Source organism: Castor canadensis, chromosome 1, assembly GCF_047511655.1.
Source record: "Castor canadensis chromosome 1, mCasCan1.hap1v2, whole genome shotgun sequence".
In the NCBI taxonomy this organism is placed as follows: domain Eukaryota; kingdom Metazoa; phylum Chordata; class Mammalia; order Rodentia; family Castoridae; genus Castor; species Castor canadensis.
In genome coordinates, this window is record NC_133386.1 from 200184133 (window position 1) to 200328311 (window position 144179).

At 38.1% G+C, this 144179-nt stretch overlaps 3 protein-coding genes and 2 pseudogenes across 6 annotated transcripts in view; 4 read left to right on the forward strand and 1 right to left on the reverse strand.

The window, feature by feature from the left end:
- Nucleotides 1-11554: 11554 nt before the first annotated feature.
- On the reverse strand, nucleotides 11555-113617 carry LOC141413900 (solute carrier family 22 member 10-like). 2 transcript variants are annotated; one of them, XM_074047832.1, is made up of 6 exons: nucleotides 113282-113617; nucleotides 113018-113184; nucleotides 111831-111954; nucleotides 13546-13700; nucleotides 13279-13447; nucleotides 11555-11744 (listed from the first exon to the last, which is right to left on the reverse strand). In XM_074047832.1, exons 3-6 carry the CDS (start codon nucleotides 111836-111838, stop codon nucleotides 11570-11572), a joined length of 507 nt encoding a protein of 168 aa, XP_073903933.1. In that variant the 5' UTR covers nucleotides 111839-111954; nucleotides 113018-113184; nucleotides 113282-113617; the 3' UTR covers nucleotides 11555-11569. The 2 variants fall into 2 exon arrangements, with proteins under 2 accessions (XP_073903933.1, XP_073903925.1); XM_074047824.1 differs by lacking the exons at nucleotides 111831-111954; nucleotides 113018-113184; nucleotides 113282-113617 and having other exon boundaries at nucleotides 13546-13936.
- On the forward strand, nucleotides 37467-57699 carry LOC109702616 (organic anion transporter 7-like). Of its 2 annotated transcripts, XM_074047786.1 has the most exons (10): nucleotides 37467-38067; nucleotides 39133-39236; nucleotides 47060-47214; nucleotides 47316-47484; nucleotides 49005-49128; nucleotides 52670-52785; nucleotides 53525-53739; nucleotides 55182-55290; nucleotides 56117-56320; nucleotides 57092-57698. In XM_074047786.1, exons 1-10 carry the CDS (start codon nucleotides 37666-37668, stop codon nucleotides 57150-57152), a joined length of 1659 nt encoding a protein of 552 aa, XP_073903887.1. In that variant the 5' UTR covers nucleotides 37467-37665; the 3' UTR covers nucleotides 57153-57698. The 2 variants fall into 2 exon arrangements, with proteins under 2 accessions (XP_073903887.1, XP_073903890.1); XM_074047789.1 differs by lacking the exons at nucleotides 47060-47214; nucleotides 47316-47484 and having other exon boundaries at nucleotides 57092-57699.
- Nucleotides 39243-43846, forward strand: LOC141413898 (protein FAM3C pseudogene; annotated as a pseudogene).
- Nucleotides 113618-137538: 23921 nt separating the features above from the next.
- LOC109702692 (organic anion transporter 7-like) overlaps nucleotides 137539-144179 on the forward strand; it is a 20686-nt gene continuing 14045 nt past the window's right edge. For both annotated transcript variants that reach the window (XM_020187974.2, XM_074047856.1), the window contains exons 1-2: nucleotides 137539-138147; nucleotides 139213-139316. In XM_020187974.2, the coding sequence (XP_020043563.1) occupies nucleotides 137746-138147; nucleotides 139213-139316 (506 nt within the window). In that variant the 5' untranslated portion in view covers nucleotides 137539-137745. The remainder of the gene's footprint in view (nucleotides 138148-139212; nucleotides 139317-144179) is intronic.
- The window catches only part of LOC141413904 (protein FAM3C pseudogene), an 8298-nt pseudogene continuing 3441 nt past the window's right edge, over nucleotides 139323-144179 (forward strand).

Below are 144179 nucleotides of genomic sequence, written 5' to 3' on the forward strand. Positions count from 1 at the left end.
GTGTCCAACTATCACAGTCACTTCCTAGTGTTAGGGTCCGATAATCCTATTCCTCCGAGAGACAGAGAGTCACGTGTGAATGCAATCAACAAAGCAGAGTTTATTGAGCTGGCAAGCCAGGGTCAAGCTCCCACACAGACACACAGGTCTGATTGGGCAGACAAGACCCCGAGCCTCTTTAGGGAAGATCTTATATAGGCCCCTACCGGCAGTTACAGCAAAAGCCCGCACAGTACATAGCCAATGAGTTTGTAACACCACATACATTTCCAGCCTATCCATTTAAGAGTACATTACTTCTTAGCCTATAGATTCAAGGGTCAGTATTCGCGCACACGGTTACATTTAGCAAGCAGGCAGGGCACATCTTGCACGTACTTCTAGTCGTCTTTCGCAATCTGCTCACATTCCTCACATTCCTCACATTCCACCTGCCCCCATCCTGTTTATCTTATCCTACACCGGCATCCTGTGCTGGCTTTACTGGTTTCTGCTATGGGGATCTGCTGGGGCAAAGGGCACATCCTTTCACTAGGCAACATTCTCCAGTTTGGCACTAACTGTACCAACCTCAGATGAAGACTTGTCCCTTTGTACGTTGCCAAATATGATGCACAGATGACACATACAGGAATTTCAGATGTTCAGGTTTCTTGAGTCCACGCTAAGAATGAAAGCACAGGTGGACTCTAGCAGCACAGGTTGGGAAGATTTTATTAGTAGGGAAGAGAAGAGAAAGGCTGCATGAGGTCATGCAGAGGGATGGGGAAAGTGGTGGTCCCATGGGTCAGGTGAGAGATTGGATATTTATAGCCTGTATTGAATGAAGGTGGCAATGTCTCTCAGGTGCAAACAGAAGTTTCCTGGGAGTGAGAAGTGTCTCCATGACCAATTATCACCTTGTGGGACCTCCTGCAGTCTGTCCTTCAGCCTGGTGGAGAAAGTGTCTATTCCTCTACCATTTTGCAGATGATCTCCCTCTCTTTCCTTAAACCTTGCCCAATATGGTGGGCATCTCTCCCAACCTAGTATCTTTAATAAATATAGACTGAAAAGTTTTTGGAAAGAAATGTTACTGTTATTAATGATTGGTGGCTTGCATACCTTTTCCTGAATATCATCACTGATTCATGTGTAGGGTCTTCAGCACAGCACTTTCCAATGTTATAAAGTTACATTTGGATTTTTCAACATGAGGCAGAACTCATTCTCTGACACTTCCTTTTGTGTCTTACATTTTTTCCAAATACAAGTCCCCATTCTTGGGTCCTGATGCCTATCTTCATCTTAGATCTAGGTCTTCTTCATCCTGTGTAATCACAAGTCCTCCTATTTTATTAGTCTTTTTCAACACCGGACCTTTGACATTACCATATGTGTACTTACTTGATTGGTCACTCATCCAGGTTAACCTGGAACATCTCTGGTTTTACCAATGTAAATTCCACATTGCTAACATCCCTTCCCTGAGAAAATCAGAATGACTGGTTGATTTAAATCATACATTAATTGTAACATTGCTATGTTTAGGATAACATGTTAGATTCTTCCATAATTGTCCAAACGATGGTTTTTACCTTCTGCAGAATGGTGGAAACAAATACCAGGTGGATGATTAAGAGCAAATTATTTCTAGTTTCATTTTTTCTTCCTCTCTGCCGAATCTCTGATATGCAATGGGAGGTTTGCTGCAATTAATGAGATAATTTTTTTCAGTTTTTACTTAGGTTGATAATTTTACACTTCTCTGGCTTTACCACTCCATATTCTCTGCCCTGTACAATTTTTTGCATCAGTTTGAAACATGCACTTAGACTATGCAGTCTATTTCTCATTATGTTGGTGGTTCTTAATTCCTCAACCCAGATATAAAAGTCTGCATGGTCTCTTCTTGTCTTCAAAACACAGATACTGCTTGTTGCATTGGCATTCACAAGTGTGGCAGTAAGTTTTGGTAGTGTTTGTCCCAGCACGTGGAACTTCTCCCCACAGTGCTCACGTATAAGAACCATGCATGGTCTCTCAGGGATGGAAGTAGGACTTTCCCAGGAGTAAACACTAAAATGGGGCAGAAATCTAAGACCTGTTCAATGTAAAAAGAAATTATATTACCGCTAGAATATTAATAAAATTATAACCACTAGTTATTGGTTTTCATGCCATGTTGTGTGCTAAGAAGTATCAATCTTTGGACCACTCATCGATTAGGTATGATGAGTACTATTCTGTTTAGAATGATGAAAATTAGTCTTATCTTACATTGAATCTGACAAAAATAGCTAAAGCCTTACAGAGACATCTCAAAAGTGACTATTTGCTCATGTATGTAATGGTTCTGTCTTATTGCCTGACATAATCAACTCAAAATCATGCATCACAATTTATATATTAAATCTTTGCTGATTGTTATCCATATCCATTTATCCCGCAGAGCAAGATCTTCAGGATTGAATTTAGTGTGGCAGCTCTGACCCTACTAGTATTTTATGCCATTTTGCTTTAGATCATCTATGGCATCATCCTCATCATTACTTGCCTTGCTATTTTCTGCCTTCCTGAAATGAAGAACCTGTCTCTGCCTAACACCTTACAGGACATAGAAAATGGAAAGTGAACTTTCTAGACACCCCTGGGAGAATCTGTGTGCCTTAGATCTATGATGACAAAGGCAAAGCACCATATGAGTCCTTTGGTGTACCATGAAGACTTACCCTTTCCTGGACTACTTCCATCTGCCTCTCACTAGTAGGAGAGTCAATGCTGGCCATGGTGAGTTTTTAGTCTATCTTGAAGAGATCCTCTCTGCCCAGCATTCATTGGTAGGTTTAGTGGTAAAAAGGCAGAAGTTCGCTGCCCTCATTACAGACACACACTCGTGATTCTACTTAATGATTCTTGGATGCATACTAGCTTCAGAGATGGTGGGTGATGGAAGGATGTCAGGATTTTTGCATGGAGCTCATGACCTTCTTGTAAAGACATAAAGGAAATAAGTTTTGTTTAGTTGCCAAAGGTTTATCCAATCTTGTGGCCAAAAGTAATGGAAATATTGAGCCTAAGTTAAGAAAAGTGAAGGGGGTGCTGTTTGTCATGCTCCCTCCCTTGCTGGAGTGAGGTTTTCTCTTACTCCTTGGTTATTATTGGACTAACTGGGCTTAACTTGGTGTGACAAGAGATTTTAGAAAAGATACAGGACATATAGACAGAAAGTTGGGGGCAGGTGTGTTGTATGCTTGGCTGAAGACACACAACCCTTATTTTTTTTTTTTCTGTCTTGATTTGTTAAGGCCTTACTCCTTGCAGATCTTGAAAAACTTGCTTAAAACCTCTTTCCTTAGGCTGCTACTGTCCCATGTTTGCTCTTAGTTCATCGTTAGCTTAATTGTTCTTAAAGTCTTTTGCCCCCAGACTTGCACTGTCCCATCTCTCTTTAGCTCTCTCAAAGGCTCGGTGCTCAAACTTGCAAAACAGCCATGCCTACAACCTGCATATGCACAACTGTTAAAGTCTCAGTCCTTAGACTTGCACTGTGCACTGTGCCATGCTCTCTTTGTTTTTTCTTTAGCTTTAGCTTTCCTAAGGCTATGCATGAAGTTCTTTCTCAGCTTTGTTTTCTAAAGCCTATGTTAAAGTTCTGTGTTAAGTGGCCAGGGGCTGTGCCTATCTCAGTCTACAGGTAAAAGCAATTAAATGCATCTCCCCTTGCTTGTGTCCAGTCCTTATAGGTTTTAAAGTAGAGAAACTGATTTTTAAATGGCACAATGCTATTTTCATTTTCTAGGGTTTCTGTAACAAGGTACCAAAGTAGATCATCTTAAACAACTATCTATTATCCAATAGAGTAAGAGGATAGAAGTCTGAAATCAAGGTTTTGGAAGGGTGGTGGTCTCTCTGATGGCTCTAGGGAAAGATTTATTCCAGGCCTTACTCTTTGCTTCTGGTAGGAACTTGGGACTGTAAAATAACACCAGATTTAACATGGCATTCTCCTATGTGGGCATCTCTGTGCCCAAATTTCTCCTTTTTATATGACCACCAGTCACAGTGGAGTAGGACTTCACTCTAATTTTATATGATCTCATCCTGATTCATTATGTCAGCAACAACTCAATTTTTGAATAAGATCACATCTGAGGCACTCAGAGTTAGAACTTCTACACATGAGCTTTTCTTCAGTGTGCACAATTTCACTTAAAATGAATAGGAAATCAATTTAATATTTTCAATCTCCCTACACTTCTAAATGCAACATTTCTTAGGTATCTAAAAAGACCAAATGAACACCTAAAGTTTCAAAATTGCTTTCTTGGATCTACACAGGCATCATGGCATCTCAAAGTAAGTGTGAATCACTGAGGAATATTCGGTGGTTTAAAGCTGATGTTCAGAGGACCAGATTGCATTTGTGTATGAAAGGCACACAAAGTCACTTCATCTTTCCTGTTTCTTTTAATGTGTATTTTCATTTGTTCCTCAGGGGATTGGTTGTTTCTATTCTGTATTTTCAGGAAAAAATTCTGAGGACAAGTAAATAGGAGATATTTGCCTACAAAGTTGACCAAATTTTAAGATTTCATTACCTGATTTTTAAAGAAATTCTCAGGAAAATAAGGGAAAAAACCCACTTCACTGGTTTTCTATTATTTATAAAGACTAGCATATATACCTATGGTGAAGTGAATCCAGACTATAAGAATTTGAAGTTTTCTACAAAAATCATTTAAAGGGACATATACTTGCATGAATAATTTAGTATTTAGGGAAATAGGTCAGAAAGTTTCAAATCTATCATTAATTGTTGATATGTGAAATGATTTAGGAAAAAAGAGAGCAATGGAACTAGCATGGGACTGGCTGTCTATGGAGTGGCATGTAAATTTGTAATTTTTCATGCCACTTAAAACTTATGAGATTGATCAAATTGAAGTAGAACAATTAGGGATATAGAAATGTAAGAACACAAAAATCTGCTCAGGACTTCCTGCAGGATTATTAATAAGCAAAATCTTTGCCTCTACTTTACTCACTCCAATCTTTCCCACCCCTAACTCTGCCTTTCTTCCGTATTTCACAGCATCACATTCCTGTGCCCCAAGCTTGGCCCGTCATTTACACATGGAACGTCACTTCCTAACATCTACTCAAAGACATGTCTCCTATGACTATCCCTAATCGCTCCCCCTTTCTCATATGTTTTCTCTTTTCTTATCAAACTTTATGAGTTGCTTTGCTTTCTATTCTCCCTCCATTCCCATTATTTATTTTTCCTTTTTAAATGTTAATTATGTAAAGTATTATAGAAAACATTTAATCAATCCAACACTTGTACATATGCTACGAAGATGAAACAGATACTAATAGTTTGCTTTGCTGGTATAAGCTTCCCCTAAAAAATGAGGGTTTTACTCTTGTGGATATACCCAAAAAACTGTGACACAGGTTACTCCAGAGGCACCTGCACACCCATGTTTATTGCAGCACTATTCACAATAGCCAAGTTATGGAAACAGCCAAGATGCCCCACCACTGATGAATGGATTAAGAAAATGTGGCATCTATACACAATGGAATTTTATGCAGCCATGAAGAAGAACAAAATGTTATCATTTGCTGGTAAATGGATGGAATTGGAGAACATCATTCTGAGTGAGGTTAGCCTGGCCCAAAAGACCAAAAATCGTATGTTCTCCCTCATAAGCGGACATTAGATCAAGGGCAAACACAACAAGGGGATTGGACTTTGAGCACATGATAAAAGCCAGAGCACACAAGGGAGGGGTGAGTATAGGTAATACACCTAAAAAATCAGCTAGCATTTGTTGCCCTCAAAGCAGAGAAACTAAAGCAGATACCTTAAAAGCAACTGAGGCCAATAGGAGAAGGGGACCAGGAACTAGAGAAAAGGTTAGATCAAGAAGAATTAACCTAGAAGGTAACACACATGCACAGGAAATTAATGTGAGTCAACTCCCTGTATAGCTAGCCTTATCTCAAGTAGCAAAAACCCTTGTTCCTTCCTATTATTATTTATACTTTCTCTTCAACAAATTATAGATAGAGGCAAAATAGTTTTTGCCAGGTATCGAGGGGGTAGGGGGTAGAGGGAGGGGGTGGAGTGGGTGGTCAGGGACGGGGTGGGGGCAGGGGGGAGAAATGACCCAAGCATTGTATGCACATATGAATGATAAAACAATAAAAATTAAAAAAATAAGGGTTTTGATTCTGGGTTACAAGGAATAAGCATACTGCACTTGGTTTCTAACTAAATGTCACTTGAAAACTGTAAATAAGTCATGGAGCAACTCGGTAGAGCATGAAATATATATACAGGCAGCCACATTGGGGGAAAGGCCAGATTCTGAAGCAACACCTGCCTAGCAGTGTGTTTATGATTTTTTTCTGCCGTCTTAGTAAAAGACATGAGCACAGCATGTCAGTGTGCAGTAGAATGGGATAACTAAGGCTCCAAACTTTGTCTCACAAGACGCAAAATGACAGACTTAATGACCTGGAAATTGGGAGCACTGCAGAGATAATTGCTCAATTTGGTGAACTTTAAGGAAGTTCAGGAGTCCTGCTCCCAACTCTGAATTGCTCATGAATGGACCACACACAGATAAGCAAACAAAGGGCCATGAAAACAGATGAGATAGACTCCACCAAAACTCCAGAGAGGCCAGTCACAGCTAGATGTGATGCAGATACAGATAGTACTGGGAAGGCTCTGGAAGCTGAATATAAGCTGGCTAAGAAATAGGAAAAGAAGCCTGGGAACTTTCAGACACCATGTGACTTTTCCTAGTGCATGTCATGTTAGACACCTGCCCCCCCCAATCAATGTTATCCTGTACAGTTGAGAATTTCTTTTCTATTGTAAAATCTTAGCAGTTGCAGAGCCCTTTTCAATTGTAAATCCTCCACAGTTGTAAGACAGGAAGCCTGGAGGAAATCCCACCTTGACTACCTCCCACATAAAATCACACCTCATACATGTAATTAAAATACCTGAGAGTTAGCTTAGGTGTATACACAGAGTGTCTCATTCTATATGACAAGATCTTGGCAATCAAACTTGTTAATCATCTTAACCCATCTTGCACTGACCATGCACTTATTTCAACCATTTGCCCTTGTGATTTATAAATGCTCTTTGAATTAAAAAACAGAGCTTTTTCTATCCCACCTGGTAGGGCCCACTCATGCTATTTATGATGCCTTCTCATCACCTTCAATAAACTTTATTATCTCTCTCACTACATTTCCACATCTTGTCCAGATTCTTCATCCAGGATGCAAGTTCTCAAAAATCTTCTGAGTCTCCAGAGACCACCCATCTGGAAACAAATGGACATTAGAAACACAAAGCACAGAAAGTACATCATGAAATTAAACGGGCTGATAGCCTGTTTTCAGGTACTTGATAACAAGTACCACAATAGTCTCTAAAGTACTTAGCAAAGCACAGAGATTAATTATTTAAAGTGTTCATGATACCATTAAACTTGTTTGGTATAATAAGACACAGGAAATTTGAACTCATAATGGAAAATGGAATCAAGAAGTAACATTTTGATAGAACATAGATGTTGGAATTATCTGACCAAGACTTGAAAAGCAGTCATTTATGAGGAAGCAGATAAGCATCAAAAGTTTGTTCAGAAGGATCGAAAATGGTGACTGGGGCACAGACTGCATGAGCTTTGGGCATCAGGGACCTTGCTGACCATCCAAAACTGAACCAAGAGGATATTAATCACCTGAATAGATCTATAACGCAAAATGAAATTGAAGCAGCAATAAAGGGTCCCCCAAAAAATAAAAGTCCAGGACCTGATGGATTTGCTGCTGAATTCTATCAGACCTTTAAAGAAGAACTAATACCAATCCTCCTTAAACTGTTCCACGAAATAGGAAGGGAAGGAAAACTGCCTAACTCATATTATGAAGCCAATATTATTCTCATCCCAAAACCAGACAAAGCCACCTCCAGAATGGAGAAATATAGGAAAATTTCCTTAATGAACATCCATGCAAAAATCCTCAATAGAATAATGGCAAACAGAATCCAATTACACATGAGAAATATTATCTACCATGACCAAGTCAGCTTCATTCCAGTGATGCAGGGTGGTTCAACATATGCAAATCTATAAATGTAATAAACCACATAATCAGAAGCAAAGACAAAAACCACTAAGTCATCTCAAAAGGTGCAGAAAAAGCCTTTGACAAGATCCAATATTACTTCATGATAAAAACTCTAAGACAACTAGGACTAGAAGGAATGTATGTCAACATTATAAAGGCTATAAATGACAAACCTACAGCCAACATCATACTTAATGGTGAAAAACTGAAACCATTTCCCCTAAAATCAGGAATGATACAAGGGTGCCCACTACCCCAACTCCTATTCAACATAGTACTCGAATTCCTAGCCAGAGCAATTAGGCAAGAAGAAGAAATAAAAGGAATACAAATAGGTAAAGAAATTGTCATAATATCCCTATTTGCAGACAATATGATCCTATACCTTAAAAACCCAAAAACTCTACCCAAAAACTCCTAGACACCATCAACAGCTATAGTAAGGGGGCAAGCTATAAAATCAAATTATAAAAGTCATTAGCTTTTCTATACAGCAACAATGAACAAACTGAGAAGGAATATATGGAAACATTTCCATTCACAATAACTCAAAAAAATAAAAACCCTAGGAATAAACTTAACAAATACCTCTACAAGGAGAACTACAAACCCCTGAAGAAAGTGATTGAGGAAAACTGCAGAATATAGAAAGATCTCCTGAGATCACTGACTAGTAGAATCAACATAGTAAAAATGGCTATACTACCAAAAGAAATCTACATGTTTAATGCAATTCCCATCAAAATCCCAATGACATTCATTACAGAGATTGAAAAATCTACCCTAAAGTTCATTTGGAAACACAAGAGACTGGGGATAGCCAAGCAACACTCAGCAACAAGAACAATGCTAGAGGTATCACAATACCCGAGTTCAAACTATATTACAAAACAATAGCAATAAAAACTGCATGGTCCTGGCACAAAAACAGACATGAAGGCCAGTAAAAAAAGAATAGAGGACCTGGATATGAAACTACATAACTATACTTACCTTATTTTTGACAAAGGTGTCAGAAATATGCGATGGAGAAAAGACAGCCTCTTCAACAAATGTTGCTGGGAAAAGTGGTTATCCATCTGCAAGAAACTGAAACTAGATCCATGTCCATCACCCTACACCAGTATCAACTCAAAATGGTGCAAGGACCTTAATATCAGACCCAAACCTCTAATGTTAGTACAGGAAGGAGCAGGAAACACTCTGGAACTAATAGGTATAGGCAAGGACTTCCTCAATAGTACCCCAGCAGCCCAGCAACTAAGAGAAAGGATGGACAAATAGGATGTCATAAAATTAAAAAGCTTCTGCACAACAAAAGAAATGGTCTCTAAACTGAAGAGATCACTCACAGAGTGGGAGAAAATACTTGCCAGCTATACATCAGACAAAGGACTGATAACCAGAATATACAGGGAACTTAAGGAACTAACCTCTCCCAAAATCAATGAACCAATAAAAAACAGGCAACTGAAGTAAACAGAATATTCTCAAAGAAGAAATTTCAAATGGCCAAAAAACACATGAAAAAATGCTCTCCATCTCTAGCCATAAATGAAACTCAAATTGAAACCACACTCAGATTCCATCTCACCCATGCTGGAATAGCCATCATCAAAAACACCACCAGCAACAGGTGTTGGAACAGTGGGAATGCAAGCTAGCACAACCACTCTGGAAAACAATATGGAGGCTTCTTTAAACACTAAACATAGATCTGCCATATGATCCAGCAATCCCACACCTGGGGATGTACCCGAAAGAATGCCACTCAGGTTACTCCAGAGGCACCTGCATACCCATGTTTATTGCAGTGCTACTAACAATAGCCAAGTTATGGAAACAGCCAAGATGCCTCACTACTGATGAATGGATCAAGAAAATGTCATATTTAAACACAATGGAATTTTACTTAGCCATGAAGAAGAATGAAATCTTATCATTTGCAAGTAAATGGATGGAACTGGAGAACATCATTTTGAGCAAGGTTAGCCAGGCTCAGAAGGTAAAAATCATGTGTTCACCTCATAGATGGACTTTAGATCTATGGCAAATACAGCAATGTTGTAGGATTTAGGTCACATGCTAAGAGGAGAGCACATAAGGGAGGTATGGGTATAGGTAAGAAACCCAAAACAGGAAAGAGTTTGATGTCCCCACTACAGAGGAACTAATACAGAAACCTTAAAGTGACAGAGGTCAATATAGGAAGGTGATCAGAACTACTGAAAAGGTCAGGTAGAGATGAATCATATTGGGTTGTAACACATTTGTACACAGAAGCAATGCTAGGAATCTCTCTGTATAGCTATCCTTATGTCAACTAGCAAAAACACTTTGTCTTTCTTATTATTGCTTATACTTTCTCTTCAACAAAATTAGAGATAAGGGCAGAACAGGTTCTGCCTGGAAGCAAGGGGGTGGACTGTGGAGGGGAGAAGGAGGGAACAGGGGTCAAGGGGAAGGAATGGACCAAACAATGTATGCACATATGAATAAATGAATAAAAAAATTAAAAAAATAAAATAAAAAGATACATTGTGGAAAAAATACATAGCAAGGTATTTGACTTGACAAAAAAAAAAAAGAAATAAGAAGAAATGTGTCATTTGACAACATAGTCCAAGTATTATGTTGAGTAGTGATACAAAGCAGGACATGAAAGATATTTTAGTAATGTAATATAGCATATGTTCAAATACAGATGTGAAAGTAAAAGGAAGGAAAATTTAGGTGGGAGTTAAGGAAGCATCCAGTTAATTATGTAGAAATAAAATTTGGAGAGAAGGGCATTGAGGAGTGTAAGTTATCCACAAATGTTCATAAGTTACAGCTCCAGATCAAGAAACAAACTAAAGGAAGAGATCACTACATATTGCCCAGTGACTTTTATAAGATGAGATGGTCTTTGGTATGACTTAGGCATGGTTTGGGTGTCTCACAGGTTCCATGTTAATGGAGGCTTATTCCCAAGGTGGTATTGGAAAGTGGTGGAAAGGTGGAAACGCCCACCTTTAAGAAGTGGGCCTTACTGGTAGGTCTGTAGGTTATTTGGAGTTTATCCTTGAAAAGAATAAGGAAGCCTTTGAGAGGCCCCTTTGGAGTTGTCACCACATACTTGTTATAAAAGCCTGAGCGTGGTCCCAACCAGTGCTCTCTGCTTCCTGACTTGTCATGTGATCTTTCCTCTCTGCAAGCTCCATGATCACCATCCACCATAGGGGCAGAGACTGTGCCATGCCATTTGGAATTTCAGCATACAAAATTAAATCAAGTTTGATTTCAGTCTGTCTTGTGTATTTTGGTATGGTAATAAACAGCTGAATAATACATTCATTAAAAATGGGGGAACTGAACTGATATTCTCAGATATTCAGCTGATAGCTGCCTTATATATCTTAGTAAGGAGAAAGTATATATGTCAGCTTATGTCATCCATTAGTACCCATAACCGCCTTCCCTTTATGCTCACCTCCACATTCAAAGTTTCTTCAGAGTTTTTAATTCCATTTATTTGTGCAACTTTTCTAAGAGCCTTTAATCCCTGTTCTGGTTTATTGGTGGCAATTAGCCACCTAGAAGATTCCACTAACCACCTGATAAAAGAACACAAAAGTGTAGTTATCTCTCTGTTGTTATTCATATGATTACTTGCTACAGATGCCTTTAGCATTTCATCTACTACACACTGTTCCATGGATTGGGAATAGGCGTCTGCATCTTATGAGACAAATACCAGAAAAAGATAAGGAAATTACTCTATGGAGTACACCTTCATGGTTATCAACACAAACACTGGATTCAAGTAACCTCCTGCCTACTAAGAGGGGTGCATTCTAAGAAACGTAGGAAGCTTAAGATAGAGGGCATCTAACATACATAATTCTCTTCCAATTACTTCATGAGTGTCAGATAACTTGTGTTCAGGATATGTGCATTTTTTAAATTCTCCAAATCATTTAAGTTTAAAATTGCTTAAATTTGGCTTTTTATACCTGCCATTGCAAAGAGCATTGTTAACTTACAATATAAATTTCCCCATCATTAAGATGAGGGACAGCAGTGCTGTGTTCCTGGTTGTGTTATTATGAAGACAGAAAGAGACAATGGATGAGCCAGACAGGGATTGCACTCTCCTCTCTGTCATAATTCATTTCACTCTATTAATTCTGTACAAACATCTGTGCTGAACACATGAAATATATGACCTATACTACATGCTGATTTTTAGTATTCAAGAAACTGGCCATGAGACATAAATAAACTTGCTGCCTCTTCTTTTTGTCAAATTTCACCTGCAAATATTAAGAGCACTAAAATCTTTGCCATATCCTAATTCATCATAAGACTAAAAACGAGTCACCGGAATTTCTTTTTGAAACACTTCAATCTCTACATTTTGTTAAAGAAAATAATTTTTATTTTGTTAAAAAATGTTTAGGCTTTTATTACTTTTTTTTCCTTTTATTATTCATATGCGCATACAAGGCGTGGTTCATTTCTCCCCCCTACCTCCAACCCCTCCATTACCACCCACTCCACCCCCTCCTTCTGCCCCCCACTCCCTCAATACCCAGCAGAAACTATTTTGCCCTTATTTCTAATTTTGTTGTAGAGAGAGTATAAGAAATAATAGGAAGGAACAAGGGTTTTTGCTGGTTGAGATAAGGATAGCTATACAGGACATTGACTCATTGATTTCCTGTGCGTGGGTGTTACCTTCTAGGTTAATTCTTTTTGATCTAAACTTTTCTCTAGTTCCTTGTTCCCCTTTTCCTATTGGCCTCAGTTGCTTTTAAGGTATCTGCTTTAGTTTCTCTGAGTTAAGGGCAACAAATGCTAGCTAATTTTTTAGTTGTCTTACTTATCCTCACCCCTTCCTTGTGTGAAGAAAATAATTTTGGAATAATTCTTTGCTCACTCTGCTTGATAATTGTTGAGACAAAGAGCACAGAAAATGATTAGAACTCTCAGCAGAATGGACATTGTTATTTCCATTCTGCTTCTCCAGTTGGTCAAAGAAAGCAGATAAGAAAATGTGTTAGGTCCATGCATAAAATAAGGAAATAAATTCAATACTAATGTTCATTTGTGGAAATAGTTATACAACAGGAGTTAGAAGGTTCATACCTTGAAGAGAGGAAAAAGAGAAAGCATGGTGCAGCTACCACCAGGGGAAGGGTTCTCCACTTTCGAAAGATAAAGGCCAGTCCTCCCAGGACTGTGATTCCAATTCCATGAATGCTGTTTATAAGTGTTAATAAAGAGTCTCTGGATTGAATCCTTGTCCACTCTATAGCTGGAAGAAAACAGGACAGAATATTAAATCTAAATAAAATTATTTTTTCAAGGTCAAATCCAAGACATAGAAAACAAAGATCGAAATTGTTGACTTACCAAGCATACGGCTATTTGCTAAGATGACCATGGAAGAGAAACCTGCCAAGAAGCGTAGCGAGCAGTAGATGAAGAAGCTGGAAGCAAAGGCAGTACAGGTCCCAGATATGGCCACCAGGAGCAAACACCACTTAACCATCACCTTTCGCCCAAATCTGAGAAGCATAGAGTCATGGCAGATTAGGGCAGCATAAAATGTTTTCATAAAGCTTTAAAAAAATGAGAGCATGTATTGAAATGCAGAAAATATTTGAATAAGGATTCCTTATACCTTAAATCTGGAATATTAAGAGCTAAATCCACACCAAAAATATTATCGGATTAATTTTCCTTATGAACAGTATAGACTACTGATTTCAAAACTTCCTCATGTAACTATCAGGGGACCTCTCATACCAACTGATAGCATATGAATGCATCTCAGATATATTATAATAGCAATATATCTCAAGTGTTCACTATTCTAACATATGTATTTAGCATAGTACAGGGTATGTATAGTTTTGACACCATAAAGGAGTTAAATCAGTACACAGATCTCATGAATCTGGTGGCCTTAGGCGAGGTTGATATGAATGATTTATGAGTAGAAGAAGGCATCTAATTTGCTTAAAGACTTCCTGAAAGACTCTACTTTTTTGAGATTATAGTATAGCAGGGACCACAAAAGAAAGAAAACTTTTTGTATAGCCAGCTTGCCTGCTGGCGTGTTTACTCTGTTTGTTGGTTAAACTTTCTTTCACTTTTCACTGAATTGCTGGAGAAACCAGTAACAAAGAGGCTTTGCTCTCCATGCAGCTCTTTACCCCTTATCTCTTACTGGCTACCAAGCAGTAAACCTGTCAACCAAGACATACAGTTTCAGAGAACTGGTGCCGGACTCCTGGAGAATCAAAGCCAATGGCCATGGTGAAGATGCATCTGGTCACACAGTCAAGCTGAGCCCCTGAATTCTCCTTTAATAGGCGGACATTTTCTCTTACAAGTAGGAAGATAGTGCTTTGAGACATTGATTCTTTATGTTGATAAATAATAAATCTTATTCTTATTTCCTTTTCCTCAAAAAAATTTAAATTCTGAATTGTCATTGAGGTCAAGGCACCAGTTTTCTGGCAAAAAGATTGGCAAAGCCTAGATGTGACCTACAGGGTGTCCTTACACCTTTGAGTGTTAAGAGGCGCTGGGGTCAACCTCTTACTGGATCTCAGCAGAGAAGTGCTCGTGACTGAGGCTGGGGAAAGACTTAGGTGACAATTCCTAGCAGTTGCTGGGGTAAGATTAACTCTGGGGAACTCCAATTGTCTTCTCCAGGAACCAGGAACAGGCTCTCTGGCTGTTTAAATGACACTTGAGGAAAAGGAAAGGAAATCTATAAGAAGTTGCAATGCCTTGACCACAATTTGGATAAGTCTCCACCCTGGCATCCAGAAACCTGACTCTGCCTGTCTGGGGAGGTCACCCTGGAATCTTCTCCTGGTCCCTCCTGACAAGGCTATGCCAATAACCCAACTAAGTTGAGAGCCTATTACTGACATAGGCAATGCAATACTGTGATAAGTTATTATTCTCGATGCATCCTTGCATGGCAATGAAAAGTGGTACCCAAACAAAAGAGCTCAAATAAAATTCAAGAGCTGAAGCAAAGGGGCAATGAAAACCCATCTGAATTTCTAGAACGGACGTATCAGACCTATAGGAAATATACAGACCCAGACTAAGAGGCCCCTGAGAACCTCCATATGGTCAATATGAACTTTACTGGACAGAGTGCTCCTGATATGAGTAGATAATTACAGCAGTAGATGGAGTAGTTGGCATGAATCCCTCACAACTCTTGATTGCGTACAAGATTTATAAGGCCAGGGAAGAATAGAAATCAAAGCCGATCTATGTTGTTTGCAGCACCAACAAAAGGGGTTCATAAAAGACAAAAAGAAATGATAGCAAGGGCCATCCAGAGTTGGGGAAAAATCAATGTGCCTACTGGAAGGAGGAGGGTCACTGGAAAAGAGAGGGTCCAACGCAAAGGAGAAAATTAAGAGCTAAAAATGTCCTAGCAGGGACCAAGAGCTTTTTAGGCCCTAGACTCCAGTGATGAATGATGAGGCCAGGGGTTTCAAGCCTTGGGCAAAATTTTCAGTTGGGACCCAATTAATTGATTTCCTATTGGATACTGGAGATGGTTATTCTGTTCTGATTTCAAAACTGACATCATTGATTGGCACTACTGGCACCAGGGTGGAGGTAATGGGACAGGCCAAAGGTTGGCAGTGCTTCAACCTTTACAATGCAAGCTAGATGAGCAGAAACTAACCCACCATTTTCTATATGTCTGACTGTCCCATTCCCCTCCTAGGATGAAAATTATTATGTAAATAAAATGCCCAAATAACCTTTTCACTTGGAAAGCAACAGGCCCACCTACAGGTACCTCCTGACAATGCTCTCCAACTTCAGTCACTGCTTGGAAGCCAAGAAGCTGCAATGGATTTGATACCACCTGAAGTCTATGAAAAAAGTAAGTAAAGCAGTATGGGCAGATAGATTCACAGGAAGAACCACTTCAGTGGTTCCCACTAACGTATTGTTAAAGAAAGGAGCCACTCACCCTAAGAGGAAACAGTATCTCTTGAGGAAAGAGGCTTTGAAGGGAATTCAGCCAATCCTAAGGAGATTTTTGAATCACAGACTTATTTGGCCTTGCTAGTCTCCTTAAAATACACTGATACTGCCTACTAAAAATCCCCACACTGATGAATAAAGATTTGTACAGGATCTGAGGGTCCACCGAACAGTGCCTAACCTACACACCCTCTTAACTACAATGCCAGGTCACTATGGATAGTTCTCTGTGTTAGATTTAAAGATACCTTCTTTAGCATCCCTTTAGAAGAAGAATCTCAACTACTGTTTGCATCTGAATGGCAGGACCCTGATATTTAGGTTATCACCCAATATTGTTGGACAGTCTTGCCACAGGGATTTAAAAACTCACCTGCCCTATTTAGTGAAAGCCTAGCAAGAGATTTGCAAAGTCTGCAATTAGACCAAGGGGTTTTATTACAATACATGGCTGACCTTCTGGTGGCCAGCCCTGATCCTGAACACAACCTTATAAATATCATTATGGTGCTACACTATCTTGCACAATGTGGTTATAAGGTGTCATAGAAAAAGACCCAAATTTGGAAGCAACAAGTTACATATTTAGGTTTCCAGATAAGTTATGGAACCTGCAGCCTTAGGCCTGACTGGAGACAAGCCATTTTTAACTTGGGTGTCCCAAAGATAGGCGAGAACTGCATGGGTTCCTGGGGAAATGTTGGCTTTTGTTACATCTGAATTCCAAACATTGGGCTGATACTATAACGCTTATATGAAGCCATAAAATGAACTGACACAGAACCATTGATTTGGACAGGGGAATGTCCAAAGGCTTTTGAAACCCTAAACAAAGTCTCATGACAGCACCAGACCTAGAATTGCAAGGTTTGTGAAAGGAATTCAAATTGTATGTATACGAAAGGTCTGGCCCTCAGGGTCCTCCTGAAAATGTTGGAGGATGTTCCATGATCTTTTCCTTGCCTTCAAAATAACTTGATAACACAGCCAGAGGCTTGCCACCCTGTTTACGGGCTGTTGCTGCCCCCTTGACCTACTCCAAGAGTCTGAGAAGTTTACCTTGGAGCAGCCCATTATAGTGTATGTGCTCCATCAGGTGTTGATCCTACTAGAACATAAGGGAGGCTGTTATCTGACTCAAATTAAGAATTGTGTCAACTTTAAACTCTGCAACCCTCCTCCCTACTCAAGTAGATGAATCATTACACCATGATGGTTTTGAGGTCCTTGAGACTGTGTGTCTAGCAGGTTGGACTTATTTGACCAGCCCATGTCAGAACCACATTGGGATCTGTTTACTGATGGCAGCAGCTTTATGGACAATAGTGTTCATGAAGGATGGGCCAAATATACTGTAGTTACTGGACAACAGGTATTGGAGGCAGCAGCCTTGCTCCCAGTGTCTTCAGCCCAGAAGGCTGAACTAATTGCTCTAACATAAGTCTTGCAACTCTCAAAGGAAAAAAGATAAACATATACACTGATTCAAAATATGCTTTTATAGTAGTGTATGTTCACAGGGCAATATGGAAAGAAAGGAGACTTCTAAAGAGAAACAAGGAAATTAAATATGTCCAAGAAATTCTGGCCCCAATACAGGCTGTGGCTGTACCTAAGCAGGTGTCGATCATGCATTGCCTTGGCCACGAAAAGGTGGATACATATATTGCTCATGGAAATCAGGTTGCTGAAAAGGCAGCAAATGAGTTGCCAAGTGTGAATGGGTTCTGGGGACCCTTATACCCCAACTAGACTTAGACTTGTATAAACCTCAATATACTGAAGAAGATGAAAAGGTGCCCAGGAATGGGGTTTCAATAAGTGAGACAACACCTCAAAATTGAGGCAAAACTCTCATGGATTGATACTTCTACCCAAGGCACTTGTCCACCCACTAATAAAACTTTTACCAGCGAGCACTCATTATGTTCGTAAGACATTAGAAGAATTCATCTGACCTTATTTGTGGGGCTCCCAGTTATATCATATAATACATTGGGTCAGTAAAAATTGCCCCTTGTGCTCAGAACAACACTAAACTGAAAAGAAGACTTCAGGAGAAGGGAACTCAGAATGTAGGAAAATATCCCTTTGAAGACAAGTGGACTTTAACACAGATGCCAAAAACTACTGGAAACTTTAAATTTCTGTTAGTGCTGGCTGACATCTTTTCTGGGTGGGTTGAGGCTCATCCCACCAGAATGGAAAAAGCATCAGAGGTGACCATAATTTTAAAGAGATTATTCCAAGATATGGGCCCCCATCTTCAATTCAGAGTAATAATGGGCATTCTCTCATAGCATATATTACTCAAGGAGTAAGTAAAATCTTAAATATTAAATGGAGATGTCACAAATCATGGAGACCTCAATCTACTGGAAAAGCTGAAAAAGTAAATCATACCTCGAAAACATCCATAGCTAAGCTATGCCAAGGAACTCACTTATAATGGGACTAGGTACTGCCAATTGCCCTTCTCCACGTACAGGTGGTTCCTAGAAGTGGGCTACAGTTAAGCCTGTCTGAGACAGTATGTGGGAGACCCTTTTTGGCCCCTAGGTAAGAGGTGAAAATGTAAATGTAAGTGAGGAGACTAAACCAAAACAGTATGTACAACAGCTAGGTCAAATATTAACATTAATTAATATTAAGTTTGCTCCTTCCAGGACACCACCTCAGCTGGAAACATCCATCCTAAAATCATATGTTCTCCCTCATCTGTGGAATTTAGATCTAGGGCAAATACAGCAATTTGGTTGGACTTGGGTCATATGAGAAAGGGAGCGCACATAGGGGAGGTATGGGGATAGGTAGGAAACCCAAAACATGAAAGTATTTGATGACCCCACTGAAGAATAACTAATACAGAAACCTTAAAGCGACAGAGGTCAACATGAGAATGGAATCAGGAACAAGTGTAAAGATCAGGTAGAGACAAGTCAACTTGGGTTGTAACACATGTGTACATGGAAGCAATGCTAGGAATCTCCTTGTATAGCTATCCTTAAGTCAACTAGCAAAAACACTTTGTCTTTCTTTTTATGCTTATGTCTTCTCTTTAACAAAATTAGAGATAAAGGCAGAAGAGGTTCTACCTGGAAGTGAGGTGGGTAGGGTAGGAGAGGGTGGGGGCACGGGGAAGGGGGGAGAAATTGCCCAAATAGTGTATGCACCTGTGCATAAATGAATAAAAAAAGTTTGTTCACCAACATAATAACTAGAAAAAAGAAACAGAAGAAGAGTTCAGGTCAGAAATATGGAAGAAAAGGAATCCGCTATTCTCCCTATGCCTACTAACCAACTATGCACCTGGAAACATCTACCAATGGGTCAATTCCCCAGAAAAACTCAGACACCAGAAGGGAGACCAATGATCACCAGGCAAACATCCACCTTAGCAGGTAGCAAAAACCAAGGCACTCTCAGGCAGGAAATCCATTTTTGTTTTTAGACCATATAATTGGGAAAGGAATCTCACTTTTTTCTAGAGAAGAGCCCTAAGGCTAAAGGTTTGACCAAATTCATCAGCTATAGGAGTGGGAGTGGAGTGAATACATTGTGGTCATTCTATACCACAGAGAAAAGAACAGCAGCTTTTTATGTGTGTGCAAGCTCTTTAAGGGAATCCACACAGCTCCTTGCTTAATCTCAGGAGCAGTTTATGAAACAATTCAACAGTGGCTTCATTGAAGTCTGGTTTCTAATTAACTTGCATCAACAGGACAGTTAGTTATTAACATGACATCATCCTGGGATATTTTGCACAGCAACTGTTAACAGAGCTGGTTCAGTGACTGTGAATAACAGCTTAGCAATTGATATAATAGTAGCATACTATTAAACCTCTCTTATTACAATTGGGAACAAATGCACAAACTTGTAAATGGAGTTATGACATCAAGTTGGTATGGTGTCTTTTTATAACTATTTTGGAAAGCTTATGTACTTGAAGACAAAGACATCTAACATATAAGGAGCCAGTAGCAGCATCACAGTTTAAACCTTGAATTTGATTGGTAAAGTAATACATTAGTGGTTGTCAGTACTTTATTGTAAGTATAGTACTGATAATTAGAAATCATAAATTTTCAAATGTTTAAAGGAAGGTACTGTCAGTAACTTCAAATCCCTCTTTAATGTTCATTTGCTTAATATATAAATATATATAATGTTTATTTAGCCAATGACAGATAAACCAATGTTTATCTGATGAACAGATGTCAGATACACCATTGTTTACTGGACAGATGTCTGCCCTAAATGGCAGAACATTTAGTGATTGTCATGAGCAAAAATGTCAAAGAACTTGGTAGATACCTTAGAGAAAGAACTATAGCTGTTTCCATGTACACATTTTTAATTCTGTAAATGATTTTGTAACATTTAGATATAAGGCACTAGTAATATTAGAAGTATTTAAAAGAATTTTTACTTAGTTCAAACTTACTTTCTTTAGTATTATTAGAAAAATACCCTAGGGTGTAGGCAGGATGGAAAGAATAGCAAATAATTTCAAATGGGCTATGTATAGAGTTTGTTATCTTATTTTTGGTTAGCAGGATCAAGACATCTCCCAGTATTTAAAGATACTGCCAAGTAAATATGTTGCCTTCTCCTGTGCTGGCTGATGGAAAGAGAGAGAGGAAAGTGAAGGGAAAAAATCCACTCACCGCTCCAATCTAATGACCAATTAGTTTGAATCCATAATTTAAAAAAGTTGCCACCAAAGGAAAAGCCCTAAATTCTACCAAACTTCTCAGGAAGAAGTAATATTCTAAAAAACTGAAGGAAGGGAAATCTTCATGCTCATTCAAAATCAGAGAAAAGGATATGACAAAAACAAAAGCATAGAACAAGGTCTCTGAAGAACACAGATACACAAATTCTGAACAAGGTACTACTGAATTTAATCCAAGAGGACTGCCAGGAGACAATTCATCATGATGAAGTTGAATTTATCCTAATTGATATAAGGATAGCCCAAGTCATAAAAATCAATGAAGTCAATAAGGCATATCAGTAAAATGAAGGACAAATTACATGATTATCTCAATAGACATAGAAAAATATATATGAGGGGGAGATTCCAACATGGCAGATGGCTGAGTGATGCAGAATCCCTGCACTCCACAATTTCAGAAAGAAAAAGAATTCACAGCTGTGGTAGCAAAGATTGGGTAACTTTGACTTTTTAGCCAACCAAATTGCTGTCAACACCTAGGGTGGACATAAGGTTCAATGACCAACCCCTAAAATAGTTTTTTATTCTACATAATAGCTGGGGAAGTCTCAGCACTGGATGGGACCAGCACAGGTGCTGGTTTGACCCCAAAGAAGCCATTTTTCTCTTTTTTTCTTTCTCTTCCTCCCTCCTGATTGGAAAAAGAAGCCAAAACTCAGTGCAGAGAACTGCAGAACAAATTGAGCAAGAATCTGTGGCGTCCCTGACCCACCATATTATGTGGACACAGAACCTTGGACTCCTGCCTGCCTGTGCTGGAACTGACCTAATTCCACTTGCGTGAGTCTGCAATCCTTCCATGTGAGTGGAACACATCACCTGCCCTTGAGGAACCACATAATCCAGCATAGCTGTTAGGCAGATTGCACCCCCCTAGACAACACTAGTGGAGGGTACAATTCACCTATGCCTGACAGGAGTGGAATGGAATACTGAAGTGACCTTGACTGAGTGGGGGTGTAAGTGAGCTTAACTCAAATGAGTGGTGGCAGGGCAGAATGCTGAGATGTTTTAGCCTGTGTGGTGGCAGAGTGAAACAGTTGCCCTTTGGTGAAATCAGCAACATATTTGAACACTTTGGAGAAAAAGGTAGTTTGATAAAATGTGATGGATCAAAAGCTCAATTTTAGCTTACCCTGGGCAGAGGGGTCTGTCAACTGCTCAGAAACCAGTTCCTGATGGACTACTTTAGAGAACCCGCCTAAACCAGACAGCCCATTCCACAAAGGAAAGTTGGAGCTCAAACACCTTGGGCTGATTCCTCCTAAAGGTTTCCAACAAGGAGGGGCACCATTGATTACCACACAGCCCTTCAAAATGACCTTAAGAAGTGACAGAGACACTGAGAAAGTCCCTGTCAAAAGTGTCAGCACCTGGATTTGAAATCAGAGGGAAGAGATCAGACTTTTCAGTGACTATTTTTTCTTTTTTCTTTAATATTTGTATTTTTTTTACTTTTTACTTTTATTTTTACTCTCTATATTTTCTTTCCTTTTTCTTTTAAATTTTTATTTTATTAATATGTGCATACAATGTTTGGGTCATTTCTCCTCCCTTCCCCATACTCCCTCCCATTCCCTCCCCCACTCCCTCCCTTACACCCCCTTACTCCTTGCTACCCAGCAGAAACCATTTTGCCCATATCTTTAATTTTGTTGAAGAGGGTATGAGCAATAATAGGAAGGTCCAAGGGTTTTTACTAGTTGAGATAAGGATAGCTATACAGGGAGTTGACTTGCATTGATTTCCTGTGCATATGTGTTACCTTCTAAGTTAATTCTTTTTGAACTAACCTTTTCTCTAGTTCCTGGCCCCTTCTCCTATTGGCCTCAGTTGCTTTAAAGTATCTGCTTTAGTTTTCCTTTTTCTTAAATAATCCATTGTTACCTATGTCCCTCTTCCATTTTGTCCAAGTATCCATTTGCTTCACCCTCTCTTGCCCCACTTTCCCTTCCCAACTTTTCTTCTTTTCTTTTATTCCCTTCTCCTTCTTTCTTCTTTCCCTCCTCTCCTCCCTCTACCTTTCCCCATAGTGCCCCTACCTCCTGCATACTCACCACTCACTGAATAGTCTACTATGCCAACTTTATACATTACTCCAATTCATCCTATTCCTCTGAAATCCCTGACAATAGCACACCTCTCCCCCCTCAATGACTGAACTACCCTTTACACATATTAGGGCCCATTACCCTATAGCTACCACACCTCAGTGCATCTTTTGCCACTCATCCCATCCCTCCCGCCTGTCCCCTTTTCTAGCACCATGTTTTCAATTACCCAAGTATCTCTATCCAAACAACTGTTACTTCTCCAATATCCACTGTTGCTAGACAATAGTGCTTAGGCGTTTCTTATTTATTATGTAAATAACTGGCTTGGCATTGAATTTGTGAATTTGTCACTGCCTAGTTCTACTTTCAGGATAGGGACCAAAATATTACAACATCTTAGTTAAAAAAGTAAGCTAGCCAGAGCTGAGAAGTTAAGTCAAGGGAAAGAAAGCTGGTGATTAAAAGCCCCAACTCACTAATCAACAGCACACAAGAAAAGCACAAAATAGAAGCATGGGGAGAAAAGGAAGGGCAGGGGAATATGACTCCCCAAAAGGCTAACAATAATATAATAGAAGATTTAATGGAAAACAAAGGGATAACTTCCTAGTTACGGACCTCAAAAGAATGATGATAAGAAAGTTCAATGAGCTTGAAGAGGAGCTTAAAGAAAGCACACAATAACAATTCAATGAATATCAAGAGAAAATGGATAAAAAACTTGAAAGACAAAAACAACTAAATGAATTCAGAGAGGATTTCCACAAACTCCAAAATGCTGAAACTAAAAAGAGTATAAAAAAAGAGGCATATGAAATAAAGAAAACAACACAAGATATGAAAGAGGAGTATAACAAAGATACGGGAAGTCTCAGGAAAAAGAAGTCAAACAGAAATCCTGTAAATAAAAAGTCTCTTAAATCAACTTAAAAAATAGAGTTGTAAGCTACTCCAGCAAACTGGATCAAGTGGAAGACCAATCTTCAGGGGCTGAAGACAAATAAATATGAAAAAACAGAAGAATCCTAGAAAAAAGACTCAAAATGTATGAAAGGAACATGCAAGAACTCTGCAACTCCATTAAAAGTCCAACCTGTAAATCATAGGCATAGAAGAAGAGATGAAAGCCAAAGGTGTATGTAATATATTCAACAAAATAATAACAGAGATGCCCATTCATGTACTGGAAGCCTCCAGGACACCAAACATCCATGACTAACATAGAATTTTTCCATGGCATATTATAGTCAAAACAATTAGCATAGACAACAAGGAAAGAATATTGAAGTGTGGGAAAATGAAATAACATATAAAGATAAGCCTATCAAAATAACAGCAGATTTCTCAATAGAACCTATAAAGCAAGAGGGGCTGACATGAGATATTTTGAGCACTGAAAGAAAATAACTTCAGCCTTAGGAGGAATAAAAACATTTACATATTTGTTATCATTAGTTTTGTTTTGTATTTTCCTTGCAAAACTTTAACTGTTCTCCGTTGATATTTTACAGAAGTACAACATAAATAGCATGTGTTAGGAAAAATGCCCCATATTATCTACAGAGCAAAAAATTAAGCTTACTTAAAAATGGGTGCCTTATAAGCCCAGTCTAATAGCCACTTCTTCTACACCTCTCAATTTGTTTAAGTTGGCCATGAAAATGGCTTTAATTAGCACTGACTCTCAAACCTGTCTGACACTTGTCCCCCGACATGGGATCAGAGATCACATTACACTATCCAGGGGATCTTGTCCTGACAAACAGGGGCAATTTAAGCTAGACCTGAGTAATTGGTCAAAGGATAACTTCCAAAGGAAACTGTTGAGAAACCAGGGGAAAGTTGTCAGAATAAAAAGAAAGACATGCTGGGCATGGTATTTCATACCTGTAATGCCAGTGATTGGGAGGCTAAAACAGGCGGTTCATCAGTAAAGGCTAGCCTAGCCTACCTAGCAAGTTCTAAGCAACTTAAACTATATAATTATAGAACCTGTGTCTAAATTTAAAAAATGGGGGCACTCCTTCCAGTGTTTCCAAAATAACCACAGAAGTTTTAAAAAAATACATATTTTGGATGGGCAATTTAATCAGAGGTTTTATTCTTAGCTATTAAATCTTTTTCATAATGACACATCAGTTATTAATTATTTTTTTTGTTTTTTTGCAAGGGGTAACTAACTCTAATTCTACAGACTAATAAAATCTTGTTCTCTATAGCTCAATATAGTATGTCATATTCTAAACTTGTTTAAGGTCCTTTTCAAAGTGGAGCTTCACTACAGCATGCAGATGATCTTAAAATTCTAGGGGTCTACATAATACTGGGCCTTTCCATAAAAAGGCAGAGAGCTCTCAACTAAAGGAAAATTACCTAGCCACATTGTAACTCTGGGGAACTAACTCTTTTTCCTAAGAAGATAGGCCTTAAAATTAGGACCACATAAATTAACAATGATAATTAGCTTAACTAATCTGTAAATGGCTGGGTTCTATATGATCTGGATTCCTGGCTTTCTGAGTAATAACACAACCCCTCTATGAGGCAACCCAGGATCTGATCATAAGTACCTGGCATAACTGAACAACAAAAGCTCCCAAAATTATCTCCCTAGTGACTGTGGCATTCAAGACTATGGAGGGATTCCTCCTTTCCCTGAAGACCTACAAGTTTATCCCAGATGCAAGGCAGAAAAAGTATTTAAGGGAGCCATAATTCAAGGATCATCATTTGTTTTCAGTAAAGATGAAAGTTTCTTTATATGTTATCCTTTACAATTGTAAATTTCTTTTCTATTGTAAAATCTTAGCAGTTGCCCAGCCCTTCTCAATTGTAAATCCTCTGCAGTAAGACAGGAAGCCTTGAGGAAATTTCACCCTTGATGACATCTCACATAAAACCACACCTCATACATGTAATTAAAATATCTGAGCATAAGTGTGAGCACAAAGTGGCCCATTCTGTATGGCAAGACTTTAGCAATCAAACATGTCAGTCATCATAACCCATCTTGCAAAGACCATCCAGATATTTCCCACCACTTGCCCTTGTAATTTACAAATGCTCTTTGAAAGAAAGAACAGACCATTTTCTATCCCACCTGGCTGGTTCCCACTAATGCTATTTGTGGTGTCTTCCCTTCACCTTCAATAAACTTTATTATATCTCTCACTACATTTCTCCATCTTGCCTGGATTCTTCTCATGCAGGATGTGCGCACTTGAAATCTTTAGAGCAGAATCTCCAGAAACCACCCATCTGGTTACAAATAGACATTGGAAACATGAACCACAGAAAATGCATCATGAACTCAAACAGGATGATAACCTGTTAAACAAGTACCACAACATTCTCTAAAGTATTAGCAAAACACAGAGATTAATTATTTGTAATGTTAATGTACCATAAAATTGTTTTGTATAATGAGACCTAGGAAATTTGAACTCACAGTGGAAAATGGAATCAAGAGGTAACATTTTTTATGACACAGATGTTGGAATTATCTGACCAAACGTTAAAAGCCATCATCAAAGAGAAAGCACATAGCTTCAATGGGTCAGGTCACCAGAAAAGTCAGAGAGCAGAAGGGACAACAATGCTCACCAGGCAAACAACCACATTAGCAGTTGCAAAAACCAAGGCACTCTCAGACAGGAAATCCATTTTTGTTTCTACAACATATAATTGGGAGAGGAATTCCACTTTCTTCCAGAGAAGAGCCCTAAGGCTAAGGGTTTGACTCTGAATTCATCAGCTATAGGAGTGGGAGTGGAATTGAGCACATTGTGATTATTCTATACCACAGAGAAAACAACAGCAACTTTTTATGTGTGTACAAGCACCCTAAGGTAATCCACACAGCTCCTTGCTTAATCTCAGAAGCAGTTTATGAAACAATTCAACAGTGGCTTCATTGAAGTCTGGTTTCTAATTAACTTGCATCAGTGGGACAGTCACTTATTAACATGACATCATCTTTGGAGGATTTACACCTCAACCAAGATCCCTACTTTAACAACAATCCATGTGGTACACATATGTCTGCAAGTGACTGTCATACATATGTCTCTCTAAACCAAATGAAAATAAAGGAGCATTCTTAGGCACAACATGATCTTGAAACAGTACAGAGATAGATCTGAAAAACTACAACCTGTTTCTTCCTAGAAGAGGTTCAGAATAGACAGAAAACAGGTAGATTGTAATGGGCCTACTTTTAGCAGCTATCCTTTCAACAGCAGGAAGTTCAAACTAACTGTGAGTATACACATTTTTCACATAATCTATCCCGAGATTAGTGCAGAAATACAGAGAAATGCCTACACTCAGCCTCAACACGAAGTTAAATTGACCTAGAACACACATCCTACAACCTAAACTATCCACGTACATCTAAGGGGCCTGGCTCCTATACTACCCATCTCGTGTGACATGATGAGGCACAGTCAAGATCAAGAGGGCCCAAGAAAGCAGACATACTATTCTGAGAAAACACAAATATTTTAGAGGCACCTTAAAATCTCTGGCCAAATTGATTGGTGAAAACTTTCTTTATAAGGCCAGTCTAACAAGACATTGAGAGGTAGTTGTCTTATTTAATACACAAAAACCAACAGAGAATCAAGGGAAATGAGGAAATAGGGGAGTGCGTGCCAAACAAAGTATAATATAAGTCTCTAGAAATTGACCCCAGTGAAGTGGATTTTGTGATTTATCTGACAATAAATTCAAAACAATATTTATGAAGCCTTCATGGAACTCAGTAGAGCAAATTAAAAATAAGCCCATAGGCTGGAGGCATGGCTCAAGTGGAATAGTGCCTTCCCAGCAACTTCAACCCAGAGTATCACCAAGGAAGCAAAATAAGGTGAGAACTTTAACAAACACACTAAAAGTATAAAAATCCTCCTACACAGAAATCATACATGTGAAGAGTATAGTAACAAAATGGAAATGTTCAAAGGAGGGACACAAATGTAAGCTATGGTTGTAAGAGGAGTGAAATGAAGAATTTGTGCATGTGAGGAAAAATAAACTGTGCTCAGTTTAAATGAATCTGGTGCTAGTATGTTTTATGAAAGCATCAATATAGCCACAAAACAGAAGCCTCTAACATACACAAAAGGAAAAAAAATGGAAGAACCAAGACATACCACTATAGAAGGCCATCAAATCACAAAGGAAGAAATAAAAAGATCTACAAAATACCTACAAAAATTAACAAATTTTAATTGCAAGAGTTAATATAAACCTATCAATAATAACCTTGACAGTAAATAGGTTAAATTCTCCAATTAAAAGGTATAGAGTGACTGAATAATGAGAAAGACCCAATTGTATGCTGCCTACAAGAAACTCAACTCTGCTATAAGTACACACAAAGACTAGAAGGGAATGAATGGAAACCGATATTCCACATAAATGGAAAGAAAAGGGAGCAGAAATGGCTATATCAAACAAAATCAATTTTAAATTAATAAAATTGCCAAATTAGGTCAGGAAAGGCACTATATAAAGATAAGAGGTCAATTAAGAGACTACCATAATTATAAACATATATGCCCTTGACACTATACCAATTATATAAAGCAAATATTATGGACTGGAGGCATGTATCAAAGAGGATAATGCCCACTTTGCAAGCCAGAAGTCCAGAATTCAGACCCCAGTCCCACCAAATTTTAGTGGTTCTAATGGGAGGAATTAACTATAGTTCAATAATACTCAACTCAACACCCCATTTACAGGAAGGGAAAGATCATTAAAACAGAAAATTAATAAAGAAACATTAGAGCTAAACTCTGTAGACAGAGATACCAGACACCCTCTTTCTGTGTGTGCATAGAAGAAAGCCTATGTAAGGACATGCAGCCTTCTGCAAGCTAGAGAAAGATACCTCTTAGAAACCAACAATGCTGGAACCTTGTTCTTGAACTTTAAACTTTCAGAAGTGAGGGGGGATTCCAAGATGGTGGCTAGAGGGAAGAAGCAGAAAGTGTGCCTCCTTGAGTGAAATCTTGGGGAGACGCTGGAGACACACCTTTCTGGCAAGACCACTGAGAAGAGGCAAAACTTTGACCCTTCCACACCTCCAGCCTGCGCAGAGAATCTCCACTTCATGTTAAACGGAGAAACCAGGAGGGCCCCCAGGCTGCCAGACGCCCGCTTCCAGATGGCATGGGAAGATGCGGAAAAGTTGAGCTAAGTGGTACGTGGTACTTCCACAGACAACCCTGGGCCAGATCAGCATAGCCCCCTGGACGGACTGACCCCATCAGGGGAAAAAAGAGAAACTGAGTAATAGCAATAAGAACAAGAAAGACACATACCAAAGAGGGTGGAGCGCCCTGATTGTGAAAAGTGGGGGAGGGGAATCCCTCCCAGAACTGTAAATAAACAAGCTGTGCCTGGCCAGAGAGGGCGGGAGCAGGGGGCACGCCCAGCAATGAGGAGCGTGAAAGCTTGTGAGAGTGGTGGAGGGAGGAAAACTCCACAGGGGAGAGGGGAAGACCCACCTCTCACATGAGCTGTAAACAAACATGCCAGCTGGCAGGAGAGGCACAACATGCCCAGAAATCAGGAGCAAGAAAGCTTGTAAAAGTGGCAGTGGGAGGAAAACTCCACAGGAGAGGGGGGAAGACCCACTTCCCACGTGAACTGTAAATAAACATGCAGGCCTGAGAAAGCGGGTGCAGTGTCACCTACCCCAGTGTGCCTGGAAAGGGGAAAGCTCATAGCAGTGGCTCACACACAGGAGAACTCTGAGTAAAGAAAGCCTGCGGGGCCAGGTGACTGTTAAGCTCACTCCTGAGATCTGCATAAATAATGCCTCTAGCAACAGCAGGCTGACAGCAGTGGGTACGCAAGCCACAGCCGCAGATAGCCATTCACAGAACTGTCTCCAGACTCTTTTTTTTTCTCTCCCTACCTTTGAGGAGAAAACAACCGAACTACACCTGCATGCTGAAAAACTTACTGAAACTGTATTGCATTTGAATCCACAAACTGTACAGTTTGTGGATTTTTTTTGTGCAGTTTTGTTCTACTTTATGTTTTCCCTTTAATGAGACAACTACAGAACAACATCTGAGTGACCATCTCCAGGATTGGAGGCTGATGGACAAACACCAAAATTATTAAGATTGAAACTTCATTGCATTTGAACTTGGAGGGTTTTTTTTCTATTTTTTATTTTGTTTTATTTTATTTTATATAATTATATTTTTTCTTTCATTTACTTACTGTTTACTTTTATTCTTATCTTTATTCTTTTTATTTTTTATTTTCAATCCTCTCTGTCTCTCTAATGCCTTTTCAGCTTACGGTTGATTAGTACACTGTCTCTCCCTGTTTATATCTGTGAAACTTTTTTTGTTTGTTTCTCTGTTTTGTTTTGTTTTTTTCTACTTGATTATTTGTTTTCCCCTTTTCCTTTAACTTCTTTGCTTTCCATTCCCTTTCACCCTTCCATTCTAAATATCACTAGTGCTATTATTATAAGCTAGATAATACTTAATTGCACACAGTACAGGGACAATAACAACACCAAGTACAATGACGGGAAGACAGATAAAACAGGGAAACAAGTTTCCCCACAGCAAAAAACTAGTTCAAGAACCAGAGGGAAAGGAAGAAAACAGATACTCAGATCCAGACTCCAACAAAATGAAGATAAACTCTGCCAAAGAACCCAAGGAAGCCCACAAGAATAATTAAAAAGAAGACATACTATAGGTATTCAATGAGAATTTTATAGAGATGATACTGGATATGGTCAACCAAAATGTACAGGAGACACTCAAGAAATTCCAACACAACAAAAATAGAGAATTTGAAAAAGCACAAGAAGAAATAAAGGAAACCATAGAAGCCCCGTATAAACACCAAAGTGAAACAAAGAACACGATTAATAAAGAGATAAATGAACTTAGGACAAAAATAGACAACATTAAAGAGGAAACAACCCAGGATATGGAAAACCTCAGAAAAGAAAATGAAACAGAATTGCAAAACAAAATGGAAGGCCAATCCAGCAGAATAGAACAAACAGAACACAGAATCTCAGAACTCGAAGATGAAATGGTAATTAAAGGAAAAGCCAAAGAGCTATTAATTAAACAACTGAAGACCTGTGAAAAGAAAATGCAAGAACTCACCGACTCCATCAAAAGACCAAACCTGAGAATCATGGGCATCGAAGAAGGAGAAGAGGTGCAAGCAAAGGGAATGCGTAATCTATTCAACAAAACAATAACAGAAAATTTCCCACATCTAGAGAAAGATATTCCCATACAGATGCAAGAAGCCTCCAGGACAACAAACAGACCAGATCAAAATAGAACTATACCACGGCATATCATCATTAAAACAACAAGTTCAGAAACTAGGGAAAGTATATTGAAGGCTGTAAGAGAGAAAAAACAAGTAACATACAAAGGTAAACCCATCAAAATCACAGCAGACTTCTCAACAGAAACATTAAAAGCAAGAAGAGCATAGGGTGAGATCTTCCGGGCACTGAATGAAAATAACTTCAACCCCAGGATACTCTACCCAGCAAAACTATCATTCACAAGAGATGGAGCAATAAAAGTCTTCCATGATAAGCAGAAACTAAACCAATATGTGAACACAAAGCCACCACTACAAAAGATTCTTCAAGGGATTCTGCACACAGAAAGTGAAACCCAACTTAACCATGAAAGGACAGGCAGCACCAAACCACAGGAAAAGAAAAAGCAAGACAGTAGAGAGTAACATCAACTTAGGTACAAACAATCAAACCTTCAAACAACTAAGACAACTAAATGACAGGAATCACCACATACCTATCAGTACTAACACTTAATGTTAATGGACTTAATTCACCCATCAAAAGGCACTGCTTCATGAAATGGATTATAAGATGATCCAACAATTTGTTGCTTACAGGAGACCCATTTTACTGGCAGAAATAAGCATAGGTTTTGGATGAAAGGCTGGAATAAGATTTACCAAGCCAGTGGCCCCCGAAAACAGGCAGGAGTAGCAATACTTATCTCTGACAAAGTAGACTTCAAACCTACATTGATCAAACGAGATAAAGAAGGACATTCCATACTAATGAAAGGGGAAATAGATCAAAAGGAAATAATAATCATCAACCTATATGCACCCAATGTCAAAGCACCCAATTTCATCAAACATACCCTGAAAGACCTAAAAGCATATATAAACACCAACACAGTGATTGTGGGAGACTTTAACACCCCATTATCATTAATATATAGGTCATCCAAACAAAAATCAATAAAGAAATCCAAGATCTAAAATATACCATAGATCAAATGGACCTAGTTGATGTCTATAGAACATTTCATCCAACTTCTACACAATATACATTCTTCTCAGCAGCCCATGGAACCTTCTCCAAAATAGATCATATCCTAGGGGACAAAAAAGCCTCAGCAAATATAAGAAAATAGAAATTATACCGTGCATACTATCTGATCACCATGCAGTAAAAGTAGAACTCAACAACAAAAGTAAAGACAAAAACCATGCAAAAAGCTGGAAACTAAGTAACTCATTACTTAATGTACAACAGCTCATTGATGAAATAAAACAGGATATCAAAAAGTTCCTGGAAGTCAATGAAAATGAAAACACAATCTACCAGAACCTATGGGACACAGCAAAGGCAGTCCTGAGAGGAAAGTTTAAAGCCATGAGGGCATATATTAAAAAGACTGAAACATCCCAAATCAATGACCTAATGATACATCTCAAACTCCTAGAAGAAGAAGAACTAGCAAATACCAAAACAAATAAAAGGAGAGAAATAAAAAATAAGAGCTGAAATCAATGAAATAGAAACCAAAAAAACATACAAAGAATTAATGAAACAAAAAGTTGGTTCTTTGAAAAAAGTAAGATTAACACACCCCTGGCAAACCTGACTAAAATGAGGAGAGAAAAAACCCAAATTAGTAGAATCAGGAATGCAAAAGGGGAGATAACAACAAACACCATGGAAGTCCAGGAAATCATCAGAGACTATTCGAGAACTTATATGCAAATAAATTTGAAAATCTTAAAAAGTGGACAGATTTCTAGATAGTTATGATCATCCAAAACTGAACCAAGAGGACATTAATCACCTGAATAGATCTATAACACAAAATGAAAGTGAAGCAGCAATCAAGAGTTTCCCCAAAAAGAAAAGTCCAGGACCTGATAGATTCTCTGCTGAATTCTATCAGACCTTTAAAGAAGAACTGACAACAACCCTCCTTAAACTGTTCCATGAAATAGAAAGGGATGGAAAACTCCCCAACACATTTTATGAAGCCAGTATTACACTTCTCCCCAAACCAGGTTAAGACACGTCCAAAAAGGAGAACTATATGCCAATCTACTTAATGAACATTGATGCAAAAATCTGCAACATAATAATGGCAAACTGAATTCAACAACACATCAAAAAGATTATTCACCATGATCAAGTAGGCTTCATCCCAGGAATGCAGGAGTGGTTCAACATACAAAAATCAATAAATGTAATAAACTACATTAACAGAAGCAAAGATAAAAACCACTTATCATCTCAATAGATCCAGAAAAAGCCTTTGATAAGATCCAACACCATTTCATGACAAAAGCTCTAAGAAAACTAGGAATAGAAGGAAAGTACCTCAACATTATAAAAGCTATCTATGACAAACCTACAGCCAGCGCTACACTTAATGGAGAAAAACTGAAACCATTCCCTCTAAAATCAGGAACCAGACAAGGATGCCCACTATCTCCACTCCTATTCAACATAGTACTGGAATTCCTAGCCAGAGCAATTAGGCAAGAAGAAGGAATAAAAGGAATACAAATAGGTAAAGAAACTGTCAAAATATCCCTATTTGCAGATGACATGATCCTATACCTTAAAGACCCAAAAAACACTACTCAGAAGCTTCTAGACATCATCAATAGCTACAGCAAGGTAGCAGGATACAAAATCAACATAGAAAAATCATTAGCATTTCTATACACTAATAATGAGCAAACTGAGAAAGAATATATGAAAACAATTCCATTTACAATAGCCTCAAAAAAAATCAAATACCTAGGTGTAAACCTAACAAAAGATGTGAACGTCCTCTACAAGGAAAACTATACACTTCTGAAGAAAGAGATTGAGGAAGACTATAGAAAGTGGAGAGATCTCCCATGCTCAAGGATTGCTAGAATCAACATAGTAAAAATGTCTATACTCCCAAAAGTAATCTACATGTTTAATGCAATTCCCATCAAAATTCCAATAACATTCATTAGAGATATTGAAAAATCTACTGTTAAATTTATATGGAAACACAAGAGGCCACAAATAGCCAAGGCAACACTCAGTCAAAAGAACAATGCTGGAGGTGTCATAATACCCAACTTCAAACTATATTACAAAGCAATAAGAATAAAAACAGCATGGTATTGACACAAAAACAGACATGAAGACCAGTGGAACAGAACAGAGGACTCAGATATGAAGCCACACAACTATAACCATCTTGTCTTTAACAAAGGTGCTAAAACTATATGATGGAGAAAACACAGCCTCTTCAACAAAAACTGCTGGGGAAACTGGATAGCAGTCTGCCAAAAACTGAAACTAGATCCATGTATATCACTCTATACCAATATTAACTCAAAATGGATCAAGGATCTTAATATCAGTCCACAAACTCTAAAGTTGGTACAGGAAAGAATAGGAAATACTCTGGAGTTAGTAGGTGTAGGTAAGAACTTTCTCAACAGAACCCCAGCAGCACAGCAACTAAGAGATGGCATAGATAAATGGGACTTCATAAAACTAAAAAGTTCTGTTCATCAAAAGAAATGGTCTCTAAACTGAAGAGAACACCCACAGAGTGGGAGAAAATATTTGCCAGCTACACATCAGAGAAAGTACTGATAACCAGAATATATAGGGAACTTAAAAAACTAAATTCTCCCAAAACTAATGAACCAATAAAGAAATGGGCAAGTGAACGAAACAGAACTTTCTCAAAAGAAGAAATTCAAATGGCCAAAAAACACTTGAAAAAATGCTCACCATCTCTAGCAATAAAGGAAATGCAAATTAAAACCACACTGAGATTCCACCTCACCCGTGTTAGAATAGCCATTATTAGCAACACCACCAACAACAGGTGTTGGCGAGGATGCGGAGGAAAAAGGAACCCTCTTATGCTGTTGGTGGGAATGTAGACTAATACAACCACTCTGCAAAAAAATTTGGAGGCTACTTAAAAAGCTAAACATTGATCTACCATTTGATCCAGCAATACCACTCTTGGGGATATACCCAAAAGACTGTGACACAGGTTACTCCAGAGGCACCTGCACCCATGTTTATTGTGGCACTATTCACAATAGCCACATTATGGAAACAGCCAAGATGCCCCACTACTGATGAATGGATCAAGAAAATGTGGTATGTATACACAATGGAATTTTATGCAGCCATGAAGAAGAACAAAATTTTGTCATTCACTGGTAAATGGATGGAATTGGAGAACATTATTCTTAGTGAGGTTAGCCTGTCCCAAAAAACCAAAAATCGTATGTTCTCCCTCATATGTGGACATTAGATCAAGGGCAAACACAACAAGTGGATTGGACTTTGAGCACATGACAAAAGTGAGAGCACACAAGGGAGGTGTGAGGATAGGTAAGACACCTAAAAAATTAGCTATCGTTTGTTGCCCTCAACTCAGAGAAACTAAAGCAGATACCTTAAAAGCAACTGAGGCCAATAGGAGAAGGGGACCAGGAACTAGAGAAAAGGTTAGATCAAGAAGAGTTATCCTAGAAGGTAACTCACATGCACAGGAAATCAATGCAAGTCAACTCCCTGTATACCTATGCTTATTTCAACTAGCAAAACCCCTTGTTCCTTCCTATTATTGCTTATACTCTCTCTTCAACAAAATTATAGATAAGGGCAAAATAGTTTCTGCCGGGTATTGAGGAGCTGGGAGGGAGAGGGTGGGTTGGAGTGGGTGATAAGGAAGGGGGTGGGGGCAGGGGGAGAAATGACCCAAGTATTGTATGCACATATGATTAATAAAACAATAAAAATTTTAAAAAATAAACTTTCAGAAGTGAGAGAAAACAAATTTCTGCAGTTTAAGTGACTCAGTCTATAGCATTTTGTTATGACAGCTTTAAAGGACTAGGAAGATGTTTGTACTGAACTAACACCAGTGTGCCAGGTAAGATGTTTAGAATTGTTGTATTATGGATGTATTACTTCTCTTTTACACTGCAAAATTATCCCAAAGAATTTTCTAACAAAGCAGATTTATTATATCACAGTTTCTATAGGTGAAAAAATTTTTACAGCTCTGTTGTTCCTTTTGCTTTGGTCATACAAAAAAACCTCTATTGAAATAATTGCCTATTGCTTTATAAGAAACTACTACAATTTCAGAGACTAAAAAGTACCTCACACTTTTAGTGGTTCAGAAATCTAGGCAAAGCATTGCTAGAGTTTTTACTTGAGCTTCAGGGTCTCTTACGAGGCTGCAACTGCTTTGTTTTGTTCTTTTTTGTTGTTGTTTTATTTTTATTTATTTATTTGTTTATATGTTGAATTGTGCATGGGAGGTGAAGTTTGGTTTGGGGGTTTCATTGTTATCTCCATTTCCTAAAGCATTTTCAATTTCTCTGTAAATATTATACGGTCTTGCTCAAATGATTGTCTTCTATATCTTCTCCTCACAAATCACAGCATACAAATTCAAATATGAAAAACTAAGGCAGTGTCTCCCCTCCAAAACCTCACAACTGAAAAAATGAATCTAACGTTGAAATGTCACATAGAAAATTCAGAAGAAGCTCCTGTTAAAAATGATCAGTGACCTCAAAGAGGTTCTAATGAATAGAGAAATGAAATTATGACATCAATTCAAGACCTAGAGAATAAAATCATCAAATAGATGACAAATTCAGCAAAGAAGTGGAAAATGATGAAAAAGGTAGAAATATTAGAAATGAAAACTTTAATAAATCTTCCATGTGACATTACCAGTGGCTAACTTGTCTGTCCTCCATCACCACCAAATCTTACTCCACCATAAGTAATCACTTTCATTGGAATTTTGCAGTATGATTTGACCATAAGCAAAACGTCAGTTAGTGAATGTGGAGGATTGCACCATGCTTCACTTGAATTAATTTAACTTGGCGTTGGTCTCATGAACTCTTTTAATAAACTTAAATACTCAATTAACAAAAGGCTTACTCATACTTCCTCCAGTAGGAAAATCCAAAAGACTTCATTTCAGGTCTCACAAATTATATATTCTATATGGAATTTGCCTTAGGTACCTGTGTTGTAGCTAGCTGTTCTACTCAGGTTTGTTTAGAGAGTATCAGTAGACCAATGTCCACTATTAAATGTGGGTCATTGCAAAGGATAAGGTTTGTCAAAGGTAGATCATTAACAGATAGTTAGAAAAAGAAAACCAGCAGAGTATTTTCCTCAAACAGCTAACTACCTAGCCCCAACTCACTACAGAAAACTACTTCCATGGACCTGCTACAGAAGTGAGAAGGTGTCCATTAGGACAAGTCAGGGCAGGACCAACCTCCTCTAGAGCATATTAGGGAAATTGAACTTTCTTTCCTTATCTAGATGTAATCATTTCACCTCCTATTCACTCAGTCTCAATGGCATTTCAGGAACTCCTGGATGAGGTCGGCAGCCTGGGAAGATTTCAGATAATTCACATGGTTATCCTTACAATCTGCAATCTCATTGTGTATCCTCATGTTATATTGGAGAATTTCACTGCAGCCATCCCCGGTCATCGCTGCTGGGTCCACATCCTCGACAATGACACTGTCTCTGACAATCACACGGGGATCCTCAGCCAAGAAGCCCTCCTGAAAATCTCCATCCCTCTGGACTCAAACCTGAGGCCAGAGAAATGCCGTCGCTTCATCCATCCCCAGTGGCAGCTCCTCCATCTAAATAGGACCTTCTCAAGCATGAGCGAGCCAGACACAGAGCCCTGCCTGGATGGCTGGGTGTATGACAAAAGCTCTTTCCTCTCCACCACTGTGACTGAGGTAAGTGCCTTTATTTTCTCCTCATGAACTCATGAAAGAACACAAGTAATGTTTGTGCTTTCAGATTATTCTTTCTGTAAGCCAATATTGATTGCTTTTAAAATAAATGTCAGTACGTATTCAATGAGTCTGATGAGTTGAACAATTGATATTAATCTCTATTCTCATGATGCTTCATTCTTGGAAATACAAGAGCTTCAGCAAATGATCCATGTGTTTTGTTATGTTACACTGTATCAGTATTTCTTAGCTTCATTGTAAATTAGAAACATCTTGGAGATTAGTCAAAACCCCAATGCCAAGACCATACCCCCAGAGGAGTGATATTAGAGGGTATGGCTCTTGTGTCACTGGGGCTTGTCCTAGAAACCTTAACTGTGGACAGTGGGAGATGTTGGAAAAGACAACAGACAGAATACTAAAATACATTAAGCTGGGGCCAGATAGGCTGGGCACTTGGATGGCGACACCCCAGCCCCCTCCACCTCTAGTTAGGTTATTATATACAGTGGTAACACAAGACGGAGAGGCCGATCTTGGGGGAGGGGGCGTGATATTTTAATCCTTGGGAACAGGAGAAACCTGTGACAACTTCTCTCTGAACGTAAATATCTTAGGAAAAACAGCAGTACTGCATCTTGCCCACTTCTGCAGCTGAGGCTGTGCCAACTTCAGTGTGCAATTTATTGGGCATAAATATGCTTCTCCCTTCTGCGATTTGGGGCTGTGCCAAACTCAAACACACAACGTATTTGACATACCTGTTGGCTCCCTACAGGTATGCAGTCATATTCAAGAATTAGTAAGTGTTTCAAGGTCCTCAAATGTTGCACTGTGTGACCAGATCTGAGAACTGCCTATTAGATCATTAACACAATCTACAGATTTAGGGGAGACTTCCTGGAGACAGTTATGTTTGAGACCTGGATGGTAGAAGTCAGATAATATTAGAAATGGAAGATGGGGAGGGACCTGATACACTGAAACTTGCCTTCATGTTAAGGGGATTTGATCAGGTTACACGGAGATGTTTAAGTCCTCTGTGCTGGTTTCCTTCTCTTTCAGTGGGGCTTGGTGTGTGACTCTCAGTCACTGAATCCCATGGCTAAATTTCTATTCATGGCTGGAATGTTGGTAGGCAACATCCTATGTGGCTTTTTAACAGACAGGTGAGTGTCGCAGGTCCATAGCTCTTTCTATCGGGTATTTTCATTGACTTATGAGTCATCATTCATTATGATATGATGACTTCAGTTTCTACTGTTCTGGATATAACTTTATCTGAGGGATCTACAAACACAGAATGAAAGTATCAGTTACTGTAGTGAGTAACATATTTCAAAGTTAGAGTGCTGTGTGCAGGAAAGAAAAAGGGCATCTCCATAACTCATGGGGATTTCTGACAAAAGGGTTAGAGAGAAGTTGCCACAATATGAGGTTCAGAAAAATAAGAGAGTTAACTTTGAGGACAAAGTCTAACATGTGTCACCACATTGGGTTCATTTTATTTGGATATTGAAATGGAAAACTGCTATGTCATTCTTAGCATTATAAGTTGTCACTCTTTATCTCAATTAACATATTTCAATTAATTTACTTATTACTTCATGGAGGGCACTGAGACATGGACTCGCTAGATAGCTCAGGCTCACCTCAAATTGGTGACCTGGAGCGAGCTATTTCTCTTGCTCCTGCTACTACAGAACCTAACTGGGGCTAACTGAGGCAACTGGAGATGCAGAAAGGGCAAACAATAGCTGGAAAGGCATGCAGACGGTTGGGGCCAGGTGTGTTGGGCACTGGGTGAAGATGCACAGCCCTCATTGCTTCTTTTCTCTATTATTCTCTTCATTTTACTCTGCTTCTTTTCTCTGTCTTTATTCCTTAAGGCCTTATTCCTTTACAGTTCTTTAAAACCTTGCTTCTAAAGTCTTCTTTTCTGTTCTTTAAAATCTCTTTCCTTAGATTTGCACAGTCTTATGTTTTCTCTTAGTTGTTGTTTAGCATAATCTCTCTTAAAGTCTTTGCCCCCAGACTTGCACTGTCCCATGTTCTCTCTTTAGCTTTCTTTAGTCTCAGCCCTCAGGCTTGTTAGCAATTACATTTTAGTAATTCTCCTTCAGCAATTTCTTTTCCCTTCAGCAATTCTCTTCCCTTCCAAAAGCCTTACACACCAAAAACTCAAAAGCAAAAGCCCCCAAAGCAAAAAGCCCCAAAACAAAAAGCCCCATGTGCTCCTTCAGTGAGTCTTTTACAGCAAGTGGTAAACAGGGTAGAGTAGTGCTTCTTGGGAAGGGGAGTGACATTGTAATAGGAGAAACCTGCATTCCTCCTTCTCTGAACTAAAACAACTTAGGAGAAGCCTTTGTTCTGCATTTTCCTCTTTGGGGGCCAGGGCTGTGCCAATCTCAGCCTGCAGTTAAACATCTTAGGAAAAGCAGTTGAGCTACATCACCTCTTGCTTACGTCCAGTTCTCATAGGCTTCTTATAATCTGCTCTTCACAGTACCCCTCCTGTCTCTGATTCTTTGAGTGCTGAAATTATAGGCATGTACCACCACACTGAACATTATATTTTATATTTTTATCATACTATTGTAGCACTGGGGGTACATTGTGATATTTATCAAAGTTCTTACAATATATCATAGTTGAATTCATGCCCTCCATCATTCTCCTTTATCTCCCTTTACCCCACTCCCGGAATAGGTTTTACAAGTTTCATTTGTCCATTTTCATGCATGAGTACATAATATTTCTACTACATTCACCCTCTTTCCTTATATCTTCCCTCTTCTCACTGGAACAAGCCTCCAGACAAGAAATATTTTATCTATCACTTCTCTGTTTTTAAAAAAAAGCAGTTTTGCTTTTTTAAGATAGCTACACAGGGAGTTTCATTGTGACATTTCCCTATGTATCCCAAATTGGTCACCTCAGGATTTTTCTCCTTTCTACCTTATTCCCCGCCTAGTGGTGATTTCAACAGGTTTAAAAATTCTGTATTCATTCTTGTATTGAAAATACATCAACCATATTCACCTTCTTACCTTCCTTCTTTTTTTTTTATTTTATTCATATGTACATACAATGTTTGGGTCATTTCTTACCCCTTCCCACCACCCCCTCCCTTAGCCACCTTACCCCCTCCTTCTCCCCCGCTAGCCCTTCTCTTCCACATGGAAACTATTTTGCCCTTATGTCTAATTTTGCAGTTGATCTAAAGTCTGCATATGAGGGAGAACATACGATTTTTGGTCTTTTGGGCCAGGCTAACCTCACTAAGAATAATGTTCTCCAATTCCATCCATTTACCAGCGAATGATAACATTTTGTTCTTCTTCATGGCTGCATAAAATTCCACTGTGTATAGATACCACATTTTCTCGATTCATTAGTCAGTAGTGGGGCATCTTGGTTGTTTCCATAACGTGGCTATGTGAATAGTACTGCAATAAACATGGGTGTGCACTTACCTTCCTTCTTTAACCCTTACTCACCTGTCTTCTCTGATATTAACATAGACCACCCATCACATTCTTACAGTTGTGTGGCATATGCCTGTTTTACATTTAGTTTCAATTAGTCAATGAACTATGTTAAATTTCATATTTTTATTTTAAATTCATTCTGATACTCTCTACCTTTCATTGACGTTTTAGTCCATTCACCTGTGATGTTATTTATTACGTGGATGCATTTCTTCTACCATTTTACATTTACTTTTTGTTAACTATTTTATCTCTGCCCATTTTTTCCCATTTTAATTCAGCAGACACTACTCCTAAAAGCTTCAAGGTGGATAAAAGCCCATACATACCTAAACCAGGATATTTAGGGTGAATATTTATAATATAACATCGGAGGTTCAGAAAAAACTTGAGTGAACCTCATTGGCTAATTAGGGCTTTCAAGAGTTGCCATATATGTGCATGAATGTAAAAAGTCATGTATATGGCTAGGTAAGACACATGTTCAAAGCACACTGAGACCTTAACCTCACAAATCATGGCATCGCTAGCCTCAGAGCAAAATTAGTTTAGTCTTCAAAGAATGCTACAGTAAAAGGTAATCTGCAAAACTGGACATCTCCTTACATTCCAAGAAATATTTGTGAAAACTTTAGATGAACATGATCTAAAAGAACAGAGACTTCATTGGCCACAAGTGGTGGGGAATAGCTTTTGCAGAGTTAGTCTGGTTAAGTCACAAATGTATAAAGTACCACACTTCCCAACAACAAATAACAAACCAGCTATCCCTTGAAAGATACAGTGCAAATTCCAGAATTTCTGTATCATAACAATCAAATGTCCAATTTTTAAAACACAACAAAATCACAAAGTACGAAAAGGAAAAGGGAATTCAAAATGAAATATTCTGGCAGGGTGAGGGGAAACCGGAGAACCATGAAAGGAAGAGGAGTGCGATGGTGGCTCACATAGGTCTCTGGCAGGACTAACCACTGGAGAGAAGGCAGTCAAAGTGAAAGGTGCAGGAAGCTTATTTAATGAAAAGTGCCATAAACTGAGAAAAACATGAGAGTAGCAGGGGCTGCAGTCAGGGGTAGCTGTGGCAGTATTTTTATTGACATTTTATGTTTTTTTTCAAAAATTTGAAATAAAAATGAATGCAAGTTTAGTAAATCTATTTGCAAGACCAGCACAGGACACAGCTGCATGTCTTACAAAGCCTCCCAGATATAAATGTGGGATCTCAAAAGCCCATTTTGAGAAGCATTTTTCTTTTAAATGCTTAGCAGCCAATGTGGTGGGACCCAAAATCTGCCTGGAAGACAATGTTTTGATGAGTGGTGTAAAGAGGGGTCAAAGCTGCCTTGCAAATGGAAAAACAGAAGTCCTAGACACCAACTATGTTGATATACAGGGAGGAGATGTGGCACCATGTAAACAGTTTCTGAAGGCGATACCAAATGGAACAACAGTCCTAATGGGCACCTCTGATGATGGAGTGACCAAGCTCAATGATGAGGCACAAGGCTTATTGCTGAATTGAGGACTTCATCTATTACCAATCCGATTTTAGAAATAACCGGGTCTTCTGTGGCGGGAAGGGCATTAAGACAGAAAGCCCTTTTGAACAGCACATAAAGAACAGTAAGGACACAAACGAACATGAGGATGACCTGAGGCTGTGGAAATGGAGGGGTGCATCTCCCAGAAGCAGGACTGAGGGGAGCATGGAGAAAACAGAAGAACGCACAGTTGCACTATTAAGAGGGAGCCTTAAACAAGAGGCTATGTGTGCATATTTTCAAAGCATGCAGCTACTTCAGGGGTGCATGGCAGTATCTCTGTCCATGTCAGGATTATGTATTGCTAACATGAACAGGTGTCATTCCAAATAGTTCTCATTTTGAGCAAATCACATTTTTAAGTATGTTCCAGAAAAGCACAATGTTTAGACTGTTTTGGTAAAAGCATACTTTAATTCCTAAAGCATACACAAATGAAGATTAGGCAGACTGATATATATATTCTGTTGGTATGGAAATCTATCCTGGAATAATAATGGCTTTTAGGGAGGAGACTTGTATATACATATATATACATATATATATATATGGCCTTTTGAGACAGTCTCTTTTAAATTAAAGAGATGTGGCTATTTGGATGTGTAATGTTGCCTTACAGTCTGACTTCTATTATACCTATTTTCTTAGTCTTTATTTTCCCAAGAAGCTAAGAAATAAAATTCTTGATATGAAATGTTATAACTAACAGGTTTGTAAAAAGCACAACCCACTCTTTTTTTAATACACGCAGTATATGAATGTTTGGCATTCAGGACCACAGCTTATTTCATGTTAGCAATGTGTATAACTTGATTTTGTGAAAGTTCTTTAGAGGGAGGCTGGAGGTTGGACTCCACAGAACTGAGAAACTAGGCCAAGTTCTCTCCCCAATAACTAGGTCATTCAGGACACCTAAGGCAGTACATTTAGAGCAATGCAGGCATATGATTTCCTTCTTTGAATGTCATCAGCATTGACCAAGTATTTGGAAAGAGACATTCTTTAATGTCAGAATAATTTTGTTTGCAAACCAAGAAATTTAATTTACATTATATAACATCTTAACAGATACTATCACACAAAGGTATAATGTCACATTTAGAAAAGCCTTAATTACTAAGAGTGCACTGAAAACATTTTTAAAATTAAGCTTATTTTATTCAAAATGGCTTTATGCCCAATGCTACATAAGTACATATGAGATTAACTTCTTCTGAACCTCACTTGTTCCTCACTAAGTGACTTCATGTCATTTTACTTTTTACTTTTTTAGGGCGTACATTAAATCACATTGTGTATGAAGTATATCAAACATGTTACACATGAAATATCTTAAACTGGAATATAAGCAGATGTCCAAACTGCCTTACACAGTGTAAGGCAGCACTTAAATTCTCAACCTAAATTTTAGATGACTTGTACAAAAAATCTAGAAGGGAGAAGTATTGGTTATTTTGCTGTAAGTTGGAAGATAGTAAAATATGTTTCTTTTCTCAGAGTGAATGTAAATCATAAGTAAATGCACTTTCAATGTTGAAACAATTTTTGTAAAGTTTTTAGAATTTTGGTGCTTGTGTACTAAATCACAAAACAGTCAATGACCCAATGAAGAAATGGGCAATGGCTACACCAAGAACACAAGCAACAACAAATGTTGGCACAAATTCGAGGAAAAACTAACCTCATACACTGCTGGTGGGAATGCAAGCTAGTACAACCAGTATGGAAAATAGTGTGGAGGCTCCTTAAAAGGCAAAAAGTAGATCTGCCATATTATCCAACAATACCACTCCTAGTGATTTATCTAAAGGAATGTGAGTCAGCTTACAACAAAGACACCTGTACACCCATGTTTATTGCAGCACTAATCTCAATAACTAAGCTATGGAAACAGCCAGGATGCCCCACCACTGATGATCAGATTAAGAAAATGTGGTATTTGTATGCAATGGAATTTTACTCAGCCACAAAGAAGACTGAAATTTTGTCATTTGCAGGTAAATGGTTGTAACTGGAGAACATAATTTTAAGTGAAATTAGCCAGGCTCAGAAGGCCAAAACCTGCATGTTCTCTCTCATATTTGGAATATAGACCTAATATAAATGCAGCAATATTTTGAAACACTGGTCACACAAAGGGGAGGTAACACAAAGGAGGGGTGTATAAAATAAAGAAACTAAGAACCTGAAAATGGGTGATAGTATGCAAGATTGAATATAGAAATCTTAAATCTGAAACCACCATAAGAAAGTGACTAAAGTCAATAATTAGAGAAGGTAAACCATTGAGGGTATAACACATACATACTTGGAAATACCAGAAAGAAACTTCCTATGTAGCTTTATCTGAAACAAACAAAAATGTCATGGTTTCTTTTTATATTTTATCTTCTGCAAAATTTGTAGAACAGGAGAGTCAACACGTCCTGCCTAGGGGGGAGAGTTGGCACCAGTGGGAGGGGAGAGTTAGCAGGAAAGGGGGTAGGAGGGTGAATAAAGTTCATAAAATGTGCACATTTGTATGTAAAAGCAAACATGATACCAGTTGAAACTGTTTCATGAATTGGGGGTGGGGGATAAAGGGGAATTGTGGCGGGGGTGAATTCAAGTATGATATTCTTGATACATTGTAATACCATTTGTAAATGGCACAATGTACCCCACCCAACACAACAATACAGAAAAAAAAATAAGAGAATGACACCAAGTCCCCCTCAAAAATTTAAAAATAAAATAAAATACTTCCCTTGATTCTGTAAATTAAAAGAATTCACATTTTACAGTTCCAGGGTTTTAAAAATAAACGTTGCATTTTTTTACTGACAACAAATACTGTTGGTTTTATATTGTGAACTTTTTCCACATTTGATGAAATACTGCAACACACTAATTCACGTGACTCAATACAGAAGCCTAGACTGAGACACATTAAACTCAAAATATGGAAAAACCAAAGAGAGAATCTCAAGTGATGAAAAGAGTGCATTTACACACAGAATGGGTCCTCAATATATTGTTAGCTGATTTTTTGTTATAAAGCTTGGAAGCCTTCCTGTATCCTTCTCTTAATGAAGGATCATTCTAATCTGTTAGCTAAGCTTTTATCAGTTAATGTGTATTTTCCCAAGTGTGGCTTTTTTGTTTACATGTATTTTGGTTTGCATTGTACATAAATGTGTTAAATCATTCTTTTTCTTTTGTGCTTCTATAATTATATCTTTGGAATATATACACATCGCTATTTGTACTTTTAACACAACCGTGGGGCTCCTTGATGATGTTCTTGAGACTTCCTTTAGGAACAAACAACCAGATTACCACCAAAGGCTTGCCATCCTGAACATGGCAGAAAAGATGACTTTTCCAGAAGTCTATGAAACTTAGAACTCCATTTTATTTTTTAAAAAATCTTTCCCCTTTATATTTGTTCATTGTCTACCTTTCTTAATTCTTACCTCTTGGAATGTTCCCTAAGTTACCAGGTCTGCACTGTGGCTCCCTTTCCTATACTAGAAGGTGGCATGTTGCCCAAAGCCAACAACTCCAAACAGCACAGAGAAGTTCTTATGCCACTCATCAGCAAATTCAATGTGTTGTTTTTCAAAAGTTCCTAGGACATGCAGTCCTAGATCCCAAGACCTGATTTTGATCCTTTATACGTTATGAAGACTCTCTGCTGTGCTAAATGCATGTCTTAGTAGAAGAGAAACTTCCAATGTGTTAAAATTTCCAATATTACAACCTGTCTTACATGGTTTGAATGGTGGCCAAACTAGTAGCCAACTGGAGATGCAGCTTTGGTACACAGAGTGTCTGTTTACAAGCATGGAGAAATGCTTTTGAAGATATCTGCTGTTGGTTATTTTTTGGTTCTTCACAGTTTCAAAGCACTTCCTCTGAGCTAATTTTACAGGAGATGTTGCTATTCCCATAATCTAATTTTTCTCTTTCTCTAAGGCTTGGGAGGAGGCTAGTTATGGCATATTGTTTTCTGCAACTGGCCATTGTTGAAACCGGCGCAGCCTTTTCTCCCACTTTCCTTGTTTACTGCTTGCTTCGCTTCCTGGCTGGATTGTCTACCACTGCCATAATGACAAATAGTACTATACTCAGTAAGTTGAGATTTTGAATCTTGGACATTTTCCAAGCCTTAATTTTGACTTGATGTTCCATCTTTGTTTGAGATGAAGATTCAGTTTGTGTTGTCTTTTAGTTATAGAATGGACAAAGCCCAAATTCCAAGTCATGGGAGTAACACTATCAAGATTTGCTTCTGGTTTTGGACAGATATTATTGGGAGGCCTGGCTTTTGTTATTCGAGATTGGTGCACTCTCCAGTTGGTGTTTTCTATTCCAGTATTTTTCTTACTTGTACTCACAAGGTAGGAACTTTCTTTCTTGCTCCACCTTATGGGATCCAGGGATGAAAATACACACTGAATCAGGACACAAGAGACTCATTTGCTCCTTGGTAATACCTGAGGGTGTACTCTCCTCATATATACCTAAGGGTAACATGAGAAGAGCAAGAAATTGTTAGATAAAATTGAAGATACTGAATTAGATTGGAATTTGATAACCAATAACTTTCGCAAAAAGATAGCCAAATATTGTAAGAGATGCAATTTTACTGAAAATTATGCTTTATATGACATTTCTGTTTAAGCAAGAATTATATATTTTGTTTAATAACTGGATAAATTATATTGTAGTATATTCATATTCAAGTAAACAACAAATAATTTCAGTGCTAGCACATCAAAAGTGTTGCATACAATATGGTTAAAACAAAAATTATATACCACTTGATATTCAAATTTAACCATGCACACCTTAATTTTAGTTAGTAAAATAACCCCAAAAACAGGGAATGATAATGAAGTCTCACTTGAATGTTCTGAATTTTCTGGTTCTCCTTGCCAGTGAACCTTAATACATAAGGTAGTACATAGAAATTTTCAAAAATATTTCCCTTCATAAAGAAAAACTTTTGAATATTAAAATGCCTCCACTATGTTTGTATTTGTATGTATGGTTTGCAAAGAAAAACAGGTTGGAAATGTTAGTGATTTTCCTCTTGAGGGTGATACTAGGTGAACGAATGAAGAAACAAACATACATACGTACCTACTGAAGGAAGGAGTGGCATGGTTTCTTCAGTTTAAAACTGTAGGCCAAATGGGCCACTTACATCATGTGTTCTTTGTATCCCTTTCCGTTCCTCTTTTTTCAAGACTTAAGAACAACTCTGATGCTGGTTCAGGGCAGAAGGCCTATGTAGTTAGAAATGACTCCCAGAGGTAGTTACAGATTTAATATAGTGAGATAATAAGAGACACCAAAGGGTGTATCCACTGGCAAACTCACTCATTGTGTCACTTTATCCTCATAATAAATCTACAAACTTTGTGTTACTCTGTCACCATTAGCTGAGGCAGATTTAACTTGCTGTGTGATCAGATACCATCATACATGCTAGGATAGGACTTGATTCCGATCTGTATGAGACATGTACTGTACAAAAGTAATTTGGAAGTCCTTGTATTGGGAAAATAACACATTTTGAATAAATATTATTATGCCCTTATAAAGAACATGACAAGGTCTGTACAAAGTTAGTATCATTTACACTCCCACTCTGTGATCTCCAAGTAAATTTTTATTCAACTAATAGGGATCCAATACAACTCCAGGTCTGTATCCCTAAAAGTGCAGGAATACTGTATGGCGAAGTCTTTCCTTATTTTCCAAGTTATGGTACCAGACAATATGAGATGATAGTTCTTGGTACAAATGAGTAAAGGTAGGTGTTACATGGAAGGGGAAAGTTATCTGAAGATACAGGTGATGTGGAAAATGGCCATGTAAGAGTTGACTGCACTTCTACCATCTCCTTCACCAGGTGGCTATCAGAGTCAGCTAGGTGGCTGATTATCACCAATAAGCCCCAAAAAGGCTTAAAGGAACTTAGAAGAGCTGCACACATGAATGGAATGAAAAATTCTGGAGTCACCCTAACTGTGGAGGTGAGTGGGAGGGTACTTGGTATGAGGCATAGGAAGATGAGGCCTAACATATGGTTTATTTGTTGTCCAAAGATACAGCATGCTATTGCGAAAAGCATTGAATTTAAATTGTAAAACTTATTCCACAGGATTTTATTATTTATGTTTATTTAATTTTCTGTTCAATTGATGGATGACATTGCATGTTTTTATCATTAGAGCACGATGTTTTTATATATACATATGAAATATATTTAACCATTCCACCACATACACCTATCATTGTATGAATGGATAAAGAAAATACGATGTACGCACGCACAATAAGATGTTACTCCACCACTAAGAATACTAAAACTGTCATTTGCTGGAAAATGGATGGATCTGGAGATAATCATGTTAGGTGAAATAACCTAGTCCACAAAGACATGTTTTCTCTTATTTGTTGAAGTTATGGAAAAACCCTACAAGGTCATTATAATGAAGAAAGGACTACTAGTAAGGTGGAAGGGAAGGGACAGGTGTAGTGGGGAGAAGATATACAAAAGAGTACTGCAGGGTGGATATGATCAAAGTACATTATATGCATGCATAAAATATCACAATGAAACTACATAAAATATCATAATGAAACCCCTTAATTTGTACTTTGTTCAATTAATACATGCTAAAAATATTAAGTAGAATTATTACTTGATCCAGCTATCTGTCCCACTTTCTGTAATAGCTACACAAGTATTGACATTGGGATCACAGTATGGTATCCCCACTGCCTTGTTTACTGCAGCACTATTCACAGGAGTCAATATATGGAAAGAACCTAAATGTCTGTGGTCGCATGAATGAATACAGAAAGCATGGTTATATACATGGGCCTGGAAAAAGAGTGAAACAGTTCTATTTGCAACAACACAGAGAAACCTGGATAGTAGTATCACAAAACACATAAAGAAAATTCCTGCATGATTTCATGTATACATAGGATCTAAAAAACCAAGCAATACATAATGTCACTTATATGAGAAATCCAAGATTCAAACAACTCATAGAAGCAGGAACTAGACTGATGGTTGTCAGGAGCTAAGGAGAGGAGAAAATATGGAGATGCTAGTAAAAGGGTACAAAGTTCCTTATTCATCTTAGGTAAGATGAAAAATTCCATAAAATTACTGCATAGCAAAGTGTCTCTAGTCAACTTTATAATGTACTTAAGACTTATTAAGTGCATAGATACCACGTTAAGTGTTCTTACCACAAATAATAAAAATGAATAAAGAGGGCAGGAGGGTTCAATATGTGGGGGCTCAATATGTGAGTGCCATAGATTGTTGTCATAGCCTCACAGGTATATAGTTATTTCCAAAATCCTATGTAATGTAAAGCTTTTTATGTTAATTATACCTTAGTAAATTGGTTTGAATAATAAAAAATAATTATCAACTTCCTCTATCTCTGGTCGCATCCACAAACACCTTCCCAAAGCAGAGTTACATCTTTATTCCTGCCCTGAATGTCAGAGCTCTCAGCTTCCAGTATGTATCTGTTCTTTCCAATTTCCTTCCCCATATCTTTTTTCTTTCTTTACTTTCTTCCTTCCAGTTATGTTTCCTTAACTGTGATAAATTCTTTGACAAACGGAAAGAAGTCTGAAGTTTGTCTCTTCAGAAAGGTCACCTTCCACAATAAGTAAATGGTCTTGGGCAGTAAAGCAAGGGTGATATGTGAATCCCAAGGAGGCAGACTCAACCTTGAGGCAGGATGGGGGCACTGGGTACATATGGGAAGTTGTAATATCTGAAATTCATCTTACAGGTTAGAGTAGTTCTAGCCAGCTTTGTACAGCCAGGAATGTGACTGTTTGTAGTTGAGAGCTGGCGAAATGACTGCTGATGAGCAAGGCCAGTAAATGTTCAAATCACAATAATCTAGGATCTAAAAAAAATCCTAAGTCCCAGAATTTCAGTAATTATCAGTTTGCCTGATGTGTATATTTCCATCAGAGTGGGTTTTGAGCTAGGATCATAATTTACTTAAATTTTTAACAATGGGCTCTTGTACACTTATACGATGTGACTCTTGAACACAGATGTGAACAAGACTAGAGGTGTGACATTATTTCACAAGTTTTACCACAATGTGGTCTTATGATTGGCACATATAAAAATTATAAGGAAAGATGGAATTTAAAATGTAAGGAATCAGCAAATTCTCATTTTAATATGTGCCTCCTTTTCTCCACGTAAAGATATTACTGGTAGGAGAACTCACTATTAGGAATCCCCACAAGTGATCTAGCATTCTCTGCATAAATATTTCTGGTAACTCTACTCATATTTCTACTTCATTATCAAAAATGAGTAAGTAGTACAAGATGATCCCAGCATACTCTGATATGATATTCTGATATTAGTTGTGTTTGAAGGCTGTCCTCACAGACATTTCAGACTTCATATGGCCCTGATTAAAGGTGTCCTTGGAGCCCATTCTCACGATATCGTGATAAAATGTGATGGGTTCATGATGCAGAGGGCACCACCATGACTCCTTTCTGAAAATCATAAGCCCAGTGTTTTTGCTGCTGAGGCTGGGGCAGCAAACTGAAGGGACATTCTTGGTTGTGTTAGAATCCTCAGCTGCCTTACCAACTTTTCTCTGAATTTGCTTCATCATGAAATTTTTCCAACACCCTTTGTAGTATTGATTCCTTTGTAGAGATGGATGACCATGGAGCTAATATATTTGAGTAAGTATTAAACTAACTATGGCCCTGAACTCTACTTGAAATAATTTTACATATACACTTTGTGTACAGCCTAGGAAATCCATGAGAGAAACATTACTTTTCTCATCCTCAAATTTTTCTCTTCATCCTGATACTTCTATTCCTGCTTCTTTTTGTTCTTTTGCATGACAGAAAAATGCAGGCATAGAGATGTTCTGTCACCTTTCTAAGGTGTCTACCAAGCAAGTAGCACAGTCATTGTATAACTCCAAGTTCAAAGCTAGTCTGAGTGTACCTATTACTATACCAAAACCTGGACCACCCCTGATTGAAGCTTCAGACTTATTCCCAAGCATCTCATTCATGGAGACGCACTACGCCAGAATTTTCTTGATATAGCATGACCTGAAAACTAAAAGACTCTCAGGAAATTATTCTCCTTTTTGATACTGACAAATTGTTTTTTTTACCATTGGCAATCTGTGGAGAACCAAGGCTAGTTGCCATGTCTTTCACATTCATCTGGTATAAATGAAGCTTTGGATCATAATCCAAGTTTCCTTGTTGCTCTGAATCTCTAACCTATGCACTCTTGTCAATGCTTATAGCCTTCATTAATATCCTGTTTAATATTTCCTCACTGAAGAATTTTCTGAGGTTTCTTCAACTCCTGAGTTACATTTCCCATCATTTTTTATGCCTGAGGTTTGTTCTTCACTGTCTTATTCCTCTATACATAAATGATATTCATCAATCTTGTACCTTGTGAGTCCTGATGCCCCCACAATGCCCACCATTTTGTGATAACTGAACATTTTGCTTTTGCTGTTGTTCTCAAAGTTTGTGACATCCACGATGAAGGAGGAGCTGGAGGCAGCACAAACAAAACCTTCCCTGGCTGCCTTGTTCCGCAACCCCCATCTGCGTAAGCGAATGTTCCTTCTTTGCTTTGTGAGGTACGCTTCACACAGTTCTTATTAAGACAGGAGAAATGAATCTATTTCTTATTTCAAAGGGTACAGTATGTGGTAGGAATAGATTTGGAGATAAAAGATGAGGAAGGCATACACACAATTGCTGTGGCTAGATGTAGTCAAAGGGTTTTGAGATCTGTATCGTGGGGAGTTATGTTTATCACCACTTTTCCAGGCTCATCACCAGAGACTGATGCTGAGTGCTCAATCATGGTATTAATTTTGCCTCTCAGTTTCTATGTTATTTCCACTTAAGGAAGGGAAATTTTCATACAGTAAAATGCATAAATATGAACAGTTGAACAAATATATGTGTGTATACATATACATAAAGTCATATCCTTCATGAAGTTCCAGACACAGGAAAAACTCTAAAACCTCAGAAGAACCTATTGTGTATCCTCTACAATACCCTTTGTTCCCTCCAAAAATAATTAACACGATGAACTCCATCATCATATAGTTACTTTATTATGGTTATAATAATAATAAAATATTACATAAATACATAATATATTTATATATATTATATTATTATATATATAAATATATATAATATAAAAAATAATATAATAATAATTTCCTATAAGGAAATACTGCAGAAAACAGATGTGCCTTTATATTCAACAATAAAAATTGGTTACTTGGGCCAATATTATCTTCATCTTTAGGACTTATACTCTATACCTTGTGACATGTGTCTGTGCTTTGTTAACTACAGATTTTCAACATGGATGTCCACTTTCGGACTGATTCTCCACCTCCAGTACCTTGAGATGAATATTTTCCTGTTGCACGGTCTCTTAGGTGTACTATCCCTCCCAGCCAATTATGTGGCACTTTTTGCTATGAATTGGCTGGGTCGTCGAAAAGGTCAACTGCTTTTTATGTCTCTGGTGGGAATCTCCATTTTTGCAATCATATTTGTGCCGCAAGGTGAGGAATGTATACAGAATGAAAAGGAAATATTTTCCAGCTTTTCTTAGAATTTTGCAGCTCACACCTTTATAAAATCAGAATATTTCTAAGACACCTATGTGACATTTAAGATAAATTCTTCCATTAACATGCTGGGAAAAGAGACAAGTCAGTAAATTTTCATTCTTACATATCATTGTCTTCATAGCATTTGATAAATCTCTGGAAACTGGTGTCATTTATTCCTGAGTTTCTCAAGGTCAGCAATGGAACATCTGCTCATTGGTCAATCACACTTTTTCACTGCAAACATGTGCAGTCTAGACTTTATAATTGTGTCCTAGTATGACCATACCATACTGTTACTTCCTCATTACAGCTCTGTCTTATTACTTCCCCTCCAGTTACAACTTATATTTCCTGAACCTATATATCAACTCATGAGTCTGCTATGAAATTACCACAAATGGCACCCTTGGTTTGAGGAGTTATTGCAATGCAAAAAATCATATTCCCTGTTTTAAGTAGAGTAGTGGAGCACAAAAGGAATAATATATTAAGCCACTAAGACTCTCTTGGAATTGATTTTACCAAATTGAATGGATATTCGTAATGAATATGGCAATGCAGGTGGTCACCATGCTTTTGTGAATACAAAGAATAGTTACGTGTTTTACAAAATCTCAACTGATGGGATCCACTACTCTTGCATGTCACCAATGATGTCAGTTGCTTCCTTGCAAAATACCCACTGCAATGATTAAAACTCTCCTGAGATGTTTAAGTAAGTAGAAAACTGACTCTATGAAACTTTCGTAGAAAACTGACTCTGAAACTTTCCATCAGTGATTTCCAAATTCTGACATTTTTAGTCTTACCTAAAAAAGTCTTCAGGTAATTCTCCAGTCTTACCTGAAGGAAGACTATGTTCTTAGTCTTTGTGCATTATTCTAGATCTATCTTCTTTCCAGCTCGCCCATCAATATAGGGATTCTCATTCTTTTATGACATTCTTCTACAACATTAGCCCCATATCTCATCAACACTTATCAACCATGTTTTTAACCTCTTTGAATACGTGAAAGAGTTTATTTTCCTCAGTAATTTCTCACATGACATATCTAGATTCTGCAGGAAGGATTTAGGAGACACTGGATACAAGAAATGAAAGTGGACTCTTTCTATACTTGCCACCAGCATTCCTTCTTTGGCAAATTTCAGAGATGCAAGGAGAGTGAATACAATTGTTCAGAACTTTTTATTTACCATAAATAAAATTATGCATATAAGTCATATTTCTCAAATACTTAGTCACTGTAGAAATTCTGCCTCTGTGCCATTCGCCACAATATATTCTACACTTATGCCCCATCCAATGAGAACGTTTTCCATTTGTGATTTTGGGAATTCGGATTCCAGCAACTCAGACTTCCTGGCTCTCCCTGGTCTTCTCTTTTCAGAAATGCAGACCCTGCGTATGGTTTTGACAGTTTTGGGAGGAGGACTTCCTTGTGCTGCTGCTACCACTTCTCTTTGCCATGCAAATGAACTACTTCCCACTGTAATCAGGTACAAAACTTCATGGGTTCCCTGTCAGAATTAAAGCACAACTTTCTCAGCTCATCGACTCATTGAGGGAAGAAAACAGAACTGGGTAGTTATCAAAAATAATCAATTGCAATTATAACAAGTATATCCAAAGGTTAATGAAAGCTAATTTTTTCCAAGGTACTGTTGAATCCAGTAGTAAATCACAAATCAACACCTCATGCAATCTTTAGAGTTGCCAAAAAGACAGGTACCATGAGTAGTACTGTTTTAATTAATAAATAAATATCTTATTCTGTGAACATGAGGAAAATGTTAGCAAAGAAAACAGAAATTTTATTTTTTATTGCTTTACTGGATAGACATAATTTTTTTATTTGATACTGATTTTATATATCAAAGATTTGTCCAAGTCATGTGTAAAATTTCTAAGTACTTCAGTTAGTTTTTATATTCCTGGGATTTTTCAGGTACACTTAATTTATGTAAGGACTTATATATATCTAAGCCAATCAGATTAAAACCCATAAATTAGTTTTAGAATTTGGTAATAGTCTCCAGAGGCAGGAAATACTACATATATGTAAAATACATACATATATACATGAACAGAAATGCAGACAAACACAGAGATCTTGCATATTTCATCCTAAAAATTAATCTACTAGTCAGTTAAGCAAATAACATTTTATATTAGAAAACAGAAAATTTAAAAGCCATAGTCATTCATCAACATACACATATCTCAATACATTGCCTTCTATCCCATATTAATGTAAGATTCGAAGTTATAAATTCCATATGTGCATTTTAACAATTATTTTTTTATTGTTGTTTCTGCTCCAAGGGCAACAGCTTTAGGAATCATTGGAATTGCTGGTAGTATTGGGGGAGCTCTGGCTCCCCTGTTGATGACCCTCACAACATATTCTGAACCCTTACCCTGGATCATCTATGGAGTTTTTGCCATCCTCTCTGGCCTTGTTGTCCTTCTCCTTCCTGAAACCAGGAATGAGCCTCTGCCTGACTCCATCCAAGATATAGAAAAGGAGTGAGTAAAACCTCTATCTGTCCCCTATGGTAGTTGGGTTCTAGATCTGTAATGAATAAGAAAAATCACCATTCAGAGCCACTGTCTTCCAGAAAGTGCTGGGCTCTTTCCAAGGATTAGTGTCCTTGGGTTAGAAACAGCCCCATTCATTTATACAGTGGTTTCAGGGGGTCCCTGAGGCTCCCTGGATGATAGAGATTATAGAGACAGTATATACAGGAGATATACCAGTAAGTAAGATGAAATTTTTTCTGTCCTTCCCTCCCTAACATGACCACACAAACCTGAAAGTATTTAACAAACATACACAGATACAAATGTCATCTTATACCCCCCAGCCCAAGTACTGCTCTTGCCACTGTAGTACTTTGGGGAGATCATTACAAGACTAGAGCATCTTGAACAGGTATGTCCATGATATTCACTGTGGTCAAAAGTGTTTATAAGAGAAGAAAGGAGTGGTGAATAAAGGAATTTTAAAATAATGAATTACGGAGAAGAATTAAAAGTGTTGGTATACTTCCTTTTTTCCCCAAAAAACCCTTTGGAAAATGCTTTAATGTCCAAGGGTTATAGTAGAAACTACCGTGTTGTGCTTCCCCATTATTGCCAGGAAGATTAGTCCCAGGTCCTTGAGCAGGGGTCATGGTTTTTTCCAAATCTGGTGTGCAAATTACCAGCTTACTTAAAGAATGCAGAAGATATGTGCTTTCTCCATGTCTTTTCATTTTTCTGCTTATTGATTTGTTGTTATTGCTGCTTCTTTTCTAGGGATAAAGGCTCAAGACAAGCAAAGCAGGAAGATACCTTCATCAAAGTGACACAGTTTTAAGAAATTCCAGGAATTGATCTCCACTCAAAAAGCAATTTAAAGGAAAGAATTTCAGTATCATTCCTATATACTAGTGAAATTTTTTTTAATAAATTGGCATAATAGAAAACATGGGTCACATTTACATTTGTGATACTAAATTACTATATAAAATATCTATTATTAATCACAATAAGACATTTGAAGGAAACCACAATACATTCAAAGGAATACTGACAGTCTATTTACATAATTAAATACTAATTATAATTATTTCATTATAATTAGATATAAATAAATACCTACTGTCTTTCTGGATAGGATGTGGGTTAATCAGTTTTCCATTGCTGTGAAAAAATACCCAAGAAAACCAACTTACAAAGAGGAAAGAATTATTTTTACTCAGTGTTTCATGGATTTCATTCCATGGTCACTTTGCTCTGTTATTTCTCATCGTGTGGTCAAGCAGTATATTGTGGACAAAGTGTGGACTAGAGAAAAGTTGCTCATTTCATCATGACATGAGAAGAGACACTTATCCACTGGAAAAATAGAGTATGTGGCTGTATTAATGTCTGTTATACAGAGTTCATAATGAATGTAATGATCAATAAGTCATACTGACGAAGGGTGCTGGTGGCTCATGCATGTTACCCTATCTTCAGAAGGCAGAGATCAGGAGGATTGCAATTCAATTCCAGCCTGGGGAAATAATTCGCAAGACCCTATCTTGAAAAACATATCACAAAAAAAATGGACTGGAGGAGTGGCTCAAGGTCAGGGCCCTGAGTTAATGCCCCAGTACTGCAAAAAAAAAAAGTGGCACTCACATAATTATAAATCTGCTCTTAGTGTTGAAGCATTGTGGAAAAAGATAAATGAGTCCAGCCATAGGACTCATGTGGGGTCTCATTATTGGCCTGGGACAACCTGGGCCACAACATTCCTAATTAGGCCTGCTGCACAGCTGAACTAAGAGAAAAGTGCCACCACACCCAAATTTCTGTTGAGATGTGGTCTCACTAAATTTTTCCCAGGCTGGTCTTGAACATGATCATCCTGATCTCCACCCCAAGAGTAGCTGAGATCACAGGTGTGAACCACTGCCCACAGTTGTGATGGATTCTTGAGTATATAATGGATTCCCACAAATAGAAACAAACTTTGGGTTTAATGGAAATCTTGGTATCTTTGCTAGAGCAAATTTACAACTTCTCATCTATCTTGTAGTGTTTTATGAAATATAAAGATTCTCCCCTGTCATTAAGAATTAAATTCAGGGGTCAGAGCAAGATGGAGGATGGCTAAAGCCTCTATGTCTCAGAGCCTTCACAAACCTGAAAGAAAACCTTAGGTTCATGACTGCTAGGGTAGTTGTCAAGTAAATTTTAAAGAAGTTTGTGCCAGTATAAAGACAGACCAAAACTAGAGATACCAACTAGTAAATACAATTAAAAATCACAAATCCACCAGAGACACATGCTTGCTGACAGGGACCTGCTCAATCCCATGCCACCACAACCACCAGAATTCCACCGGGCTTTTTTGTTTGTTTGTTTGTTAGTTTTTGCAGCACTGAGGTTTGAACTAAGAGTCTCGCACTTGTGAGACAGGTGCTCTTACTGCTTGAACCACTCTGGTAGACAATTTTTAAACACCTTTTCTGTCCAGATCTTAGTTTTCTCCAGTTTGAAAACCACCAGGAATACAGAGGCACAGAACATTCCCCAACCTCCAACATGAATTTCCTCAGATACCAGAGAGACTAGAGATGAGCCCACATACCATGCAAGTAAGCTAGTCACTCTGAGTCCTGAGGCCTATCACACAGGCCAGCTCAGCTCATGGGAGTCTGACTGCCTCCTCCAACTCCACCTCTAGACAGCCTTTGGTTAAAGCAATTGAGATAGGGCACACACACATCTGCCTGGTGGGGAACAGTGATGAAGCTGCCTCTCAACCCATCACTTCTCTAACCATATGAGGGGCAGGGAGAGAGCAGGATAACTGTCTAGAGCAAAGCACACGGTAAATAATAACTCATTCAACCACTACTATGAAACCTAGTAGCAAAGCAAGCTGAATCTGACTACTCCCACACAAGACAGCTACTGGCTAAACAGAGGAGTCTCCCACATCAGCCCAGTGAGGAAGTGGTGCTGCCAGCACAACTCATCCCAGTGTTTCTTTATCCAAAAGATGTGCAAGAAGCAAAAAACCTAGAGAGCTAAAGCCCAGACTGTGAGAAATAAAAATTCACTCATGTCCCACCCCCTGAGGAAATTCAAAGCTAAGTGAGCTGAATCTGACTTCACCCCACACAATCACAAGATAGCCTTGGCTAAACAGACTGAGTGAAGGATAGTACACCTGCCTGGTGGGGAAATGGGTGGTGTACTACCTGCTCAGCCCCATGTACCTCCAACCAAAGGAAGGATAGGGAGAAAGAGAAAGCCTCTGACTAAAGGAATGAGTGAAAGCTCCCCTAGTTGCCCTGTAGGAGAGGGGAGGTGCTACTCACCACCCATCACAGCTTCTCTACCCAAAGTAGGGACTGAGAGTGAGAAAGTTAGTCAGCTAGAGATCAACTTCCAGTCTCAATCTCAAAAGAAGCAGGCAATGGAGTTTGCAAATAGGTAATCCAGGGCCCAGAGGGGACACATGAGAAATACAGCAGGAGAAATGCAGACAAAAACCTGAGAATAACAGATGAGCATATCTCAAAAGAGAGAAGAAAAACAAAGGGATAATGAGTCCTCAAAAAGTGAACAATCACAGAACAAAGGATCTGATGGATAGTGAAGGTAATGAAAACTCAATTTCTGACGTCAAAGAATGATGGTAAGAATGATTAAATTGTTTAAAGAAAACATGCTAAAATAAGTCAATGAAATGAATTTGATGAGAAGGCAAAGAAACAACTAAATAAACTAAAAAAAATGCAAGCAAACAGCTGAATAAAAATTAAGGAAGATTAAAAAAATAGATAAATGAATCAAGAAGGACAATACAAGCCTTTAAAGGGGAATTTTAAATGCTATAGATGGGTTAAAAAGAAAAAAAAAAGGAAGCTCTGGAAATAAAAATTTCTTTAAGTCTTATTTAAAAAATACATTTGACTTTAAAAGACCAAACTATGAATCATGGACACTGAAGAAGGAGAAAAGATGCAAAGCTATAGGAAACATATTTAACAAACTAGTAGGAGAAAACTTCCCTAATCTTGAGAAAGAGATGCACCCAGGTACAGGAGACCTTCAGTACACCAAATATACACAACCCAAATAGAAACTCTGCGTGGCATATTATAGTTAAAGCATTAGGTACAGAGAAGGAAGAAAGAATATTGAAAGCTACAAGGGAGAACCATCAAATCACATATGTTGGTAAATTCATTAGAGTAACAGATTTCTCAAAAGAAACCTTAAAAGTAAGAAAGGCAAATGAAGTATTTCAAATATTGAACGAAAATTATTTCAAATCTAGATTACTCTACTCAGATAAGTTATCATTCAAAATTGCAAGAGAAACAAAAGCCTATAATAAACAGAAACTAATCAAATGGATGTCTACTAAATCTGCAGTCCAGTGACACTCAATGGAATTTTAAACACAGAAGATGAAGATAAACATAGTCATGTAAATAGTTAAGACAATAAATAAATCTCATGAGATCACCAGATAAGCAGTGGTAGAGTAGGCAAGAATAGAATCAATTATACATACACACAGACAAACACATACACACACACACACACACACACACACACACACAGAACAACAAAAGTGGCCAGATTTGCCCCATACTTCTCAATATTAACATTGAATGTTAAAAGTCTCAAATCTCCTGTTAAACAATATTAACTCATGAGTTGGATTAGAAAACCAAGACAAAATGACTTTTTGCATACAAGAAACATCTCCCTCTGACCAAAAAACCATTGTCTTAGGTTGAAAGGGTGGGGAAAGATTTTCTAAGCAAATGTACCCTGAAACAGGGTCATCCCAATGATAAAGTAGCCTTCAAACTTAAATTAGTCAGAAGAGACAAACCATATCAATTCATACTAATAAAAGGAACAATATATCAAGTGGAAATTATTTTAAATGATTTAAATGAAAAGTCAAATTATTCTTATGTGCATATGACATGATCTTGCAAGTAAAAAACTAAAAATTCCACCAAAAAAACTCCTAGACATTATGAACACCTTCAGCCAAGTAATAGGATAAAAATCAGTTCGTAAAAATCAGTAGCTTTCCTATATACCAACAATGAACCAACTAAGAAAGAATTTAGGAAAATAGTTCCATGTATAACAGTCTGAAAAAAATCTAGGAATATATTTAACAAAGGAAGTGAAAGATAACTACAATGAAAACTATAAACCACTGAAGAAAGGAAAACATCAGAAGAAGGAAAGATATCCCATGCTCATGGATCAGCAGAATTAATATTAGGAAAATGGCTACAATACTAAAAGCAACCAGTAGGTTCAAAGCAATCCCCATCAAAATTCCAAAGACATTCCTCACAGACATTTAAAAAATCAACCCTAATGTTCTTAGGGAAGCACAAAGACCTCAAATAGTCAAGGCAATACTGAGCAAAAAGAGAAGTACTAGAGATATCACACAGAACTATAGCAATAACATCAGCCTTATAGTGGCATAAAAACAGACACAAACATTCTGATTAGAAGACCCTGATTTTTGACAAGGTGTCCAAATATAGATGGAAAAAAGACAGCCTCTTCTACACATGGTTCTGGGAAAACTGGGTGTACATGTAGAAGACTAAAAAGAGATCCCTGTCTTTCGCCCTGTACTAAGATCAATTCCAAGTAGATCAACAACTGTGACATAAACTTCAAATCTAGTACAGGAAAGATTATGGAAAAAACTGGAAGATATAAACACAGGTAATAACTTCCTGATTCAAACTTTAATAACTCAACAATTTATTTTATTTTATTTTTTTGCAATGAGAATCCTTTTATTTTAATTTTTTTCTTATATTCATATGTGCATACAATGTTTGGGTCATTTCTCCCCCTTCCCCCACTACCTCTCTTACCCCCCCTCACTACCTGGCAGAAACTATTTTGCACTTATCTATAATTTTGTTGAAGAGAGAGTATAAGCAATAATAGGAAGGACTAAGGGTTTTTGCTAGTTGAGATAAGGATAGCTATACAGGGAGATGACTCGCATTAATTTCCTGTACGTGTTTGTTACCTTCTAAGTTAATTCTTCTTGAACTAACCTTTTCTCTAGTTCCTGGTCCCCTTCTCCTATTGGCCTCAGTTGCTTTAAAATATCTGCTTTAGTTTCTATGCATGAGGGCAACAAATGCTATCTAGTTTTTTAGGTGTCTTACCTATCCTCAGACCTCCCTTGTGTGCTCTCACTTTATCATGCGATCAAAGTCCAATCCCATTGTTGTGTTTGCCCTTGATCTAATGTCCACATATGAGGGAGAATATATGATTTTTGGTCTTTTGGGCCAGGCTAACCTTACTAAGAATGATGTTCTCCAATTCCATCCATTTACCAGCGAATGATAACATTTTGTTCTTCTTCATGGCTGCATAAAATTCCATTGTGTATAAATACCACATTTTCTTAATCCATTAATCAGTAGTGGGGCATCCTGGCTCTTTCCATAACTTGACTATTGTGAAAGTGCTGCAATAAACATGGGTGTGCAGGTGCCTCTAGAGTAACCTGTGTCACATTTTTTGGGTATATCTCCAAGAGTGGTATTGCTGGACCATATGGTAGATCAATGTTTAGCTTTTTAAGTAGCCTCCAAATTTTTTTCCAGAGTGGTTGTACTAGTTTACATTCCCACCAACAGTGTAAGAAGGTTCCTTTTTCCTCCCATCCTCACCAACACCTGTTGTTGGTGGTGTTGCTAATGATGGCTATTCTAACACGGGTGAGGTGGAATCTCAGTGTGGTTTTAATTTGCATTTCCTTTATTGCTAGAGATGGTGAGCATTTTTTCATGTGTTTTTTGGCCATTTGAATTTCTTCTTTTGAGAAAGTTCTGTTTAGTTCACTCACCCATTTCTTTATTGGTTCATTAGTTTTGGGAGAATTTAGTTTTTTAAGTTCTCTATATATTCTGGTTATCAGTCCTTTGTCTGATGTGTAGCTGGCAAATATTTTCTCCCACTCTGTGGGTGTTCTCCTCAGTTTAGAGACCATTTCTTTTGTTGAGAAGAAGCTTTTTAGTTTTATGAAGTCCCATTTATCTATGCTATCTCTTAGTTGCTGTGCTGCTGGGGTTTCATTGAGAAAGTTCTTACCTATACCTACTAACTCCAGAGTATTTCCTACTCTTTCCTGTATCAACTTTAGAGTTTGTGGTCTGATATTAAGATCCTTGATCCATTTTGAGTTAATATTGGTATAGGGTGATATACATGGATCTAGTTTCAGTTTTTGTTGGCAGACTGCTAACCAGTTTTCCCAGCAGTTTTTGTTGAAGAGTCTGCTTTTTCTCCATCATATATTTTTAGCTCCTTTGTCAAAGACAAGTTGGTTATAGTTGTGTGGCTTCATATCTGGGTCCTCTATTCTGTTCCACTGGTCTTCATGTCTGTTTTTGTGCCAGTACCATGCTGTTTTTACTGTTATTGCTTTGTAATACAGTTTGAAGTCAGGTATCGTGATACCTCCAGCATTGTTCTTTTGACTGAGTATTGCCTTGGCTATTCGTGGCCTCTTGTGTTTCTGTATAAATTCAATGGTAGATTTTTCAATCTCTTTAATGAATGTCAATGGAATTTTGATGGGAATTGCATTAAACATGTAGATTACTTTTGGGAGCATAGACATTTTTACTATGTTGATTCTAGCAATCCTTGAGCATGGGAGATCTCTCCACCTTCTCTAGTCTTCCTCAATCTCTTTCTTCAGAAGTTTATAGTTTTCGTTGTAGAGGTCATTCACATCTTTTGTTAGGTTTACAACAGCTATTTGATTTTTTTTGAGGCTATTGTAAATGGAATTGTTTCATGCATTCTTTCTCAGTTTGTTCATTATTAGTGTATAGAAATGTTAATGAATTTTCTACTTTGATTTTATGTCCTGATACCTTTCTATAGGTACTGATGGTGTCTAGGAGCTTCTGAGTAGAGTTTTTGGGTCTTTAAGCTGTGGGATCTTGTTGTATGCAAGGGATATTTTGACAGTTTCTTTACCTATTTGTATTCCTTTTATTCCTTCTTCTTGCCTAATTGCTCTGGCTAGGAATTCCAGTACTATGTTGAATAGGAGTGGAGATAGTGGGCATCCTTGTCTGGTTCCTGATTTTAGAGGGAATGGTTTCAGTTTTTCTCTGTTAAGTATAATGCTGGCTGTAGGTTTGTCATATATAGCTTTTATAATGTTGAGGTACTTTCCTTCTATTCTTAATTTTCTTAGAGCTTTTATCATGAAATGGTGTTGGATCTTATCAAAGGCTTTTTCTGCATCTATTGAGATGATCAAGTGGCTTTTGTCTTTGCTTCTGATGTTTTGTTGAATTCAGTTTGCCATTATTTTGTTGAGGATATTTGCATCAATGCTCATTAAGAAGATTGGCCTAAGGTTCCCCTTTTTGAAGGTGTCTTTTCCTGGTTTTGGGATAAGTGTAATACTGGCTTCATAAAATGTGTTAGGCAGTTTTCCTTCCCTTTCTATTTCCTGGAACACTTTAAGGAGGGTTGGTATCTGTTCTTCTTTAAAGGTTTGATAGAATTCAGCAGAGAATCCATCAGGTCCTGGGCTTTTCTTTTTGGGGAAACTCTTGATTGCTGCTTCAATTTCATTTTGTGTTACATATCTATTCAGGTGATTAATATCCTCTTGGTTCAGTTTTGGATGATCATATGTATCTAGAAATCTGTCCATTTCTTTAAGATTTTCAAATTTGTTATATAGGTTCTTGAAATAGTCTCTGATGATTTCCTGGACTTCCATGGTGTTTGTTGTTATCTCCCCTTTTGCATTCCTGATTCTACTAATTGGGTTTTTTCTCTGTTCATTTTAGTCAGGTTTACCAGGGGTCTATCAATCTTGTTTATTTTTTCAAAGAACCAACTTTTTGTTTCATTAATTCTTTGGGTTTTTTTTTGTTTGTTTGTTTCTATTTTGTTAATTTCAGCTCTTATTTTCGTTATTTCTCTCCTTGTATTTGTTTTGGGATTTGTTTGTTCTTGTTTTTCTAGGAGTTTGAGATGTATCATTAGGTCATTGATTTGGGATCTTTCAGTCTTTTTAATATATGCATTCATGGCTATAAACTTTCCTCTTAGGACTGCCTTTGCTGTGTCCCATGGGTTCTGGTATGTTGTGTTTCATTTTCATTGACTTCCAAGAACTTTTTAATTTCCTTTTTTTCATCATTGACCCATTGTTCATCAAGCAATGAGTTATTTATTTTCCAGCTGTTTGCATGTTTTTTGTCTTTACCTTTGTTGTTGAGTTCTAGTTTTGTTGCCCTGTGCTCAGATAGAATGCATGGTATAATTTCTATTTTCTTGTATTTGCTGAGGCTTGCCTTGTGTCCTAGGATATGATCTATTTTGGAGAAGGTTCCATGGGTTGCTGAGAGGAATGTGTATTGTGTAGAAGTTGGATGAAATGTTCTGTAGACATCAACTAGGTCCACTTGATCTATTGTATGTTTTAGATCTAGGATTTCTTTTTGATTTTTTTTCTTTAGATGACATATGTATTGATGATAATGGGGTATTAAAGTCTCCCGCGACCACTGTGTTGGAGTTAATATCCTCTTTTAGGTCCTTCAGTCTATGTTTGATGAAATTGGGTGTGTTGACATTGGGTGCATATAGGTTGATAATTGTTATTTCCTTTTGATCTATTTCTCCTTTTATTAGTATGGAATGTCCTTCTTTATCTCATTTGATCAATATAGATTTGAAGTATACTTTGTCACAGATAAGTATTGCTACTCCTGCCTGTGTTTGTTTGGGTGCCACTGGCTTGGTAAATCTTCTTCCAGCCTTTCATCCTAAGTCTATGCTCATTTCTGTCAGTGAGATGGGTCTCCTGTAAGCAACAAATTGTTGGATCTTCCTTTTTAATCCAGTTTGTGAAACGGTGCTTTTTTTGGGGGGAATTAAGTCCATTAGCATTGTGTTAGTACTGATAGGTATGTTGCTATTCCTGTAGTTTATTTGTCTTAGTTGTTTGAAGGTTTGATTGTGTGTACCTAAGTTGAGGTTACTCTCTTCTTTCTTGCTTTTTCTTTTCCTGTCGTTTGGTGCTGCTTCCCTTTCATGGTTTTGTAGGGTTTCACTTTCTGTGTGCAGAATCCCTTGAAGAATCTTTTGTAGTGGTGGCTTTGTGGTCACGTATTGTTTTAGTTTCTGCTTATCATGGAAGACTTTTATTGCTCCATCTATTTTGAATGATAGTTTTGCTGGGTAGAGTATCCTGGGGTTGAAGTTATTTTCATTCAGTGCCCAGAAGATCTCACCCCACGCTCTTCTTGCTTTCAATGTTTCTGTTGAGAAAGCTGCTGTGATTTTTGATGGGTTTACCTTTGTATGTTTTCTTTCTTACAACCTTCAATATTCTTTCTTGAGTGTCTGTATTTGTTGTTTTAATGATAATATGCCATGGGGTAGATCTTTTGGTCTGGTCTGTTTGGTGTTCTGGATGTCTCTTGCATCTCTATGGGAATAGATTTCTCTACATTTGGGAAATTTTCTGTTATTATTTTGTTGAATATATTACTCATTTCCTTTGTTAGCACCTCTTCTCCTTCTTCAATGCCCATGATTCTCAGGTTTGGTCTTTTGATGGAGTCTCCAGACTCTTTTTTTTTCTCTCTCCCTACCTCTGATGAGAAAACAACCAAACTACACCTGCATGCTGAAAAACTTACTGAAACTGTATTGCATTTGAACTTGGGACACTTTGTGGGTTTTTGTTTTTTCTTTTTTTTGTGTGTGCAGTTTTGTTCTACTTTATGCATCCCCTTTGATGAGACTACTACAGAACAACATCTCAGGCATCATCTCCAGGATTGGAGACTGAGACAGACACCAAAATTATTAAGACTGAAGCTTCATTGCATTTGAACTTGGAGGGTTTTTTTAAATTTATTTTTTATTATCTATTTTTCATTTTGTTTTATTTTATTTTTATATATATTTCTTTCATTTACTTATTTTTCCTTTTTATTCTTACCTTTATTCTTTTTATTTTTTATTTTCAACCCTCTCTCTGTCTCTCTAATGCCTGTTCAGCTTACTGTTGATTAGTACACTAACTAAAGTTACCTTTGTAACTTTCTTGCTTGATTCCTTGTTTTGTTTTCTCCTACTTGTCTGTTTGTTTTTCCCTTTTCTTTAACTTCTTGCTTTCCATCTCCACTCACCCTTCCATTCTAAATCTTACCATTGTTATTATTTCAAGCTAGAAAATACTTAATTGCACACAACACAGGGACAGTAACAACACCAAGGATAATGATGGGAAGACAGAAAAAACAGGGAAACCAGTTTCCCCACAGCAAAAAATTAGTACAGGAACCAGAGGGAAATGAAGAAAACAGATACTCAGATCCAGACTCCAACAAAATGAAGATAAACTATGCCAAAGAGCCCAATAAAGCCTACAAGAATAATTTAAAAGAAGACATACTACAGGTACTCAATGAGAATTTTATAGAGATGATACTGGATAGGGTCAACCAAAATGTACAGGAGACACTCAAGAAATTCCAAGACAACAAAAATAGAGAATTTGAAAAAGCAAAAGAAGAAATAAAGGAAACCATAGAAGCACTGTATAAACACCAAAGTAAAACAGAGAACACAATTAATAAACAGATAAATGAACTCAGGACAAAAATAGACAACACTGAAGAGGAAACCACCCAGGATATGGATAACCTCAGAAAAAAGAATGAAACACAACTGCAAAACAAAACAGAAGGCCAATCCAGCAGAATAGAACAAACACAAGACACAATCTCAGAACTTGGAGATGAAAAGGTAATCAAAGGAAAAACCAAAGAACTATCAATTAAACAACTCAAGAGCCATGAAAAGAAAATGCAAGAAGTCACCAACTCCATCAAAAGACCAAACTTGAGAATCATGGGCATCAAAGAAGGAGAAGAAGTGCAAGCAAAGGGAATGTGTAATATATTCAACAAAATAATAACGGAAAATTTCCCAAATCTAGAGAAAGATATTCCCATACAGATGCAAGAGGCCTCCAGAACACCAACAGACCAGATCAAAATAGAACTACCCCACGGCATATTATCTTTAAAACAACAAGCTCAGAAAATAGGGAAAGAATAGTGTAAGAGAGAAAAAACAAGCAACACAGAAAGGTAAACCCATCAAAAGCACAGCAGACTACTCAACAGAAACATTAAAAGCAAGAAGAGCATGGGGTGAGATCTTCCAGGCACTGAATGAAAATAACTTCAACCCCAGGATACTCTACCCAGCAAAACTATCATTCAAAATAGATGGAGCAATAAAAGTCTTCCATGATAAGCAGAAACTAAAACAATATGTGACCACAAAGCCACCACTAAAAAACATTCTTCAAGGGATTCTGCACCCAGTTAGTGAAACACAACATAATCATGAAAAGACAGGCAGCACCAAACCACAGGAAAAGAAAAAGCAAGAAAGTAGAGAGTAACCTCAACTTAGGTACACACAATCAAACCTTCAAACAACTAAGACAACTAAATGACAGGAATCAACACATACCTATCGGTACTAATGCTTAATGTTAACGGACTTAATTCACCCATCAAAAGGCACCATTTGATGAAACGGATAAAAAAGGAAGATCTAACAATTAGTTGCTTACAGGAGACCCATCTCACTGACAGAAATAAGCATAGGCTTAGGATGAAAGGTTGGAAGAAGATTTACCAAGCCAATGGCCCCCCAAAACAGGCAGGAGTAGCAATACTTATCTCTGACAATGTAGACTTCAAACTTACATTGATCAAATGGGATAAAGAAGGACACTCCATACTAATAAAAGGGGAAATAGACCAAAAGGAAATAATAATCATCAACCTGTATTCACCCAATGTCAACGCACCCAGTTTCATCAAACATACCCTGAAAGACCTAAAAGCATATATTAATGCCAACACAGTGGTTGTGGGAGACTTTAACACCCCATTGTCATCAATAGATAGGTCATCCAAACAAAAAATCAATAAAGAAATCCAAGATCTAAAATATACAATAGATCAAATGGACCTAGTTGATGTCTACAGAACATTTCATCCTACTTCGACACAGTATACATTCTTCTCAGCAGCCCATAGAACCTTCTCCAAAATAAATCATATCTTAGGGCACAAAGCAAGCCTCAGCAAATATAGGAAAATAGACATTATACTGTGCATACTATCTGATCACAATGCACTCACTCAGAATGATGTTCTCCAGTTCCATCCATTTACTTGTGAATGATAACATTTCATTCTTTTTCATGGTTGCATAAAATTCCATTGTGTATAAATATCACATTTTCTTAATCCATTTGTCAGTAGTGGGGCATCTTGGCTGCTTCCATAATTTGGCTATTGTGAATAGTGCTGCAGTAAACGGGTGTGCAGGTGCCTCTGGAGTAATCTGTGTCACATTCTTTTGGGTATATCCACAAAAGTGGTATTGCTGGATCATATGGTAGATCTATGTTTAGATTTTAAGAAGCCTCCAAATTTTTTTCCAGAGTGGTTGTACTAGTTTACATTCCCACCAGCAGTGTAAGAGGGTTCCTTTTCCTCCCATCCTCACCAATACCTGTTGTTAGTGGTGTTGATAATGATGGCTATTCTAACAGGGGTGAGGTGGAATCTTAGTGTGGTTTTAATCTGCATTTCCTTTACTGCTAGAGATGGTGAGCATTTTTTCATGTGTTTTTTGGCCATTTGAATTTCTTCTTTTGAGAGAGTTCTGTTTAGTTCATTTGTCCATTTCTTTATTGGTTCATTAATTTTGGGAGAATTTAGTTTTTTGAGTTCCCTATATATTCTGGTTATTAGTCCTTTGTCTGATGTGTAGCTGGCAAATATTTTCTCCCACTCTGTGGTGATCTCTTCAGTTTAGAAACCATTTCTTTTGTTGCAATAGCTCAACAATTAAGAGAAAGTACTGAAAAATGGGACTGCACATAACTAAAAACCTTCTGCATAGCAAAGGAAATGGTCATCAAACTGAAGAGGCAGTCCACAGAATGGGAGAAAAATCTTTTCCAGCTATGGATCTGGCATTAGCAGAATCTATATGGTGCTCAAAAACTCAACTTCCAAGAATCAATGACACAGTAAAGAATGGAGAAATGAACTGAACTGAAATTTTTGAAAGGAAGAAATACAGCCGGTCAAGAATCACTTGAAGACATACTCAACACCCTTGGCCATAAAGGAAATGCAAATCAAATCCACACTGATCTCACCTCTAGTTAGAATAGCTACCATTCAGAACACAAACAAAAGAAAATGTTGGTGAGGATATGGGGGAAAGAACCCTTGGTCACTGTTGGTTGAAACATAAATTAGTGCAACCACTGTGGAGAGTAGTGTGGAGGCTCCCCAGATAACTAAAGAGAGACCTACCATATGACCCACCAATACCTCTCCTGGGAAACATATATCTGAAGGAATGTAAGGCAGTATACAATTACCGCACTTCTCCATCTCCCTCTCCCTGGCTAATTCAGTATTATTCACAAATCAATCTTTGGAAACAGCTCAAATGTCCCACAGCTATCAAATGGATTAAGAAAATGTCAGATTGTATATTATTCACCCAAAATGAAGCATGAAATTATGTTGTTTTCAGGTAAATGGATGTAACTGGAGATCATCATGTTAAGTGAAGTTAGCCAGTTTCAGAAACACAAAGGTCCTGTGTATCTGTCATATGTGGAAGATAGACAAATGATAAGCATATCCACAAATATAAGCATAATATATAGAACCTGTTTCCAATGGTGGGGCTATTTCAGGAGACTAAGGAAGAAAAAAGGATAAAAAGAGAGTTAACAATATTGAAATATATCACCCCTTTGTAGAAACAAGGCACAATGTAAAGAAAGTCTGGATCTTTCTTACATTAAAGACATGATCCCTAAGATTTCAAATAGTTTGAATTCCCCAACTATAGGAGCAGAGAGGATTAGACACATAAGTGTTTTCTGGACTATGGAGAAAAAGCAATGGTTTTATGTGGATATGCAAGCTCTTAAAAGACTCTATTAACCTTGCAGTGGCACTGAGAAGGGGCTTTAAAAACAAAACCGTCTGTTTCTAAAAGGATTTAAAAAACACCCTGTAATGGCCTGGTCCCAACTAACTTGAATTAGAGATTTAAAGAGACATCCCATTATTAAACTGTAGCCAGACAGGGAGGAATTTGCACTGATGAAAACACCCCAACTCTTACCATTTCCTTTTAACAAACTGTATCCCAAATCTCTCAGCTTTGAGGACATCCAGCTTTGAGAGCAGAATGAATAGGCACACATGTATCTCTCTGGACTGCACAGAAAGTTATATTTTGTATATAAGCACGTGTTTTTGGGATGAGTGTAATACTGGCTTCAAAGAATGATTTTGGCAATGTTCTTTCCTTTTCTCTATCATGGAAAAATTTGAGGAGTATTGGTATTAGTTCTTCCTTAAATGTCTGGAGAGAAGGTTGAGTGGCCATTGGGTGTTGTTGTTGTGAACTGGAGAACATTCTCCCAGGTTGTATGTCCAACAGTGGGGCCTCTATATTTAGTTTCTTTTAAAAACTGCCCAGAGTACCATATTTGATTGTGGGAGTTCTGGAAAGTGACAGGCTTAGCCTGATTGTTGTGTAGCCTGAATGTGAACTTACTGAGAAAACTGGGGGTAGGAGAGTAGAAGACCCTTGGAGACACCTTTGTTCTCTATCTGAACTTACTGAGTAAACCTGGGCACTCTGGTAGGGTCATTGTCCACTGTCACAGCATCCTCACAAGGGTACCCAGGACTCAGACATAAAGGGAGCATTAAACAAAACAAACAAAAAAGGTCTGTGGAAGTCAGCAGTGAATCCATCAGGTCCTTCAAATTTATTGCCTGTTTTAAATTTACTTAGGTGATTTATATCCTCTTGGTTCAATTTTGTGTGGTCATATATATAGAAATTTGTCCATTTCTTCTAGATTTTCCAATTTATTTGAATGTAAGTTTTCAAAGTAGTCCCTAAAGTTTACCTGGATTTTTTTGTGATCTCTCCTTTTTCACTACTAATTTTATTAATTTGGATCTTTTTTCCTCCTCATTTTAGCCACATTTGCCAGGAGATTGTCAATTTTATTTATTTTTTCAAAGAATCAGCCTTTTGTTTCATTGATTCTATTATGTTTTTTGTCTCTATTTCATTTATTTCTGTGTTTATGTTTATTATTTCTGCCGTTCCGCGACTTTTGGGTTTAGCTTATTCTTGTTTGTTTAGGAGTTCGAGATGCAGTATTATGTCATTTATTTGAGATCTTTCTGTGTTTTTAATATATGCAACCATGATGTAAACTTCCCCCTTAGCACTGTCTGTGCTGTGTTCCACAGGTTCTGTTTGTGCTTTCACTTTCATTAAATTCCAGGAAAGTTTTGATCTTCTCTCTTATTTCTTCAATGACCCAGTGTTCATAGAGCAACATGTTGTGCAGTCTCCAGTGTTTTGAGTATTTTCTGCTCCTTCTTTTGTTGTTGAGTCCAGTGTTATGTCATTGTGGTCAGACAATATGCAAGGGGAAATTTCAGTTTTCTTATATTTCTTCAGACTTGCTTTCTAACCTAAAATATGATTATAATTGGAGAAATCTTCATGGGCTGCTGAGAAGAAAGTATCCTGCTGTTGCAGGATGGAATACTTTGTAGATATCTATCAGGTCCATTTGATCTATGATATCATTCAAATCTGTTGTTTCCTTATTGATTTTTTGTCTGAATAACCTGTTTGTTGGTGGTAGAGGAGTACTGAAGCCTCCCACTATTACTGTTGGGATCTATTGGTGTTTCTAAGTCTAGCAGTGAATGTCTGATGAAGTTGGATGCACCAACATTGGGCACATATAAGATAACAGCTGTTATTTCCTCCTGATATATCACTTCTTCTATTAGTATGAAAGGATCTTCTTTGTCTCCTTTCACTAATTTAGATATGAAGTTTACTTTCTCTGATATAAGTATAGCTACTCCTGCTTGGTAAAACTTTTTTCACTCTTTCACCCTAAGGCAATGTTTGTTTCTGTCTGTAAGGTGCATTTCTTGTAAACAACAAATTGTTAGGTCTTCCTTTTTATTTTTTAAATTTAAAAAAAATTTTAGGTTATTATTATTATTATTTCTTTTATTCATATGTGCATACAATGTTTGGGTCATTTCTCCCCTCCCTTCCCCCACCCTATCCCTTTCCCTCTGCCCCCTCCCTCTCACCCCCACCCCCTCACTACCAGGAAGAAACTATTTTGACCTTAACTCTAATTTTGTTGAAGAGAGAGTATAAGCAATAATAGGAAGAACAAATGGTTTTTGCTAGTTGAGATAAGGATAGATATACAGGGAGTTTACTCGCATTGCTTTCCTGTACATGTGTGTTACCTTCTAAATTAATTCTTCTCGAACTAACCTTTCCTCTAGTTCCTGGTCCCCTTCTCCTACTGACCTCTGTCACTTTAAAGTTTCTGCATTAGTTTCTCTGCATTGAGGACAACAAATGCTACCTAGTTTTTTTGGTGTTTTACCTATCCTCATGTCTCCCTTGTGTGTGCTCTCACTTTAACATGTGGTCAAAGTCCACTCCTCTTGTTGTGTTCACCCTTGATCTAATGTCTGTATATGAGGGAGAACATACCATATTTGATCTTCTGAGCCTGGCTAACCTCTCTCAGAATGATGTTCTCCAGTTCCATCCATTTACTTCCAAATGATAAGATTTCATTCTTCTTCACGGCTTCATAAAATTCCATTGTGTATAAATACCACATTTCTTAATCCATTCATCAGTAGTGGGGCATCTTGGCTGCTTCCATAACTTGGCTATTGTGAATAGTGTTGCAATAAACATGGGTGTGCAAGCGCCTCTGGAGTAACCTGTGTCACATTCTTTTGGGCATATCCACAAAAGTGGTATTGCTGGATCATATGGTAGATCTATGTTTAGATTTTTAAGAAGTCTCCAAATTTTTTTCCAGAGTGTTGTACTAGTTTGCATTCTGACCAGCTGTGTAAAAGGGTTCCTTTCCCCCACATCCTCACCAACAACTGTTGTTGGTGGTGTCTCTAATGATGGCTATTCTAACAGGGGTGAGGTGGAATCTTAGTGTGGTTTTAACTTGCATTTCCTTTATGGCTAGAGATGGTGAGCATTTATCCATGTGTTTTTTTGGCCATTTGAATTTCTTCTTTTGAGAAAGTTCTGTTTAGTTCACTTGCCCATTTCTTTATTGGTTCATTAATTTTGGGAGAATTTAGAAGTTCCCTATATATTCTGGTTATCAGTCCTTTGTCTGATGTGTAGCTGGCAAATATTTTCTCCCACTCTGTGGGTGATCTCTTCAGTTTAGAGACCATTTCTTTTGTTGAGCAGAAGCTTTTTAGTTTTATGACGTCCCATTTATCTATGCTATCTCTTAGTTGCTGAGCTGCTGGGGTTCCATTGAGAAAGTCCATGCCTATATCTATTAGTTCCAAAGTATTTCTTACTCTTTCCTTTACCAACTTTAGAGTTTGGAGTCTGATAAGGTCCTTGATCCACTTTGAGTTAATATTGGTATAGGGTGATAAACATGGATCTAGTTTCAGTTTTTTGCAGACTGGTAACCAGTTTTCCCAGAGTTTTTTGGAAGAGGCTGTCTTTTCTCCATCATATATTTTTAGTGCCTTTGTCAAAATAAGTTGGTTAGAGTTGTGTGGCTACATAACCGGGTCCTCTATTGTGTTCCACTGGTCTTCACGTCTGTTTTTGTGCCAGTACCATGCTGTTTTCATTGCTATTGGTTTGTAATATATTTTGAAGTTGGGTTTTGTGATACCTCCAGCATTGTTCTTTTTACTGAGTATTGCCTTGGCTATTCGTGGCCTCTTGTGTTTCCAGATAAATTTAGCTAGTTGATTCTTAATTTCTTTGATGATGTCATTGGGATTTTGATGGGAATTGCATTAAACATGTGGATTACTTTTGGGAGTATAGACATTTTTACTATGCTGATTCTACCAGTCCATGAGGATGGGAGATCTCTCCACTTTTTATAGTCTTCCTCAATTCCTTTCTTCAGGAGTTTATAGTTTTCCTTGTAGAGGTTGTTCACATCTTTTGTTAGGTTTACACCTAGGTATTTGATTTTTTTTGAGGCTATTGTAAATGGAATTGTTTTCATATATTCTTTCTCAGTTTGTTCATTATTAGTGTATAGAAATGCTAATGATTTTTCTATGTTGATTTTATATCCTGCTACCTTGCTATAGCTATTGATGGTGTCTAGGAGCTTCTGAGTAGAGTTTTTGGGTCTTTAAGGTATAGGATTATGTTGTCTGCAAATAGGGATATTTTGACAGTTTCTTTACCTATTTGTATTCCTTTTATTCCTTCTTGCCTAATTGCTCTGGCTAGGAATTCCAGTACTATGTTGAATAGGAGTGGAGGTAGTGAGCATCCTTGTCTAGTTCCTGATTTTAGAGGGAATGGTTTCAGTTTTTCTCTGCTAAGTATAATGCTGGCTGTAGGTTTGTCATATATAGCTTTTATAATGTTGAGGTACTTTCCTTCTATTCCGAGTTTTCTTAGAGCTTTTATCATGAAATGATGTTGGATCTTATCAAAGGCTTTTTCTGCATCTATGGAGATGATCAAGTGGTTTTTGTCTTTGCTTCTGTTAATGTGGTTTATTACGCTTATTGATTTTCGCATGTTGAACTACCCCTGCATTCCTGGGATGAAGCCTACTTGGTGGTGGTGAATAGTCTTTTTGATGTGTTGTTGAATTTGGCTTGCCATTATTTTGTTGAGGATTTTTGCATCAATGTTCATTAAGGAGATTGGCCTATAGTTCTCCTTTTTGGAGGTGTCTTTTCCTGGTTTTGGGATAAGTGTAATACTGGCTTCATAAAATGTGTTAGGCAGTTTTCCTTCCCTTTCTATTTCGTGGAACAGTTTAAGGTGGGTTGGTATCAGTTCTTCTTTAAAGGTTTGATAGAATTCAGCAGAGAATCCATCAGGTCCTGGGCTTTTCTTTTTGGGGAGACTCTTGATTGCTGCTTCAATTTCATTTTGTGTTATAGATCTATTCAGGTGATTAATGTCCTCTTGGTTCAGTTTTGGATGATCATAAGTATCTAGAAATCTGTCAATTTCTTCAAGATTTTCAAATTTTTGAATACAGATTCTTAAAGTAGTCTCTGATGATTTCCTGGACTTCCATGGTGTTTGTTGTTATCTCCCCTTTTGCATTCCTGATTTTACTGATTTGGGTTTTTTCTCTCCTCATTTTATTTGCCAGAGGTCTATCGATTTTGTTTACTTTTTTCAAGGAACCAATTTTTTGCTTCATTAATTCTTTGTATGTTTTTTTGGTGTCTATTTCATTGATTTCTGCTCATATTTTTATTATTTCTCTCCTATTTGTTTTGGGATTTGCTTGTTCTTGTTTCTCTAGGAGTTTGAGATGTATCATTCAGTCATTGGTTTGAAATCTTTCAGTCTTTTTAATATATGCACTCATGGCTATAAACTTTCCTCTCATGACTGCCTTTGCTGTGTCCCATAGGTTCTGGTAGGTTGTGTTTTCATTTTCATTGACTTCCAGGAACCTTTTAATTTCTTCTTTTATTTCATCAATGACCCATTTTTCATTAAGCAATGAGTTAATCAGTTTCCAGCTGTTTGCATGTTTTTTGTCTTTATTTTTGTTGTTGAGTTCTAGTTTTATTGCACTATGATCAGATAGAATGCATGGTATAATTTCCATTTTGTTATATTTGCTGAGGCTCACTTTGTGCCATAGGATATGATCTATTTTGGAGAAGGTTCCATGGGCTGCTGAGAAAAATGTATATTGTGTAGAAGTTGGATGAAATGTTCTGTAGACATCAACTAGGTTCTTTTGAACTATTGTATATTTTAGATCTAGAATGTCTTTCTGATTTTTTGTTTGGATGACCTATCTATTGATGATAGTGGGGTTTTAAAGTCTCCCATGACCACTGAATTGGAGTTGATATATGCTTTTAGGTCCTTCAGGGTATGTTTGATGAAATTGGTGCATTGACATTGGGTGCACATAGGTTGATAATTGTTATTTCCTTTTGGTCTATTTCTCCTTTTATTAGTATGGAATGTCCTTCTTTATCTCATTTGATCAATGTAGGTTTGAAGTCTACTTTGTCTGAGATAAGTGTTGCTACTCCTGCCTGTTTTCAGGGGCCGTTGGTTTGGTAAATCTTCTTCCAGCCTTTCATTCTAAACCTGTGCTTATTTCTATTGATGAGATGGGTCTCCTGCAAACAACAGATTGTTGGATCTTCTTTTTTTCATCCAGTTTGTCATATGATGCCTTTTGATGGTGGAATAAAGTCCATTAACATTAAGTGTTAGTATTGATACATATGTGGTGATTCATGTCATTTAATTTTCTTAGTTGTTTCGGGGTTTCATTGTGTGTGGCTAAATGTATGTTACTCTCTACTTTCTTAACTTTTCTTCTCCTGTGGTTTGGTACTGCCTACCTTTTCATGGTTATTTTGGGTTTCTCTTTCTGTGCAGAATCCCTTGAAGAATCTTTTGTAGTGGTGGTTTTGTGGTCATATCTTGTTTTAGTTTCTGCTTATCATGGAAAACTTGTATTGCTCCATCTATTTTGAATTGACAGTTTTGCTGGGTACAGTATCCTAGGGTTGAAGTTATTTTCATTCAGTGCCCAGAAGTAGGACTTCCTTTTTAATCCATATTAGAATGGATGACTGTTAATGGGGGAATTGAGGGCCTCAACATTCAGTGTTAATATCTGGAAGTTTGTGGCGATTCCTGTCATTTTGTTGTTTGTGTTCTGTAAGGGTTTGTGTGTATCCAATTAATTCTATGCTATTTTCTGATCACTTTCCTTCTCTTCTGTTGAGATTTGATATTTCCTTCCTTTTGTGCTATGTTTATTTTCATCTTTTGTGTGTAGGATTTCTTTGAGGATTTTCTGAAGTGCTGGTTTAGTGTTCCTGTAATGTTTTAGTTTCTGTTTATCATGGAAGGTTTTTATTCCTCCTTCCATTTTGAATGATAGCTTTGCTGGGTGGAGTACTCTAGGACTGAAATTATTTTCTTTCAGTGCTCAAAATACCTACTCCATGCCCCTTTGTGTTTAAGGATTTTTCTGGGAAATATGATGTTATTTTGATGGGTTTATCTTTATATGTTATTTCATTTTTCTCTCTTACAACTTCAATATTCTTTCCTTGTTCACTGTGCTATTTTTTGTATCTATAATATGCCATGGAGAGGTTCTACTTTGGTCGTGAATGTTTGGTGTTCTGGAGGCTTCCTATACCTGAAAGGGCATCTCTTTCCTGAGATTTGGGAAATTTTCTGTTAATGTTTTGTTGAATATATTATACTTTTGACTTGGATCTCTTCTCCTTCTTCAATGCCCATGATTCTCAGATTGATCTTTTGATGGTGTCACAGAGTTATTGCATAGTCCTTTCACAGCTCTTCAGTCTTTTTTCTAAGGATTTTTCTTTAATATCTGTTTTGTCTTCAAGTCCTGAAATTCTGTCTTCCATTTGTCCCAGTCTGCTGGAGTGACTTTCAAAATTTTTTTAAAATTTGACTTAAAGAACTTTTTGTTTCCAGGTTTTTTTCAATTCTTTTATTTTTTGAGACTTTCCATATCTTTGCCAAGCTCTTCTTTCACATCTTGTACTGCCTTTTAAATTTCATTTCTGTCTCTCTCTTTTTAAAAAATAATTTTCTTGGTTTTTTGGTTTTGAAATTTGTTAAATTCATCCTTGATTTCATTTAGTTGTTTCTGTGTCTTCTCAAGTTTTTTATCTGCATTCTCTTGGGATTCACTGAGTAGTTTTGAATGTCCTCTTCAAGTTCCTTTTTAAGCTCACTAAACATTCTTATCATCATTCTTCCAATATCAGCAACTGGGGATTCCTCCCCTTCACTTTCCACCAAATCCTTTATTGTGTGATTGTAAGCCTTTTGAGGGGTCATATTCGCCTGCCTTCTTTTTCTATTTTGAGCTTTGCTCATGTGTTTTTGAGAGTTTCAATTACCTCCTATCTTTCTTGTGACTTAATTTCTATGCTGTCACTAACTTAGTTGTTAGTTAATTTGTCTTATTGTTTCTGTTCATTGATCTGGAGGTATAAATTAGCAATAAAAAATTTAAGGATTCAATGCCACACCAGTTATTTACATAAACTGTGGGTATTGGGGAGATAAGCATTGTTTGCATAGATATTGACACTTAGGTAATTAAAATGGTGGCTATAGAAGAGGAGATAGGAAGTGGAGTAGGGAGGAGAGGAGGTATAAACTGTTAGTGCTATAGAGTCCCTAATGTGTATAAAGCTGTGGTTCAGTAATTGTGTGGGATGGTGCTATTGTCAGGAATTGCAGAGGAATAGGAAGGATGGTGGCTTCTATGTGCTATGAAAAGCTATTTTAAAGGTCTGTTGTTGTACATTATGTGCCCCTTATGCATTGGTGATATCTTGCTTGGTGAAAAAGACACATTACCTGATCCCTGCAGTCATGAATCTGAATTTTTCCTTCAGACATATGAGAAATCAGAGATCCTTGGTCTATCTACTATCCACCATCTTGTTTTCTCCAATTTTATTTTTTAAAAAGGACATTATATGATCTAGGGAAGAGGTGGAATTCAATATAATAACAGCACAATACTTAAACACTTCACTTTTTATCAATGGACAGATCATCCACGCAAACATCAAAAAATAGAATTATACTGTACTGTAGATCAACTAGACTTAACAGATATTTACAGACATTTCATCTAATAGCATCTGGATACATATTCTTTACACAACACATGCTAAGATCTCCAGAATTGGCCATGTATTGGCTGAAAAAACAAGTCACAATAAATTGTTAAAATATTAAATTTCTTCTTTGACCCTAGTGGAATTAAACTAGAAAAAATTATCAAGAGTAACTTTAGATATAAAAATCCATGAAAACTGCACCAGATGCTACTGAATAAAGGATCTTTGAAGACATTAAAGAAAAGTTAAAATTTTTTCTTGAAATAAGTTAAAATGGAAACATATACTAAATTTTTGTAATATAGAAAAGTCTTCAGAGATGTCCTTGGTAAACTTGCTTACATGAAAAATGCAAAAATATTTCAGCTAAATTACATCTTGAGGACTTGGGAAACAAATAACAAACCAAGCACAAAATTAATAAAGGAAAGAAATGCCCTAGGCCAGAGAAGAAATAAATGAAATAAAGACAAAAATTATAAAAATCAACACAATGAAAATTTGTTCTTATGTTAAATAAATTGACAAACTTTTATCTAGACTAACCAAGGAACAAAAGAAAGAACACATAAATAAATAGAATCTGAGGAGAAAGGAGACATCATGATTGATACCATGGAATACAAAGGATTAATAGGGATGGTTATGAACAACTATATACCAACAAGTTGAAAAACCTAGAAGAAATGGATAAGTTTCTGGACACATACATCCTACGAAAATTAAATCTTGAAGACAAAGAAAAGCTGAACAAACTAATAATGATTAATTAGACTGAATCAATAATTTAAAAAAGTTTCCCCCAAAAGAAAATCACTGAATTCTACCAAACAAGAAGTAACATTAATTCTTCTCAGTGTATTCTAAAAAGCTGAAGGGAGGGAAATCTTCATGCTTAATCAAAACCAGAGAGAAGGTTGTGACAAAAATAGAACAAGCTCTTTCAAGAACATGTATTCAAAGATTCTGAATTAGCACCATTTGTTAAAGAGGCTATCTTTTCTCCAACACATATTTTTGGTGCCTTTGTCAAAAACATGTCTGCAGTTGCACAAATTTCTGTGAGGGCCTTATATTCTATTCCTTTGGTCTTTCTGCCAGTTTTTGTGGCAGCACCATGTTGTTTTTATTATTGTGACTCTGCAGTACAGTTTGAAGTCAGATATTGTGAGACCTACAGCATCGCTCTATTGGCTCAGGATTGCTATTTTCTATGAATTATAAAGGTTTGGTGCATTTATATTAACAATTGTTATATCTTCTGTGGATTGTTTGTTTTAATAGTAGGTAGTGACTTTTATTCTTATGACTGAGTTTTATGTTAAATCTGCTTTGTCTGATATGAGAATAGTCACTCCAGCTTGCTTTTGGTTTCCTTATGCTTGGTAAGTCTTTTTCCAACCTGTTACTTTTAGTTTGTGTGTGTCTTTGGTTGTGAGGCATGTTTCTTTCAGACAACAGATTGTTGAATGTTGCTTTTTGATCTGATCTGACAATCTGTGTCTTTTGATGGGAGAATAAAGTCCACTTACATTTAGGGTTATGATTGAGAGCTGTTTCCTGATTCCTGTGTTTCTAATATTTTTTTTCCAGATTGGGTCTCATGTTGATTGTTCTTTACATTTCTCTTTGTTCAACTTTAGGTTTTGCTGGTTTATTGAGTTCATCATGCTTACTGTTTTCCTAGCTCTTGTAGATTCATCATTTTCCTGTGAATTTTATTCTTTCCTGATCTCTTGTGTTTGTGCTTATTTTTTATTCTTGTCCATGTGAATTATTTCGTCAAGTATCATGTGTAAGGCAGGTTTGGTGGACATGAACTGCATTAGCCTGTCCTTGTCTTGGAAGGTCTTTATTTCTCCCTTGAGGTTGAAGGACAGATTGCTGGATAAAGCACTCTTGGTTGGCAGTTATTTTCATTTAGAGCTTGAATATATTGCTTCTTGTTTTCCTGGTTTTGGGGGCCTTCATGCTGAGAGGTCTGGGGTATTTCTTATTGTTTATCTTTGTTTGTGAGCTGGTATTTTTCTCTTGAAGCATCCTTTGTTTGTTTTGAAACCTTTTGCATTCCAATTATGATATATCATGGGGCTGTTCTTTTCTGATTATGTCTATTTAGAGTTCAAAATGTCTCCTACATATAGGTGTCTACACTGTTGCATAGATTTGGGAAATTTTCTGCTATGATTTCATTGAATAGGTTTCTTATGCCTTTAGTTTGTATTTCAGCTTCTTCCACACCGTGAATTCTTATGTTTGGTCTTCTGATCATGTCCCAGAGTTCTTGTATGTTGTACTCATGCGTATTCTTTTTTCTTTATGATTGTTTGCATGCAATAGCTCCTCCATTTTGTCCTCCATCTCTGATATTCTTTCTTCTTTTTGATCGTGTTTGCTGATATCCATTGTGGTTTGTATTGGATTTATTGAGGTTTTCATTTGTAACAATTCTACTTGATTATTTTTATAATTTCCATTTCCTTCCTGAGTTTCTCTTTCATGGTGCTGACTTTCCTATCTAGGTCTTTTATTGAATTTTTAACTTCACTTATCTATTTATTTGAGTCCTCTTTAAGATCATTGATCATTTTTAACAGTAGTTTTCTGAATTCTTTCCCAAAATTTTGGCCAATTCATTATCTCTGGATTCAGATGTTGACTTTTTGTGTTTTGTGCATCTGTTGGTCTAATATTCCTATTACTTCCTTGGGTTAGTAGAGAACCTAGTGCAGTAGCAGGGTTAAGAATTCAGCAATAAATCAAGTATTTGGAAGTATAAGGAACAACTGAAGCCCTAATCTGTCTCTACAGTCAGGATGTATGGGAGCAAATTCTGATTTCTAAAGGGATGATCTGGGAGCTTATGAATAGTTGAAGGGCAAAACAATTGAAAGTTGAGTATTGTGGGGATTGGGTGTGGAGAAGGAAGGGGACATAGATGATGGAAATGTCGGGTCTGGATACGTAAGGCAGATGAGTAAGTAGCCCATCCCCCATGGAGAGCTCCATGAACCCTGCACCCTGAGAAGGAGTTATAAATCTACATTCCTGCATCCTGAGAAGGAGTTATAAACCTGCATCCCTGTACCCTAAGGAAGAGATACAGAGTCTCACAAATCTGCCAGGAAGAGATACAAGGTCCCTTGTATCTGCCACAGGGCAGATAAACAAAATGCTCTTAAGGTTGTTTTCCCCCCCAATAAGGGGCAAACAGACCAGCTTATCTAAGAAGGTCCCCATGCAAATACATGGCCTGTAGGAAAAATCCACCTAACTGATACTCTAATCCAGAGTTAAAGTGTCCTTAAAAAACCCCAGTCTTCACCAGAGCAGGGAGTTACCGGCTTCTGGGTTTCACTGCAGTGCTCTAGCTATAGCCTTTCCTTTCTCTCTAATAAATCCTACTTTATCTACCAGCTTTGGCTCATAATTCAGCTGCCTCAGAACCAGTCCTCTGGCTTGTGAAGGGAAGGACCCTCGACACTGGCCTGCAACACTTTGACACAGGCACATAACAGGAAGAATGGGAGGTGGTTGTAGGAAATAGTAGTATGAGAGATCTCTAGATATTTATAACTGGGAAACAGAGAATGAAAGAAAAAGGAGTTAAACAGTTAAACAAGAGCAAATTGGACAAAAGGAAATAAATAACCAAAGCAAAACAAATTAGATCTACTACAAATAAACAGAAAAGAAAGAAATAGATTTTTAAAAACTACTTATATTTCTTGTTGGAGTGAAGCATGTTTTTTTCATTGGTCCTTCTTGCACTGGTTGTTGTGGGAACAGAGTTAAAGCAGGGTTGAACTTCTAGCCAAGGCCTCAGTGAGAAGTAACTGAGACAGTCTATTCTCTTAGACACCTTTGTCCTCTGAGTTGTTTTGAGGTAGAGAGGTGAGACTTCCTGCTTTAATGCAGAGATCTGTGACTTGGCAGGGCCACACCTTCTGTGAGGAGGTAGCTTGACCTCTGTATCCTTTATTGTTTTTTCCACTTGGGCCCAATACCAACCTCCCCCTCTCTAAGTCAGCCTCTGGTGTGGAATTCCAAGCAAACACTGTGATTTGGATACCTGGATCACTGAGTCTCTGCTTTGTTCAGTTAGAAGTTTGTAGCTTATTGTTATTTGCTCCTAACAGTTGCTGTAACTGGCATAGGGGCTGGGTGTTATGTTTTTAAATTGACCTTTTTCAATGGGGCTATTGTGGCAGGTTTGTGCAATTGCCAAATTTTGGGGCTTCCTCCCAGGGATCCTCAGGTGGTAGGTTTCTACAAGGAAAATGTAGGTGGAGACCCAAAAATTTGTAATTTTTCCATGTCTCCCAAGTTTCTCAGTCTCCAAGCTGGCCTACCTGCAAGGAGTTTCAGATCTGAGTTCTGTGCCAGGGAAAGCTGAGTGCATTGCTTTGGAGAATTCCCTTAGGCAGTTGGGTAGGATTTCAATTCCCTACCCCTGTACCCTTTAACTTCTCAGATCCCTGACAGTTCAAGGACTTTCTGCAGCCTGGTGTCTTCAGATTCAGTCTACAGGCCTTCTTAAGATGGTGCATTGCCACAGCTCTTTAGGTATGGGAAATGGGGGCTTGTCCTGTTTGACTGCTGGCCTGCCAGAAAGGAGAGAATAATTTTCTGATGATATCCCCACACTGAATTTGCAGTAGTGTAAATACTGTCCCAGAGCTACTTTGGCCAGTCTGTCACAACAGCTGCTTGGGTTAATTTCAGGTAGTCTTCCCCTCCCTCCAGGGGGAGAAGAGACAGCAATATAAGCTGTTTCTATGTTGTCTTTTTTATTTTCCATATTTTTCAGATATCTAATTACTCTTTTATGTCTCTCCTGTGCTTTCCTCTCTTCGGCTCTTCTGTACATAGTCTTTACTTTGTTATCTAAACTCTTACTTACATGGCCTTGATGAATAGATGACACATACAGGAATTTAAGGTGTTCAAGGTGTTCTTGAGTCCACTTTGAGAATGAAAGCACAGGCAGCAGCAGAGATCAGAAAGATTTTATGTGTAAAGAAGAGAAGAGAAAGGCTGCATGGGAACATGCAGAGGGACCAGGAAACCAGTGGTCCCATGGGTCAAGTTGGAGATTGGGTTTTTATAGCCTTTTTGTATTGGCTGAGGGTGGAGATGTCTCTCAGGTGCAAACAGAAGTTTTCTGGGAAGGAGAAGTGTCTCCTTGACCAATTATCACCTTTTGGGACCTCCTGCAGTCCGTCCTTCAATTCTCCCCTCTCAATGATTGCCCTAACTGCTGTTAGGAATAAGGTCAAAGAATTCTATTCAGTGACTGCTTCCTGCTGACAGGGGGTGATGAAGAGGCCTGCAACATCAGGGCTGACCAAGAGAGGGGAGTTAGAGGGGATTGCGATATCTCCATTGAGACATTTGTAACTTGATGGATTCTAGGCAAGAGGAAATAAACTTGACAAGTAAGTTTAAAATGCAAGGCCCAAACACAAGTAAGAGGATAATAGCAACTATAGGCCCCAGAAAGTGTAGGAACCAAGTCCTGGAGGGGCACCAGGATTTTATTTGGTCCTATACCTCTGTAGAAACCTGAGTTTCAAGAGACTGCTCCCAGAGCCACTTAGCCTGTTGGAGAATTTAGTCTGCACGTTCCTCTACAATGCCTGAAGTGTTTATATATGTGCAACAGGAAGTATTGGCAATGGTACATACCCCTCTTTGTTTAGCCAAAAGAAAACCTAGGGCCAGGTGGTGGTCCATGACCATACAGTCAAGGGATGACAAAGACCTCTATGTGTCCTTAATGGCAAGGCCTACCTGGTTTGAGGTGCCCTCTACTACTTTGATTAGGTTTTTACAGTTACATGATTGGCAATCACCCCATAGTTGATTCCAGCTAAGGATGCAATTAATGCTGTTATTCCTAAAACTATTAGAATAACTTCCCTTTTATCGCTATGGGAAGTTTTTCCTGTTGTAGTTAGCATACTCCTTTCCTTACAGATGGCTGCATGAGCATGAAGGATCAGGAAGGCATACTTAGAATCTGTATAGATGTTGACTCTCTGTTCTTTTGACAGTTTTAGGGTTTCTGTGAGGGCCACTAATTCTGCTAATTGGACACTTAAATTAGGAGGAAGAGGACCTGATTTGAAGGTGCCAAATTCTGTTACAACTGCAAACCCTGAGTGTCTGACACCATTCTTGACAAAGGAACTGCTGTCAGTTCCTTTATAATATAGATATAGACCTGGGCTTTTTAAGGGCTGATCAGTTAAGTCAGGTCAGGAAGCATAATTTTCCATAAGTACCTCCTCACATCAGCATTCTGGATTTCCCTCTGCCTATGGTAGAAGGGATGCGGGGTTTAGGTTCTGACAGATCATTGATGTTATTTCTGTCCCCCCCTAGAAGTTGGGCCTGGTATTTAAGTAGACAGCTGTCAGATAGCCAAAGTTCTCAGTCTGAGTTTAAAATTCTCCCTAAGTGTGGGTGTAAACCATTAGGGGGTTTCTGAGCTTCAGACACTAGAAGACTAACTGTAGCAACTGTTCTAAGACAGCCTGGCCATCCTTTGGCTGTCTGATCTAATTATTTACTTAAGTAGACTGCTGGCTGGGGAGTGATGCCCTGGAGCTGAGTAGCCACTCCCAAGGCCAATCCTCCCTTTTCACAGGCATATAATTGAAATTTGTCCTGTACTGGGAGACCCAGGGCTGAAACTGTCATAAGGGCCTTCTTTTAACTGGTGGAATCATTTTCTGACTTGTCATCCCATATAATAAAGGACTGGGAATCCTTCTGTCCTTTATTAAGGATTTGATATAAGGGCCTGGCTAGGTCTGCATATCCCAGGATCCAAATTCTACAGTATCCTCTCCCCCTCCCCCCACAAAAGGCCCTCAATTGTTTTAGAGTTTTAGGTAGAGGAAAAATCAGAATTGGATGGATTCTATCTTCTCCTAGAGCACTCATTTCTTTCTCCAGGACAAGACCTAAATATGTAACCCTAGACTGACACAATTAGGCTTTTTATATCCTCTATCTGCTAGGAAGTTTAGTAAGGATTCAGTGGCTCATGAAATGACAGCCTCAGTTGGTCCACAGAGCAGGAAGTCATCTACATATTATAGCAGAGTAGCTTGTGGATATTGCCACCCTGCCACATCTTGGGTTAGAGCCAACCCAAAGAGATAGGGACTGTCTCTGAATCCCTGGGGTAGGACAGTCCAGGTGACCTGTCCAGACTTTCCTATTTTTCAAAGGAAAAATAGGTTGACTTTTAGGATGTAAGGGAATGGAAAAGAAGGCATCATTTAAGTTCAGGATAGAGTAGTAAGTAGTATCTGGAGGTATTTGGGCTAAGAGCATATAAGGATTTGGAACTACAGGGTGGAGAGGCACTACTGCTTCACTGATCAGACTAGCCTTCATTTATTAGGTCCCTTCCTGACACCGAGAATAGGAGTATTATATGGACTGGAGCAATCTATTAACAGTCCCTGTCTCTTTAAGTCTTTGATTAATGGGAATTAGTCCCTCCTTAACTTCTGGTTTTAAAAGATATTGTTTTTGATGGGGAAACAAAGATGAGTCTTTGAGATGAATTAGGAATGGGACCACTGGTTGTGCCTGTACCACAGGATATCCACCTGCCTACACAGCTCACAGCTATGGACATTTAAGGACACAATGCCAGCACCAGTTGAGCTCTGGTGAAGGCCTGATGGTTGATGGTATCGCTATGACAGCACATGTATGGGAGCAGGAGATTAGATCACAAGACATGAAACCAGAATGTGGAAAGGACCCAGTAACAACCTTCTCCCTTGGAGACTTCTTGGAAGTCCACCAACTCCCACACCACCATACTGAGGACCAAGCTTTCTATACATGAACACTCTGGAAATGAAATCAAACCAAATCCAAACCTGATTAGCTTGTGCAGGACTTTCTGCAGCATACTCATTGAAGATGTTCTGTGGATCTCAGAAAACAAATAATTTCTAGACAAACCAGCACAAGTAAACAGTTTTAAAAAAAAAATTAGAAAAGTATCTGATAGGAAATAGGTGATATTAGAAATAATCTGTAAGGTCTAATTTAAAAAATATTTAAATATCTTTTTGGGAGTAATGTATTGCTTTAAAGAACATCAGAATAAATTGTGATTAATTAAGAAAAGAATTTTTTAAAGAAGAGGAAACAATAAATTTATTACAGAAAACTGGTGCACATGCAGAGTGTGAAGGGTTTCATACAAAAAACATAACTTAAGTGATCAAACATGGAAAGACAGCTACTTTCTGCACATTTAAATTTTTTAAAACAATTTGAAGTTAATTAGAAAATATGTACTATAAAATTAATAATTATTTCTGGATCATGATATAGGTAATTTTTCCATCCTGTGCAAAATTTTCCTTTATTGTGTGACTTTAAAAGTACATGTATTTGTGAAATAAAATGGCATACTATTGAAAGCCAACAATTAATGAGAAAACTATTTGCAAAATTTATACAAAAACTTTCACTATCATCCCTGTAGTATGAGCTCTTTTAAGGAATGAACTATAATAAATGTTGGTTTATAGAAAATGCACAAAATACATTGTTAAACAATTATTGAGGGGAAATATAGAAGTCTAACAAATGTTAATACTTGGTCATAAAAAAGATAGTAGTTATAACATAGCTGGCACAATAAAACATTTCTTCCTGCTAAACTGTCTCAGTGTCCCGTATCTCAGCTGGCAACTTCCTACAACATTTTTTGGGGGCTCATCCAGGATTGTGGAGACATTGAGTTATCACCTCCCTTGTCATCAGGGTGTGTCCCCAGGACCACCAGGAGGAGATCCCATCAGGTGCCAATGCTCAGCTTGATCTGGAAGGGTATTTGTTCTCCTGGTGAGTTGGGGTAAGGGCCTCAGATGCACAATGGAACCCGGGGAGACACAGAAACCAGTGAGGGGAGAGGAGCACTGCTCATCAGACTGGTAAGAACCTGGGTTCAAATACAGTCCTGCCTCAGGAGGCAGAAAGGGAGACTGATCACCTCCCAGAGACCCCCTAATAACCCTATTTGGAGTGAAACTAGGTCTCTCAGGTTAACGGAGTGGGGCAAAAGTGTGTAAGACACCTCTGAGAGTTGGGGGTTGGGGGTTTGAACTTTACCCTGGAAATAGCCACCACTGAGGTTAAGGGATGGATAACCAAAAATTCAGTTCCAAAGAGGGAGTCTCACAAGAGAACAGATGCATCATCCACCATTCCACTGGATGGGTGTAATTTAAAAGTTTTCTCTTGTTTTTAAAATGTACTCTAATTTTGTGTGTGTGTGTGTGTGTGTGTGTGTGTGTGTGTGTGTGAATTTGTTTAAAGATTTGGCAAAATTTAATTTGCTCCTGGAATTCCAGCTCATCTTATCCATGCTTAAGTTGACACTTTTTCTGGCATACTTAATTTATAAAACATTTTTGTGTGTGTATGTGCAAGCATCTTCAAAATGGTTCTTAGACTGCCACTATAAGGTTAATATGATACATAAGGTAACAAAAAGCCAGGGTATTTGTTTTAAAGATTTCTGTCATAAACTGCTTAGACTTTTTACACATAAATATGTAAACATCTTGAGAACTGTTCTTATTATGGAATCAATGTAAAAAATTATTGCTCTGTTCTACCACTACTTTCAAGAAAACAGGTTTTCAAACTTATTTCAATCAGGTATCACTAGGATGCATACATTCAGGTGTTAACATTGGCTCAGATCAGAAGAGAAAGAAAAGGGGAGTCACAACTTGCAGCAGGAATCTTAAAATTTGGATAGTTAAAAATGACCTTAGCCTGTTTTATTCTGTTGTAAATGAAATCTGAGATTTAATTCTATCTTATAATACATGGGCCTATTAACAAATGGGCTTTCTATAAATTGTTTTTATACAAAAAATAATTTCAAGGATGTTGTCTTTCTTTTTTTCTTCATACAAATATAAGGTTGTAAGTTAAAAGAGTTTATGAGTTATTTTTAACAAGTTACAAATATATATATATATATATATATATATACCATGCCCTGGCCTGCATGGGTATGCTGCATGAGCCTGACTAAGAGCGATGGGGAATGAGAAATAAAACACATACAAACATAAGACATACAACATAAAACAGAATGCTGGTATCGGGAGGGCTGTGCATTCCTGATGTGAAACGTGAGTGCCTACCTAAGCCAGAGTGTTTATTTTATTAGATCACTACAGGGAAAAGACTCAGGTAAAAATCAAGCTTTAACAATTATTGATGCAGTGTGAAAGGAATGAGGTTTTGTGGGCTAATTTTCCTAAGGCTAATGAAGCTTAATTACAGCACATCAGTTCTGGAATCATCAAGGAATACAGGACACCTTGTCTAAGGTATTGATTAATGTGGCATTAGGGAGTCTCCTAACAGTTTTGGTACTTTATCTAGTTTTGCATCAGGGGGCTGGTATGCAGACACAGCAGGTTGTATTCTTCAAGGAGATGTGAGAACAAAGGTCAAGACACCAGGTACTGGGGAAATTATGGAAGAAGAGGTTGTGCAAACGTCTACATGGAGAGGCTTTGCAGATTTCTACATGGGGAGGCTATGCAAACTCCTGTATGGAGAGGCTGTGCAAACTTCATTATTCCCACTCTGGGGTCATGCCTAGTTCCCATTGATATAGTATTAAGTATATGGTTTTTTTAAAAAAGGTTAAAGATGATTTTAAATAAAAAAAAGATAAAAACAAGCTCCCCCAGAAGATACAAAATAAGTTGTCACGAAGATACAGAGTAAGGTGTCATAAAAGGATGGAGTTTATAGATGCTTATGTTAGTGATTGAGTTAACTAAAATCCAGTTACATTAAAGGTTTTGTAAGGTCAAAATTTAATGTACTGATGTTAAACTAAAACTTAAATCTCTAAACTCATAACAATAAGGCTATCTTTAAAATATTATATGTTCTTGGTAACATTTACAAAAAATTGTCTTAAAAATGGTTTTTGTTTTGTCAAGATAACTGCCAAGAATTTTTGGTGCTACAGGTTAATCCACAAATTTGTCAAGACAACAAGAGTTTATTAAAACACAGAAAGACAAGAGGCAGCTGAGCTGAGTGCAGAGAGTACAGCTGCACTGATATGAGGTTTGAAACAGATTTACTTAGGTAAAGCAAAGTAAAAAACAAAACAAAACAAACAAACAAACAAAAAAAGCCAAAGTGCACCCTCCAGATAAGATGAAGAAAAAAACCTCAAAAAGGAGCACTACACTGGATGGAAGTCAAGACCTCCAGTTTTTATTGGACTCAACAGAGTGGAGATGTTAGTCCTACTTCTTCCACGTGGTATGTGGAGGGAGTTTTTCTCCTTGAATGGCCAGATTGGGCCTGTTATTTTAGGGAGGGCTCCATTGACTACAGGTTGGTGGGATCCTGCTGTATGTCATGAGCCAGGTGTTAATGTCAACAATCTGGGATGTGATCCCTTATCAACATCTGAGCCATGATTCTTGGCCACTATGTTTCCTAACTCCACACTTAGTCCCCATAAATATTTACCTGCATTCTCTGGTGATTTTTGTCAGGGTTTTGACTGCTAAGGTAACTGAATCATGTTCATTTAAGAGTTGGTTTATGTAAAATTTTCTAGATGACCTCATGGTTAAATTACTGTTGTCTTGGGTGAGTCTAATGCAGTTGGTACCCTAATTGTGTCTGTGAATGGGCTATTTGGGGTCACTGACTGTTCTCCTTCCCCCCAAAATGAAAAAAATCTAAGGATTTACTTCAGGTGCAATAACTAAACTAATATGTATATAGAACCTCTATAGAGCTGTGCTGCTGTTGCTGGTTCCTGTATACTAAATACATTTATGTTTTTCAAGTGTAGCAAGCCTTCTAAAACACAAAATTTAGATGAACATAGTAAAAAAAAGTTAGTGGTACTGATCTATTATTCTGTTAGTTGCTAACATCAGAAATTTAACAAAGACTATTAATTTTTTGTTATTACAGTTCTGATCTTTCTGCAGCATTTAGAATCAAGTCCATAAAAAATGACTCCAATAACTACTTATATGTCAACCAGGTTTAGTTTTTAGACATCTGCATTTGTTAGATTTTGTTTTGTATTGTCCTTGTCTAGAAGCCCGCTGCCTAAGAGTCACTCCTTCTAAGCCTCTTTGTTACTTCAATTGGGCCAAAGTGTCTAGTTGGTAATGACTCCCTCCTGATCTGCTCATTATTCCACTCCCCCCTCCATGTGGGACAAAAACCAACCAACCAAACAAAATACAGGAAAGAGCAAATCCTCATGATGAGAATAAAAAATGACCTATCAAGAAAGATCTTCAGTCTAAGGCCATATCACCCTGAACATGCCCAATCTCATCTGGTCTTGGAAGCAAAGCAGGGTTGGGCCTGGTTAGTAATTGAATGGGAGACAGATCTTCAGAAGAGACTGCTGAGAGACAAGCAGTTTGGAGACAAGGGGGGAATGTCATCAAAGTTCAAGTGGAGTCATTGGTTCCAGACCTCTCAAAAATATCCAAGGCCAAGAGGATTGAGGAAATGGTTCTTATGCATGTTTGAATATCTGGCATTAAAGCCCTTTCATACACAAACTCATATTTTTAAACAGGGTCTTCTACTTAAATAGAGACAAAATAACTATTTTTACTGGCTCTAAACATGTCCTTTGATACTTAAAGATGGTGGTTTTATTTTTTTTTAAACAATGAGTCTACTTGGACATATATACTGGTAGTATATTGTTGCCATGGTAATTCTACTTAGCTAAAAAAAAAGAACCTCACAAAAGACATTGCCTGGGTAAAAGAATAATATGTCCAACCATTAAAACCCCATTGCAGGGACCTTTTTGTTGTTATCTTTTCTACTACTGCCTGTGATTGCTCCTCGGATGCACCACAGTTGAGGCAAGAGAGCTTCTCACAAGTGTGAATTCATCCCTGATTGACTTCACCATGTAAGGTCACCCTCTAGAACCTGAGTGTCCTCCCTTGACAGGACTCTGTTTACCCAGAAACAAAAGGGGACCAAGAATGGTGGAACGACAGTCCTGCTCTTGTCACCTCCAGAAGGTGACTAGTCTACTCAAGGCAGAAGCTTGAAGGGTCGACTCTCCAACAGGAGAAATGGGCTGTTTTCTACACCAGTTATCTCACATTGTCACCCCTTGTCTATCTGTTGCTGTAGTTCTCATCCTAATCCTCACCATAGGCTAGGCAGAAACTGCCCCTGCTGATTGGACTCACGGTTAAAGGTTTTTATTAGCTCTCTTGTATCTCTTTTGGGTAGTATGCATAATTACTGTTTATTGTTATTGATCTGTTTTCCCTTCTTGGCCCAGAGTCCTCATCATGTGAACTCTGTATGCATACTACTTGGACAGGAAGTGATGTAACTAAGACTTTACTTTTCCATACTTACTATTCCTGTGCAGGCTCTGTCATTGGGTCATCCACTCACAATCACACCACCTATCTGTGTGCTCCCATGGTAATTATCATAACTGCTTCAGTCCCACTTACCACCCTTGGGAATAATGGTGAGACATTAGGAACATCCACAACCCTGGGAACCTCATCAGCCATACCCAGGTGTTTAGTCCTGATAAACCAGTGTCAATGCTTTTTGATGCATGTGAGTCCATAGACAAAGGTGGGTGTGGAGGTAGAGGCTGTGGCTTTAGGGGCCTAGCTTAGGAAAGAGCCTATATGTCAAATGATAAGTGTATGTGCTGGGGAGACAACTTTTGGCCATGTGATGATGTGGGTTCCTATTACTGTCCTTATTGGGGTTGTGTTTCATGGGCCACACGGCAGAGGGCTAAATACACAGCCTTCCTTCACAAGGGGAAAGCTGCCTCTGACTGCACCCATGGCACCTGTAACCCTGTAAATTTCACTGTACTTAAACCATCTGATTGGTCATGGGGACAAGTAATTAGCATAAGGATAGATGAAAACAGCCTTGACACTGGGAATCTGATGCACCTCAAATTAGTAACTGTTACCCATGAGAGTTCCTCATACCAAGTTTTTCACTCCTTTTATGAGGAGATGAGGAGTGAATTTTCCATCTCAGCCAAAGCTAAAAACTTGTTCCTCTCACTGGCTGAGTCTGTAGCCCAGACACTAAATGTCACTTCATTCTATGTTTGTGGGAGAACCAACATGGGAGACCACTGGCCTTGGGAATCAAGGGAGCTGGACTCACAAGAACCATTTAATGAGATTGCCTTTCCAAAACACGGGAAAGGCATCTGGCTCCTTAAAATTTCTGTCATTGGAAATTATTGTATCTTCAACCCAAGAAAATAAGAACATAGAAGGATTATTTTGACATATGCAGTTTTCCTGTTCCTAGAGAAAAGAAACTACTCAAGAAGATGGTCTTCATGTTAACTGAGTGGGTTTCTTTTACGTTGAGATTTTGCAAAACTGGTCATGTGCCTGCCCCCAACAATAGCTTCTCACTTAACTTGTGAAGACCTCAAGCCACAAACCTGGATTCACATCCCACAGGCATTCATTAGTCTCCACCCCTAATCATGCTTGCAGGTCTAATCTTGCCAAGGTTCTTCCCTGGAGCATAAATTCTAACATCACAACTGACCCAAATTTCCATGAAGACACCCTCCTCAAACTTTCTCAATTGTCTGAGAATGATTGTGCTTTCCCTATACAGACTTGGCTTCTATGACTACCCAAATTTCCCAACTTCATTGTACTTTTTCTTTTGATACCAGATTCTATGAATTACTCTGCTTTCTGTTCTTATCCTAATCCTCCCATTCATTCATTTTTTCTTTCTAAAATAGTAATCATGGAAATATTTTACCTCTAGAAAAAAGTTAAACTACATGATACTCATCTATACACCACCAAACAAATACATATTACTAATTCAGCATGTTGGTATGGATTTCCCCTTAAAATGGGAAGGTTTCAATTCTGGGGAAAAGAGAGTAAACATAATACATCTTTTGGTCGGTGTATCTTGATAACTGGAAATAATGCACAAAGCAACTGTCTGAACCTTTGAAAATCGGAAGTTGGCAAATGGACCTATTGATGTCTACAGAACATTTCATCCAACCTCTACACAATATACATTCTTCTCAGCAGCCCATGGAATCTTCTCCAAAATAGATCATATCCTAGGGGACAAAGCAAGTCTCAGCAAATATAAGAAAATAGAAATGATACAGTGCCTACTATCTGATCACAATGCAGTAAAAATAGAACTCAACAACAAAAGTAAAGACAAAAACCATGCAAACAGCTAGAAAATAAATAACTCATTACTTAATGAAAAATGGATCATCAATGAAATAAAAGAGGAAATTAAAAAGTTCCTGGAAGTCAATGAAAATGAAAACACAACCTACCGGAACCTATGGGACACAGCTAAGGCAGTCCTGAGAGGAAAGTTTATAGCCATGAGTGTATATATTAAAAAGACTGAAAGATCCCAAATCAATGACCTAATGATACATCTCAAACTCCTAGAAAAACAAGAACAAGCAAATCCCAAAACAAATAGAAGGAGAGAAATAATAAAAATAAGAGCTGAAATCAACGAAATAGAAACCAAAAAAACCATACAAAGAATTAATGAAACAAAAAGTTGGTTCTTTGAAAAAATAAACAAGATTGATAGACCCCTGGCAAACCTGACTAAAATGAGGAGAGAAAAAACACAAATTAGTAGAATCAGGAATGCAAAAGGGGAGATAACAACAAACACCATGGAAGTCCAGGAAATCATCAGAGACTACTTTGAGAACCTATATTCAAATAAATTTGAAAATCTTAAAGAAATGGACAGATTTCTAGATATATATGATCATCCAAAACTGAACCAAGAGGACATTAATCACCTGAATAGACCTATAACACAAAATGAAATTGAAGCAGCAATCAAGAGTCTCCCAAAAAGAAAAGTCCAGGACCTGATGGATTCTCTGCTGAATTCTATCAGACCTTTAAGGAAGAACTGATGCCAACCCTCCTTAAACTGTTCCATGAAATAGAAAGGGAAGGAAAACTGCCTAATACATTTTATGAAGCCAGTATTACACTGATCCCAAAACCAGGCAAAGACACCTCCAAAAAGGAGAACTATAGGCCAATCTCTTTAATGAACACTGATGCAAAAATCCTCAACAAAATAATGGCAAACCGAATTCAACAACACATCAAAAAGATTATTCACCAAGACCAAGTAGGCTTCATCCCAGGGATGCAGGCGTGGTTCAACATACGAAAATCAATAAATGTAATAAACCACATTAACAGAAGCCAAAACAAAAACCACTTGATCATCTCAATAGATACAGAAAAAGCCTTTGATAAGATCCAACATCATTTCATGATAAATGCTCTAAGAAAACTAGGAATAGAAGGAAAGTACCTCAACCTTATAAAAGCTATATATGACAAACCTACAGCCAGCATTATACTTAATGGAGAAAAACTGAAACCATTCCCTCTAAAATCAGGAACCAGACAAGGATGCCCACTATCTCCACTCCTATTCAACATAGTACTGGAATTCCTAGCCAGAGGAGTTAGGTAAGAAGAAGGAATAAAAGGAATACAAATAGGTAAAGAAACTGTCAAAATATCCCTATTTGCAGACGACATGATCCTATACCTTAAAGACCCAAAAAACTCTACTCAGAAGCTTCTAGACATCATCAATAGCTATAGCAAGGTAGCAGGATATAAAATCAACATAGAAAAATCATTAGCATTTCTATACACTAATAATGAGCAAACTGAAAAAGAATACATGAAAATAATTCCATTTACAATAGCCTCAAAAAAAATCAAATACGTAGGTGTAAACCTAACAAAGATGTGAAAGACCTCTACAAGGAAAACTATACACTTCTGAAGAAAGAGATTGAAGAAGACTATAGAAAGTGGAGAGATCTCCCATGCTCATGGATTGGTAGAATCAACATAGTAAAAATGTCAATACTCCCTAAAGTAATCTACATGTTTAATGCAATTCCCATCAAAATTCCAATGACATTCATTAAAGACATCAAAAAATCTACTGTGAAATTTATATGGAAACACAGGAAGCCACGAATAGCCAAGGCAATACTCAGTCAAAAGAACAGTGCAGGAGGTATCACAATACCTGACCTCAAACTATATTACAAAGCAGTAGCAATAAAAACAGCATGGTACTGGCACAAAAACAGATGTGATTTTCAAGAGTAAGTATCACCCAGGGTGCCTCTAAGTTTGTGGTAGTTACAAGAGACTGGATGGAAGGCCCTGGAACCCATCATTGGGTGGGAAGCTCTGGCCTCAGCTCCCCTAGGAACTGATGACAGTGTGCCTTCCAATGTTTTCCCCAACAAATAGGACAGGGTCCTGGGGGTAGCTTCCTCCAGGGGCACTCCCCTCGAAAATGGCCTGCCTGTCCACATTGAAAGCATGTCCTTGGGTTTAGACTTTGCCCCAGTGAAGCCTCTATGAGCACTGAAATCAGAGTCCCTGCCATTTATTCTTTCTCTTTTCCTTCTGCAGGTCCTTCCTTTCTTTTTCTAAGTCCCTATTATAGTATAAAGATGTGGCTATATGGACCAATTGGTCTAGATTTCTGCTCCCATCAGCCACCACTTTCTGAAGCTTTTTATGGATATCTGGGGCTGATTGTGTTAGAAATTTATCTTTTAGGATGATTTCCTCCTCCTGTGATTCTTGCACAATGTTGGTATGCTTTTGTAAAGCATCCTTAAGTCTCTGTAGGAAAGCTACTGGGGTTTCTAAGGGTGTTTGCTGTATAGCTGTAACTTGGGATTAATTAAAAGATTTCATCGTGGCTCTTCTTAGACCCACAGGAATGCAGTGGATGAAGTGGTTACAGGTCCATTCATTCTTGTCATTTTCAGGGTCCCACTTAGGGTCATACCTAGGCACTGCCTAGGAATGGAATTGGAACTCAGGATTCCCTTTTAGGTATCCAGTGTCTTTGTCTTTCTTCTCCCTCCCCGTTCTCCTCCTATGAGGGCCCAGTCTGAGACAGGCCTGTAGGGCCACATTTGTCTAAGTGATAATCATCTCCAGCTTTGGCTGCCTGATCTAGTACCCACTGTTTCTCCAGAGAAGTAAGGGTCTGAGACAGTAATAGCATTACATCTATCTAGCTCAGTTCAACGTTTTGGCTGACTTCTCTGATTGCCTGGATATACTGATTTGGGTTTTCTGTATAATTTTTTAAGTCATTTTTTATTTCATCAAGTTCACTTACTCTAAAAGGAACATGAGCCCTATCCCCTCCAAGAATTAATTGGAGAGGGTAGAGTCCTATGGGATGATGTTGGGTGTGTGAGGTAGCTGGGTAAGGGGGAAGAGGGGGAGCTGATGGAGCATCAGATGGTTTTTATAGTTCTGGTTCCTCAAGGGAGTTTGGGGACTTTTTGGAAAGCATCACTATGGTCTGGATATCTAGCCTGAATTTGCTCAGCTATCCTGGGTGGTCTCTTAGGAAAAAGAAAAGTTGAATATATGGACTTCAGTCCACTTTCCCTCCTTTTTACAGAACATGTCTAATTGAAGAATGGTATTATACTTAATGTTCCCACCTTCTGGCCATCTTTCCTCATCTCCTAGAGGATACAGTGGCCAGGCCTTGGTGGAGTAAAACTTGAGTCACTTTCGTTGAAGAATTTCTGGATCAAGGTCTGTCCAGTGTTTTAGTAAGCAGACAAAGGGGGATCCTCATGGATCCTTGATGCTTGATTTCCCACCTAAAAAGGAAAACAAGGGAAAGTTGATCACCTTAACAGAGGTTTCTGTTGGCAATAATGGCGCCGATAGGTTTCAGTTCTTACTGCACCCTTAAGCTCCTGTTTTCCAGGATCACGGTCCTGTTTCCCAGGGTCACAGTCCTGCCTCAAGTCTAGCTTGAATCCTCCTTCTGCCCCAACCTCCAATCAGCATGAACCATAAGATCCTAACCAATCAGATCATGCTGAGTCTCACTGAGGGGTATTTAAGCCCCTGCCCTTCTCTCCCTCTCTCTCTTGGCTCTCTCTGCTCTCTCCCTCTCCCACCCAGCAATAAAGAATCTCTTGGCCAGATTACTCCTCTCCACGTGGTCATTTTGGGGCCCACATTTCCTTACAGTTTGTCCATTTACTAGGCATCCCTAGGTGAGGAGAAACTCTACATGGGTGAGGGTGTCCCTCACTCTCCTGCTGTCCTGCCATTGTCACCTGTGGCTAAGGTTGTGGAAGACATTTAGGTATTCTGGTTACAGGTACCCTCTCCACCCTCCAGAATGCCCCTGACCAATCTATTATCTATTTATTTTGACTTGCCCATTTGGCTTGTGACCCAGGTACCTCGTTTTCCTCTACTAGCTGACGGCTTGTAGTTTAAAAATAACTCTATCAAAGTAACCAAGACTGAGGCATGGATGGGGACTACTGATGAGGTAGAGTTTTGTCCCTGTATATATCTTGTGAGGGGTCTACATTTTTTTAGGAAAAAGGAGGGAGCATCTGAAGACTTTTGCTGTGGTAAGGGACAAAAATGAAGACCATGATGTCTCTATCCTTTTAACTTTTTTTTCCTCTTCCCTGAGGGCAGACTACAGAATCTGTTTAACCTGTTGACCTTTGAGATTTCTGTCCCTTTAATTCTTTTTTTTTCTCCTTCCCTGAGGGTAGACTGTTTAACTAGTTTAACCAGATGCTTGACAAAGGCAGTTAAGCCCAAGTTAGAGACTGCACTTTCTGTGTCTGTCACAGGGGAAGCAGGGATTTTTTTCTAAACTCATTGAAGAAAGAAGCCCACTGCTGTTTAGAACAAAGGGGGTAGAGGGGCACTCATACTGAACTACTTTGGGATAGAAGAGGGGGAAGCTAAGAATTGGGGGAAATGAGTTTCCAGGCTCAATGCAGGAGGGATTATTGGTCACCATTGCTGCCCAAGTATATTGCCTGAGGCAGTACTGACCACTGGAAGTGAGGGGTGACCTCCACTCTTGGGCCACAGAACTATGAATTAAGTGTGAGAGATCTGATTGCCTGTTTGCTGCACACATGGCTGGAGGGGTCCAAGACTCAGCAGCCTTTGGAGCTCAGGGCAGGTCAGGAAGTTCCATCTCTAGTTTTTGGGTGACACGGGGGAGTGCCCTAGCCAGAGCACTCTTATAGCTTAAAAAGACTTTCCTTCCCACCTGCTATTTTTGAAACTCCTCTAAGCTGGTCAGCTCTTAAAAGGGAGAGTGTTTAAGAAGGGAGGGAGCCTAGAGTTGAGAGGGAAAAAGCCTTGGTGGGCTAAAGTTTGGCTTTGCCCACATAGCATTGGTGGTCCTGTATAAGCCTCTGACCAGCCTCTGACTGCTTGGGTTGCTTGCCTTACAGCTATAATGGGCTTGTAGCTTTTCCTCATGTTCCTGAGGAGAAACCTTCCTTAATAAGAGAGAGAGAAAAAAGGTCAGCCTGAGAGGTGCACCAAAGTGAAGCTTTAGTGGGGAGTCTCTCCTGTAAAATAGACTCCTTCGGAGTATCCAACTATCACAGTCACTTCAGAGGCAACATTCTCCAGTTTGGCACTAACTGTACCAACCTCAGATGAAGACATGTCCCTTCATATGTCGCCAAATATGATGCACAGATGACACATGCAGAAATTTCAGATGTTCAGGTTTCTTGAGTCCACGCTAAGAATGAAAGCACAGGTGGACTCTAGCAGCACAGGTTGGGAAGATTTTATTAGTAGAGAAAGGCTGCATGAGGTCATGCAGAGGGATGGGGAAAGTGGTGGTCCCATGGGTCAGGTGAGAGATTGGATATTTATAGCCTGTATTGAATGAAGGTGGCAATGTCTCTCAGGTGCAAACAGAAGTTTCCTGGGAGTGAGAAGTGTCTCCTTGACCAATTATCACCTTGTGGGACCTCCTGCAGTCTGTCCTTCAGCCTGGTGGAGAAAGTGTCTATTCCTCTACCATTTTGCAGATGATCTCCCTCTCTTTCCTTAAACCTTGCCCAATATGGTGGGCATCTCTCCCAACCTAGTATCCTTAGTAAAATATAGACTGAAAAGTTTTTGGAAAGAAATGCTACTGTTATTAATGATTGGTGGCTTGCATACCTTTTCCTGAATATCATCACTGATTCATGTGTAGGGTCTTCAGCACAGCACTTTCCAATGTTATAAAGTTACATTTGGATTTTTCAACATGAGGCAGAACTCATTCTCTGACACTTCCTTTTGTGTCTTACATTTTTTCCAAATACAAGTCCCCATTCTTGGGTCCTGATGCCTATCTTCATCTTAGATCTAGGTCTTCTTCATCCTGTGTAATCACAAGTCCTCCTATTTTATTAGTCTTTTTTAACACCGGACCTTTGACATTACCATATGTGTACTTACTTGATTGGTCACTCATCCAGGTTAACCTGGAACATCTCTGGTTTTACCAATGTAAATTCCACATTGCTAACATCCCTTCCCTGAGAAAATCAGAATGACTGGTTGATTTAAATCATACATTAATTGTAACATTGCTATGTTTAGGATAACATGTTAGATTCTTCCATAATTGTCCAAACGATGGTTTTTACCTTCTGCAGAATGGTGGAAACAAATACCAGGTGGATGATTAAGAGCAAATTATTTCTAGTTTCATTTTTTTCTTCCTCTCTGCCGAATCTCTGATATGCAATGGGAGGTTTGCTGCAATTAATGAGATAATTTTTTTCAGTTTTTACTTAGGTTGATAATTTTACACTTCTCTGGCTTTACCACTCCATATTCTCTGCCCTGTACAATTTTTTGCATCAGTTTGAAACATGCACTTAGACAATGCAGTCTATTTCTCATTATGTTGGTGGTTCTTAATTCCTCAACCCAGATATAAAAGTCTGCATGGTCTCTTCTTGTCTTCAAAACACAGATACTGCTTGTTGCATTGGCATTCACAAGTGTGGCAGTAAGTTTTGGTAGTGTTTGTCCCAGCACGTGGAACTTCTCCCCACAGTGCTCACGTATAAGAACCATGCATGCTCTCTCAGGGATGGAAGTAGGACTTTCCCAGGAGTAAACACTAAAATGGGGCAGAAATCTAAGACCTGTTCAATGTAAAAAGAAATTATATTACCGCTAGAATATTAATAAAATTATAACCACTAGTTATTGGTTTTCATGCCATGTTGTGTGCTAAGAAGTATCAATCTTTGGACCACTCATCGATTAGGTATGATGAGTACTATTCTGTTTAGAATGATGAAAATTAGTCTTATCTTACATTGAATCTGACAAAAATAGCTAAAGCCTTACAGAGACATCTCAAAAGTGACTATTTGCTCATGTATGTAATGGTTCTGTCTTATTGCCTGACATAATCAACTCAAAATCATGCATCACAATTTGTATATTAAATCTTTGCTGATTGTTATCCATATCCATTTATCCCTCAGAGCAAGATCTTCAGGATTGAATTTAGTGTGGCAGCTCTGACCCTACTAGTATTTTATGCCATTTTGCTTTAGATCATCTATGGCATCATCCTCATCATTACTTGCCTTGCTATTTTCTGCCTTCCTGAAATGAGGAACCTGTCTCTGCCTAACACCTTACAGGACATAGAAAATGGAAAGTGAACTTTCTAGACACCCCTGGGAGAATCTGTGTGCCTTAGATCTATGATGACAAAGGCAAAGCATCATATGAGTCGTTTGGTGTACAATGAAGACTTACCCTTTCCTGGACTACTTCCATCTGCCTCTCACTAGTAGGAGAGTCAATGCTGGCCATGGTGAGTTTTTAGTCTATCTTGAAGAGATCCTCTCTGCCCAGCATTCATTGGTAGGTTTAGTGGTAAAAAGGCAGAAGTTCACTGCCCTCATTACAGACACACATTTGTGATTCTATTTAATGATTCTTAGATGCATACTAGCTTGACAGATGGTGGATGATGGAAGGATGTCAGGATTTTTGCATGGAGCTCATGACCTTCTTGTAAAGACATAAAGGAAATAAGTTTTGTTTAGTTGCCAAATGTTTATCCAATCTTGTGGCCAAAAGTAATGGAAATATTGAGCCTAAGTTAAGAAAAGTGAAGGGGGTGCTGTTTGTCATGCTCCCTCTCTTGGAATGAGGTTTTCTCTTACTCCTTGGTTATTATTGGACTAACTGGGCTTAACTTGGTGTGACAAGAGATTTTAGAAAAGATACAGGACATATAGACAGAAAGTTGGGGGCAGGTGTGTTGTATGCTTGGCTGAAGACACACAATCCTTATTTTTTTTTCTATCTTCATTTGTTAAGGCCTTGCTCCTTGCAGATCTTGAAAAACTTGCTTAAAACCTCTTTCCTTAGGCTGCTACTGTCCCATGTTTGCTCTTAGTTCATCGTTAGCTTAATTGCTCTTAAAGTCTTTTGCCCCCAGACTTGCACTGTCCCATCTCTCTTTAGCTCTCTCAAAGCCTCGGTGCTCAAACTTGCAAAACAGCCATGCCTACAACCTGCATATGCACAACTGTTAAAGTCTCAGTCCTTAGACTTGCACTGTGCACTGTGCCATGCTCTCTTTGTTTTTTCTTTAGTTTTAGCTTTCCTAAGGCTATGCATGAAGTTCTTTCTCAGCTTTGTTTTCTAAAGCCTATGTTAAAGTTCTGTGTTAAGTGGCCAGGGGCTGTGCCTATCTCAGTCTACAGGTAAAAGCAATTAAATGCATCTCCCCTTGCTTGTGTCCAGTCCTTATAGGTTTTAAAGTAGAGAAACTGATTTTTAAATGGCACAATGCTATTTTCATTTTCTAGGGTTTCTGTAACAAGGTACCAAAGTAGATCATCTTAAACAACTATCTATTATCCAATAGAGTAAGAGGATAGAAGTCTGAAATCAAGGTTTTGGAAGGGTGGTGGTCTCTCTGATGGCTCTAGGGAAAGATTTATTCCAGGCCTTACTCTTTGCTTCTGGTAGGAACTTGGGACTGTAAAATAACACCAGATTTAACATGGCATTCTCCTATGTGGGCATCTCTGTGCCCAAATTTCTCCTTTTTATATGACCACCAGTCACAGTGGAGTAGGACTTCACTCTAATTTTATATGATCTCTTCCTGATTCATTATGTCAGCAACAACTCAAGTTTTGAATAAGATCACATCTGAGGCACTCAGAGTTAGAACTTCTACACATGAGCTTTTCTTCAGTGTGCACAATTTCACCTAAAATGAATGGGAAATCAATTTAATATTTTCAATCTCCCTACACTTCTAAATGCAACATTTCTTAGGTATCTAAAAAGACCAAATGAACACCTAAAGTTTCAAAATTGCTTTCTTGGATCTACACAGGCATCATGGCATCTCAAAGTAAGTGTAAATCACTGAGGAATATTGGGTGGTTTAAAGCTGATGTTCAGAGGACCAGATTGCATTTGTGTATGAAAGGCACACAAAGTCACTTCATCTTTCCTGTTTCTTTTAATATGTATTTTCATTTGTTCCTCAGGGGATTGGTTGTTTCTATTCTGTATTTTCAGGAAAAAAGTTCTCAGGACAAGTAAATAGAAAGATTGCCTACAAAGTTGACCAAATTTTAAGATTTCATTACCTGATTTTTAAAGAAATTCTCAGGAAAATAAGGGAAAAAACCCACTCCACTGGTTTTTTATTATTTATAAAGACTAGCATATATACCTATGGTAAAGTGAATCCAGACTACAAGAATTTGAAGTTTTCTACAAAAATCATTTAAAGGGACATATACTTGCATGAATAATTTAGTATTTAGGGAAATAGGTCAGAAAGTTTTAAATCTATCATTAATTGTTGATATGTGAAATGATTTAGGAAAAAAGAGAGCAATGGAACTAGCATGGGACTGGCTGTCTATGGAGTGGCATGTAAATTTGTAATTTTTCATGCCACTTAAAACTTACGAGATTGATCAAATTGAAGTAGAACAATTAGGGATATAGAAATGTAAGAACACAAAAATCTGCTCAGGACTTCCTGCAGGATTATTAATAAGCAAAATCTTTGCCTCTACTTTACTCACTCCAATCTTTCCCACCCCTAACTCTGCCTTTCTTCCGTATTTCACAGCATCACATTCCTGTGCCCCAAGCTTGGCCTGTCATTTATACATGGAACGTCACTTCCTAACATCTACTCAAAGACATGTCTCCTATGACTATCCCTAATCGCTCCCCCTTTCTCATATGTTTTCTCTTTTCTTATCAAACTTTATGAGTTGCTTTGCTTTCTATTCTCCCTCTATTCCCATTATTTATTATTCCTCTTTAAATGTTAATTATGTAAAGTATTATAGAAAACATTTAATCAATCCAACACTTGTATATATGCTACGAAGATCAAACAGGTACTAATAGTTTGCTTTGCTGATACAAGCTTCCCCTAAAAAATGAGGGTTTTACTCTTGGGGATATACCCAAAAGACTGTGGCACAGGTTACTCCGGAGGCACCTGCACACCCATGTTTATTGCAGCACTATTCACAATAGCCAAGTTATGGAAACAGCCAAGATGCCCCACCACTGATGAATGGATTAAGAAAATGTGGTATCTATACACAATAGAATTTTATGCAGCTATGAAAAAGAACAAAATGTTATCATTCGCTGGTAAATGGATGGAATTGGAGAACATCATTCTGAGTGAGGCTAGCCTGGCCCAAAAGACCAAAAATCATATGTTCTCCCTTATAAGCAGACATTAGATCAAGGGCAAACACAAGGGGATTGGACTTTGAGCACATGATAAAAGCCAGAGCACACAAGGGAGGGGTGAGTATAGGTAATACACCTAAAAAATCAGCTAGCATTTGTTGCCCTCAATGCAGAGAAACTAAAGCAGATACCTTAAAAGCAACTGAGGCCAATAGGAGAAGGGGACCAGGAACTAGAGAAAAGGTTAGATCAAGAAGAATTAACTTAGAAGGTAACACACATGCACAGGAAATTAATGTGAGTCAACTCCCTGTATAGCTAGCCTTATCTCAACTAGCAAAAACCCTTGTTCCTTCCTATTATTACTTATACTTTCTCTTCAACAGATTATAGATAAAGGCAAAATAGTTTTTGCCAGGTATCGAGGGGGTGGGGGGTAGAGGGAGGGGGTGGAGTGGGTGGTCAGGGATGGGGTGGGGGCAGGGGGGAGAAATGACCCAAGCATTGTATGCACATATGAATGATAAAACAATAAAAATTAAAAAAATAAGGGTTTTGATTCTGGGTTACAAGGAATAAGCATACTGCACTTGGTTTCTAACTAAATGTCACTTGAAAACTGTAAATAAGTCATGGAGCAACTCATTAGAGCATGAAATATATATACAGGCAGCCACATTGGGGGAAAGGCCAGATTCTGAAGCAACACCTGCCTAGCAGTGTGTTTATGATTTTTTTCTGCCGTCTTAGTAAAAGACATGAGCACAGCATGTCAGTGTGCAGTAGAATGGGATAACTAAGGCTCCAAACTTTGTCTCACAAGACACAAAATGACAGACTTAATGACCTGGAAATTGGGAGCACTGCAGAGATAATTGCTCAATTTGGTGAACTTTAGGGAAGTTCAGGACTCCTGCTCCCAACTCTGAATTGCTCATGAATGGACCACACACAGATAAGCAAACAAAGGGCCATGAAAACAGATGAGATAGACTCCACCAAAACTCCAGAGAGGCCAGTCACAGCTAGATGTGATGCAGATACAGATAGTACTGGGAAGGCTCTGGAAGCTGAATATAAGCTGGCTAAGAAATAGGAAAAGAAGTCTGGGAACTTTCAGACACCATGTGACTTTTCCTAGTGCATGTCATGTTAGACACCTGCCCCCCCAATCAATGTTATCCTGTACAGTTGAGAATTTCTTTTCTATTGTAAAATCTTAGCAGTTGCAGAGCCCTTTTCAATTGTAAATCCTCCACAGTTGTAAGACAGGAAGCCTGGAGGAAATCCCACCTTGACTACCTCTCACATAAAATCACACCTCATACATGTAATTAAAATACCTGAGAGTTAGCATAGGTGTATACACAGAGTGTCTCATTCTATATGACAAGATCATGGCAATCAAACTTGTTAATCATCTTAACCCATCTTGCAATGACCACGCAGCTATTTCCACCATTTGCCCTTGTGATTTATAAATGCTCTTTGAATTAAAAAACAGAGCTTTTTCTATCCACCCTGGTCAGGGCCCACTCATGCTATTTATGATGCCTTCTCATCACCTTCAATAAACTTTATTATCTCTCTCACTACATTTCCTCATCTTGTCCAGATTCTTCTCATCCAGGATGCAAGTTCTCAAAATCTTCTGAGTCTCCAGAGACCACCCATCTGGAAACAAATGGACATTAGAAACACAAAGCACAGAAAGTACATCATGAAATTAAACAGGCTGATAGCCTGTTTTCAGGTACTTGATAACAAGTACCACAATAGTCTCTAAAGTACTTAGCAAAGCACAGAGATTAATTATTTAAAGTGTTCATGATACCATTAAACTTGCTTGGTATAATAAGACACAGGAAATTTGAAATCATAATGGAAAATGGAATCAAGAAGTAACATTTTGATAGAACATAGATGTTGGAATTATCTGACCAAGACTTGAAAAGCAGTCATTTATGAGGAAGCAGATAAGCATCAAAAATTTGTTCAGAAGGATCGAAAATGGTGACTGGGGCACAGACTGCATGAGCTTTGGGCATCAGGGACCTTGCTGACCATCCAAAACTGAACCAAGAGGATATTAATCACCTGAATAGATCTATAACACAAAATGAAATTGAAGCAGCAATAAAGGGTCTCCCAAAAAATAAAAGTCCAGGACCTGATGGATTTGCTGCTGAATTCTATCAGACCTTTAAAGAAGAACTAATACTAATACTCCTTAAACTGTTCCATGAAATAGGAAGGGAAGGAAAACTGCCTAACTCATATTATGAAGCCAATATTACTCTTATCCCAAAACCAGACAAAGCTACCTCCAAAATGGAGAAATATAGGAAAATTTCCTTAATGAACATCAATGCAAAAATCCTCAATAGAATAATGGCAAACAGAATCCAATTACACGTGAGAAATATTATCTACCATGACCAAGTCGGCTTCATTCCAGTGATGCAGGGTGGTTCAACATATGCAAATCTATAAGTGTAAGAAACCACATAATCAGAAGCAAAGACAAAAACCACTAAGTCATCTCAAAAGGTGCAGAAAAAGCCTTTGACAAGATCCAATATCACTTCATGATAAAAACTCTAAGACAACTAGGACTAGAAGGAATGTATGTCAACATTATAAAGGCTATAAATGACAAACCTACAGCCAACATCATACTTAATGGTGAAAAACTGAAACCATTTCCCCTAAAATCAGGAATGATACAAGGGTGCCCACTACCCCAACTCCTATTCAACATAGTACTCGAATTCCTAGCCAGAGCAATTAGGCAAGAAGAAGAAATAAAAGGAATACAAATAGGTAAAGAAATTGTCATAATATCCCTATTTGCAGACAATATGATCCTATACCTTAAAAACCCAAAATCTCACCCAAAAACTCCTAGACACCATCAACAGCTATAGTAAGGGGGCAAGCTATAAAATCAAATCACAAAAATCATTAACTTTTCTATACAGCAACAATGAACAAACTGAGAAGGAACATGTGGAAACATTTCCATTCACAATAACTCAAAAAAGTAAAAACCCTAGGAATAAACTTAACAAAGACCTCTACAAGGAGAACTACAAACCCCTGAAGAAAGTGATTGAGGAAGACTTCAGAATATGGAAAGATCTCCTGTGATCACGGACTAGTAGGATCAACATAGTAAAAATGGCTACACTACCAAAAGAAATCTACATGTTTAATGCAATTCCCATCAAAATCCCAATGACATTCATTACAGAGATTGAAAAATCTACCCTAAAGTTCATTTGGAAACACAAGAGACTGGGGATAGCCAAGCAACACTCAGCAATAAGAACAATGCTAGAGGTATCACAATACCCGAGTTCAAACTATATTACAAAACAATAGCAATAAAAACTGCATAGTCCTGGCACAAAAACAGACATGAACACCAGTAAAAAAGAATAGAGGACCTGGATATGAAACTACACAACTATACTTACCTTATTTTTGACAAAGGTGTCAGAAATATGCGATGGAAGAAAGACAGCCTCTTCAACAAATGTTGCTGGGAAAAGTGGTTATCCATCTGCAAGAAACTGAAACTAGATCCATGTCCATCACCCTACACCAGTATCAACTCAAAATGGTGCAAGGACCTTAATATCAGACCCAAACCTCTAATGTTAGTACAGGAAGGAGCAGGAAACACTCTGGAACTAATAGGTATAGGCAAGGACTTCCTCAATAGTACCCCAGCAGCCCAGCAACTAAGAGAAAGAATGGACAAATAGGACGTCATAAAATTAAAAAGCTTCTGCACAACAAAAGAAATGGTCTCTAAACTGAAGAGATCACTCACAGAGTGGGAGAAAATACTTGCCAGCTATACATCAGACAAAGGACTGATAACCAGAATATACAGGGAACTTAAGGAACTAACCTCTCCCAAAATCAATGAACCAATAAAAAACAGGCAACTGAAGTAAACAGAATATTCTCAAAGAAGAAATTTCAAATGGCCAAAAAACACATGAAAAAATGCTCTCCATCTCTAGCCATAAATGAAACTCAAATTGAAACCACACTCAGATTCCATCTCACCCATGCTGGAATAGCCATCATCAAAAACACCACCAGCAACAGGTGTTGGAACAGTGGGAATGCAAGCTAACGCAACCACTCTGGAAAACAATATGGAGGCTTCTTTAAACACTAAACATAGATCTGCCATATGATCCAGCAATCCCACACCTGGGGATATACCCGAAGGAATGCCACTCAGGTTACTCCAGAGGCACCTGCATGCATGTGTTTATTGCAGCGTTACTCACAGTAGCCAAGTTATGGAAGCAGCCAAGATGCCTCACTACTGATGAATGGATCAAGAAAATGTGGTATTTAAACACAATGGAATTTTACTTAGCCATGAAGAAGAATGAAATCTTATCATTTGCAAGTAAATGGATGGAACTGGAGAACATCATTCTCAGAGAGGTTAGCCAGGCTCAGAAAATAAAAATCATATGTTCACCTCATAGATGGACTTTAGATCTATGGCAAATACAGCAATGTTGTAGGATTTAGGTCACATGCTAAGGGGAGAGCACATAAGGGAGGTATGGGTATAGGTAAGAAACCCAAAACAGGAAAGAGTTTGATGTCCCCACTACAGAGGAACTAATACAGAAACCTTAAAGTGACAGAGGTCAATATGTGAAGGTGATCAGGAACTACTGAAAAGGTCAGGTAGAGATGAATCATATTGGGTTGTAACACATTTGTACACAGAAGCAATGCTAGGAATCTCTCTGTATAGCTATCCTTATGTCAACTAGCAAAAACACTTTGTCTTTCTTATTATTGCTTATACTTTCTCTTCAACAAAATTAGAGATAAGGGCAGAACAGGTTCTGCCTGGAAGCAAGGGGGTGGACTGTGGAGGGGAGAAGGAGGGAACAGGGGTCAAGGGGAAGGAATGGACCAAACAATGTGTGCACGTATGAATAAATTAATAAAAAATTAAAAAAAAATAAAAAGATACATTGTGGAAAAAATACATAGCAAGGTATTTTACTTGACAAAAAAAAAGAAATAAGAAGAAATGTGTCATTTGACAACATAGTCCAAGTATTTTGTTGAGCAGTGATACAAAGCAGGACATGAAAGATATTTTAGTAATGCAATATAGTATATGTTCAAATACAGATGTGAAAGTAAAAGGAAGGAAAATTTAGGTGGGAGTTAAGGAAGCATCCAGTTAATTATGTAGAAATAAAATTTGGAGAGAAGGGCATTGAGGAGTGTAAGTTATCCACAAATGTTCATAAGTTACAGCTCCAGATCAAGAAACAAACTAAAGGAAGAGGTCACTACATATTGCCCAGTGACTTTTATAAGATGAGATGGTCTTTGGTATGACTTAGGCATGGTTTGGGTGTCTCACAGGTTCCATGTTAATGGAGGCTTATTCCCAAGGTGGTATTGGAAAGTGGTGGAAAGGTGGAAACGCCCACCTTTAAGAAGTGGGCCTTACTGGTAGGTCTGTAGGTTATTTGGAGTTTATCCTTGAAAAGAATAAGGAAGCCTTTGAGAGTCCCCTTTGGAGTTGTCACCACATACTTGTTATAAAAGCCTGAGCGTGGTCCCAACCAGTGCTCTCTGCTTCCTGACTTGACATGTGATCTTTCCTCTCTGCAAGCTCCATGATCACCATCCACCATAGGGGCAGAGACTGTGCCATGCCATTTGGAATTTCAGCGTACAAAATTAAATCAAGTTTGATTTCAGTCTGTCTTGTGTATTTTGGTATGGTAATAAACAGCTGAATAATACATTCATTAAAAATGGGGGAACTGAACTGATATTCTCAGATACTCAGTTGATAGCTGCCTTATATATCTCAGTAAGGAGAAAGTATATATGTCAGCTTATGTCATCCATTAGTACCCATAACCGCCTTCCCTTTATGCTCACCTCCACATTCAGGGTTTATTTAGAATTTTTTATTCCATTTATTTGTGCAAGTTTTCTAAGAGCCTTTAATCCCTGTTCTGGTTTATTGGTGGCAATCAGCCACCTAGAAGATTCCACTAACCACCTGATAAAAGAACACAAAAGTTTCGTTATCTCTCTGTTGTTATTCATATGATTACTTGCTACAGATGCCTTTAGCATTTCATCTACTACACACTATTCCATGGATTGGGAATAGAAGTCTGCTTCCTCGAGACAAATACCAGAAAAAGATATGGATATTACTCTATGGAGTACACTTTCATGGTTGTCAACACAAACATTGGATTCAAGTAACCTCCTGCCTAATCGGAAGGGTGCATTCTAAGAAACATAGGAAGCTTAGGATAGAGGGCATCTAACATACATAATTCTCATCCAAATACTTCATGAGTGTCAGATAACTTGTGTTCAGGATATGTGCATTTTTTAAATTCTCCAAATCATTTAAGTTTAAAATTGCTTAAATTTGGATTTTTATACCTACCATTGCAAAGAGCATTGTTAACTTACAATATAAATTTCCTCATCATTAAGATGAGGGACAGCAGTGCTGTGTTCCTGGTTGTGTTATTATGAAGACAGAAAGAGACAATGGATGAGCCAGACAGGGATTGCACTCTCCTCTCTGTCATAACTCATTTCACTCTATGAATTCTGTATAAACACCTGTGCTGAACACATATAATGTATGACCCAAGCTACATGCTGATGTTTATTGCTCAAGAAACTGGCTTGTTCTTTTGTCCATGAGACATAAATAAACTTGCTGCCTCTTCTTTTTGTCAAATTTCACCTGCAAATATTAAGAGCACTAAAATCTTTGCCATAAACTAATTCATCATAAGACTAAAAACGAGTCACCGGAATTTCTTTTTGAAACACTTCAATCTCTACATTTTGTTAAAGAAAATAATTTTGGAATAATTCTTTGCTCACTCTGCTTGATAATTGTTGAGACAAAGAGCACAGAAAATGGTTAGAACTCTCAGCAGAATGGATATTGTTATTTCCATTCTGCTTCTCCAGTTGGTCAAAGAAAACAGATAAGAAAATGTGTTAGGTCCATGCATAAAATAAGGAAATAAATTCAATATTAATGTTCATTTGTGGAAATAGTTATACAACAGGAGTTAGAAGGTTCATACCTTGAAGAGAGGGAAAAGAGAAAGAATGGTGCAGCTACCACCAGGGGAAGGGTTCTCCACTTTTGAAAGATAAAGGCCAGTCCTCCCAGGACTGTGATTCCAATTCCATGAATGCTGTTTATAAGTGTTAAAAGAGTCTCTGGATTGAATCCTTGTCCACTCTATAGCTGGAAGAAAACAGGACAGAATATTAAATCTAAATAAAATTATTTTTCAAGGTCAAATCCAAGACATAGAAAACAAAGATCGAAATTGTTGACTTACCAAGCATACGGCTATTTGCTAAGATGACCATGGAAGAGAAACCTGCCAAGAAGCATAGCGAGCAGTAAATGAAGAAGCTGGAAGCAAAGGCAGTACAGGTCCCAGATATGGCCACCAGGAGCAAACACCACTTAACCATCACCTTTCGCCCAAATCTGAGAAGCATAGAGTCATGGGAGATTAGGGCAGCAAAAAATGTTTTCATAAAGCTTTAAAAAAATGAGAGCATGTATTGAAATGCAGAAAACATTTGAATAAGGATTCCTTATACCTTAAATCTGGAATATTAAGAGCTAAATCCACACCAAAAATATTATCGGATTAATTTTCCTTATGAACAGTATAGACTACTGATTTCAAAACTTCCTCATGTAATTATCAGGGGACCTCTCATACCAACTGATAGCATATGAATGCATCTCAGATATATTATAATAGCAATATATCTCAAGTGTTCACTATTCTAACATATGTATTTATCATAGTACAGGGTATGTATAGTTTTGACACCATAAAGGAGTTAAATCAGTACACAGATCTCATGAATCTGGTGGCCTTAGGCTAGGTTGATATGAATGATTTATGAGCAGAAGAAGGCATCTAATTTGCTTAAAGATTTCCTGAAAGTCTCTACTTTTTTGAGATTATAGTATAGCATGGACCACAAAAGAAAGAAAACTTTTTGTATAGCCAGCTTACCTGCTGGCGTGTTTACTCTGTTTGTTGGTTAAACTTTCTTTCACTTTTCACTGAATTGCTGGAGAAACCAGTAACAAAGAGGCTTTGCTCTCCATGCAGCTCTTTACCCCTTATCTCTTACTGGCTACCAAGCAGTAAACCTGCCAACCAAGACATACAGTTTCAGAGAACTGGTGCCGGACTCCTGGAGAATCAAAGCCAATGGCCATGGTGAAGATGCATCTGGTCACATAGTCAAGCTGAGCCCCTGAATTCTCCTTTAATAGGCGGACATTTTCCTTTACAAGTAGGAAGATAGTGCTTTGAGACATTGACTCTTCCTGTTGATAAATAATAAATCTTATTCTTATTTCCTTTTCCTCAAAAAAATTTAAATTCTGAATTGTCATTGAGGCCAAGGCACCAGTTTTCTAGCAAAAAGATTGGCAAAGCCTAGATGGGACCCACAGGGGGTCCTTACACCTTTGAGTGTTAAGAGGCCCTGTGGTCAACCTCTTACTGGATCTCAGCAGAGAAGTGCTCGTGACTGAGGCTGGGGAAAGACTTAGGTGACAATTCCTAGCAGTTGCTGGGGTAAGATTAACTCTGGGGAACTCCAATTGTCTTCTCCAGGAACCAGGAACAGGCTCTCTGGCTGTTTAAATGACACTTGAGGAAAAGGAAAGGGAATCTGTAAGAAGTTGCAATGCCTTGACCACAATTTGGATAAGTCTCCACCCTGGCATCCAGAAACCTGACTCTGCCTGTCTGGGGAGGTCTCCCTGGAATCTTCTCCTGGTCCCTCCTGACAAGGCTATGCCAATAACCCAACTAAGTTGAGAGCCTATTACTGACATAGGCAATGCAATACTGTGATAAGTTATTATTCTCGATGCATCCTTGCATGGCAATGAAAAGTGGTACCCAAACAAAAGAGCTCAAATAAAATTCAAGAGCTGAAGCAAAGGGGCAATGAAAACCCATCTGAATTTCTAGAACGGACGTATCAGACCTATAGGAAATATACAGACCCAGCCTAAGAGGCCCCTGAGAACCTCCATATGGTCAATATGAACTTTACTGGACAGAGTGCTCCTGATATGAGTAGATAATTACAGCAGTAGATGGAGTAGTTGGCATGAATCCCTCACAACTCTTGATTGCGTACAAGATTTATAAGGCCAGGGAAGAATAGAAATCAAAGCCGATCTATGTTGTTTGCAGCACCAACAAAAGGGGTTCATAAAAGACAAAAAGAAATGATAGCAAGGGCCATCCAGAGTTGGGGAAAAATCAATGTGCCTACTGGAAGGAGGAGGGTCACTGGAAAAGAGAGGGTCCAACGCAAAGGAGAAAATTAAGAGCTAAAAATGTCCTAGCAGGGACCAAGAGCTTTTTAGGCCCTAGACTCCAGTGATGAATGATGAGGCCAGGGGTTTCAAGCCTTGGGCAAAATTTTCAGTTGGGACCCAATTAATTGATTTCCTATTGGATACTGGAGATGGTTATTCTGTTCTGATTTCAAAACTGACATCATTGATTGGCACTACTGGCACCAGGGTGGAGGTAATGGGACAGGCCAAAGGTTGGCAGTGCTTCAACCTTTACAATGCAAGCTAGATGAGCAGAAACTAACCCACCATTTTCTATATGTCTGACTGTCCCATTCCCCTCCTAGGATGAAAATTATTATGTAAATAAAATGCCCAAATAACCTTTTCACTTGGAAAGCAACAGGCCCACCTACAGGTACCTCCTGACAATGCTCTCCAACTTCAGTCACTGCTTGGAAGCCAAGAAGCTGCAATGGATTTGATACCACCTGAAGTCTATGAAAAAAGTAAGTAAAGCAGTATGGGCAGATAGATTCACAGGAAGAACCACTTCAGTGGTTCCCACTAACGTATTGTTAAAGAAAGGAGCCACTCACCCTAAGAGGAAACAGTATCTCTTGAGGAAAGAGGCTTTGAAGGGAATTCAGCCAATCCTAAGGAGATTTTTGAATCACAGACTTATTTGGCCTTGCTAGTCTCCTTAAAATACACTGATACTGCCTACTAAAAATCCCCACACTGATGAATAAAGATTTGTACAGGATCTGAGGGTCCACCGAACAGTGCCTAACCTACACACCCTCTTAACTACAATGCCAGGTCACTATGGATAGTTCTCTGTGTTAGATTTAAAGATACCTTCTTTAGCATCCCTTTAGAAGAAGAATCTCAACTACTGTTTGCATCTGAATGGCAGGACCCTGATACTTAGGTTATCACCCAATATTGTTGGACAGTCTTGCCACAGGGATTTAAAAACTCACCTGCCCAATTTAGTGAAAGCCTAGCAAGAGATGTGCAAAGTTTGCAATTAACCAAGGGGTTTTATTACAATACATGGCTGACCTTCTGGTGGCCAGCCCTGATCCTGAACACAACCTTATAAATATCATTATGGTGCTACACTATCTTGCACAATGTGGTTATAAGGTGTCATAGAAAAAGACCCAAATTTGGAAGCAACAAGTTACATATTTAGGTTTCCAGATAAGTTATGGAACCTGCAGCCTTAGGCCTGACTGGAGACAAGCCATTTTTAACTTGGGTGTCCCAAAGATAGGCGAGAACTGCATGGGTTCCTGGGGAAATGTTGGCTTTTGTTACATCTGAATTCCAAACATTGGGCTGATACTATAACGCTTATATGAAGCCATAAAATGAACTGACACAGAACCATTGATTTGGACAGGGGAATGTCCAAAGGCTTTTGAAACCCTAAACAAAGTCTCATGACAGCACCAGACCTGGAATTGCAAGGTTTGTGAAAGGAATTCAAATTGTATGTACACGAAAGGTCTGGCCCTCAGGGTCCTCCTGAAAATGTTGGGGGATGTTCCATGATCTTTTCCTTGCTTTTAAAATAACTTGATAACACAGCTAGAGGCTTGCCACCCTGTTTACAGACTGTTGCTGTCCCCTTGACCTACTCCAGGAGTCTGAGAAGTTTACCTTGGAGCAGCCCATTATAGTGTATGTGCCCCATCAGGTGTTGATCCTACTAGAACATAAGGGAGGCTGTTATCTGACTCAAATTAAGAATTGTGTCAACTTTAAACTCTGCAACCCTCCTCCCTACTCAAGTAGATGAATCATTACACCATGATGGTTTTGAGGTCCTTGAGACTGTGTGTCTAGCAGGTTGGACTTATTTGACCAGCCCATGTCAGAACCACATTGGGATCTGTTTACTGATGGCAGCAGCTTTACAGATGGCCAAATGAAGGATGGGCCAAATGTACAGTAGTTACTGGACAACAGGTATTGGAGGCAGGAGCTTTGCTCCCAGTGACTTCAGCCCAGAAGGCTGAACTAATTGCTCTAACTTGAGTCTTGCAACTTTCAAAGGAAAAAAGGTAAACATACACACTGATTCAAAATATACTTTTATAGTAGTGTATGTTCACAGGGCAATATCGAAAGAAAGGAGACTTCTAAAGAGAAACAAGGAAATTAAATATGTTCAAGAAATTCTGGCCCCAATACAGGCTGTGGCTGTACCTAAGCAGGTGTCAATCATGCATTGCCTTGGCCACGAAAAGGTGGATACATATATTGCTCATGGAAATCAGGTTGCTGAAAAGGCAGCAAATGAGTTGCCAAGTGTGAATGGGTTCTAGGGACCCTTATACCCCAACTAGACTTAGACTTGTATAAACCTCAATATACTGAAGAAGATGAAAAGGTGCCCAGGAATGGGGTTTCAATAAGTGAGACAACACCTCAAAATTGAGGCAAAACTCTCATGGATTGATACTTCTACCCAAGGCACTTGTCCACCCACTAATAAAACTTTTACCAGTGAGCACTCATTATGATCGCAAGACATTAGAAGAATTCATCTGACCTTATTTGTGGGGCTCCCAGTTATATCATATAATACATTGGGTCAGTAAAAATTGCCCTTGTGTGCTCAGAACAACACTAAACTGAAAAAGAAGACTTCAGGAGAAGGGAACTCAGAATGTAGGAAAATATCCCTTTGAAGACAAGTGGACTTTAACACAGATGCCAAAAACTACTGGAAACTTTAAATTTCTGTTAGTGCTGGCTGACATCTTTTCTGGGTGGGTTGAGGCTCATCCCACCAGAATGGAAAAAGCATCAGAGGTGACCATAATTTTAAAGAGATTATTCCAAGATATGGGCCCCCATCTTCAATTCAGAGTAATAATGGGCATTCTCTCATAGCATATATTACTCAAGGAGTAAGTAAAATCTTAAATATTAAATGGAGATGTCACAAATCATGGAGACCTCAATCTACTGGAAAAGCTGAAAAAGTAAATCATACCTCGAAAACATCCATAGCTAAGCTATGCCAAGGAACTCACTTATAATGGGACTAGGTACTGCCAATTGCCCTTCTCCACGTACAGGTGGTTCCTAGAAGTGGGCTACAGTTAAGCCTGTCTGAGACAGTATGTGGGAGACCCTTTTTGGCCCCTAGGTAAGAGGTGAAAATGTAAATGTAAGTGAGGAGACTAAACCAAAACAGTATGTACAACAGCTAGGTCAAATATTAACATTAATTAATATTAAGTTTGCTCCTTCCAGGACACCACCTCAGCTGGAAACATCCATCCTAAAATCATATGTTCTCCCTCATCTGTGGAATTTAGATCTAGGGCAAATACAGCAATTTGGTTGGACTTGGGTCATATGAGAAAGGGAGCGCACATAGGGGAGGTATGGGGATAGGTAGGAAACCCAAAACATGAAAGTATTTGATGACCCCACTGAAGAATAACTAATACAGAAACCTTAAAGCGACAGAGGTCAACATGAGAATGGAATCAGGAACAAGTGTAAAGATCAGGTAGAGACGAGTCAACTTGGGTTGTAACACATGTGTACATGGAAGCAATGCTAGGAATCTCCTTGTATAGCTATCCTTAAGTCAACTAGCAAAAACACTTTGTCTTTCTTTTTATGCTTATGTCTTCTCTTTAACAAAATTAGAGATAAAGGCAGAAGAGGTTCTACCTGGAAGTGAGGTGGGTAGGGTAGGAGAGGGTGGGGGCACGGGGAAGGGGGGAGAAATTGCCCAAATAGTGTATGCACCTGTGCATAAATGAATAAAAAAAGTTTGTTCACCAACATAATAACTAGAAAAAAGAAACAGAAGAAGAGTTCAGGTCAGAAATACGGAAGGAAAGGAAGCCCTTATTCTCCCTATGCCTACTAACCAACTATGCACCAAGGAAACATCTACCAATGGGTCAATTCCCCAGAAAAACTCAGACACCAGAAGGGAGACCAGTGATCACCAGGCAAACATCCACCTTAGCAGGTAGCAAAAACCAAGGCACTCTCAGACAGGAAATCCATTTTTGTTTTTAGACCATATAATTGGGAAAGGAATCTCACTTTTTTCTAGAGAAGAGCCCTAAGGCTAAAGGTTTGACCAAATTCATCAGCTATAGGAGTGGGAGTGGAGTGAATACATTGTGGTCATTCTATACCACAGAGAAAAGAACAGCAGCTTTTTATGTGTGTGCAAGCTCTTTAAGGGAATCCACACAGCTCCTTGCTTAATCTCAGGAGCAGTTTATGAAACAATTCAACAGTGGCTTCATTGAAGTCTGGTTTCTAATTAACTTGCATCAACAGGACAGTTAGTTATTAACATGACATCATCCTGGGATATTTTGCACAGCAACTGTTAACAGAGCTGGTTCAGTGACTGTGAATAACAGCTTAGCAATTGATATAATAGTAGCATACTATTAAACCTCTCTTATTACAATTGGGAACAAATGCACAAACTTGTAAATGGAGTTATGACATCAAGTTGGTATGGTGTCTTTTTATAACTATTTTGGAAAGCTTATGTACTTGAAGACAAAGACATCTAACATATAAGGAGCCAGTAGCAGCATCACAGTTTAAACCTTGAATTTGATTGGTAAAGTAATACATTAGTGGTTGTCAGTACTTTATTGTAAGTATAGTACTGATAATTAGAAATCATAAATTTTCAAATGTTTAAAGGAAGGTACTGTCAGTAACTTCAAATCCCTCTTTAATGTTCATTTGCTTAATATATAAATATATATAATGTTTATTTAGCCAATGACAGATAAACCAATGTTTATCTGATGAACAGATGTCAGATACACCATTGTTTACTGGACAGATGTCTGCCCTAAATGGCAGAACATTTAGTGATTGTCATGAGCAAAAATGTCAAAGAACTTGGTAGATACCTTAGAGAAAGAACTATAGCTGTTTCCATGTACACATTTTTAATTCTGTAAATGATTTTGTAACATTTAGATATAAGGCACTAGTAATATTAGAAGTATTTAAAAGAATTTTTACTTAGTTCAAACTTACTTTCTTTAGTATTATTAGAAAAATACCCTAGGGTGTAGGCAGGATGGAAAGAATAGCAAATAATTTCAAATGGGCTATGTATAGAGTTTGTTATCTTATTTTTGGTTAGCAGGATCAAGACATCTCCCAGTATTTAAAGATACTGCCAAGTAAATATGTTGCCTTCTCCTGTGCTGGCTGATGGAAAGAGAGAGAGGAAAGTGAAGGGAAAAAATCCACTCACCGCTCCAATCTAATGACCAATTAGTTTGAATCCATAATTTAAAAAAGTTGCCACCAAAGGAAAAGCCCTGAATTCTACCAAACTTCTCAGGAAGAAGTAATATTCTAAAAAACTGAAGGAAGGGAAATCTTCATGCTCATTCAAAATCAGAGAAAAGGATATGACAAAAACAAAAGCATAGAACAAGGTCTCTGAAGAACACAGATACACAAATTCTGAACAAGGTACTACTGAATTTAATCCAAGAGGACTGCCAGGAGACAATTCATCATGATGAAGTTGAATTTATCCTAATTGATATAAGGATAGCCCAAGTCATAAAAATCAATGAAGTCAATAAGGCATATCAGTAAAATGAAGGACAAATTACATGATTATCTCAATAGACATAGAAAAATATATATGAGGGGGAGATTCCAACATGGCAGATGGCTGAGTGATGCAGAATCCCTGCACTCCACAATTTCAGAAAGAAAAAGAATTCACAGCTGTGGTAGCAAAGATTGGGTAACTTTGACTTTTTAGCCAACCAAATTGCTGTCAACACCTAGGGTGGACATAAGGTTCAATGACCAACCCCTAAAATAGTTTTTTATTCTACATAATAGCTGGGGAAGTCTCAGCACTGGATGGGACCAGCACAGGTGCTGGTTTGACCCCAAAGAAGCCATTTTTCTCTTTTTTTCTTTCTCTTCCTCCCTCCTGATTGGAAAAAGAAGCCAAAACTCAGTGCAGAGAACTGCAGAACAAATTGAGCAAGAATCTGTGGCGTCCCTGACCCACCATATTATGTGGACACAGAACCTTGGACTCCTGCCTGCCTGTGCTGGAACTGACCTAATTCCACTTGCGTGAGTCTGCAATCCTTCCATGTGAGTGGAACACATCACCTGCCCTTGAGGAACCACATAATCCAGCATAGCTGTTAGGCAGATTGCACCCCCCTAGACAACACTAGTGGAGGGTACAATTCACCTATGCCTGACAGGAGTGGAATGGAATACTGAAGTGACCTTGACTGAGTGGGGGTGTAAGTGAGCTTAACTCAAATGAGTGGTGGCAGGGCAGAATGCTGAGATGTTTTAGCCTGTGTGGTGGCAGAGTGAAACAGTTGCCCTTTGGTGAAATCAGCAACATATTTGAACACTTTGGAGAAAAAGGTAGTTTGATAAAATGTGATGGATCAAAAGCTCAATTTTAGCTTACCCTGGGCAGAGGGGTCTGTCAACTGCTCAGAAACCAGTTCCTGATGGACTACTTTAGAGAACCCGCCTAAACCAGACAGCCCATTCCACAAAGGAAAGTTGGAGCTCAAACACCTTGGGCTGACTCCTCCTAAAGGTTTCCAACAAGGAGGGGCACCATTGATTACCACACAGCCCTTCAAAATGACCTTAAGAAGTGACAGAGACACTGAGAAAGTCCCTGTCAAAAATGTCAGCACCTGGATTTGAAATCAGAGGGAAGAGATCAGACTTTTCAGTGACTATTTTTTCTTTTTGCTTTAATATTTGTATTTTTTTTTACTTTTTACTTTTATTTTTACTCTCTATATTTTCTTTCCTTTTTCTTTTAAATTTTTATTTTATTAATATGTGCATACAATGTTTGGGTCATTTCTCCTCCCTTCCCCATACTCCCTCCCATTCCCTCCCCCACTCCCTCCCTTACACCCCCTTACTCCTTGCTACCCAGCAGAAACCATTTTGCCCATATCTTTAATTTTGTTGAAGAGGGTATGAGCAATAATAGGAAGGTCCAAGGGTTTTTACTAGTTGAGATAAGGATAGCTATACAGGGAGTTGACTTGCATTGATTTCCTGTGCATATGTGTTACCTTCTAAGTTAATTCTTTTTGAACTAACCTTTTCTCTAGTTCCTGGCCCCTTCTCCTATTGGCCTCAGTTGCTTTAAAGTATCTGCTTTAGTTTTCCTTTTTCTTAAATAATCCATTGTTACCTATGTCCCTCTTCCATTTTGTCCAAGTATCCATTTGCTTCACCCTCTCTTGCCCCACTTTCCCTTCCCAACTTTTCTTCTTTTCTTTTATTCCCTTCTCCTTCTTTCTTCTTTCCCTCCTCTCCTCCCTCTACCTTTCCCCATAGTGCCCCTACCTCCTGCATACTCACCACTCACTGAATAGTCTACTATGCCAACTTTATACATTACTCCAATTCATCCTATTCCTCTGAAATCCCTGACAATAGCACACCTCTCCCCCCTCAATGACTGAACTACACCTTTACACATATTAGGGCCCATTACCCTATAGCTACCACACCTCAGTGCATCTTTTGCCACTCATCCCATCCCTCCCGCCTGTCCCCTTTTCTAGCACCATGTTTTCAATTACCCAAGTATCTCTATCCAAACAACTGTTACTTCTCCAATATCCACTGTTGCTAGACAATATTGCTTAGGAGTTTCTTATTTATTATGTAAATAACTGGCTTGGCATTGAATTTGTGAATTTGTTACTGCCTAGTTCTACTTCCAGGATAGGGACCAAAATATTACAACATCTTAGTTAAAAAAGTAAGCTAGCCAGAGCTGAGAAGTTAAGTCAAGGGAAAGAAAGCTGGTGATTAAAAGCCCCAACTCACTAATCAACAGCACACAAGAAAAGCACAAAATAGAAGCATGGGGAGAAAAAGAAGGGCAGGGGAATATGACTCCCCAAAAGGCTAACAATAATATAATGGAAGATTTAATGGGAAACAAAGGGATAACTTCCTAGCTGCGGACCTCAAAAGAATGATGATAAGAAAATTCAATGAGCTTGAAGAGGAGCTTAAAGAAAGTACACAATAACAATTCAATGAATATCAAGAGAAAATGGATAAAAAACTTGAAAGACAAGTAACAACTAAATGAATTCAGAGAGGATTTCCACAAACTCCAAAAAGCTGAAACTAAAAAGAGTATAAAAAAAGAGGCATATGAAATAAAGAAGACAACACAAGATATGAAAGAGGAGTATAACAAAGATATGGGAAGTCTCAGGAAAAAGAAGTAAAACAGAAATCCTGTATATAAAAAGTCTCTTAAATCAACTTAAAAAATAGAGTTGTAAGCTACTCCAGCAAACTGGAACAAGTGGAAGACCAATCTTCAGGGGCTGAAGACAAATAAGTAGATTAAAAAAAAACCAGAAGAATCCTAGAAAAAAGACTCAAAATGTATGAAAGGAACATGCAAGAACTCTGCAACTCCATTAAAAGTCCAACCTATAAATCATAGGCATAGAAGAAGAGATGAAAGCCAAAGGTGTATGTAATATATTCAACAAAATAATAACAGAGATGCCCATTCATGTACTGGAAGCCTCCAGGACACCAAACATCCATGACTAACATAGAATTTTTCCATGGCATATTATAGTCAAAACAATTAGCATAGACAACAAGGAAAGAATATTGAAGTGTGGGAAAATGAAATAACATATAAAGATAAGCCTATCAAAATAACAGCAGATTTCTCAATAGAACCTATAAAGCAAGAGGGGCTGACATGAGATATTTTGAGCACTGAAAGAAAATAACTTCAGCCTTAGGAGGAATAAAAACATTTACATATTTGTTATCATTAGTTTTGTTTTGTATTTTCCTTGCAAAACTTTAACTGTTCTCCGTTGATATTTTACAGAAGTACAACATAAATAGCATGTGTTAGGAAAAATGCCCCATATTATCTACAGAGCAAAAAATTAAGCTTACTTAAAAATGGGTGCCTTATAAGCTCAGCCTAACAGCCACTTCTTCTACACCTCTCAATTTGCTTAAATTGGTCATGAAAATTGCTTTAATTAGCACTGACTCTCAAACCTGTCTGACACTTGTCCCCCGACATGGGATCAGAGATCACATCATACTATCCAGGGGATCTTGTCCTGACAAACAGGGGCAATTTAAGCTAGACCTGAGTAATTGGTCAAAGGATAACTTCCAAAGGAAACTGTTGAGAAACCAGGGGAAAGTTGTCAGAATAAAAAGAAAGACATGCTGGGCATGGTATTTCATACCTGTAATGCCAGTGATTGGGAGGCTAAAACAGGCGGTTCATCAGTAAAGGCTAGCCTAGCCTACCTAGCAAGTTCTAAGCAACTTAAACTATATAATTATAGAACCTGTGTCTAAATTAAAAAAATGGGGGCACTCCTTCCAGTGTTTCCAAAATAACCACAGGAGTTTTAAAAAAATACATATTTTGGATGGGCAATTTAATCAGAGGTTTTATTCTTAGCTATTAAATCTTTTTCATAATGACACATCAGTTATTAATTATTTTTTTTGTTTTTTTGCAAGGGGTAACTAACTCTAATTCTACAGACTAATAAAATCTTGTTCTCTATAGCTCAATATAGTATGTCATATTCTAAACTTGTTTAAGGTCCTTTTCAAAGTGGAGCTTCACTACAGCATGCAGATGATCTTAAAATTCTAGGGGTCTACATAATACTGGGCCTTTCCATAAAAAGGCAGAGAGCTCTCAACTAAAGGAAAATTACCTAGCCACATTGTAACTCTGGGGAACTAACTCTTTTTCCTAAGAAGATAGGCCTTAAAATTAGGACCACATAAATTAACAATGATAATTAGCTTAACTAATCTGTAAATGGCTGGGTTCTATATGATCTGGATTCCTGGCTTTCTGAGTAATAACACAACCCCTCTATGAGGCAACCCAGGATCTGATCATAAGTACCTGGCATAACTGAACAACAAAAGCTCCCAAAATTATCTCCCTAGTGACTGTGGCATTCAAGACTATGGAGGGATTCCTCCTTTCCCTGAAGACCTACAAGTTTATCCCAGATGCAAGGCAGAAAAAGTATTTAAGGGAGCCATAATTCAAGGATCATCATTTGTTTTCAGTAAAGATGAAAGTTTCTTTATATGTTATCCTTTACAATTGTAAATTTCTTTTCTATTGTAAAATCTTAGCAGTTGCCCAGCCCTTCTCAATTGTAAATCCTCTGCAGTAAGACAGGAAGCCTTGAGGAAATTTCACCCTTGATGACATCTCACATAAAACCACACCTCATACATGTAATTAAAATATCTGAGCATAAGTGTGAGCACAAAGTGGCCCATTCTGTATGGCAAGACTTTAGCAATCAAACATGTCAGTCATCATAACCCATCTTGCAAAGACCATCCAGATATTTCCCACCACTTGCCCTTGTAATTTACAAATGCTCTTTGAAAGAAAGAACAGACCATTTTCTATCCCACCTGGCTGGTTCCCACTAATGCTATTTGTGGTGTCTTCCCTTCACCTTCAATAAACTTTATTATATCTCTCACTACATTTCTCCATCTTGCCTGGATTCTTCTCATGCAGGATGTGCGCACTTGAAATCTTTAGAGCAGAATCTCCAGAAACCACCCATCTGGTTACAAATAGACATTGGAAACATGAACCACAGAAAATGCATCATGAACTCAAACAGGATGATAACCTGTTAAACAAGTACCACAACATTCTCTAAAGTATTAGCAAAACACAGAGATTAATTATTTGTAATGTTAATGTACCATAAAATTGTTTTGTATAATGAGACCTAGGAAATTTGAACTCACAGTGGAAAATGGAATCAAGAGGTAACATTTTTTATGACACAGATGTTGGAATTATCTGACCAAACGTTAAAAGCCATCATCAAAGAGAAAGCACATAGCTTCAATGGGTAGGTCACCAGAAAAGTCAGAGAGCAGAAGGGACAACAATGCTCACCAGGCAAACAACCACATTAGCAGTTGCAAAAACCAAAGCACTCTCAGACAGGAAATCCATTTTTGTTTCTACATCATATAATTGGGAGAAGAATTCCACTTTCTTCCAGAGAAGAGCCCTAAGGCTAAGGGTTTGACTCTGAATTCATCAGCTATAGGAGTGGGAGTGGAATTGAGCACATTGTGATCATTCTATACCACAGAGAAAACAACAGCAACTTTTTATGTGTGTACAAGCACCCTAAGGTAATCCACACAGCTCCTTGCTTAATCTCAGAAGCAGTTTATGAAACAATTCAACAGTGGCTTCATTGAAGTCTGGTTTCTAATTAACTTGCGTCAGTGGGACAGTCACTTATTAACATGACATCATCTTTGGAGGATTTACACCTCAACCAAGATCCCTACTTTCACAACAATCCATGTGGTACACATATGTCTGCAAGTGACTGTCATACATATGTCTCTCTAAACCAAATGAAAATAAAGGAGCATTCTTAGGCAGTATGCAAGCATACCAAGGGACAACATGATCTTGAAACAGTACAGAGATAGATCTGAAAAACTACAACCTGTTTCTTCCTAGAAGAGGTTCAGAATAGACAGAAAACAGGTAGATTGTAATGGGCCTACTTTTAGCAGCTATCCTTTCAACAGCAGGAAGTTCAAACTAACTGTGAGTATACACATTTTTCACATAATCTATCCCGAGATTAGTGCAGAAATACAGAGAAATGCCTACACTCAGCCTCAACACGAAGTTAAATTGACCTAGAACACACATCCTACAACCTAAACTATCCACGTACATCTAAGGGGCCTGGCTCCTATACTACCCATCTCGTGTGACATGATGAGGCACAGTCAAGATCAAGAGGGCCCAAGAAAGCAGACATACTATTCTGAGAAAACACAAATATTTTAGAGGCACCTTAAAATCTCTGGCCAAATTGATTGGTGAAAACTTTCTTTATAAGGCCAGTCTAACAAGACATTGAGAGGTAGTTGTCTTATTTAATACGCAAAAACCAACAGAGAATCAAGGGAAATGAGGAAATAGGGGAGTGCGTGCCAAACAAAGTATAATATAAGTCTCTAGAAATTGACCCCAGTGAAGTGGATTTTGTGATTTATCTGACAATAAATTCAAAACAATATTTATGAAGCCTTCATGGAACTCAGTAGAGCAAATTAAAAATAAGCCCATAGGCTGGAGGCATGGCTCGAGTGGAATAGTGCCTTCCCAGCAACTTCAACCCAGAGTATCACCAAGGAAGCAAAATAAGGTGAGAACTTTAACAAACACACTAAAAGTATAAAAATCCTCCTACACAGAAATCATACATGTGAAGAGTATAGTAACAAAATGGAAATGTTCAAAGGAGGGACACAAATGTAAGCTATGGTTGTAAGAGGAGTGAAATGAAGAATTTGTGCATGTGAGGAAAAATAAACTGTGCTCAGTTTAAATGAATCTGGTGCTAGTATGTTTTATGAAAGCATCAATATAGCCACAAAACAGAAGCCTCTAACATACACAAAAGGAAAAAAAATGGAAGAACCAAGACATACCACTATAGAAGGCCATCAAATCACAAAGGAAGAAATAAAAAGATCTACAAAATACCTACAAAAATTAACAAATTTTAATTGCAAGAGTTAATATAAACCTATCAATAATAACCTTGACAGTAAATAGGTTAAATTCTCCAATTAAAAGGTATAGAGTGACTGAATAATGAGAAAGACCCAATTGTATGCTGCCTACAAGAAACTCAACTCTGCTATAAGTACACACAAAGACTAGAAGGGAATGAATGGAAACCTATATTCCACATAAATGGAAAGAAAAGGGAGCAGAAATGGCTATATCAAACAAAATCAATTTTAAATTAATAAAATTGCCAAATTAGGTCAGGAAAGGCACTATATAAAGATAAGAGGTCAATTAAGAGACTACCATAATTATAAACATATATGCCCTTGACACTATACCAATTATATAAAGCAAATATTATGGACTGGAGGCATGTATCAAAGAGGATAATGCCCACTTTGCAAGCCAGAAGTCCAGAATTCAGACCCCAGTCCCACCAAATTTTAGTGGTTCTAATGGGAGGAATTAACTATAGTTCAATAATACTCAACTCAACACCCCATTTACAGGAAGGGAAAGATCATTAAAACAGAAAATTAATAAAGAAACATTAGAGCTAAACTCTGTAGACAGAGATACCAGACACCCTCTTTCTGTGTGTGCATAGAAGAAAGCCTATGTAAGGACATGCAGCCTTCTGCAAGCTAGAGAAAGATACCTCTTAGAAACCAACAATGCTGGAACCTTGTTCTTGAACTTTAAACTTTCAGAAGTGAGGGGGGATTCCAAGATGGTGGCTAGAGGGAAGAAGCAGAAAGTGTGCCTCCTTGAGTGAAATCTTGGGGAGACGCTGGAGACACACCTTTCTGGCAAGACCACTGAGAAGAGGCAAAACTTTGACCCTTCCACACCTCCAGCCTGCGCAGAGAATCTCCACTTCATGTTAAACGGAGAAACCAGGAGGGCCCCCAGGCTGCCAGACGCCCGCTTCCAGATGGCATGGGAAGATGCGGAAAAGGTGAGCTAAGTGGTACGTGGTACTTCCACAGACAACCCTGGGCCAGATCAGCATAGCCCCCTGGACGGACTGACCCCATCAGGGGAAAAAAGAGAAACTGAGTAATAGCAATAAGAACAAGAAAGACACATACCAAAGAGGGTGGGGCGCCCTGATTGTGAAAAGTGGGGGAGGGGAATCCCTCCCAGAACTGTAAATAAACAAGCTGTGCCTGGCCAGAGAGGGCGGGAGCAGGGGGCACGCCCAGCAATGAGGAGCGTGAAAGCTTGTGAGAGTGGTGGAGGGAGGAAAACTCCACAGGGGAGAGGGGAAGACCCACCTCTCACATGAGCTGTAAACAAACATGCCAGCTGGCAGGAGAGGCACAACATGCCCAGAAATCAGGAGCAAGAAAGCTTGTAAAAGTGGCAGTGGGAGGAAAACTCCACAGGAGAGGGGGGAAGACCCACTTCCCACGTGAACTGTAAATAAACATGCAGGCCTGAGAAAGCGGGTGCAGTGTCACCTACCCCAGTGTGCCTGGAAAGGGGAAAGCTCATAGCAGTGGCTCACACACAGGAGAACTCTGAGTAAAGAAAGCCTGCGGGGCCAGGTGACTGTTAAGCTCACTCCTGAGATCTGCATAAATAATGCCTCTAGCAACAGCAGGCTGACAGCAGTGGGTACGCAAGCCACAGCCGCAGATAGCCATTCACAGAACTGTCTCCAGACTCTTTTTTTTTCTCTCCCTACCTTTGAGGAGAAAACAACCGAACTACACCTGCATGCTGAAAAACTTACTGAAACTGTATTGCATTTGAATCCACAAACTGTACAGTTTGTGGATTTTTTTTTGTGCAGTTTTGTTCTACTTTATGTTTTCCCTTTAATGAGACAACTACAGAACAACATCTGAGTGACCATCTCCAGGATTGGAGGCTGATGGACAAACACCAAAATTATTAAGATTGAAACTTCATTGCATTTGAACTTGGAGGGTTTTTTTTCTATTTTTTATTTTGTTTTATTTTATTTTATTTAATTATATTTTTTCTTTCATTTACTTACTGTTTACTTTTATTCTTATCTTTATTCTTTTTATTTTTTATTTTCAATCCTCTCTGTCACTCTAATGCCTTTTCAGCTTACGGTTGATTAGTACACTGTCTCTCCCTGTTTATATCTGTGAAACTTTTTTTGTTTGTTTCTCTGTTTTGTTTTGTTTTTTCTACTTGATTATTTGTTTTTCCCTTTTCCTTTAACTTCTTTGCTTTCCATTCCCTTTCACCCTTCCATTCTAAATATCACTAGTGCTATTATTATAAGCTAGATAATACTTAATTGCACACAGTACAGGGACAATAACAACACCAAGTGCAATGACGGGAAGACAGATAAAACAGGGAAACAAGTTTCCCCACAGCAAAAAACTAGTTCAAGAACCAGAGGGAAAGGAAGAAAACAGATACTCAGATCCAGACTCCAACAAAATGAAGATAAACTCTGCCAAAGAACCCAAGGAAGCCCACAAGAATAATTAAAAAGAAGACATACTATAGGTATTCAATGAGAATTTTATAGAGATGATACTGGATATGGTCAACCAAAATGTACAGGAGACACTCAAGAAATTCCAACACAACAAAAATAGAGAATTTGAAAAAGCACAAGAAGAAATAAAGGAAACCATAGAAGCCCCGTATAAACACCGAAGTGAAACAAAGAACATGATTAATACAGAGATAAATGAACTTAGGACAAAAATAGACAACATTAAAGAGGAAACAACCCAGGATATGGAAAACCTCAGAAAAGAAAATGAAACAGAATTGCAAAACAAAATGGAAGGCCAATCCAGCAGAATAGAACAAACAGAACACAGAATCTCAGAACTCGAAGATGAAATGGTAATTAAAGGAAAAGCCAAAGAGTTATTAATTAAACAACTCAAGACCTGTGAAAAGAAAATGCAAGAACTCACTGACTCCATCAAAAGACCAAACCTGAGAATCATGGGCATCGAAGAAGGAGAAGAGGTGCAAGCAAAGGGAATGCGTAATCTATTCAACAAAACAATGACAGAAAATTTCCCACATCTAGAGAAAGATATTCCCATACAGATGCAAGAAGCCTCCAGGACAACAAACAGACCAGATCAAAATAGAACTATACCACAGCATATCATCATTAAAACAACAAGTTCAGAAACTAGGGAAAGTATATTGAAGGCTGTAAGAGAGAAAAAACAAGTAACATACAAAGGTAAACCCATCAAAATCACAGCAGACTTCTCAACAGAAACATTAAAAGCAAGAAGAGCATAGGGTGAGATCTTCCGGGCACTGAATGAAAATAACTTCAACCCCAGGATACTCTACCCAGCAAAACTATCATTCACAAGAGATGGAGCAATAAAAGTCTTCCATGATAAGCAGAAACTAAACCAATATGTGAACACAAAGCCACCACTACAAAAGATTCTTCAAGGGATTCTGCACACAGAAAGTGAAACCCAACTTAACCATGAAAGGACAGGCAGCACCAAACCACAGGAAAAGAAAAAGCAAGACAGTAGAGAGTAACATCAACTTAGGTACAAACAATCAAACCTTCAAACAACTAAGACAACTAAATGACAGGAATCACCACATACCTATCAGTACTAACACTTAATGTTAATGGACTTAATTCACCCATCAAAAGGCACTGCTTCATGAAATGGATTATAAGATGATCCAACAATTTGTTGCTTACAGGAGACCCATTTTACTGGCAGAAATAAGCATAGGTTTTGGATGAAAGGCTGGAATAAGATTTACCAAGCCAGTGGCCCCCGAAAACAGGCAGGAGTAGCAATACTTATCTCTGACAAAGTAGACTTCAAACCTACATTGATCAAACGAGATAAAGAAGGACATTCCATACTAATGAAAGGGGAAATAGATCAAAAGGAAATAATAATCATCAACCTATATGCACCCAATGTCAAAGCACCCAATTTCATCAAACATACCCTGAAAGACCTAAAAGCATATATAAACACCAACACAGTGATTGTGGGAGACTTTAACACCCCATTATCATTAATATATAGGTCATCCAAACAAAAATCAATAAAGAAATCCAAGATCTAAAATATACCATAGATCAAATGGACCTAGTTGATGTCTACAGAACATTTCATCCAACTTCTACACAATATACATTCTTCTCAGCAGCCCATGGAACCTTCTCCAAAATAGATCATATCCTAGGGGACAAAAATATAAGAAAATAGAAATTATACCGTGCATACTATCTGATCACCATGCAGTAAAACTAGAACTCAACAACAAAAGTAAAGACAAAAACCATGCAAAAAGCTGGAAACTAAGTAACTCATTACTTAATGAACAACGGCTCATTGATGAAATAAAACAGGAAATCAAAAAGTTCCTGGAAGTCAATGAAAATGAAAACACAACCTACCGGAACCTATGGGACACAGCAAAGGCAGTCCTGAGAGGAAAGTTTAAAGCCATGAGGGCATATATTAAAAAGACTGAAACATCCCAAATCAATGACCTAATGATACATCTCAAACTCCTAGAAGAAGAAGAACTAGCAAATACCAAAACAAATAAAAGGAGAGAAATAAAAAATAAGAGCTGAAATCAATGAAATAGAAACCAAAAAAACATACAAAGAATTAATGAAACAAAAAGTTGGTTCTTTGAAAAAAGTAAGATTAACACACCCCTGGCAAACCTGACTAAAATGAGGAGAGAAAAAACCCAAATTAGTAGAATCAGGAATGCAAAAGGGGAGATAACAACAAACACCATGGAAGTCCAGGAAATCATCAGAGACTATTCGAGAACTTATATGCAAATAAATTTGAAAATCTTAAAAAGTGGACAGATTTCTAGATAGTTATGATCATCCAAAACTGAACCAAGAGGACATTAATCACCTGAATAGATCTATAACACAAAATGAAATTGAAGCAGCAATCAAGAGTTTCCCCCAGAACAAGTACTAGAGAAAAGGTTAAATCAAAAAGAATTAACCTAGAAAGTAACACCCACGCACAGGAAATCAATGTGAGTCAATGCCCTGTATAGCTATCCTTATTTCAACCAGCAAAAACCCTTGCTCCTTCCTATTATTGCTTATACTCTCTCTACAACAAAATTAGAAATAAGGGCAAACTAGTATCTGCTGGGTATAGGGGGGGAGAGGGAGGGGGCGGAGTGGGTGGTAAGGGAGGGGGTGGGGGCAGGGGGGAGAAATGAACCAAGCCTTGTATGCACATATGAATAATAAAAGAAAAATGAAAAAAAAAAGAGTTTCCCCCAAAAGAAAAGTCCAGAATCTGATAGATTCTCTCCTGAATTATATCAGATCTTTAAAGAACTGATACCAACCCTCCTTACACTGTTCCATGAAATAGAAAGGGAAGAAAAATTGCACAACACATTTTATGAAGCCAGTATTACACTTATCCCAAAACAAGGCAAAGACACGTCCAAAATGGAGGACTATAGGCCAATCTACTTAATGAACATTGATGCAAAAATTCTCAACAAAATAATGGCAAACTGAATTCAACAACACATCAAAAAGATTATTCACCATTATCAAGTAGGCTTCATCCCAGGAATGCACGGGTGGTTCAACATACAAAAATCAATTAACATAATAACAGAATTAACAGAAGCAAAGACAAAAACCACTTGATCATCTCAATAGATGCAGAAAAAGCCTTTGATAAGATCCAACACCATTTCATGACAAAAGCTCTAAGAAAACTAGGAATAGAAGGAAAGTACCTCAACATCATAAAAGCTATATGTGAGAAACCTATAGCCAGCATTATACTTAATGGAGAAAAACTGAAACCATTCCCTCTAAAATCAGGAACCAGACAAGGATGCCCACTATCTCCACTCCTATTCAACATAGTACTGGAATTCCTAGCCAGAGCAATTAGGCAAGAAGAAGGAATAAAAGGAATACAAATAGATAAAGAAACTGTCAAAATATCCCTATTTGCAGACGACACGATCCTATACCTTAAAGATACAAAAAACTCTACTCAGAAGCTTCTAGACATCATCAATAGCTATAGCAAGGTAGCAGGATTAAATCAACATAGAAAAATCACTAGCATTTCTATACACTAATAATGAACAAACTGAAAAAAAATGTATGAAAATTATTCCATTTACAATAGCCTCAAAAATGTCAAATACCTAGGCGTAAACCTAACAAAAGATGTGAACATCCTCTACAATAGAATTATAAACTTCTGAAGAAAGAGATTGAGGAAGACTATAGAAAGTGGAGAGATCTCCCATGCTCAAGGATTGCTAGAATCAACATAGTAAAAATGTCTATACTCCCAAAAGTAATCTACATTTTTAATGCAATTCCCATCAAAATTCCAATGACATTCATTAAAGAGATTGAAAAATCTACTGTGAAATTTATATGGAAACACAAGAGGCCACAAATGGCCAAGGCAATACTCAGTCAAAAGAACAATGCTGGAGGTATCATGATAATCGACTTCAAACTATATTACAAAGCAATAACAATAAAAACAGCATGGTATTGGCACAAAAACAGACATGAAGACCAGTGGAACAGAACAGAGGACCCAGATATGAAGCCACATAACTATAACCAACTTGTCTTTGACAAAGGCACTAAAACTATATGATGGAGAAAAGACAGCCTCTTTAACAAAAACTGCTGGGGAAACTGGTTAGCAGTCTGCAAAAAACTGAAACTAGATCCATGTATATCACCCTATACCAAGATTAACTCAAAATGGATCAATGATCTTAATATCAGTCCACAAACTCTAAAGTTGATACAGGAAAGAGTAGGAAATACTCTGGAATTAACAGGTATAAGTAAGAACTTTCTCAATGGAACCCCAGCAGCATAGCAACTAAGTGATGGCATAGATAAATGGGACTTCATAAAACTAAGAAGCTTCTGTTCACCAAAAGAAATGGTCTCTAAACTGAAGAGAACACCCACAGAGTGGGAGAAAATATTTGCCAGCTACACATCAGGCAAAGTACTGATAACCAGAATATATAGGGAACTTAAAAAACTAAATTCTCCCAAAACTAATGAACCAATAAAGAAATGGGCAAGTGAACTAAACAGAACGTTCTCAATAGAAGAAGTTCAAATGGCTAAACAACAGATGAAAAAATGCTCACTATCTCTAGCAATAAAGGAAATCCTAATTAAATCCACACTGAGATTCCACCTCACTCCTGTTAGAATAGCCATCATTAGCAACACCACCAAAAACAGGGGTTGGCGAGGATGCGGGAATGTACTAGTTTACATTCCCATGTTGGTGCAATGTAAACTAGTACAACCACTCTGCAAAAAAATTTGGAGGCTACTTAAAAAGCTAAACATTGATCTACCATTTGATCCAGCAATACCACTCCTAGGGATGTACCCAAAAGACTGTGACACAGGTTACTCCAGAGGCACCTGCACACCCATGTTTATTGCAGCACTATTCACAATAGCCAAGTTATGGAAACAGCCAAGATGCCCCACTACTGATGAATGGATTAAGAAAATGTGGTATCTATACACAATGGAATTTTATGCAGCCATGAAGAAGAACAAAATTTTGTCATTCGCTGGTAAATGGATGGAATTGGAGAACATTATTCTTAGTGAGGTTAGCCTGGCCCAGAAGACCAAAAATTGTATGTTCTCCCTCATATGCGGACATTAGATCAAGGGCAAACACAACAATGGGATTGGACTTTGAGCACATGATAAAAGCGAGAGCACACAAGGGAGGTGTGAGGATAGGTAAGACACCTAAAAAATTAGCTAGCATTTGTTGCCCTCAACTCAGAGAAACTAAAGCAGATACCTTAAAAGCAACTGAGGCCAATAGGAGAAGGAGACCAGGAACTAGAGAAAAGGTTAGATCAAGAAGAATTAACCTAGAAGGTAACTCACATGCACAGGAAATCAATGCAAGTCAACTTCCTATATACCTAAGCTTATCTCAGCTAGCAAAACCCCTTGTTCCTTCCTATTATTGCTTATACTCTCTCTTCAACAAAATTATAGATAAGAGAAAAATAGTTTCTGCTGGGTATTGAGGACCTGGGAGGGAGCGGGTGGGTTGGAGTGGGTGATAAGGAAGGGGGTGGGGGCAGGGGGAGAAATGACCCAAGTATTGTATGCACATACGATTAATAAAACAATGAAAATTAAAAAAATAAACTTTCAGAAGTGAGAAAAAACAAAGGTCTGCTGTTTAAGCGACTCATTCTATAGCATTTTGTTATGACAGCTTTAAAGGACTAGGAAGATGTTTGTACTGAACTAACACCAGTGTGCCAGGTAAGATGTTTAGAATTGTTGTATTATGGATGTATTACTTCTCTTTTACACTGCAAAATTATCCCAAAGAATTTTCTAACAAAGCAGATTTATTATATCACAGTTTCTATAGGTGAAAAAATTTTTACAGCTCTGTTGTTCCTTTTGCTTTTGGTCATACAAAAAAACCTCTATTGAAATAATTGCCTATTGCTTTATAAGAAACTACTACAATTTCAGAGACTAAAAAAGTACCTCACACTTTTAGTGGTTCAGAAATCTAGGCAAAGCATTGCTAGAGTTTTTACTTGAGCTTCAGGGTCTCTTACGAGGCTGCAACTGCTTTGTTTTGTTCTTTTTTTGTTGTTGCTGTTTTATTTTTATTTATTTATTTGTTTATATGTTGAATTGTGCATGGGAGGTGAAGTTTGGTTTGGGGGTTTCATTGTTATCTCCATTTCCTAAAGCATTTTCAATTTCTCTGTAAATATTATACGGTCTTGCTCAAATGATTGTCTTCTATATCTTCTCCTCACAAATCACAGCATACAAATTCAAATATGAAAAACTAAGGCAGTGTCTCCCCTCCAAAACCTCACAACTGAAAAAATGAATCTAACGTTGAAATGTCACATAGAAAATTCAGAAGAAGCTCCTGTTAAAAATGATCAGTGACCTCAAAGAGGTTCTAATGAATAGAGAAATGAAATTATGACATCAATTCAAGACCTAGAGAATAAAATCATCAAATAGATGACAAATTCAGCAAAGAAGTGGAAAATGATGAAAAAGGTAGAAATATTAGAAATGAAAACTTTAATAAATCTTCCATGTGACATTACCAGTGGCTAACTTGTCTGTCCTCCATCACCACCAAATCTTACTCCACCATAAGTAATCACTTTCATTGGAATTTTGCAGTATGATTTGACCATAAGCAAAACGTCAGTTAGTGAATGTGGAGGATTGCACCATGCTTCACTTGAATTAATTTAACTTGGCGTTGGTCTCATGAACTCTTTTAATAAACTTAAATACTCAATTAACAAAAGGCTTACTCATACTTCCTCCAGTAGGAAAATCCAAAAGACTTCATTTCAGGTCTCACAAATTATATATTCTATATGGAATTTGCCTTAGGTACCTGTGTTGTAGCTAGCTGTTCTACTCAGGTTTGTTTAGAGAGTATCAGTAGACCAATGTCCACTATTAAATGTGGGTCATTGCAAAGGATAAGGTTTGTCAAAGGTAGATCATTAACAGATAGTTAGAAAAAGAAAACCAGCAGAGTATTTCCCTCAAACAGCTAACTACCTAGCCCCAACTCACTACAGAAAACTACTTCCATGGACCTGCTACAGAAGTGAGAAGGTGTCCATTAGGACAAGTCAGGGCAGGACCAACCTCCTCTAGAGCATATTAGGGAAATTGAACTTTCTTTCCTTATCTAGATGTAATCATTTCACCTCCTATTCACTCAGTCTCAATGGCATTTCAGGAACTCCTGAATGAGGTCGGCAGCCTGGGAAGATTTCAGATAATTCACATGGTTATCCTTACAATCTGCAATCTCATTGTGCATCCTCATGTTATATTGGAGAATTTCACTGCAGCCATCCCCGGTCATCGCTGCTGGGTCCACATCCTCGACAATGACACTGTCTCTGACAATCACACGGGGATCCTCAGCCAAGAAGCCCTCCTGAAAATCTCCATCCCTCTGGACTCAAACCTGAGGCCAGAGAAATGCCGTCGCTTCATCCATCCCCAGTGGCAGCTCCTCCATCTAAATAGGACCTTCTCAAGCATGAGCGAGCCAGACACAGAGCCCTGCCTGGATGGCTGGGTGTATGACAAAAGCTCTTTCCTCTCCACCACTGTGACTGAGGTAAGTGCCTTTATTTTCTCCTCATGAACTCATGAAAGAACACAAGTAATGTTTGTGCTTTCAGATTATTCTTTCTGTAAGCCAATATTGATTGCTTTTAAAATAAATGTCAGTACGTATTCAATGAGTCTGATGAGTTGAACAATTGATATTAATCTCTATTCTCATGATGCTTCATTCTTGGAAATACAAGAGCTTCAGCAAATGATCCATGTGTTTTGTTATGTTACACTGTATCAGTATTTCTTAGCTTCATTGTAAATTAGAAACATCTTGGAGATTAGTCAAAACCCCAATGCCAAGACCATACCCCCAGAGGAGTGATATTAGAGGGTATGGCTCTTGTGTCACTGGGGCTTGTCCTAGAAACCTTAACTGTGGACAGTGGGAGATGTTGGAAAAGACAACAGACAGAATACTAAAATACATTAAGCTGGGGCCAGATAGGCTGGGCACTTGGATGGCGACACCCCAGCCCCCTCCACCTCTAGTTAGGTTATTATATACAGTGGTAACACAAGACGGAGAGGCCGATCTTGGGGGAGGGGGCGTGATATTTTAATCCTTGGGAACAGGAGAAACCTGTGACAACTTCTCTCTGAACGTAAATATCTTAGGAAAAACAGCAGTACTGCATCTTGCCCACTTCTGCAGCTGAGGCTGTGCCAACTTCAGTGTGCAATTTATTGGGCATAAATATGCTTCTCCCTTCTGCGATTTGGGGCTGTGCCAAACTCAAACACACAACGTATTTGACATACCTGTTGGCTCCCTACAGGTATGCAGTCATATTCAAGAATTAGTAAGTGTTTCAAGGTCCTCAAATGTTGCACTGTGTGACCAGATCTGAGAACTGCCTATTAGATCATTAACACAATCTACAGATTTAGGGGAGACTTCCTGGAGACAGTTATGTTTGAGACCTGGATGGTAGAAGTCAGATAATATTAGAAATGGAAGATGGGGAGGGACCTGATACACTGAAACTTGCCTTCATGTTAAGGGGATTTGATCAGGTTACACGGAGATGTTTAAGTCCTCTGTGCTGGTTTCCTTCTCTTTCAGTGGGGCTTGGTGTGTGACTCTCAGTCACTGAATCCCATGGCTAAATTTCTATTCATGGCTGGAATGTTGGTAGGCAACATCCTATGTGGCTTTTTAACAGACAGGTGAGTGTCGCAGGTCCATAGCTCTTTCTATCGGGTATTTTCATTGACTTATGAGTCATCATTCATTATGATATGATGACTTCAGTTTCTACTGTTCTGGATATAACTTTATCTGAGGGATCTACAAACACAGAATGAAAGTATCAGTTACTGTAGTGAGTAACATATTTCAAAGTTAGAGTGCTGTGTGCAGGAAAGAAAAAGGGCATCTCCATAACTCATGGGGATTTCTGACAAAAGGGTTAGAGAGAAGTTGCCACAATATGAGGTTCAGAAAAATAAGAGAGTTAACTTTGAGGACAAAGTCTAACATGTGTCACCACATTGGGTTCATTTTATTTGGATATTGAAATGGAAAACTGCTATGTCATTCTTAGCATTATAAGTTGTCACTCTTTATCTCAATTAACATATTTCAATTAATTTACTTATTACTTCATGGAGGGCACTGAGACATGGACTCGCTAGATAGCTCAGGCTCACCTCAAATTGGTGACCTGGAGCGAGCTATTTCTCTTGCTCCTGCTACTACAGAACCTAACTGGGGCTAACTGAGGCAACTGGAGATGCAGAAAGGGCAAACAATAGCTGGAAAGGCATGCAGACGGTTGGGGCCAGGTGTGTTGGGCACTGGGTGAAGATGCACAGCCCTCATTGCTTCTTTTCTCTATTATTCTCTTCATTTTACTCTGCTTCTTTTCTCTGTCTTTATTCCTTAAGGCCTTATTCCTTTACAGTTCTTTAAAACCTTGCTTCTAAAGTCTTCTTTTCTGTTCTTTAAAATCTCTTTCCTTAGATTTGCACAGTCTTATGTTTTCTCTTAGTTGTTGTTTAGCATAATCTCTCTTAAAGTCTTTGCCCCCAGACTTGCACTGTCCCATGTTCTCTCTTTAGCTTTCTTTAGTCTCAGCCCTCAGGCTTGTTAGCAATTACATTTTAGTAATTCTCCTTCAGCAATTTCTTTTCCCTTCAGCAATTCTCTTCCCTTCCAAAAGCCTTACACACCAAAAACTCAAAAGCAAAAGCCCCCAAAGCAAAAAGCCCCAAAACAAAAAGCCCCATGTGCTCCTTCAGTGAGTCTTTTACAGCAAGTGGTAAACAGGGTAGAGTAGTGCTTCTTGGGAAGGGGAGTGACATTGTAATAGGAGAAACCTGCATTCCTCCTTCTCTGAACTAAAACAACTTAGGAGAAGCCTTTGTTCTGCATTTTCCTCTTTGGGGGCCAGGGCTATGCCAATCTCAGCCTGCAGTTAAACATCTTAGGAAAAGCAGTTGAGCTACATCACCTCTTGCTTACGTCCAGTTCTCATAGGCTTCTTATAATCTGCTTTTCACAGTACCCCTCCTGTCTCTGATTCTTTGAGTGCTGAAATTATAGGCATGTACCACCACACTGAACATTATATTTTATATTTTTATCATACTATTGTAGCACTGGGGGTACATTGTGATATTTATCAAAGTTCTTACAATATATCATAGTTGAATTCATGCCCTCCATCATTCTCCTTTATCTCCTTTTACCCCACTCCCGGAATAGGTTTTACAAGTCTCATTTGTCCATTTTCATGCATGAGTACATAATATTTCTACTACATTCACCCTCTTTCCTTATATCTTCCCTCTTCTCACTGGAACAAGCCTCCAGACAAGAAATATTTTTATCTATCACTTCTCTGTTTTTAAAAAAAAGCAGTTTTGCTTTTTTAAGATAGCTACACAGGGAGTTTCATTGTGACATTTCCCTATGTATCCCAAATTGGTCACCTCAGGATTTTTCTCCTTTCTACCTTATTCCCCGCCTAGTGGTGATTTCAACAGGTTTAAAAATTCTATATTCATTCTTGTATTGAAAATACATCAACCATATTCACCTTCTTACCTTCCTTCTTTTTTTAAATTTTATTCATATGTACATACAATGTTTGGGTCATTTCTTACCCCTTCCCACCACCCCCTCCCTTAGCCACCCTACCCCTTCCTTATCCCCCCCAGCCCTTCTCTTCCAGGTGGAAACTATTTTGCCCTTATGTCTAATTTTGTTGAAGAGAGAGTATAAGCAATAATAGGAAGGAGCAAGGGTTTTTGCTAATTGAGATAAGGATAGCTATACAGGGATTTGACTCGCATTGCTTTCCTGTGCATGTGTGTTACCTTCTAAGTTAATTCTTCTTGAACTAACCTTTTCTCTAGTTCCTGGTCCCCTTCTCCTATTGGCCTCAGTTGCTTTAAAGTATCTGCATTAGTTTCTCTGCATTGAAGGCAACAAATGCTATCTAGTTTTTTAGGTGTCTTACCTATCCTCATAGCTCCCTTTTGTGCTCCCGCTTTATCATGTGATTAAAGTCCAATCCCCTTGTTATGTTTGCAGTTGATCTAATGTCCTCATATGAGGGAGAACATACGATTTTTGGTCTTTTGGGCCAGGCTAACCTCACTAAGAATAATGTTCTCCAACTCTACCCATTTACCTGCGAATGATAACATTTTGTTCTTCTTCATGGCTGCATAAAATTCTACTGTGTATAGATACCACATTTTCTCGATCCATTAGTCAGTAGTGGGGCATCTTGGTTGTTTCCATAACGTGGCTATTGTGAATAGTGCTGCAATAAACATGGGTGTGCACTTACCTTCCTTCTTTAACCCTTACTCACCTGTCTTCTCTGATATTAACATAGACCACCCATCACATTCTTACAGTTGTGTGGCATATGCCTGTTTTACATTTAGTTTCAATTAGTCAATGAACTGTGTTAAAATTCATATTTTTATTTTAAATTCATTCTGATAATCTCTACCTTTCATTGACGTTTTAGTCCATTCACCTGTGATGTTATTTATTACATGGATGCATTTGTTCTGCCATTTTACATTTACTTTTTGTTAACTATTTTATCTCTTCCCATTTTTTCCCATTTTAATTCAGCAGACACTACTCCTAAAAGCTTCAAGGTGTATAAAAGCCCATACATACCTAAACCAAGATATTTAGGGTGAATATAATATAACATCAGAGGTTCAGAAAAAACTTGAGTGAACCTCATTGGCTAATTAGGGCTTTCAAGAGTTGCCATATATGTGCATGAATGTAAAAAGTCATGTATATGGCTAGGTAAGACACATGTTCAAAGCACACTGAGATCTTAACCTCACAAATCATGGCATCGCTAGCCTCAGAGCAAAATTAGTTTAGTCTTCAAGGAATGCTACAGTAAAAGGTAATCTGCAAAACTGGACATCTCCTTACATTCCAAGAAATATTTGTGAAAACTTTAGATGAACATGATCTAAAAGAACAGAGACTTCATTGGCCACAAGTGGTGGGGAATAGCTTTTGCAGAGTTAGTCTGGTTAAGTCACAAATGTATAAAGTACCACACTTCCCAACAACAAATAACAAACCAGCTATCCCTTGAAAGATACAGTGCAAATTCCAGAATTTCTGTATCATAACAATCAAATGTCCAATTTTTAAAACACAACAAAATCACAAAGTACGAAAAGGAAAAGGGAATTCAAAATGAAATATTCTGGCAGGGTGAGGGGAAACCGGAGAACCATGAAAGGAAGAGGAGTGCGATGGTGGCTCACATAGGTCTCTGGCAGGACTAACCACTGGAGAGAAGGCAGTCAAAGTGAAAGGTGCAGGAAGCTTATTTAATGAAAAGTGCCATAAACTGAGAAAAACATGAGAGTAGCAGGGGCTGCAGTCAGGGGTAGCTGTGGCAGTATTTTTATTGACATTTTATGTTTTTTTTCAAAAATTTGAAATAAAAATGAATGCAAGTTTAGTAAATCTATTTGCAAGACCAGCACAGGACACAGCTGCATGTCTTACAAAGCCTCCCAGATATAAATGTGGGATCTCAAAAGCCCATTTTGAGAAGCATTTTTCTTTTAAATGCTTAGCAGCCAATGTGGACCCAAAATCTGCCTGGAAGACAATGTTTTGATGAGTGGTGTAAAGAAAAACGTCGGAAGAGGGGTCAATGCTGCCTTGCAAATGGAAAAACAGAAGTCCTAGACACCAACTATGTTGATATACAGGGAGGAGATGTGGCACCATGTAAACAGTTTCTGAAGGCGATACCAAATGGAACAACAGTCCTAATGGGCACCTCTGATGATGGAGTGACCAAGCTCAATGATGAGGCACAAGGCTTATTGCTGAATTGAGGACTTCATCTATTACCAATCCGATTTTAGAAATAACCGGGTCTTCTGTGGCGGGAAGGGCATTAAGACAGAAAGCCCTTTTGAACAGCACATAAAGAACAGTAAGGACACAAACGAACATGAGGATGACCTGAGGCTGTGGAAATGGAGGGGTGCATCTCCCAGAAGCAGGACTGAGGGGAGCATGGAGAAAACAGAAGAACGCACAGTTGCACTATTAAGAGAGAGCCTTAAACAAGAGGCTACGTGTGCATATTTTCAAAGCATGCAGCTACTTCAGGGGTGCATGGCAGTATCTCTGTCCATGTCAGGATTATTTATTGCTAACATGAACAGGTGTCATTCCAAATAGTTCTCATTTTGAGCAAATCACATTTTTAAGTATGTTCCAGAAAAGCACAATGTTTAGACTGTTTTGGTAAAAGCATACTTTAATTCCTAAAGCATACACAAATGAAGATTAGGCAGACTGATATATATATTCTGTTGGTATGGAAATCTATCCTGGAATAATAATGGCTTTTAGGGAGGAGACTTGTATATACATATATATATATATATATATGGCCTTTTGAGACAGTCTCTTTTAAATTAAAGAGATGTGGCTATTTGGATGTGTAATGTTGCCTTACAGTCTGACTTCTATTATACCTATTTTCTTAGTCTTTATTTTCCCAAGAAGCT

Bases quoted from the DNA above. Each gene is read 5' to 3' on its own strand.
- LOC141413900 (XM_074047824.1), bottom strand. From the start codon at position 13,750: ATGAAAACATTTTATGCTGCCCTAATCTGCCATGACTCTATGCTTCTC. The intron at 13,448-13,545 runs GTAAGTCAACAA...GTTTTCTTCCAG, and splicing joins AGCAAATAGCCGTATGCTTG to CTATAGAGTGGACAAGGATT. The intron at 11,745-13,278 runs GTATGAACCTTC...TTCTTTTATCAG, and splicing joins CTCTTTTTCCTCTCTTCAAG to GTGGTTAGTGGAATCTTCTA.
- LOC109702616 (XM_074047786.1), top strand. From the start codon at position 37,666: ATGGCATTTCAGGAACTCCTGGATGAGGTCGGCAGCCTGGGAAGATTT. The intron at 52,786-53,524 runs GTACGCTTCACA...TGTTAACTACAG, and splicing joins TTCCTTCTTTGCTTTGTGAG to ATTTTCAACATGGATGTCCA. The intron at 53,740-55,181 runs GTGAGGAATGTA...TTCTCTTTTCAG, and splicing joins AATCATATTTGTGCCGCAAG to AAATGCAGACCCTGCGTATG.